Source organism: Oryx dammah, unplaced genomic scaffold (assembly GCF_014754425.2).
Source record: "Oryx dammah isolate SB20612 unplaced genomic scaffold, SCBI_Odam_1.1 HiC_scaffold_26, whole genome shotgun sequence".
NCBI lineage: Eukaryota > Metazoa > Chordata > Mammalia > Artiodactyla > Bovidae > Oryx > Oryx dammah.
The window spans coordinates 37,008,645-37,150,586 of record NW_024070210.1 but is presented as its reverse complement, the minus strand read 5'-3'; the positions used below and the strand labels follow the sequence as shown (position 1 = coordinate 37,150,586).

Here is a 141,942-nt window from a genome sequence, read left to right as displayed (position 1 = left end):
CCTCACATCCTCTCTTCCTGACTTTTCTAGTACTCTTTATATTTGCTAACAATCTCTTCAGGAACATTAACATTCTCTTCAGTGACAGTCCAGCAGTTTTTACTGGTCTGCATTTATATGGATTTGGGGTTCACTGAAAGTCCTCTATATGCTTCTTTGTTCCTTTTTTCCCCTTAAATTTGTCCCTTAAATGCCAGGATATCACCAGGTAGTTTTTTTGAGAGACGCTCATGGGCATTATGTTTCCTGATTTTTTAGTATGTTTAGAAAAGTCCATGTTGCCTATGTACAGGAATGACAACTTATTTGGATAAGCCACCCTTTGGTTGCATTACTTTAGTCCTTATTCCTATTTTTTGTCATTGAATTCTTAGTCAGTTTGTCTCCTGCAGATAATTTGATATTGTTTGCCTGAATGCTTGAAGAAGTCTTTCTTTTGAATTTCGATAGGTTAAGTCATGATATATCTCAGTACTGAATGTTTACATGGTGAGGTTTTCTGAAACAGTGTGTTTTGTAATTCTGCAAATTCCTTCTCCTTTGTGTCAGGGGTACTCTCTTGAATATTTTTTGTTTAATTTGATGGGTTTACTATTTCTGGGACATCATTTATGATTATATTATACTTCAAACCTTTGCTCTGTTAGTAATTCAAAATATTTTTTAGCAATCTCTACTCTGTTCCCTGCTGCTTTTACTTTAGTTAATTTTGTAATTATGTTGTTTGGTCCTCCTTTCAGCTCATTCTGCTTTTTTTCTTTTATCACAGTGTATTTGAGCTCTTGTTTTATTTAACTCATGTTCTTAAAATGGCTTGAGCTCAAAAGCATTTGTAGTCAATTCCCTTGTTTCTAGGATTCTTCTAAATTAGGACCTTTATCATGTTTATGCTATTTTCCTTTCTTTGAATGTTGGAAAAGCAAGTGTCTGTTAAATCACTTTGCAATTTTTTTTTCATCCTGCTCACATTTTATCTAGATTGTCTACATTCTATTTGCTTTGAATCAAGATTCATTTTCCTCTATAAACTTCAGAACCCAGTTAGTTCTACTTGGTTTTCCTCTCCATATCATGGTTTGAGGGCTGGAAATTTTGTGTCTGCACACTTTTCTGTCTGTGACTTGAAGTTGATGGTAGTGGGTAGAGAAGACAGACGTCAACCGAAGCAATTCTCAGCCTTAGAATACGTGAGTTCTGCTTTTCTGAAATGTTGTTAGATATCCTATACCAGCTTTCTTTCACCCAGTTGGAGGTTGTATTCTCTTCTTGGGGGTGGTAGGAGGAATACATTCCCTGTGGTCTTCAAGTCAGAGGGAAGCCTGATCACAATGCTTTACTTTTGAGGCTTTCCTGTGCAATCCTTTGACTGAGTCTGGAGAAACACAAAGAAAGTATGTAGAAAGTGTGTAGTAGCATAAACCTGGGAATGAAAGCTAATTGAATAACAGCATCATTACTTGAAAGATACTAGTCCCAAGTATTGAACCCAAATTCACAAAATGAAAATTTACATATAGTATTTATAATCTGGGTTGCCCAGTGTTGAAAAGCTTTTCCTATTTGGGAGAAGCCCTAAGATCAGTTCCCATGGTGCAGTGGTAAAGAATTTGTGTGTAATGCAGGAGACATGGTTCAACCTCTGGGTCGGGAAGATCTCTTGGAGAAGGAAATGGCAACCCACTCCAGTATTCTTGCCTAGAGAATCCCATGGAGAGAGGAGCCTGGAGGGCTACAGTCCATGGGGTTTCAGAGCCAGACACAATGGAGTACACACACACATATACACAGTAAGATCATAATAGGGAAAACGCCCCCTCCACTCTGGAGGCCCAAAAGGCAATTATCCCCCCAAAGAACAAAGACAAGATCAAGCACAGCCAATCAAATGCTGCCACCTGGACTGTATATCTTGAGAGGATGACAACACAGCTTGGGTCAGTTAGGAATGCCTCCTGGTGGCTGTGTAGGGAGGAGAGTCTGGAAGGGCAAAGTGCATGTCCAGTGACAATGGAACCCAGCACAAGGATGGTAGGTACCCAGTGGTGCAGGTGCCAGTCTTGGGGCACCAAATTCCCTGTCGGTAAGTGGCATGTCCTGAGCAGCCTGGTGCTATGGTGAGTATCTGGTCCATTTCTGCTTTGTTTGTTTGTTTCTACGTGTCACCAGATATCCAGTCAATTCCATTTCCACTTAAGGAACTGTAGTCAGTTTTTGTTATTTATAATCAGAACCTTGACAAGTATGAAATATTTTGGGTTCAGGATTCAAAAATCAAATGAGAAGAACTGGGTACTTGGCAATCCATGTGAAAAAGACCTAGGGATTTTTTAAGGCTTAAAAAAATATTTAATTTTATTTGTTTTTTGGCTGAGCTGGGTCTTCATTGCTGCACACCGGGTTTCTATAGTGAGTGAGGTCTACTCTTTGTTGCAATTTGTAGGTTTCTCATTGAGGTGGCTTCTCTTGTTGCAGAGCACAGGCTATAGGCAAACAGGCTTCAGGCAAACAGGCTTCAGTATTTGCGGCTCTTGGGCTCCAGGGGTGGGCTCAGTCGTTGTGGCACACGGGATTTAGTTGCTCTGGAGCACGTGGTATCTTCCAGGACCATGCATTGAATCTGCGTCCTCTGCATTGGCAGGTGGATTATTAACAACTGGAACACCAGGGATGTCCAAAACTTAGGCATTATCGTGCACCATGATATAACAAGTTTTAATAATAGAGTGACCCTGCCAGACTACAGTGGGCAGGACAAAGAAGGTCAGAGGCGTGCTTCCTCATCCTTCTGCTCTTTTTAGCTACAACTAGAGTGTATTTTCCTGTTTTAAGCATTTTATTTTAATGCAGATAGGGACAAATTAAAATATGTCCAGTAGGAGAGTGATTAGGAAGGTGATAAGTCTTTATATGAAGAAATGGAGAAATTTTTTTAGAAAAGCCACAAGGAAGACAGTCTATGATTCTGTTAAATTATGTTACCACTGAGATAACTGTATAAAAATGTAATGGTACAAAGACAGATGAAATATGTCTTTGAAAATAAAACAACATCCCCTCCACACAGATATTGATTTGTGGAGATATTACAAAACATGAGAGAAAATGGGAGATGAAACTTTTCAGATGAGGCTATGAGATGAGACAACATGAGAAATGTGTGTTGTTTGAACAACTAACTTCTATCACTAGTAGAGTGAGCCTGGAGGAACCATTTCCTGGGTTCCAAACACTTTTCTTTTGGGGCCCTTGTTCATGGGATGCAAATATCTTCCTCCCAGGAAATGTTCCTAAATAACTAAATAGCTGGAGTCCAGAGGCTCCGGATAATTCACCTTTACCATCATAAAAGAAATACAAGATCTAAATTTACTGAAATATTCCTGAAATTATACTGAAAAAGGTATACGACTATATACTATCATATTCTCATGTTGCCTTCTGGTTTCTAGCATGTTCAAGTGAGTAATAAGCCCCAAATCTTGTTCTTTCCTTGTAACTTCATAATAAATCTAAGGCCACTTCCATCATCAGAGTGCCCCTGAGGAAAATGTTGATTATTGTTATTACTTTTAAACTTGTGTTGCTCTAAGCCACTAAATTTGTTTTAGTTTTAATTTTTTTTCCCCACAGTGAGGCATGTGGGATCTTAGTTCCCTGACCAGAAACTAAACCATGCCCCCTGCAGTGGAAGCACAGAGTCTTAAAGACTGGACTGCCGGAGAAGACCTAATGTTGATTATTTTGAATTAACTGTTTTAAATAAGAAATGATAAATGTACCTTAGATATACATGTATTACTTGCATATTTTATGTGAAATGTAAGAATTGAGTTAATTGAAGTTATTTTACATTTGCAAGAAATAAAAATCTCTGAAGGTAATTAAACTCTTTGGCTAGCTCGTATATGAACGGGTTCTACCAGTCTCAGGATCCTGAGGAGATCAAGAATGGAGAAAAGCTGTGGGGAAACGAAGGCCTCCTCACCTTCACTCTCCTTGGCAGAGCATAGAGGACCAAGGCTTTTCCAGGGAAAATACAGTCTAGGGATTCAATACCCTCAGAATTTAGAGAGTCAAACAAGAGCTTCATTCAGGCTTGTGAGGGCTGCTGCAAGCAATTTTCTTCGTGGATCCTTCTGACTACTGAGCATGCATATTAAGCAGCTTAACTTTTGTTTCTTGTTTTTACAGTTATGGAAACGATCTGGGTTAAGGGATCTCCTCTTCTCCTTGTCCTGTCTTGTGACGGGTATTTTGGCAAAGTCTGATTAAAGCTTAAAGAACAATCTGTACCAACAGAACAGACTTTGAGTTCCTTGGGGTGGGGATGGGGAAGCGTGGCGAGATGGTGGCTTGGCTTAGTTTTCTCTCTCCTGCACCTGAGGATAGTGGCGAGCAGGTGGTAAAGGATGATTAGACTGAATTGAGCTAAAAGAAGTGAAACTAACTGACCCATAATATCAAAACCACACACAAACAAGGGATACTTGGTAGGTAGCCAAACAATTAAATTAATAGATAAAGCACTGTTTTGGCAGGGAGAGAAGCTGGGAGTATATTTTTACTTGATCTTCATATTATAGTTTGACCTATTGTATAATAATTTATGAAGACACAAGGGAACAGAAGAAGGCCATTTTAAAGAAAGCCAAAAAGAACAGCATATTTTTTACTCCTATTGTCATATTAGGTTTGTTGCTTAGGAGAAATTGTCAACAATTCCAAAATAAAAAAATCACAAGATAGTTAAATTTACATTTACTTGAAACAAAGGAAAAAATTAAGGACTTTATTCCATTTCTCCTCACTAAAATTTAATTCTCTCTCTTTAAAAAAATTCTCATATGGAGGGCAATAGAAATGACGTACTATTTTTTATTTGTTTAAACAATTTCCAAAATGCTGTTAGACATGAACTGCCGTTATTATACCTAGTATAGCAAAAGGAAAGAATGTATAAAGATAAAAGTAGACATTAAAGAATTAGAAAACATAAAAATGGCAATACTTATAAATAAATCCAAAACCCAACAAAACTGATAATTAATTACATTAAAAAATTATTTATTTATTTGGCTGTGCTGGGTTGCTGGGTCTTAGTTGTGGCATGAGGGATCTAATTCCCTGACCAGGGATCAAACCTTGGCCCTGAGTCTTAGTCACTGGACCACTAGGGAAGTCCCTTTTTAACTATATTTTTTAAATGGAGAAAGTATACATACTAAAAATAGAAATTGAAAGTTAATTAAAAACCACAGACAGACATAAGGGATGAAAAGCCTTCTAAAAGCTGATTTTGCTCAGCTGTATGAAAATACATTTTTTAAATGAAGAAAATAGATTATTTCCTAGTAAAATATTAATTGCCAAGTTGTCCTCAGAAGAGATAACAATCAAAACATAGCAATTACTGAGAGAAATGTGAAAAGTTGTCAAACTTCCTACTCAAACAAGTAAATAATACCCTACTCACAAGTGATTTTACTAGTAAATTCTACCAACTTTTAAATAACAAATAACATCAAATGTCCTTGAGTATGTAGAAAAGATGAAAATCTTCCAAATTCTCATGATGAAGCCAAATTAAAACTGATACCAAAACCTGACAAAGGTAACATAAAATAAAAATCACAGACTAAAAGCACTCATGAGTATCAATTCTAAGACTCCAAAGAATATTAGCAAATGGATTCAACAACACATTAAGAAGAGTAGCACAACTTAGTAAAGCATGATTCATATAAGACATGCAAAGATGCTTCCATCTGAAAAAATATGTATCTACATAATTCACCCTATTAGTGTTAAAAAGAGAAAAATTATATGACCATCTTCATAAATTATTTTAGAAAGCATTTTTAAAATTTCAACAATTCTTGATTAAAATACTTAGTAAAATAGGAATAATCATGTTATATCATTCATATATATATCCCAACCAGAAAGACTATGCTGTATAGGGAAATACTAGAATGTCTACCCTCATCATTATAACTATCATCAGTCTGGAGGTAATAGCCTGCATAATTAGACAACAAAAATAAATAAGAGGAACAAAAATTGAATCACAAAGATAGAGTTAAGATTAATCCTTATTAATAGATAATATGATTACGTGTCTGAAAAACTCAAGAAAGAAAATCACCTGAAATTAGGAACAAAGTAATGGACGTGAATTTGAGCAATCTCCAGGAGATAAGTGACAGACAGGGATGCTGAAGCCCACGAGGTTGCAAAATCAGATGCAACTTAGCGAATGAACACAATATCATTAGCCTTCCTATTAGGAAATCTATATGAAATTGCCAATATTTAACTTTTTTAGACTCACAAATGTGACAATACCACATGGCTTAACCTAGTACACACAAATAGCAACCACTGAGAAAACATAATGGATAAGAAGCCATTTACAATGATCACACACAAAAAATACTTTGGTACAGCATAAAATAAAGAAATGTTCACAATTCAAACAAAGAAAACTTAAAAATTTCTTTAAAGAACACAAAATCAAACTTGAGTGGAAAAACACATCCTTTTCTAAGATAGGAGGCTTCAATGTTAATAAGATGTCTGCTTCATCCAGATTAATTTAGAATATTAACACAATCTCAATGAAAAAACCAAAAGAAAAAAAATTTTAAGTAGAAAAACTGATTTTAAAGTTCTTACTGGAAAAAAAAAAAAGCCAAGGATCTTACATTAAAAAAGAATAATGAAAGAAGGCCATCCTAACAAGATAACATAACATTGTAAAACTGCAGTAATCTAAACAGTGTGTGCTTTGTGAATGAAGTCAATGGAATAGATCCCAGAATACAGAAGTAGACTTATATGTGAAGACTTTTGGTATGAAAAGAGTAATATTTTAATTAAATAGGGGAAGGATTGATTATGCAATTAAAAACTCTTAGACTCTCTTGCAGAGGAAACCACTAGAACTATTTTCTTATCTTTCCAAGTACTTCATACTCCCAAACCCCCTTCACAATAGATTACATTCTATATACACAGTTCTGCATTTTGGTTTTCACTTAACCATGTAGGTTGAGGATTGTTTTATACCGGTACATCCAGGATTGCCTCATCTTATCATTTTTTAAATCTTTAAGCTACACACCATTCCAATTTATGAAGGTACCATCATTTATTTAACCAATCCCAATCAATGAGTATTTACGCTGATGCTAATCTTTTTCTGTCACTAGCATTTCTGCAGTGAATTACTTCATATGTAGCTCATTTTGCACATATGAGGACATTTGAAGGATGCATGTGTAGAAGCAGAATTGCTGAGTAAAAGGGGATGGGCATTTTAATTTTGATGTGTGTGCATGCTCACTCATGTATAACTCTTTATGACCCCATGATCTGTAGGCTGTCAGGTTCCAGTTAAGGATATTGGAGTGGGTTGCCATTTCCTACTCCAGGGGATCTTCCCAATGCAGGGATTAAACCCACATCTGTTGCTTGGCAGATGGATTTTTCACCACTGCGCCACCTGGGAAGCAGTCATCACCAAATTGCCCACCAAAGAGGTTGTCCCTATTCATGTTAACATTGGCAAATATTTGAGAATATCTGTTTCCTAGGACGGAGGAGCCTGGTAGGCTGCAGTCCACGGGGTCGCTAGGAGTTGGACATGACTGAGCGACTTCACTTTCACTTTTCACTTTCATGCATTGGAGAAGGAAATGGCAACCCACTCCTGTGTTCTTGCCTGGAGAATCCCAGGGACAGGGGAGCCTGGTGGGCTGCTGTCTATGGTGTCGCAGAGTCGGACACGACTGAAGCAACTTACCAGCAGCAGCAGCAGCAGCAGCAGACCTAAGCAAGAGAGCATGCCATCAAGGTTTTTGAACTTCGTCAACCTTACGGGAGAAAAGTAGGATCTCATACTTTTAATTTAGATTCTTCTCACTGGGTGATTTAAAATGTCAACTTTATCACAGGCTAAATTTATCTATTTGATGCCTTTCTGGGCTTTTTATTCTGTTGGTCTCCCTTGTCTTTTCATACACTATAGAGTTCTCATCATAGTGGTTTTGTATTATGCTTTACTCTACAGTAGGTCTAATTATCCTTCTTTCCTCTAAGAAATTACTGGTTATTCTTGTTTATTTTTCCAATATAAGTTTGAAAAATAGTTTGTCAAATAAAATCCTGCTGCATTTTTACTGAGGTTGCAATCAAATGAATAGATTACTTAGGGATATCACTACTCACTTGTTAAAGCTTACATTGAATGCTTACTATTTCTTGTCCATATCTTTTGAGTAATATCTTCCTTGTGCTTATAACAATGTTTTAAATAAAATATTTTCTTGTTCATTCTTCACAGCATCTTTGGAAACAGGCCAGGAAGATAGAAGATATGGGATTAGTCTAAGATATTTGATAGAAAATCTTAGCCCAGTTTTATATCTACTCTTTGGTAATGCCTCCCAGTAGATTTCAAGAAAATTCAAAAACCAAACAAACTTTTGTACCCACAATTAAATGTTCCTATTGCAAAAACTGAACATTATGAAAGCACAGTTCTACAGGGTGTCTCTTGTGTGGTGATCTGTGGCCAAGCACTGTGGAATGCATTCCCATCATGGAGTAACAATCTCAAAAGAATTTTGAAACTGGAGTTGGCTTGAATGCTATACAAATGACACCCAGCATCTTGGCTTTCTTCCCAGATTTTCCCATTTTGGTTTTCTAGCAAGTTTGGTCATGCCTGGGAATTTGCTGAATCTGGTGCTTGGATCAGGGACTTCCTGAATGCTACCTTGGGATCAGTGACATGTGTTTGCCCAAGGGAGTTTGGAGTAAAATTTTTAGATAAACCGCTGTTGTTAAGTAAGTTCTTTACTGAGCTTGTTCTCAGAAAACCCTGGTATGAGGGTGTGAACAGGAAGGGCAGCTTGTGAATTGTTAATGGAAGGCAAAGATCTTGTGAGAGAGTATTGTACTGTGAAGAGTATTAAGTTGCATACTGAGCACATTGGAGTTCCAGCTGGAGGGTCGTCAAGTTTTTAAATAAATATCTAATGTATTTCAGAGCTCTCTTTAATGCTATCCTTAACAAATGCCACTTGCTAAAGGTCAGCCAAGACTTGATGAACAGGTGCTTATCTGTGGTAACCTGGGCACTGCCTACCATCATCCTAGTTCAGGTAACATGGAAAGAGCTGAGAAAGCACCTACATTAGTTGCTGAATTACTTAGGACACAAATATGTGTTGACATATAGCTGAGTATATTTCTGGATTACATTTTCAAAATAAGTACGGTTTTCATAATTTTTTTAGTCAACACTTTTCTCAATGTTAGGTATAATTAAGAGCTGATTCAGGTAAAATATTTTTAAAAAGTAGAGCAGTGTAATACACATACCTAGGTAACCTCTGAGGCTTTTTACCACCACTCGCATAAATAAGAACATTCTTTAGCTGGTCCCTCTGCAACAAAAAGCTACTGTGTTCTAAACTAGAATGTTATATGAGAATCTGAATAGCGTACAGTTTGCTGAATGCTCAGCCTGTTTAGTGACATACCAAAAAGTAGGACAAAGGCTTAAAGCAAAAACGTGGGGCAAGTTTTCAGCAATGACGTTAAAGGTGTATGGATGGTGAAATGTTTAATTATCAACGCAGAGACCAGTTATAAAATCTAGCTAAAATAAAAGTATAAAGATGGGCTGTGAATGGGATAGCTGCTTGATTCAGTGATCTCATAGTTTGCTGAGCATTAAGAGTGTTGCCAGAATTGTGAAATTAGACCACTCTGAACAGAGAATGGTGATGGTGAGATGGTGGCTTATATCCCTTGTCTTTTATTCCCACTGTAATGGTAACTCCTTAGATTATAAATATTAACTATTTATACATGAGAATTAATGAAAGGTGAGGCAAAATGGGCTTCAAAAGTAAATTGTTACAGTAAATTAGGTAAAGGCCATATAAAGTTAGGAGAGCATTTTCAAATCTAAGAAAACAGCATAACACAAATATCATGATCCTCCTTATACTAATAGAGCTTGTGTCAAACAAGTCATACGAGGAAAACATTTTACAAACATGACTGTGCTCCCAAGTCTTGAAATTTGCCTTAAGTATTCCTAAATTCTGTGGTTATAGGACTAAAGAAATCTCATATAAGTGGAAATCTGGGTCTGACAAACCTTTTAGAGAAACGTAAAATGTGAATTAAACTAAAGGGAATTCTAGTTTCTTTTGATGACATTTTTTCATTTAGGATTTATGGATTCCTGAGGGACCTCTGTACAGCTGAGAACCTGACTGCCTTTATGTAGCTGTGTCATGCTAGAGAATTGTCTGAAAGATTTCAGAATGTGAATTCTGCAATAGACTTCACACCATTAAAAATGTGGTTCCAGGATAATCATGACAGATGTCAAAATGGAACATTTTTCAGCCTTTCAAAACCTAGGGGAATGTGAATTAACACATTCTTGAGATTATTTCATTCCTGGGTGATAATATTTAGGTTCTTTATGTACTCAGAGGAGTATAGGTAAGATTATATCCATTGGTCAAGACATCAGCAATTCTGCTCCTAACTCTCAAGGAGACAAGGCAGGATGTGATCACCTTGGTTTGTGGTTTTCATGAAATAGCCTTATTTCTATCCTGCTTGCGAGCACCGTGGTTTTTACCAGCAATCGAGAATGCAAGCAGGGGAGTAAGCTAAGAGTTGTGACTGAGTTACCGTCCTCAGACTTTTGCCTACAGTTAGTGAGGCAGAGTCTGGTCTGAAGCCCCACATGGACTGCTTCCCCCACTTGCACTGGGAGAGGCTGCACGGCACAGGCTTGAGCATCACACGCTGCAGCTCCACCGTCACGTTGAAGCTGTGCGGTGGTTACCTCAATCCTTCTATGTCCTGGTTTCCTTGCAGAAAAATAAGGCCTGACAACAGTGTTTGCCTCAGGGGGCACTGCAAACATGAGGCGAGGGATTCATCTAGAGCATCTAGAACAGTGCCAGTAAATGTTGACAGTGATTTTTATAAAAGTCACATGATTGAGGATTTAATATATCCGGCAAGCTAGTAAGCTCCCCCTCCCCATCCATGCATAGAGACATATCCTTGAATGTGAAAAATGAGGAGAGAATCTCTCAGACAGGTAGTGGCAGCAAATCTTCACAACCACAGATCTAGTTGAGAAAAAGTTCCCAGCTTCCAGGGTCCAGCCCCAGTGGATCCAGGGAATTCGAAGCAGGGATGGAGTCGGTGAGGAAAGACTTATTTACTCAGAGATATAAAGAGAGATTAGGAAAGGATAGTGTAGTAGGAAAATTAGTGGAGAAAAGAGGCTGACTAACTTGGTTTATGCGGAGAACCAATAAAACTCCGAGACAAGGAGTTTGCACTGTCTACGTAGGCCACCGGCACCTGCTTGAATAGTGGAGGGTGCCGCGCCTTGGGCTCCCTCTCGCGTGGGTCTTAGAAACCAGGGCAAATAAGTAGACACGGTGAGCCTCCACGCTCCAGATGGGAATTCAGCCAGAAAAGGGAGAAAAGAACGACATGGGGGAGCCAAGCATGGGTGCCAGACCCACAATTTTATTTTCAAAAGCAGCTTATATACCCCAAGTTGTACATAAAGAAATAATGGAATATGCAGAGTTATGCAGGGGCAGCAGTCCTGACCCTTATTGAGACCAGGCTTTCCTTTTGCATACCTTCCTGTATATCAAAGGTCTTAGGTGGTTTTACATCATCTTCTGGCCAGGGGGCCTGTTAACGTTTTTATGGCTCTTTTCCCAGATAAATGTCTATCAACCAGAAAACTCATTTTCCCTTGAAGTGTTTTTTCTTAATCTGCATCACCCTCAAAGTACTAAATAAAGTTACATTCCTGTAGAACAAAGGGCAGTGGGTTATAACAAAGAAAGTACTTAACTCAAAGATCTAATGTTGCTAATACCAGGGCTACTACCTGTTTTTTCTACATACCAACTATATCTACAAATAAAAGATATGAAACCTTGGCAGCAAGTACTGGCTCAACAAATGAAACCCTTAATCAGTCCTATTCTAATGATTTTGACTCCTCAGAAGCCCCTACATTCCTAGGATGTTTTAATCTTCCTGTGCCTCTAGTGGTCGGGAGGCTGCAATCAATCACATGCGCAGCTGTAAGAGTCCGGCAGGCAGGCTAGAAAGCCATCAGAGGGGTTTTTGGATTGAAACACTCTTATTATGCCCAGGAGATTTATTATCTAAAAGCTCTAAATTAACTTTTTCCAGAAAAAGGTGGTGGGGGGACAGCCCCCTGTTAATGGCAGAAGAGTAGGCGGAAAGCATAACACAGTAAAGCAGGCAGACTCTGGTTTGGGGGCAGATGCACGAGCAGATCCAGAGAGGCTCCCTTAAGGCCCAACTTGCCTTTTCCTGTTGGGCCCCTTAACCTCATGACCTTTGCCACGGCGGGACTCCTCGTGCTGGCTCCCGGCACCCAGCTTTGATGAGTCAAACTGAGTGTCCTTCAACTTGGGGTTACGACAAGGAGCCAGTCTGATGGCCTCACTGGCTGGGCCACTTTCCACTGTCACTGATTGTGGGAGCAGTCCTTCCCCTGCGTCATGCTGCGGCCTCCTTTCCCCACACAGGTCATCTTTAGTACAGTACACGGTCAGTCAACCATCAGAGGCAAAGTTTTGTGTAAGAACTGACACAAAACTTTGTGCATTTATATCCATGTACAAACTGGGGTCCTTACCCTCCCAAAATATCATGATCCTAAAGCTGACAGCTGTTGACATGAAACTTGGAATACATTCACTTCTTTATAAACAAAACACAACAGAACATTATAATGTCTTCCACAAATGCAAATTAATTGACTAACTACCATTTCCCATGAACCCTACCTTTTCCTCCTTTGCTTGTTTTCTTTTTATGTTTCAGTTGCAGAGAGGGTAAATCATTAATTACTGTCTGGTATAGAGAAAAACTAGTCAGCATCTGGAAGGAACTGGGAAAGCATTGGAAATTTTTTTTTTCTAATCATGAATGCAGTGATTACCAACTTCAAAATAAGGTTTTCAGTACATGGGAAAGAAGCAGAACACACTCTAGGGTGAGAGGACAGTGAGTGCAAAGGGAGGTAGAAGTGGACATGCACTGTTGCGTTTAGGGAACAGCATACAGCAAGAAAGAAATCTCTTTGGTCCCTATAGGAAACACCACTGAGTTACTATGGAGCACAAGTTGGGGAGTAACTGTGAACACCTAGTTAGACATTTTTGTTCTGCACAGGTATATACAATGGTCAGTCTTTTAACAGAATAGAAAATAAAATACAAGTTCTATTTTCAAGTTCACCCTGACATGTACTTCCTACTCCTTTTTTGCTTCATCCCAGAAGCTACTAATTTTGCTTTCTTTGGTTGTGGAAAAAGCAAGATCCCTTCTTCCTGAGCCTCTTGTTTCCAGGTAGGGTTTGCCTCTTCTCAAGGCTTCTTCCAGTTTAGCAATTCCCATGAATTTTGGTCAAATAATTTTCCTACTAGAAAATATACTCCATGAAAGCATGGATTTTCATATTTTTAAATTCGTGGTTATTCCTAGTACTTACACACTACCAGTCTAGATATAATTCAATAAATTTAAGACCCTACAATGTAGTGCCCTATGGAGAGTCCACTGATGCTCCCTAAAATGTGGACCATTTTAAAAGTCTCTGTTGAATTTGTTACAATAATGCTTCTGCTTTATATCTTGGTTTTTTGGCTGTGAGGTTTGTGGGGTCTTAGCTCCCTGATCAAGGATCATATCTACACCCATGGCATTGGAAGGTGAAGTCTTAACAACTGGACACCAGGGAAGTCCCTCCCTACCTTTAAGAAGCCTGTCAACAAGTGAAAAAGAGACACGTGATCAAACCCCAAATCAAGGCAAAATGAAACCAGTGCAATAAACATATTGTTAATAGGGGATGCTAAGGACTGAATGTCTCCCTTAGTCATGCGTTGAGACCTAATCCCCAGTGTGTTTAGAGGTGGGTCTTTGAGAGGTGATTAGGCCATGTGGGTAGAGACTTTATGAATGGGATTAGTGAGCCCAGAGAAATCCCTTGTCCCTCGGTCATGCAAGATTGCAGTAAGATGGCAGTCAATGAGGAAGTGGTCTCTCACCAGACATTGAGTCTGTGGTGCCATGATCTTGGATTGCCCAGTCTCCAGAGCGGAGAGGAGTGTTTATTGTTTACAAGCCACCCAGTTTATGGTATTTTTTGCTATGTAGCTAAAATGGACTGTGACAGGGGCTCACAAGTAGTTATTAATTTTGGAGGACGGAGCGAGGTCTTCAAGCCAGAATTTCTATTAGGGAGGAGGAGCTTATTTTTGGTTAAATTATTATTAATTTGAACTCTTCTGGACCCAAGGAAAATAGCTTAAGTAAATTCACGTGGAATCAGGAAAAGCAGGGGTAGCATTTGCTTCAGTTCACCACTTGCTTCTCTCCCATAGCACATGGACATAACCCATGTTGTAGGAGGGAGACGTGGAGTCTGACTACAGGTGGCTCCATGTTCACATCACGCCATGCCCACCAGACTACTGAATTGCCACAGAAGGCCTGCAATACAGGCCAGCAATTTGATATGATAGAAAGCCTCTTTTCAGTCATTTGGGGTATGTGCCTAACTCTGGGATAATCAGCATGGCTTATGAGATGGGAAGTATGGTCTTACCTGAGACATACACCGATCACCTGGCATGGTTACGGTCAGTGCTTTGATTAAGCTGTTTTAATAATAGGGATTCAGGCGAAACAGAAAGTAATTTTAACCAAGGGTGGGAAAGGTTGCAACACTTTACCAGGATTAGCCACTCAGAACCACACAGAGTGGGCTGGCCTAGGGCAGTAATTCATAGAGAGATGGGGAAGAGGACCTTGTCGACTTAAAAAAATGTATAATGTGAGAGTTCCAAGTAGTTTTATTTGGGGTAAAATGAGGACTGCAGCCCAGGAGATAGCTCTAAGAAACTGCTTCAAAGAGGGAGGGGAGAAGGCCAGTATATATGTGATTTTGGTGAAGGGAGAATACATACACTAAAACATGTATTTTTCCAGAATGTTTCTGCTAGTTTTGTGAAGCATTTGCTAGTCGCGAAGAATAGGTATCACCATGAAGGATTTTTGTGCTTTTCTAGATCTAAGAAGATATGAGAATTGGGCTCATAAAATCAGCTCCTGAAAATATCTTTCTAAAGATCTGTCCTGCCAGTTTTTCCTGGAGCACAGAATGCTTCATTTCTGCTCTCCACCCTGAACTCTTTCAGGGGGTGCTGAAAACCAGCAGCTGTAGCAGCACGTGATTTAATCCTTGTAGAGATAGATGGCAAGTGCCCACCCCAAAGGGGGAGAAATAGGATGTTGGGTAGATCAAAACACCAAGTAACCACTACAATAACTAAAACACATGCTTTCTTAGGTGAATGCTATATAGTCTGCTGTGACAGAAATGCTGCTAAAGATAGAACTCAGGAAGGAGATGCAGCTTGGGCTAGGTCACAGGGAACCTCCAAAGATAAATGGAGCCAGCAAAGGTCTTCAGTTCAAGAAATGTTGTGATCAGATCCATGCCACTGTATCATCCACCTTTCTGAGAAAATGAAATGTCTAAGCTGTCAAGACTATTTTGACCAGGCATCAAGTAGCTTTCTTTCCCCACATTTGCTTTTTCTTCAGTTTGAACACTGTCCCATCTCGATTCTATTAATATACGTAGTCCATTCATCTTGGCCCTTTTATTTCCCAATCTAAAGTTAATACCACTCGAGGGAATTACTTCTGTCTAGCACGGAAATTCCTGGATTCTTATACCTCAAACCCTATTTTTCAATCAGTCTGGCAAGAACTAAAGTGTGAGGAAATGGGAAGTTAACTGGAAATGTTGTAGCGGTTGATCCCAATCTGCATGGCTTCTTGGCATTAATTTTCTATCAGTTATCACATATTCAGGTCAGCTCAAAAGCTTGAGAACTATGGTCATCTTTTGACCCTGGATTGAGAAGCTGTGAACAGATTTTACAGGATCAAAACAAAACTTTTCCCTCTCATGTTTGAGGGAGCCAGTGTGCCACAGTGGCTATTAACCCTCCTAAAACAGATGTTTTTTTTTTTTTTTTTCTATATATTCCCTAACATTGTGTTTCATAAATCATTTCATGAGTAGGTAGATTTTAATATTTGCACTCTTTATGAACTTTCTGGATTACCATAAACAAAGATGAGGAAGACCATGTTCCCAAGAATGCTTAGAACAGCCTACTCTTTGAGGTTGTCTAATAGAGGGCACAATGACTTGGGCTTGGTGAATGAGATAATGAATACATCAATTCATCTAGAGAAAAAGTGTAATCCAGGAGAGAGTTCTACTACTTACCTCTCACTTCCTTGAAATTATCAAAGATGAATGCACAAGTTCCAAATGAGAAAAATCAAGACTGGAAAAATTCTAAAATGAAAGTTATGTACTTTTTGCCATCCGAACTGGCCACTGCTCAGATCAAACAAGAAAAATGCTTCAGTAAGACTGAACACTGAGAAAACTAACCTGCCTTGACTACTGAAAATGAGACAATGAAGAAAAGAAAATGAAAAAGCCCACCTTCTGTGAGTTGCTACTGCAGTCACTGACAGCACTTAGGGAGGGTGAACACAAGAAGAGTCACAGAAGCTGAAAGGCAACAACCTAAGAGTTCCAAGGGTCATAGTGTTACCTCCCGCTGAGAAATGTGAAAGTTGCTCAGTCGTGACTCTTTGTAACCCCATGGACCATACACTCCATTGAATTCTCCAGGCCAGGATACTGGAGTGGGTAGCCATTCCCTTCTCTAGGAGACCTTCCCAATCCAGAGATCAAACCCAGGTCTCCCACATTGCAGGCAGATTCTTAACCAGCTGAGCCACCACGGAATGCCTAGTGGCAAAAGTAAAAAAAAAAAAAAAAAAAACACCACCACCAAACCCAGATACTTGTTGGCAGAGTTTGGATTTATTACGATAGCCTTAGACCCCCAAAATGGTTATATTTTTGTTTATCACAAAGCTCACAGGGAATCAAATATTTTTGGAGATCAGAGACAGTAGTGTGGGGTGTTGTCAAGGGAAGATATGAGTGATGCATATCGATATTTGATGTCTTCTAGGAGAAAGGATAAAAGGTCAGGTATTAACATACTTGTTTTTTATCTTACTCCAGCAGAAGACCAGATGTAATCTCCCTAAAGAATAGCTTCCCAACATAGCCTGACAACAGTAGGATGGGAAGGAAGCAAGTTGCCCCCTGTGACACATAAATGAAAAACCATAAGGCAATGGACAATACTAAGTACACTTCCACTTGTAATCCAACACAAAGGCCAAGGAAAACTACATGCTAACTACCTGCCAAGAAGACTATTTTGGGGGAAAAGACACACATAGCAGAAACTCATCTCCTAGTCTCCCAAAAATATACTACTTGAATTTAAAATTTTCTATTAGTTAACCTATGATGGGACAGTTTTAGAAGGGCTCTACTTGATATATTGACTTGATAAAAGATCAATATATGCACAGTTTGAAAAAGACACAAAAGCAATATTAAATATTATATAACAGTGTGCAACTTGTTTCCCTACCAAATTTGCATTTATCACCAGAATGTAAAACCATGTTTCCTGGGCATTTTTTTCCCTTAATTTTTTCATTCTTTTGCTTTTTATTTTTTTCCTGGGTATTTTGAATCTGACACATGAAAGGAAGTATATCCAGCCCAGGTAAGGCACTCTTTCACAAGAGCCTGGGAACAAAGGAGACCAACTGTGGAACTCAAGCCTATAGTCCTCCATGGAGAGCTTGCAGCTCCTAAAGTATCAGCATCAGGTTATACCTGGAGCTGGGGGAGGGGATGAGGAAGAGGCCTTCTCCCCGCCCAGCCCAGGGGGTTGGGTAGGTGGGAGGATTCTGCCCTTTAGGGGCTCCTGATGTATTATGGGAAGGAAACAGGTACTGACTTTTATCACTGGCTGGCCATCTGATCTTAGAGTGTCACTTGTCAAACAAAAGGATAGATCTCTGTAGGAATCAAGTGTGACAGCATTTTCCTAAGTATATTCATATAAATGCTGTGCTGAATATTAAGTTGCGTCAGTCATGTCTGACTCTGTGTGACCCTGTGGACTGTAGCCGGCCAGGCTCCTCTGTCCATGGAATTCTCCAGGCAAGAATACTGGAATGGGTTGCCATTAACTATGGTTAAGTAAGTTTGGAAAAACTTCCCTTCTCCACCCCTCAGCACCAGATTCATATTGCATTTAATACACTGAAGGCTTCTGAAGTCCTGCTGTAAAAGTTTTCTAAATCTGGCATTTCCCAAACTTTTCTGAATCAACATCTATTAAAGTCTGCATAACATATTTTGGACAATGATGGTCTCTACACCACTTCTGGCTTCAGAATTCCACTATGGTCAATGACATTTTTCTGTAGAGAGACCATAACCTCCCTCCTCTACTGCCAAGTATTTAGTCTTTCAATGTCTTTGGGCTGAACCTAACATGCTGTCCCTCACCTTTATTTTTCAGGACCTTTATGTTATTTAAATGCTCACATCAAACTAAAACATGATTGGATGAGATGACCTCTAAAATCTGTATAAACACTGAAATTTTAAGATCCTCTGAAAATTACTGCAAATATCCAATGACGACTGAAAGAGGATGCATATAATCGAGGCTGTTATCACGCCAGTACTAACATTTACTAAATGAGAGCTTCGAGATGAAATTTTATATCCTGCCATTCTGTACACTGTTCCAAGCTCAGTACTACAAATATTTCCTTGGCAACTTCCTTTCCCCTTGACTAATGCAAATGGAGACAGCATGGGTTGCAAGGTTCTTAGACCCATCCTAGAATTAATAGAGGGAAATGGCAATCCACTCCAGTGTTCTTGCCTGGAGAATCCCAGGGACAGGGGAGCCTGGTGGGTTGCCGTCTATGGAGTCCGACACGACTGAAGCGACTTAGCAGAAGCAGCAGAATTAACAGAGTTAAGAGTTCAGTGGGGGTGTTTCCTGCCAAATCTGCTGTAGATACAGCAAAAGTTTTTCTATGTAGGTAAGTTATTATAAAATGTCAGGAAACAGTATGTATTGCCCATACCTAGCCAACAAAGGTCCATCTAGTCAAGGCTATGGTTTTTCCAGTGGTCATGTCTGGATGTGAGAGTTGGACTGTGAAGAAAGCTGAGTGCCAAAGAATTGATGCTTTTGAACTGTGGTGTTGGAGAAGACTCTTGAGAGTCCCTTGGACTGCAAGGAGATCCAACCAGTCCATTCTGAAGGAGATCAGCCCTGGGATTTCTTTGGAGGGAATGATGGTGAAGCTGAAACTCCAGTACTTTGGCCACCTCATGAGAAGAGCGGACTCACTAGAAAAGACCCTGATGCTGGGAGGGATTGGGGGCAGGAGGAGAAGGGGACGACAGAGGATGAGATGGCTGGATGGCATCACTGACTCGATGGACGTGAGTCTGAGTGAACTCTGGGAGTTGGTGATGGACAGGGAGGCCTGGTGTGCTGCAGTTCATGGGGTCGCAAAGAGTCGGACACAACTGAGCGACTGAACTGAACTGAGCCATAAAAATACTTCATGCATTTTTTTTTTTTGGTGGCAATCTTAATCAAACCCACACCCCTGCACTGGAAGCATGGAGCCTTAACCACTGGACTGCCAGGGGAGTCCCTGCATGTGTTTCAAATTCAGAGGACCAGCAGATTGCTGGCAGAGGCCTGAGGCAGAAGTATTCAAGCAGGATGACAAGCAGAATCCGGATAAAAGAAACCTGAGAATAACCACAGAAGTCAACTATCCAACACTCAGACTTGTCTTGTCAAGTTCTAGTTCTTTCTCCAGTGAAGGACTGCTATATCCTCTTTTTAGCTCTGCCTTGATCCTTCTTTAATATCACATATCTTCCTTAGCCTCATTTCCAAGCTAACAAAAGATTATTCAAACAGTTCTAAGACATGCACTCAAATTAGTTTTCTCAATTGTCCAAATGCCCTACTCATTGTGGCTGAGCAGACAGAAATATTAGCCACCTAGTTAATCAGAAAGCAACTCAATTATTTTTCCTCTACTGTAGGCCTTACAGCAAATTCTCTAGGTTTGGTCTAGTTCTACCTTAAGGGGCTCAAAGTGTCATGGAATTGGCTGTGACATTCCATTGATGGTTTCTTTTCCTGTTTAGTCTTTAGGGGAAGGCAAAGCCAGAATAAGATCAGAATACTTCAGCCCCAATGAGGAAACAGAGAAAATGAGATGAATGCTTACATGTCACCATCTTGAGACCTTCTAAAGAACATGTTCAGCGTGAGAATTCCCATGCTACCTAACAGAAGTAAAATAAAAGATTCCTAAGGCTTACTTCCGGAGTATAAATTAGTTACCAGGAAACCGAGAATATTTTGTAATAAGTGCTAATATACTGTAACACTGGATTATAACACAAGTATAATTACTGTCAAAAATAAAGTTATGAACTAACAAAACATCCTCCTTATTCTAAGTATAAATAATTCTTGGGGGCCTAACTGGATTAACATTGTTTGAATGGTCTGACCAGTACTCAGAAGAATCATCATAGCAGGTACACAAAGTAGAGAATAAAATTTTAATGTATCAAAAACAGAACTTTTTGGCCAATTTAGTACTTGCAGGAGTAAAGTTGCAAAATGTTACTCAGTAACTGACTTAGCTTCTAAATCAAGCTAGAATTACACATACTCTGTATATTACTTGAGTATATACAAGTACATTCCATGATAACATGCAGAGACATGGAAACAAGAGTACTGTGAAATAAAAATTGCCATGTTTATGAAATAATGAATTGAAAACAAAACACCTGTCCAATAATCCAGAATATCTCATTTCGAAAAGGTGGTTTTGAATATTGCTCTTTTCAAGAATTCAAATAACTTCCATGTGGCTAAATTGGATTTTTTCCCTAACATGAAAAAATGGAAGCTGATATATTCCTATAGCTATGGGAGTATACTTTTCCTTTTACTGAATATCAAATTAAAAGGTTTGATAGGTTTTCACTCCCCTCAGGTGAAAGGGGCTCTTAACATTATAGTGGTTAAGAATGAATCCCTTAAAGCTCTGAGGCATTTGAATGTCTTAAGACCCAAAGGCTCATGTACCGTTAATGAAACAGTATATGAGATGGAAGTTTAATTCTCCCGAAAACTAAATAAAACTATGAAATAAACAGGGTATGAGAATGACCTGAGTTCACAGGAATCTCTAAATTTGAAAGACATTGCTTCAGCTTTGCTAAGATAGCTCAAAAGCCTTTTATAGCAAGAGTTTCTTAGTGAGTCACATATTTGGCCATGGAGCCTTAGGATCTTTTTAAGCACTAAGAAGTGCTTTATGCTGTGCAAATTCAATGAAAGGCCAACCAAGTAAAGCCTACAAGTAAGCCAAAGATTCTATATCCTCTAAAGAAAGAAGGTGAGATGTATAACTGACCAACTTTGCTCCTAGTTTGACAATGATTTCTGTGAAGCTAAGATAAGCAAAGACAGCACCTTAAGGAGAACCCAGTGGAAGCCTCTCAGAAGTGAGGGTTGGCTGTGGCAGAAATGGCTATTGATTCCTTCTAAGTAACTCCTCCTTTGTCCGTGAGAACCCAAGAATATATACGACCGGTAGGGTGAAGGACTGGTTTCAGTCATTTCTCCACATTATGAATTGCAACTTCTGTTATTATTTGCAAAATAAGAGGTCATGTGTGAATTATTAGTCAATGAACAGCACATAAAAGAATATGGCCTGTCTTCAATTTGAGCTCTCCTGGTTTGCTTGTCATCTAATTCAAGGCACTTTATATATTTTGGTGCCTCAGTATGTTAACATGTAACATGAGAATAACACTCATTCACTTACCTCAAGGAGCTTCTACATAGATTATTGAATTGCAAAGCACTTTGAGCTCCTCAGATGAAAAGCACTGTGGAAAAAATGACAGCCAAGGGAACTCTTTCAATGCCTCAGAATCCTGAACTATTGTGTCTATGTTGCAACTACAATTCCTCAAAACACCTAAAAAATTTGTTAGGGCACTCTATCCCCTTTTTATATGTTAATTGTTTGGCACACAGATGCTTATATACTTAATTAAAATAGCTATACTCCCTACTCCAAAGAAGTTGACTAATTTTCCAATAAAGTTTACTAAATGTACCTATTCTGGAGTATTCTGTGTCAAGTAGAAAACTTCAGTTTTCTTTGAGGTGCATGTGACATAATAAAAAGTTTACTTTCTTTTTCAAAATAATTGAACTAGTGTTATTTGTGTGAAACTACAAGTTTTTAATGGAAAAAATACTGAAATTATGCCACAGTGTCTATATATTCATCTGAAGAGTACAAAGATGGAGTTCTGAGAAAAAAGGGTCTTAACACTATAGAAAATAAATGTGGTTCTTAAGTTGTTCAAAGAAATTTTTAAAAAATGTAATGTTTCATACATTGACATAAAGCAATTAGTCAGAGGTAATAAACTATAAATACAGTAGTTCAAATGTTTCTCTCAGCATTAGGTTTTCTAAACAAGTTAAATTCAAAACATTTTAAACTTGTTATACTCATGTTTCAAAGAAATTGTGGAAATGGAAGTTTTCGTACAAATCTAAAACAATGATACCACCTTGTGATCTTTACATAGAATATCCTGGACCTTGATCATTTTAGATTTATAACATAGTTTGGTTAATACATTAGATTCAACCCATTAATATGCCTTTATATTTGGGAGAAATTAGATTGTGATTTATAAACTTGCAGGTTACCCAAATCTTCCTCAATTCCAGGTCTTCCTTGATTCTCTGCAGGGGGTTCTGTCAGACTCATAATTAAAATGATGAGAATTATAAATAACTTCTTTCGAACTGAACATTTGTTTTGCTTTTTTAAATAAAATAAAGTGCTTTCAAATTCAAATATTTCTTGCCCTAAACAAAACTGAAACATACTTAAACCTGAAACTTTCATATCTTGACACACATATTTAACAAGAAAAAATCAGTTTTGGGCCATTAATGTCCTTCAAGGGTTCAGACTGGATCTAAACTTGGTTTCACATTATTATCGTGCTCGTGTTTGTACATGAAGGTTAACAGGAAGAGGGCAACATCCAAGGATGACCAATAGGCAGTATGCGACGTGACAGCTGACCAATAGCGGCTCTCCACAAGGCCTTCTCTGAGTTCAAAGTCAATTCTGTGATCCAGTTCCACTAAAAAGAAGTCAAACAAATCAGTAAGTATCACAGTAAGATTGTTTCTACACAGACTTACTAGATTTGGAGAATAAAAATTTACCAAACAGAAGTGACTCTCCTAATTATTATTACTATTTTTTTAAAAGTGATTTTCCACTCTCATCTTATGGGAAGAAAACACTCAAAAGAGCCTCAGTAGCTCAGGATTCTGTCTGGTGAACCCTCTCCTTTGTATGCTCAGGTCAGTATGGAATAATAAAGTAAGAAAACAAAAATCTCACTTGGTACCATACAGTATATTTGGAATAAAGAAACTGGCTTCAAATCCTGGCTTTCCTATTTATAATTTGTGCCTAACCTGAAAGATACAGCAAATAGTCTTCTTGCAGAATGACGGGTCAGCCTTACATGCAATAATGTCAGCAGGAGTGCAACAGGGCACTCAAAGGCTCCTTCACAGGGGAGGCTCTTTACATCAACTGGCTCAGGGGGACATGCTGGAAGATAGCATCTACTACAGTCCTACAATGTTTTCTTCCCCACCATGCTGAATTCCTCAAAGGGCCACAACTTACTCTAGTCTCTATCGTGGGCCAAACATGCACCTAGGACATACCCGTGCTCAAGAATCCACTGGCTGGGAAAGTGAAATTGGGAGGAACAGTGGTAACCCTTGAGAGGAAGGACTTCATTTACAACAGTGCTGTCCTCAAATAGTTCAGTAAATTCAATTAAGTTTTTTCTAAAACACACAGAAAGTCCTTGTAACATGTGAGAAAAATCACCTTACCAAATCCAAGGCTATAAGACTGTAATTGGTTCATCTAACAAATCCTTAAGAGATAAAACACTTAGACAAATGATAATTTCATCTTCAGGAATTCCTCAAAAGCTGTCAATAAGCCATACAGTATTTTGAAGGGTCTGTCTTAAAAATAAAAATCACTACCATTCAGACTCAAAATCTGCTCTTTTGTTTAGCATGCTAGCAGGTATAAAAAGTAAAAACTGGCAAAAATTAGGGAGGTTGGAGAAAAAGTGGGGTTTCCCTTTACCCAGGAAGTTTGGAAATCACATAAATGAAATCACATCATTTTAGAGCATGATTTCATATAAATGTTTAGCTAATGTTTAAACAATACCATTTGGTGATTTAAAAATGCATTTATAGTTATTTTTCTCAATTGTGCTTTTCTGACAAAGAATGTCCATGGATCTTATCTAAAAGTTTTTAGATAAGATTTACACTCAAACAGTATAAATACCCAATCAGGTTATAAAGCACTATGAAATATATTGACATAGACCTTTCACAAAACTGCTATTTTTCTCATTTAAATTATAAGCTAGCCCATAAGAAGTCAGAAATAGTTGAAATCCACATGTTGAACTGTGGGATAGGAATGTCAATCTTTTATCTTTTGTTATTCCATGGGACATCTGTGTTAAAATTTGTAGGTACATTCTGGCACAACAGAAAAGATGAAAAGAAGAAATGAATTCTCAAACACCATAATGAAGGGGAGTCAAGGTGAAGTCAGTTATGAAAAGGGGAAATAAGAGGAAAAATGAAGAGATGGGAAACACACATTAAAATTGGTGAAGCCCATACCATGTTCTTTCTTTTTTTTTATTTTATTTTATTTTTTAAATTTATTTATTTATTTTTAATTTTTACTTTACAAGAATTCCTTTTAAAGGCCACTGCAGAATGCCTTCCTAGTCCAACAGTCTTAAACAACTGTTATTCTAAAGTTAAAGGGAGATTTTTCCTGTTACAACCAGTGTTGCTCGGCTCCACTTTGATTTTATGTCCCTGAAATGTATTCTTAATGTAGTATCACTGTACAACACTGCCTTTCATATACTACAAACTCAAATGATGAATTTATTGCCTCATTATGTGTCCCCGTCCTTCTTATCACCTAGAGGATTTTTAATAAGTGTCATTAACTAGATTGGCTTACCCTATCCCCTCCCTTTCTATTTATCTGTAGGTTGTCACCATCAAAATGGAAATTAGGTAACCAGCTTGTACTTGATGAACCTATTTTACAGTCTCATCTTCCTGAAAAGGTTTACCCCAGGCAGTCTGGTTTGCAGCTGACACCATATTTGTGTTGGTTTTACAGGTGGGTGGATGGATGGATGAAGGTGGGCCAAAGTCTCATCTTTTTTCTTTATGTAGATCACAGAATTCCCAACGGTGTGAGGTCACTACATGGTAGTGCTATTCTACATGTGCTGTGAGATGTGCTCTTGGCCAAGGTTGGCCCAAATCTACACAGAGTTGCCTTGGACCTGCCTTCTCATTATTATTGTATCAAGAAGGGGTGGCACTAGACAGGTTAGTATTTTACTAGTTTCTTTCACTGAATTAGGTCAAGAAAAAGGAGAACATAAAATCACTTAATCCTTTTCTCTGGAGTGAATATTTAATATTCCTGTATCTACAAAAAGAGAATTTAAGTTTTCTGAAAGTTGAGGAAAGGTAAAAATGAAAAAAAAATTTGTTGGCTTTTAACAATCATCAATAATTTGCTTCCACTGTTTTAAAACATGGGTTGAAGGAAATGGCAACCCACTCCAGTATTCTTGACTGGAAAATCCCATGGACAGAGGAACCTGGTAGGCTACAGTCCACGGGGTCACAAAGAGTCGGGCACGACTGAACGACTTCACTTTCACCTTTTATTTTCTTTTTGGGGGAGTCATGCATATGGGCACGTCTCCTTCCTTATTCTCCAAGCAAATATCTGCCACCCACCCAGGGTGAAGGCAGAGTTTCCTCAGCCCTCTGCTTTCAGTAGAGTGTTCTTTCGTGCACAGGGCTTGTAACCTGGATATGGTGTTAAAAAGTAAAATACATGAATAGAAAGTAACCATTTTAGTATTATAATGTGTACCAACTGGACAGGTTTCTTCTCTTTAAAGGGAGTGTCTTAACATCCTGGAGAGAAATTTTCAAAAACTTAATGAATCTTAAAAAATTATCTTATTTATAAATAGCAATTATGATTATAATTGCATGATTTTAGGCTTTAGGTAGATACCAAGAAAACCACTTAAAGTACTAGTAAAGGAAACTGGGTTTCCAAATGACTGATGAGTCATTTGCAATATATGCTCAGAGTTCTTGATAAATTATATCTTATTTTTCCTCTGCCTCAGAGCAACCATGTATTTTATGTAGTTAGATGTTTGATAGCCAAGGAATATTTACATTTGTGACTTATCATAGCTCCAAATATATTTAAAAACATTCTCTAAACATCATTTAAAAAAAAAAAGCAAAAACTCTGTAATGAGCTTTATAATTAATTGCCATTTTCTGATCCCCAAATTTCCTAACACTAATCTACTCTGAAAGACATTCAGCCACCTAACATTTGACAACAGACGGGCTATTTGGGGAAGCACACGCTCATAAGAATCCTCTACCACCTGGCTGGAGAAACGTTCCTCAGCGTATTCAGAACTACTCCCTTCTACTCACCCTTGGTTCTTCTCAGAACTCACTTCTAGATCTCTGCATAACCTGTGCTCCCCATCTCTGGGTTTTTGCTTGTGCTGTGCTGTTTCTTTTCTCTGCAATGTCTCTTCATCTCTGCTTATTTAAGTCCTATTTCCACAAAACATTTTTTTTTCATTTCTCCAGGTGAAAACATTTTCTCTCTCCTTAGAATCTCTGTCATGAGGTTCATCACATTCTACCATATATGATATTGTTTCTGTAGTTATCCACCTTCCCTACAAGAATATATGTCCTCTAAAATATACTTAAGTTTCCACATAAGCATTTAACATCTTTATGGGCAGCACTGAAACTGGTGTCTCTTCTAGTGACTATCTACTTGCCTCGTGGTAAAATTGCTGAATGAATAAAAACAGGAGAAGAGAGAATAGAAGCCATATACGTATTACCATCTGAATCAATGCGGGGGAGTCATGACGAGTGGTCTAACTGCTTAGGTAGCTGGGATGGCTTTAAGGCAGTGGATAAAAGGACGACTTGAATGCAGGACAAATAGATTAATGGATTAATTTTCCTTTCTCTAAATATTCAAAGTGACTATTACATGAGCAGGGACTAGAGACAGCACTTATAAAAATCATTTCTTGAGAGGAGTTCACTGAATTAGATCATCACAAACTACTGTCATGGAGCCAAAAACCCAAATCAGCTTGTTATGCTGACACCCTGTTTTGGAAGCTCTACCTAGTTAAGATATTTTTTTTGAAAGAAGAAAAAATGCATGAAAATTAGCAATTATAAACATGGAAATTGCAAAATTAGATACAGTTTGAAAATACAAGGAGAAACCTGTAACTTACTTTTTTAAAGACAAAATCCATTATTTTTAAAAAAGGAAAGAGAAAGGAGATACAGAAAAAAGGGAGTGAGAAGTTAAGATAAAAATAATTTTAAACTGCTAAGATTAATTTTTACTAATACATTTTGAATCTGCTGAAAATCAGGAGACTGAAAATATCTCTTGTAGCCAATAATTTTTTTCAAAGCAAGCCTATACTTCTAAAGACCATTAAATATTTGTGTTGAAACCAAGTATCATCTGTGGCATACTAACAGCCCTAGGGATAGTGTTATTAATATCTGAAATAACTAGGAATGATTGAACTCTTTATACTATGAAATCCTTTTATATTTAAATATATCACATGAAAAGAACACTGAAGCTCTCTGAAGGCTGGAGGGCAACAGAAAAGAAAGAAGATAGCCTAATGCTTTTCTTCTCTCTAAACAGTTCAAGCATATAGGACTATGATATATTTTAGCACACTAAGTAACTAATGAATATTCGAGTTTCAGGACCACTACCATTTAAGATTAGGAAATACAGGAAGAGAATACATTTAAAATAGTCTGTTAATGGTAACATTCAAGCTGCTCTCATGGAAAAATTGATCAAGTTTTCAGTGAGCAAAAGAAATCTAAATAGACCGTTTTCACAGCATTCTGAATGCTATTCCTGACATATACCATACCGAGGGTATTATCTTTATTCTGTATTACATTTTCCGGAAAAAGAAGTTGTGGGAGATTAAAGAACGATTCTTGAAGTCTGAAATCTGTGGGGAAAAAAAAAAAAAACACATGATGCTGTAAAGTGTTGGCTGATGGTTACAAATGGCCTTCAGTGATGCAGTGGCCAAAAGTTAGAACAATACTCCCAAATAAGCTGATTAAACCTAGCAAACAAAAAGAAGTACACAATTAGGTTTCTGTGAAGAGCTCTGTCATGGAAAATGTAAGCATAATTAACTTCGAAATACAATGTCATAATCTGTTAACACTTAAACATCCCCCAAATTTATAGTTCATTTAAGTTCTAACCTAGAGGCTAAACAGTGCTAAAAGAAACATTCTTTTCAAGATATGTTACAAACACAAGGGAATACACGAAAAGAAACAGTAAAACCACCAGAAATAAGCCTATACTTTTCAAAAGAAATGAAGAGCAGCTATATAAGATGCTTCAACTTGATGTCAGGGAAGTAGTTTCAATTGACAACACTAACTCTTCAAAGACAGAAACCCTGATTGATCACGAATTCAGTCTGTGTCCATCTTACCCTCAAAAAGCAGGAGAATCAAAGTCGGTAGCCTTAGAATGAAGGTTATCCAGAAGAACTGAGGCAATCAATGTGAGCAAGAAAAAGGAAGCCAGAATCACCTAATCACAGTGATCAAATTCCAGAAAGAAGATTTAAGGAAGAAGGTTTTATGATTTGCAAGAAACAGCCAAAATAGCAATTATGATTTAAGAAATTTATCTAAATCAGGATTACAGAGAAGAGTATATTACTGAAGCAAGTCAAAGGTGAATCTAGAGGATTTGATTTAAAAGGCATAATTCTTCTACAGAAGTTGTCCAATGTTAAAAGTTGAACTTTTAAAATCTATATCTAAAGATGAAAACACGAAACTAAGAAATCATGTTAGCTCAGTTAGCTGAGTTTATAGTTGGTAAGTAATTTACCATTAGAACCAACAAATAATTTATATGCAAGAATGACAGAAAATGTATTTTGTTAAAATATTATAATGCAATAAAACTAAGCATTTCTACCTTCACATGTCCTGGAAGAAGAAATAAGTTTCTTCTTTATTATCATTATCACTTCGAAATTTCTATGTTAAATAGCAAAAACACTAAAAGACAGTTTTTTCCCTCAGATCCTATAGAATTCTGTGTCTTTCTTACCCCTTTTCTCTGGGGCTCAAATTTGACCCTGCTCTTCTTGTTCCCTTATTCACCCTAATGCTTACTAGCATCAATGCTGTGCATTAACATTACAAGGAATTGTGGCTTTTTACCTGCCATCTTACAAAATTCTTTAAAGTTATTTTTCTTCAGAAGTTTATAGTTTTCTTTTGACATCTGCATGTTATGACAAAATTTTAGATTTTTACAATCTCATTTCTCTTATTAAGCAATAAATCATAGAGTAACTCATAAAAAATATGAGTTTTGTACAAACATCAAAATCTAAAATGAATTTTCTAGGCAGTGTTCAAAAGGCTTGAAATTATAAAATTTCTAGTATTCAGAGTCAGGCATAGGATTAAGTTTAAAAAATGGAATTGGCCCAAATAGGAATGTCCAACTCAGCAATGGCTAGGATAATTCATCGTGGAGTGGGGCTGACTATGGAGAAAGATCCAGCCTCTAGGACCGTCACATCTCAACCTCCTTTTTAATTTTTTATGAACGGCAATGAATGCTGGTCATTTTAAAATTCAGAGCAGCAGATATGGTAAGAAAACAAAGCTAAGCATCTGAAATGAACTGTTTAAACATTTTTAGAGAAAGAAAATAAAATTTTTTCTTGCTATAGTTACAGAAAGGAAGTAACTAGTTTCATTTCACTGGACATTTATAAATAAGCTTTAAGTTTAGACCCTCAGAAGTAAATATACACTAAGTGTTTTAGTGTTTCACAACTATTTAAGATTTTAGATTAGACCTTATAAATCCACTGGAAAAAATTAAATAAAGCATCATTCTATTGCTAAGTCCATTCTTTCGTTCATTTCTTGAGTATCTATTTTACATAAGGTAGCAGGGACAGGATGGGAAGCCACAGAGTGGATCCAATACAATTAAAGTTTTGAAGGCTTTATAATTAGGTTGATCAAGGGAGCTATGGGATTAGTACCAGGATGGTTTTGGCAGAGCATTTTAAAAACGGTATCGAGAGTAGATACAGCATAGATCTGCAGCAACTAAATGAATTTTTAAACCTGAGAAGACCATGTTTAAAAACAAAAACCGAAAAACTACTTTATAAAAATCAGGGAGTGCTTACCACAAAGAGATTTGTTTTATGCTTGATGTGTAAGATCTCTGTGTGACAAGGCACTTACTAATATTCTTAACTTAATTCACCCATGCAGAGAGTAAAACTGAATTTACCTGCAAATTATTCCTGAAAATGTAAGTAGAGGAAAAGCACTTTTTTCTTTAAAAGCTAGGGCAAACTTTAGATTAGAGTGGACTGCTAGTGTTAATATCTTAATGCTCTTTGTCTTCCTCCAGTTTTAAAAAGGACATAGTATAAACCTGGAAAGAAGAGTATGAACTAACATGCAGAGTCAAGAAAGCCAGAACTGCTGTGTGGGAGGGTCTGCGTTGCCACGGTGGTCATGGGTGGTGAGGCAACTGGCTTCTTCTCATCCTCTATGGAGTCCCTTGATGTCTCAGATGGCTGTGATGCAGATGAACGTCCAAATCTTGAGAACAACATTCCTCCAAGTCCCTTTCCAATGCTTGCAGCCCCTGTATTTCACAAAACAGGCCAGTCATTCTGCTGAATTACACCACATACCAGGCTAAAGAGCACCACCCGTAATTACAGTCAGTTGGCAGAGAGACTAAGCCCTAGTCATGTTTTTCCAGGGTGGGAACACAAAAAAACTGCAATTTATATTGTAGGTTTCTAAATAAAAATGGTGTTGAACAGAAGGAGAGTTGTACAAACTGCAGGAATACAGCTTACAAAGAAAAAAAGATTCTATTTTATTCAAGTGATCTTTGTTTTTTAAAGTATTTTATAACATTAAAAATGTTAATAAAAAGAACCACGCCATTCACATGGGCATATATTTACTATTGGTATGCCTACTCCTGAAGTGAAGTGGATCTGTTATAAAAAGCTGTGAATAAACAATCTCTATGATGAATATCAATGAATCCAGCAGATAGAGCCTGTTTACAGTGCCATCTTGTGGCATTTTATATTAAGGCAACTTGTAACCAGAAGCAAAGGACAAATTAAGTGGCACACAATTGAGCTCCAGCGCCACACCAAACACCGTGGGTGGAACTGGAGACCACGCAAAGAGAAATTCAATATCCTTGTTGCTCTCAAGAAGGACACAATTTGAGAGACTTTTAGGACACAGATCAGAGAACAGGTTGGCAAGGACACTCTTAGTACTCAAGCACCCCCTCATTTCACAAATGAGGGAGATGAGAATTAAAAACTACGTGATTTCTCCAGATTTCACAGCAAGTGATGGGGCCAAGGTTAAAATGAGGGACTTGATACCTCCACCTTTTTTTGTGTGTGTGCATCAAGCTATCTTATCTTCTCTAACTACAGGATCTAACTAGAGAATTTAGGGCTTTTGCCTTCAAATATAAGAAGTGAGAGTAGTTAACTCTAAACATTAACTCTCAGATGTTTTGTAATATACAGAGTATTTCCAGGTACCTAAAATTTAATGACAATATAAAATTGCTTAAGTTTATTGATGAGGAATACCAAAGAGAAATTACCTAATATGCTTGCTTTGCCTATATTTGTTATAGATTCTCCATAGTGTCGGCGAGACAAGACTGGCGAAGTCACAGGGCTGGGTACTGTTGAGATGCCTTCATTCTCTGAAATTGAGGTAGGATCTTTTGCTGGGTGAAGAAAGCTTGGCTTCATATACTCATAAGGTAGAGGATTAGATGTATTATACCAGTGGATCTGCACAGGTGAAATGTTGCTGTAGTGTTTCAGTATTAACGGTTCTAATCTATAAGCCTTGATGTAAAAAAATTCAAAGAAACAAAACATTAAGGCACAATGCTTAGTTTTTAGTAAACTGTTCATTCTGATTCTACTGTGTGCTCAGAGGACCTTAGGAAACGATTAAAAACCTGACATTCCTAACGTATTCCTATTTCTTCACTGCAGTTTGTCTAATTATATATCCTTAATGATGAGACTATAAAAAAATTCGAGTTAGTCTAGACTAATAGTGCCCTTTAATTAGTTTTTCAGTAATATTAGTTGCTCAGTCATGTCTGACTCTTTGCAACCCCATGGGCTGTAGCCTGCAAGTCTCCTCTGTCCATGGGATTCTCCAAGCAAGAATACTGGGAGTGGGTTGCCACTCCCTTCTCCAGAGGATCTTCCCAGGGATTGAACCCCAGTCTCCTGCCTGCGGGCAGGAGCTACAAGGGAAGACCTTGTAGCTACAGGGAAGTTTGAACTACAGGGAAGACCTTGTTTTTCAGAGGAATATTCATTTTTATATAACATCTAGCAATTAGATTAATATTAACTCTCACGAACAAAACTGAAGCAGTAAACAGTAACTTGGAACACAGTAAATAAGCTCAATTTTTAACATCTAAGCTCTCAGTTGACTCTATTTTCAAGCAGATTAATGTAGTACATGAGATGATGATATAAGACCATTTGTCTAAGGTGAAATAGGGACGATATAGCAGAAAAGGCAATGGACTTGGCATATAATTCCCTGCATTCATATTCTGGCCTCTGTCACTTATTAACTATATGAGTTAAGAGCCTCCGTTTCCTAAGCTGTAGAAAAGAAATAATACTTCCTAATTTCTACTACCTCAGAAGGATGTTGGGAAGAATAGATAAGTTTAGAAAAACTGCCTAACACAGTTTTGACATAACTATTAAAAAAAAATCACAGAAAAACTATAAAATGAATAATAAAAAATAATTTGTAATAATGAATTTGTAATCCTCCATAATACAGCTGACCCTTAAACAATACAGGAGTGAACTGCATGGGTCCACTTATACATGTGTGTTTTTTTTCCATAAATAGATATTAAAGCACAACATGGTCTGCAATTGGTTGAATCTGTGGATGCAAAACTGTAGATATGGAGAGCTGACTATAAGATTACACCCCAATTGTTGACTGAGCACAAGGTTGGTACTCCAACCCCAGAGCTGTTCAAGGGTCAACTGTATAACAAAGTTTAAGATTATATAAAATATAGCTCACAGTTCACCTACAATCTTAAGTTCACTTTCAAGTTATAGGAAAATCAGTAAAATGAATGGATATAACAATATACTGAAGGTCTAACTAGCTGTTTTGCACATGTTTTACTTAATCCTAACAACCTTGAGGTAAATATTATCATCTACATCATATAGATAAAAAATAGATAGTTTCAGAGTGATCTGGCCAAGACTGTACAATCAGTATTTGAATTTAATACTAGGTTCCATTTCAGTGAAATTTATTTCTTAAATATAGCAGTTTTGATTTTTTTAACATATGGAAAATTTTCTAAAATTCTAGTGTTTAGTTAAAGTTATATTTATTTGGTACTAGCCAAAGATCTTTTAAAAGACTTTACAGAGTCATATAAAGCTGTTTTTCAGAAAATAAATGTTATTTAAAATAGTTTGTCTTAAATTTAGTTATATGTAATACTTGTCCCCAATATTATTTAATGAAGAATTTTTCTCATCCAAAAATCTTACTTCGCATTAAACTGTTCACCTGAATGTAAGATCCTTATTTACATTATTTACAAAAATTTAAATTTATTTACATTAGAAAAATTTAATAAAAATTTAATAGACTTTTAAGTATAGTGGAAACGAAACTTTTATATGCATTGGGAAACCAAAACAATTGTGTAATTCACTTTATTGAGGTGATCTGGAAGTAAGCGTGCAGTATCTCCAAGGTATGCTTTATCTATTACACTTGATAAGTTCATATTTTTAAAATATTTTTCTTTGGTTAGTTTAGGGATTAGGAAGTAAAATACCTTAAAGATGTTCTGTTTATATTGTATTTGTAGAATGAAAGCATAATGTAAAAATACTATCCAGTTAATGGATCCAGTTAATCCATTTTTGCATTCTCTCTGATATGAGAATGTAAAAATCCAAAATGCTGTAATTCTACCAGTCTAAAATAAATTCTTCCACTTTTCCATGTTTAATACACAGTATTTAAATATTCTCAATTTTAAGAGGATCTACCACACACATTTCACATGCTTTAAAATTTTATGGCTACTACATTATTGGAATTACAACTGGTTAAGGTTTGAAAGTTCAGAAGACTCCTGTCCTTTGGATTAACTGGATCCATTAACTGGATAGTATTTTTACATTATGCTTTCATTCTATAAATACAACATAAACAGAACATCTTTAAGGTATTTTACTTCCTAATCCCTAAACTAACCAAAGAAAAGTATTTTAAAAATATGAACTTATCAAGTGTAATAGATAAAGCATACCTTGGAGATACTGCATGCTTGCTTCCCGATCACTGCAATAAAGTGAATGACACAATTTTTTGGTTTCCCAATGCATATAAAAGTTAAGTTTCCACTATACTTAAAAGTCTATTAAATATGCCACAACATTATGTCTAAATAGCAAAATATATATCTTAATTAAAAAATGTTGTTGGAAAAATGGTATCAATAGACTTAATGCAGGGTTGCCACAAAACTTGTTTATAAAAAATAAAAAAACAAAACTGCATTATCTGTGAAGTGCAATAAAATAAGAGATGTCTGTAAATGAATACTTTCTCATCAATTCAGCAGTACCTTGCAAGGTTTCTTACAGATTCTCTTAGAAAAATTTAATATTGAGACACAGATATCCATATTTACAACTCACCACTGGATCTGTTGGATGAAAAATGTTTAGTAATCGGTTACAAATCTCTCTGGGCAAGATATGGTCTTGACTTCCAGTGTTTCCTGGGCGGATGCCACGCAATGCCAAAAAAACTGCTAGTGGAGATCCCATACAGAAGAAATTTTCAACCTACAATGATAAAGTCACCCTAAATTTAAAAAATGGTGAACTGTTTTTCAAAGAACTTGGACACAATGTAATATATGGTAAAATACAAATAATAAAATTATCTCCAAATATATATCATTTTAAATGAGTTGTATCTAGATTGCATTTGCATTACTTGTTAAATATATAACAACCATTAATTATTTTAAACTATCCAGGAGCAGCTTCAGTACCTTTAAATCTAATAGAAAATGAAGAATGAGAATAAGGAGAAGGAAGACTTATTAAGCTACTATTTTGTGTAAAGTAATATTAGGTATTCTGAAATATATATAGACCAATAAGGCTGAGCTTCTACACCCAAGAGTTTATAATCCTGCGGAGGAGACAGAGTAAAATAGTGCATAATAGAGGGAAAGTGTGCTACAGGTGAGTAGATAAAGGATGTGCACTGGCCATAAGAGATGAAGACGATTTCCAAAGTTGGGGTTTTGGATACACTGGGGCTGGAAATATAATCCATACTGATAGAACCACATGAACTAAAGCAGAGGCAGGAAAGAACCTGGCGTAGTTTAGAGGAGAGAAACAATCTCTCCTGTAAGGTTGAACAATCTCTCCTCCTAATCAAGGCTGATGACTGGCTATGGGGAAAATATAACTGGAATGAGAAATGTACAGAACCTTGACTGTTTGACGAAGAAAACAGGGCATAATTTATTTTACAGGTAGTGAAAGAGAACAGGATTTGGCCGTTTTAGGTGGTGAGTAAATCTCAGTAGCTTGTGAATGAACTGGAAAATTAAGAGGCTAGTAGACTTTGGAGACAAGTTAGGAAACTACTGAAAGAGGTTAGGCAAAAGATAATCTGAACCTAGGAGGACAAGTTGTTCTTCAAAAATGGGAATTTGAGAGATTAAGATAGAATCAACATGAATATTTGAATGGAGATAGGGATAAAGAAGGAGTCAGAGGCAATTTGTAAGATTTGGGTCTGACTGACTGGGAAGATATTAGTTAACCTATTAACTGTAACAGGAAACTCTAAGTAAACCATGTTTTTGTTCATAATTAGTTTGAGGTATCTGTAACATACCTTACAGGTAACTGAGAATTTAGGACAGGAGATACAGAATTGAATATGTCATCATCTAAGTCTATGTGCCACCATCATAGAAGTGATGTATAACACTGAGAGAATGGATAAAACTGCTTAGGAATCACATAGAATAAAATGGCTTTAGACAGAATTACAAGGAACGTCTGCATCTGATGAGTGGGTAAAACTATAGAAGAGAGGGTTAAAGAAGAAACAGAAACCGGATAATGCAGCAGCATGGAAGTCAAGGGAGGAGAGGGCTTCAAGAAAAAGAAGGTAGTCATTAGTACTGGATTACATGGAGAAGGCGGTGACACCCCACTCCAGTCCTCTTGCCTGGAAAATCCCATGGATGGAGGAGCCTGGTGGGCCGCAGTCCATGGGGTTGCCCAGAGTTGGACATGACTGAGTGACTTCCCTTTCACTTTTCACTTTCATGCATTGGGGAAGGAAATGGCAACCCACTCCAGTGTTTTTGCCTGGAGAATCCCAGGGACGGGGGAGCCTGGTGGGCTGCCGTCTATGGGGTCACACAGAGTCGGACACGACTGAAGTGACTTAGCAGCAGCAGCACATACAGAACATGATAGCTTTCCCTCCTAAACCCACTTTACCTCTCTCATATGTTCCATATCTTGATTCAAGATATCACAAATTCATTCCTCCCTCTTATCTCCAACATCTAAGAAGTCATTTCAACAGATTCTAACATTTCACTTCATCACTTCTCCTCTGGACTATACTGTAACAGTGTCCCTGCCTCCAATCTTACACACATTTAATCTCTTCCCATGCCCTTGGAGATTTTTTTTTTCCAAGTAAAAAAATATATATGAATGAATATATATTTTGAAATGGTAGCTTTAAGCTAAATAAAGTTTAAGAAATTTTTGTTTTTAAAGAATGGAGTAACAAAGATGTTTGAAGGCTGAAGAACTGTATTAAGAAAAATTAAAAATATAAAAAAAAGCATCTGGAATAACAGTGACAGGGATGAAGGCACCAATTCTGAAAGGATTACTCTTATTACTTCTTCTATAAAGTGAGAAAAGAATAAAAGATAAAGATACAAAAATAGTTTAGAAGAGAAAGCTCTGTAAATCCTTTCTGCTTGATATACACATGCATGTGTGCACATACACGTACACCCCAGCAAAATGGTTTATACACTGGTCAGGCACTTCATAAATGTTTGTTAACTTGCTAAACCCATGGATTAAACAACTTTGCTTCATTTACGACTGATGCAGTTTGGTTGACAAACACAAAAGAATTACTTATCTCTCCAGTAAGAGTAATGACTGCTTTAGTGTTATCTACAGCTGTCCAAAGAATTTTGTGGGTCAAGAAATGCTTTAGACATTTAGTCTAAGTACCCTGGTGGTTCAGAGGTTAAAGCATCTGCCTTCAATGCGGGAGACCCGGGTTTGATCCCTGGGTCGGGAAGATCCCTTGGAGAAGGAAATGGCAATCCACTCCAGTATTCTTGCCTGGAGAATCCCATGGATGGAGAAGCCTAGTAGGTTACAGTCCATGGGGTTGCAAAGAGTTGGACATGACTGAGCGACTTCACCTTCACTCTGTCTAGAGATCAATGAACAGAGGAATTCAGAGATGTTAAGTAATCTGGCTAATATTACATAACTAGTTAGTGGCAAAGCCTCATGATCACAACTGAAGTCTTCTACTCTCCAGACCAATGTTTGCTGATACTTTTTTTGCTCTTTTTAAAGTTCAATGGTCACATGTGACAAATCTAATATTTCATTCTGAAAGCAAAGCCATCTGCCAGTTAACAGGCATATAAGACTTCTGTTTCTTTTAGAACTCTGGAGTTCTAAATAAATTTGCCAATGTATTACATATTCCTTTTTGTGCGTGCATGCTAAGTCATTTGTGTCCGACTCTTTGCAACCCCATGGACTGTAGCCTGCCAGGCTCTCCTGTCCATGGGATTCTCCAGGCATGAATACTGGAGTGGGTGGCCATTTCGTTCTCCAGGGGTTTTTCCTGACCCAGAGATCAAACCATCATCTCTTACATCTCCTGCATTGGCAGATGGGTCCTTTACCACTAGTGCCACCTGGGAATTTTAAATTTCAGTTATCTATATATTTTTCTCTATAAGTAATTATATAATTAAAAATTCATATTATTAGACTACATGACCATGTATTAGAAAGATATACCAACTATAGGGTGTTGACTTAAAAAAACATGCAACAGGAAAGTTGTGAGTTAAGTTTTATTTGGGGCAATATGAGGACTGCATCCTGAGAGACAAGCACCTCAGGTAGCTCTGAGAAACTGCTCCAAAGGTGCAGGGGGGAAGGTCAGTATATATGTGATTTTGGTAAAGGAGGAATACATGCAATCAAGCATATATTTTTCCAGAAGGTTTCTGCTAGTCATGAGGAACAGTCATCACTATGAATGATTTTAGTGTTTTTAAAGACATGAGGAGATACAAGAATTGTGCTCATAAAATTGGCTCTGGAAAATACCTAGCCATCTGAAGACCTGTCCTGCCAGTCTTCCCAACCCCCCTCCCCCGAACTGCCCCACCCCGCTCTCCACCCTGAACTCCTCCCCCGCTCTCCACCCCGAACTCCTTTCAGGGGGCTGCTGAAGGTTAGCAGCTGCAGCAGCACATAATTTAATCCTTATGGAGGTAGATGGCAAGTGCCAATTTGTGGTTGACAAGGGCATAAATTCTAGTAAGGTGATAATTGAATTTTGAGATTCTAATATACATAGTGGATCATAGTCCACAAAACCCAGGACATGAAATAGAAGAGTTTATTTTTTCTATCAGAGCAATTCTACATATTTAACATTGATTATACATAATAATGGTGGTAGATATGGAATTCAAATTCCAGGTGGGGGTGACTCCAAAGACCATGCTTTAATGGGTTTTGAATGTATCTTATAACTGTATTATATGGCTTGTAAATGTTTAAGTTAAAAAAAAACTTTAGAAGTCAGAGAAATAGATTGAATAAGTATGTCTGCATCATTCTAGCATGTAACACGTTAAGTTCCTATGATAAAAGAAACAGGTATCAAGAAAAGATAACACAGTACACTAGACATCTGCATATATTCAACTGGAAATGAGTATTAGGAGACTTTTGTCATGCTCCATTTAACACTGCAAATAAGCTGTTATTCAGCTATAAAGCTGTGTCCTTTCCAACAGGCCAATGTCAATGTCTCCGCTACTTTTTATTCTTTAAACCACTGCTAAGACAGATCTATTCTGATGCTCAAAAACCCTGAAAAGCTTTCCACTCTCCCATCAAATCTAAGTTCTCTTCCTACTTTCCCACAGCCCCCATGCCCTGCATCTTGTATATTCCAGCTGAACTGGTTTGCTCACCTTGCTCCAAACTAACTGCCTCACATTGCACATCTTGTGCTTCTGTCACGCCCTTCAGCTGACACGCCAGCTTTCCATCCGTGGAATCATCACTGATATACTTCCAGCTATTTTTCTTACCATATACAACTAGTTGGTCACAAACATTTAATTTTAAATACTAGATATTTCCCAGATCTGTCTCTATTTTTGGATGTTGGGTTATATCCCTTCACAACTTTGTTTATGCTGCTTCTTTTAAGAACAGAGCATTTCTTCTTTCCTCTACTTGGCAATATCCAATTTACAGAGACTAAGTACAAACGTCATTCATTTGTAAACCTTTATAGGCAAAATTAAACCTCCTTCTTGTGCCTATATATTATTCTGTGTAATAGCCCCAGTAATGCCATGTTATGTATTTTGAGTTTGTCCATTCTTTTCTTAGTAGAATCTAGAAACCAGCAGGGTCCAACACACTGTAAGGGTTCAAAAAAAGACTCACTTCAAAGAATAATTAGGATTTCATTTGATCCCTAACGTCATGCTTCAAATGATGCTTGAAAAAAAATTGAGATAAACAAAGAAAATCTGATCTGTCTTTCCTTACCTTAAATTTTAAGGCAGGTGTTTGTGTCATAGATGATGCTTTCAATCCATGTAGCCGTTCTTCAATTTCTCGCAGCCTAGGGAGGAGTATGAGATTACATACACATTCATATTCATAATTTTGTAAGTATTAGATGCTCACTAGTTCACTAAGCATAAAGAAATCATCCAATTCCTCAAAGTAATCCTTGACAGTATTTAATAAATGAACTTGCTGTAGTACAGAAAGTCTATAAAAGTTTACGAAATAATTAGTAAAAGTACCCTATTCTTCCAATACATGCTGTTAATAGGTTTTTTTGGGGGGGGAATCTTTAGTAAAATGTGAGGCACATACAAGCATATACACACTTAAAAAAACCACACCAAATGTTCATACCACACCCTTTTCTATGGCTTTCCTTTTTCTACAGTTAATAGTGAATCTTAGCAATCTTTTCACTTCATTGCCTCCTAACCTACCTTCAGTCTTTATAACAACTGTTTAATTGCCCATCATATAGATAACCCAGTTTAGCCTTTCTCTGTTGAACAACACGGGTTATTTCAACTTTTTCCTAATGCAATGTTCTGTATGTACTTACATTTAATAAACAATGGAACAAACTTAAGGTTCAGTTCATTTTCTAAACCTTTTAAAAACATTTTACTTGAATTTGTCTAAAATACAGCATTACAAAAACAAAAAGCAAACAAAAAATACAGTGCTTAAGTTTGCAACAGGACATTTTCTTTCAAAACTATTAGCTATTTTGATACTATAAAACTTATGTATTTTCCCTATGGTACTTATTAATAAAATTCTAATGAAATCCTTAGACAATTTCTGTACGACGAAAATAAATTCAATGCTTCCTGAGTAAAGTTTAAGTTAACTAAACTGGCTGTTTTATATAATGCTATCAAAATGAGTGACTTTTCACAGATCTATTAGAGTCAGTTGAATGACCATCAAGAGAACAAGAGCATGTAATTAGAGATGAAGATAGGAATGTAGCAAAGAATTAAAAGACAGTATCAGGCATACTCTAGGATTAACAGAATCAGGGGCTTATTAACTTAATGGATACTTATAATCTCGAGTGCGTCTGATACAATAGTATATATATTTACTATTTTTTAAAGAAAATATTCTAACACATTAACAGTTTTCACATGAGATTATGCATGATTTTTATACTCTTCTTTCTACCTGATTTACGTTTTATATTTTGTTCAATTAACCTATCTACCAGTTGTATCAGAAGAAAAAAATAGATAGTGCATCCAACTAAAAAAGACAGTATTAGAAAGGATGTAAATGATTAAATAATTATAAAATCTGTCTAAAATACATTTGCCAAGAAAAAAGGGCTTTAAAATTATTTTCACAATACCAACAAAGGTGGAGGCCCATCAGATTCTACACAGTGACTCAGCATGGAATAAGTTTTAGATTTCATTTCTAATTAACTATGAAGAAAAAAGAGAAGGAAAAAGAGGAAGATGGTAATTTTATGCTATAGGAAAACACATGTAATTAGTATCAAAATTAATAGTCTCTTGCTTGATTAGGCATATTATTCAATAATCTTTGAATATTCTATTCTATACCCTAAACAATGTATTTTTTCTTTATTATAAAAAATCTGAAGTTTTCTACTAAGAAGTCCAGTGATTCCATGTTTAATTTCTTTTTAAGATATTTTTTACCGTCGTTTTGTTATATAGAGTTCATCAAGAAGATGACGTTCTTCGTAGCTCATCCATCGTTCATCAGGCAACTCTTCTTCCTTCTGTAGCAACTGTTCATAGAGTCGAACTGGATTCCAGCCAGTCATTATGTCATAAGTGATCACACATCCCAAGGAATGTGACACTATCGAGACTTTACCCCCTTTTTCCTCAAAGTTTGGATTCCGGGAACAGAAAAGGGAATATAATCGATTGAGCTCTTGCTGAAGGCCTTTAACTAGCTGTTTGAAATAAGAAAACATCAAATTAGAATAATCACTTCTATAAAGGTTTCTAAACTCAAATACGCTAAGAAAGAAAAATATATTACTAGCCAAATATATCTAGGTTATTAAAATTAACTCAGCTGCTTCAGAACCACGTCCGACTCTTTGTGATCCCGTGGACTATACAGTTATGGAATTCTCCAGGCCAGAATGCTGGAGTGGGTAGCCTTTCCCTTTTCCAGAGGATCTTCCCAATGTAAAGATATACATAATATTATAATCCATAGCAACACTAAAGAACAAAGACAGATGTTACCCACACAGATTCTTTCAGTCCTTAAACCCACTACTTAAGCCAACAGTTTCATGCATTAAAAAAAAAAAAAAAAAAGTTCCATGCAGATTCTAGTAAGATTTCCAAAAAGCCTCTGGATATCTTTTCTTCATTGTAATGGACTTATATGCTATTCTAAAGTCTTGTACCTAGTACTTTTTAAGCCGCAGTAAATTTAGGAAAAGAATATCTGAGTTTATGATAACAGGGTTACTAACATATTGTATATGCAACATATTATATACATTATTACTTTCTGCATTTAGATAAGAGTAATGTAATGAAAGGTCATTGTATGACTAAGGAAAATGGTTATGTTGATGTACTTGACATTCCAAAATTCCCGTTATATTGGTAATATAAAGTTTTTTTTTTAATTCATAAGTATTTTTATTTTATTTTTTTAAAAAATTTAATTTTTACTTTATTTTACTTTACAATACTGTATTGGTTTTGCCATACATTGACATGAATCCACCACAGGTGTATACAAGCTCCCAATCCTGAATCCCCCTCCCACCTCCCACCCCATATCATCTCTCTGGATCATCCCCATTATAAAGTATTTTAAAATACTTTTAAAAAGTTCTACTTTAAAAAAGTAGGAATTTTTTAAGGTTTAGAAGTTAATAATGTGGGAAGTATCTTAGCCATTTTTCTTTATAAAACTGCTTTCTTTGGAAATTTAGCTTTAATAAATATTACTGAAGTATTCTATGAAGTGAGAAGAACAAGGTTCTTTTGTTACTCAAATTCATTCATACAGGGCCCTGACCTGATTTTTAAGGTAGTCCTCTCCTCTTCCTATCACTGCTTACTACTATTTGGTTATAAACTTCCTGATACTCAATTTCTCATTTCAGTTCTTTTTAATAAGTCAGCTGTTATTCAGACATACAAACATTAATTATTAATTGCTTCCACATATTGTTATTTTGTTTCAAGAGACAAGTTGCCTCCTTTTGGTTCACTGAATATTCTTTAGCAGAACCAAACTGGAAATTATTTGAGCATTCATGCTTGGCTGGGTTGGCAGTGACATGAATGAAGGTGCAATGTTCTGGTTGCTAACCTCACAGACCTCTACTGTACAATACTGAGGTCCTTGTTAAAGCTACTGAAACCATGTACATGGTCTGGAGGGCTTGTTAAATATAGCTAGGCTCCATCCTAGAATTTCAGATTCAGCAGTTCTGGGGACCACACATTAGTGGTAAATGCATATAAAAATATCCCAAGACATGGGCTGTAGGTAATTCTAGTCAACAGAATTTAAAAAATAGGCAGTATGATGTGAAAGTACATGCTTTGTTCAAAGGGAGCTATAATGTAATGCTTTGGACTTGGCTTTGATAAGAATATGAACCAACCCTTAAAACTTTGTAATTTTCTTAATTTATAATCTGCATGAAGGGAGGTATTGAAAAAGCTAATTTTTCAATAAAATACATTTCTTTAAAAGGAACATTTGTTGATAGTGTTTACTTTTGAAGGGCTCGATTTTAAAACTCCTACCATGAAGTCTAGAAACACTAAAAGATAAATACCTAGGTACTTTGGCAAAAGATAACCCAATATTTTTGTTTTTTTAAAATACCACTATTAAAATTAAATAGTAAAAAATGGAAAAGATCTACCAGTTCCTCTACCAGTGATTAAGCTATTTCATATTTAAAAAATTTAAAGTATCACTCATTATACCAATAACTTCCTTAATCTAGCAATCATAAAAATTAAATATCCAACAAAGAGAAAGTCTTATTCAACACTAAAGTATTTCACCATGGACTGAAACAGAGAATGTATAGTTTCTGAAGAACTGATGCTTTCATCTGATTTAATAATCTTCTATGTGACTAGAAATAATCTTTGTGTTTTTTATTAGAACGTATCCAGATATAGCAGAACTTCAAATCTCTGTCTGCAGCTTACACATACAGGAACATTTGTGGTCAATATATTACGATTTTGAAAGACAACTTTTAGTGCAAAACAGCCATGCACTACCTCTAAAGGTCTTTATAAATCATCCACTCAGTAGCAAAAGAAGAAATTCACCTTGATGTTATATCTAAAAAGTCTACTCTAATTAGGGTTTGTTTTTCCCCTTCTCCTTTCTGATTCATTTATATTTCTCCAGCTAGGATCCCTTTGTGACCAACTATATTCATTTGGGATACCTGAATCAAGATTAATGATATACCCTATTATCTTAATTTTATTAACTCTACAATATTATCTAATCAATTTAGCTAACCTCTCACACAAAGAAAGCATTAGATGGCTCTTCAAAAGTTTAAAACAGTTTCTAATTTTCATAACCATTGCTCAAAAATTAAAATTTATCAAGAAAGTCAACCAAAAATGAAAAAAAATCCAGCAGTTTCAAGAGAGATTCTAAACACCTAAAATATGGCTGTAGAACATAATTAGTCATTTGTCCTCTCTCCTTCAGGAAATTTTAATGAGAAAAAGTAATTTAGAGTTTTAGTCATATACATCTATTAAACAATTTTCAAATAGCAATGGCAAGATAGGACCATGACAATTCTCTTTTTAGCTCTTCATTTTTAAAAAGCTGTTGAAAAGAGAGTTCTGTTGCACAAAAGAGGTAACAGTTCTCTCTGGAGTTTCCATGTTACTTTATTTAGGGTTGAAGAATATAGCCAAAGGCTCTCTAATGATGTCTTGATAGACTGGAGTTAGTTCCTTTAAAAAAAAAAAAAAAAAAAACACCAAAACTGGTCCTCAGAAAGTATGACCTGAGAAATACTGTTCAGTATATAAAAATTTTCCCCGAAGCACAACTTTTTAGTGTACAATCACTAATTAGGGTCCTCCCATGAGCACTGAAGAAATCTGAGTGAAAAGTGGCCTCAGAGATGATTTAATTCAAACTCCTGTGAAGATAAAAGTCCCTTCAATAACACCCATGTAAAGGGATAAAGAGCTCAGCATCTACCTCAGTGAGTACCTTTATCCAGAGCCAGTCACATCTACTAAAAAAAAAAATTTTCCCCCCAGTTTTATCAAGATATAATTGAGATATACATTGTGTAAGTTTCAGGTGTACAATGTAAATGATTTGATATAGATATATACTGTGAAATGATTACACAGTAAGTTTAGTTAAAATCCATCAGCTTACATTATCTACAATTTTTTTTCCTTATAACACTTCTGTATTTTTAAGACAGCTTTAGTTATTATACAGTTCTTCACTGAATAATCAAACATGTTCCTTTCTGTATTTTCAATTCCCAGATCCTTATTTTACTTTCTAGAATTAACAGAGTAAATCTATTCCTTTATTTAAATGGTAGCCCTTGAAATACATAAAGACAGATATATACTTAATTACAACTTGAAAATCTAAGCGCAAAGAATTGTACTGGAAACTATATCATAATATCTTTGATCCTCATGACAATCTTTGTGTACTAAGTCGCTTCAGTTGTGTCTGACTCTTTGTGACCCTATGGACCGTAGCCCACCAGGCTCCCCTGTCCATGGGACGCTTCAGGCAAGAATACTGGAGTGGGTTGTCACGCCCTCCTCCAGGAGATCTTCCTGACCCAGGGATCTAACCCATGTCTCCTGCACTGCAGGTGAATTCTTTACTGCTGAGCCATGGGGGAAGCCCCATGACAATCTTTATCAATTGTGTAGTTTATGTCCATTTTAAGTGAGGAAGCTGAGAAATTGAGAAATTTTATTTAAGCTAGTTAAGTGGCAGATTTTAAAACTGCATCTATTGACTACAAAGGCTGAGAGGAAGAGGAAAAAGGCTCTTATGCCTATCAAATAAACCTAACAAGGTTCATTCACCAGACAGGCCTTAATCCTACAGAATCGCTGCTGGCTGTTATTTGTCATTACTTTCCTTAGGAAACATTTACTATTGAAAAATAATTTAGCCTAGATATTACCTAACACTGAGGAGTGAAAGTTGCTCAGTCGTGTCTGACTCTTTGCGACCCCATGGACCAAACAGTTCATGGAATTTTCCAGGCCAGAATGCTGGAGTGGGTAGCCTTTCCCTTCTCCAGGAGATCTTCCCAAACCAGGGATTGAACCCAGGTCTCCTGCATTGCAGGTGGATTCTTTACCAACTGAGCTATCAGGGAAGCCCTGCCTAACACCAGCCTTGTGCTAAATGAACTCTGATTTGCAGAATCAGCTTTTCTTTTTAAAGAATAAGAACAATTTTTGCCCAGTTTTCACTAAGAATTTTTTATTTTCTTTCATTCTTCACAATGACTTAAGCAATGTTTGTCAAACTTTTCTGATGGTATCACCTGTGGAACTGTCAACAACACAAATTCCCAGGCTCTATCTCAGACCCACTGAGTCAGGATCTCCAGAGAAGGAACTGGCGAAAGTATTTTTTTAGTTTCTTTTTCATAACTTTTCATTTGGGAGTAATTTCAAATTTATAAAATGCTGCAAAATAAAAAATTGTACAAAGATCTTTCACAGGCTTTATCCAAGATTCACCTAATGTGAACATTTTTCTATTTGCCTTATCATTTGTTCTGTTTCAAATAACACACACAGAACTTTTTTGTGACCCATTAAGGACATGTTATTAGAGAAGGAAATGGCAACCCACTCCAGTGTTCTTGCCTGGAGAATCCCAGGGACAAGGGAGCCTGGTGGGCTGCCGTCTATGGGGTCACACAGAGTCGGACGCGACTGAAGCGACTTAGCAGCAGCAGCAAGGACATGTTACGTATTTCATGGTCGTTTAGCCCTAAATACTCCAGTGTATATTTCCTAAGACTTCCATAGCACAGTTCTATTATCAACTTCATAATTCATATTCATATATTTCATCAATCTAGTCCCATTCAGATTTTGTCAGTTGATCTAATATCCTTTGTAGCGTTTCCTCTGATCCAGTACAGTATATAGTTTAGTATGAGAAGTTAAAATTAACTATCATGTCTCTCTAATCTTCTCTGTCTGAAACATTTTCCACAGCCTTTCTTTTCCTTATCATATTAACATTTTAAAATAATACAGTCTCAATTCCTACTTTTAAATTACAACTTCCTCATTTTACATTCGTCTGATGTTTCCTCCTAATTGGAATGCTATATAAATTATGCTGTGTCCTCTGGACGTCCCTTAGAAACAACCCATAAAGGTGTTGCTTGATTTTTCCACTGTATACCTTTATTTTTTTTTAAGCCATTCCATTTTTTTTCTTTAATTATGGTTTTATTCTAATGAGAGTCAACCAAGATTTTAACCCAGGGAGTGATTTAGTTAGTGCTGTTTAAAGATCTTTTTTCCCCTTGGTGAGATCTTAAGTTCCCCAACCAGGGATTAAATCCATGTCCCTTATAGAGGAAACATGGAGTCTTAACCACAAAACTGCCAGGGAAGTCCTTCATTATTTTTAAACTAAAAGCAGTCGAGAGGATACACTTTAAGACTATGCAAATACTCTGTTTTGCATCAAACAACTACCCTCATTTTAGCATTCACTGATGACTCCTGCCCAGTCCTCTCCTACCTGATCCTACCATGACGGCTGCAAAATGAGACCTTTCCAACTCCAGCTTTCCTTCCACACTTCTACTGTAAGCAAAGACCGCTCTTCTTCCCAATTTGTTTATCTATTTATAAGCGAGATAAGGACTTACAAATTTTTCAATGATTTAAAATTCTTAAGTACATTAACCTTACTGTAATTCTATAAAACATACTAATAATTCCTTACAATAAGTAATAGCTGTTTAGTTGCTAAGTCGTGTCTGACTCTTTGTGACCTCATGGACTGTAGAGCCCACCAGGCTCCTCTGTCCATGGGTTTCTCCAGGCAAGAAGACTGGAGGGGTTGAAATCTCCTTCTCCAGGGAATCTTCCCAATCCAAGGACTGAACCCAAGTCATCTGCATTGCTGGTGGATTCTTTACCACTGAACCACCTGGGAAGCCTACAATAAGTAATAATATTTACTTAATTATTTTGGTGTTCAAATTCTTCCAGATTTGGTCAGTGGGATCTGCTTCTTTAAGTCATTCTGTGTCCATGCATCTTGCCTCATCATTCTTTTGAGCAGTTTTCTACCTTCTGTCAAAACAAGTTCTTCCAGCTTTGACTTGAACCTATCCTGCCCTAGTCCTGGAAGCCATTTTCCCAAGAAACTCTACTTTTTCTTAGTGGGGAGTAATAGTACTAGGCAAAGATTTGGGTGCTAGGTGTGTTCATTAAGTTGGGGTGTCTGCTTCTTAGTCTTTTCAGTGGACAGAGGTAGGAAATACATATACATATATGCATAACATATGCATAAACATATATATATATGTTTAAACATGTATGCTTAAATATATAGATGTCATCCACATACACCCACTTCTTTTCAAAGTCATAAATTCACATTAATATCCTTAACTCCAATGCCCCCCATGGGGGTATTTTTAACAGGCACCAGAAGTGATTGTTCTAACTAGATATGTTTTGGAAACACTGCGGAAGATTGCTGATGAATCTCAGACACAGGTTCTCAGTGCTTTTCCATTAAATTCAACTGGATCAAAAAACCAACTAATTTAAAGCCCTGCGTGTTCTCCTTCCATTTCACTTACATTAGCTATCAGTTCCCTTCTCCTACCAAATATCTGTTTTACTCAATTCCATTCTGAGGAGAATATATTTGAAGATACAACAGAAAAATAAAAAGTGATCACTTTCTCAGTCATCATTCACCAATGGCCAGAGGTTTGAATGTGACAAGTTTTCCCTTTCTAGTTTTTCTGGATATTAATGCCAACTTTTAAAAAAGCACATACTACTTTTGGAGGGCATGACTCAGAATATGTTAGTCTTGAAGACTCAGGATACCTTCTTAGGGATACTACCAACCATGTGTGTGTGTGTGTGTACAGTAATATGCTTTCAGCCCTTCTCTTTCCCTTTTCCTTCCCTCATTAGTTTACTTGCAATACTATAGTTCAATACCCACTGTACACTATAAAGGCCTCAGTCAGTTCAGTCACGTCCGACTTTGCGACCCTATGAATCGCAGCACACCAGGCCTCCCTGTCCATCACCAACTCCCAGAGTTCACTCAGACTCATGTCCATTGAGTCAGTGATGACATCCAGCCATCTCATCCTCTGTCGTCCCCTTCTCCTCCTGCCCTCAATCCCTCCCAGCATCAGAGTCTTTTCCAATGAGTCAACTCTTCCCATGAGGTGGCCAAAGTATGCATCAGCTTTAGCATCATTCCTTCCAAAGAAATCCCAGGGCTGATCTCCTTCAGAATGGACTGGTTGGATATCCTTGCAGTCCAAGGGACTCTCAAGAGTCTTCTCCAACACCACAGTTCAAAAGCATCAATTCTCCGGCACTCAGCTTTCATCACAGTCCAACTCTCACATCCATACATGACTACTGGAAAAAGCATAGCCTTGACTAGACAGACCTTTGTTGGCAAAGTAATGTGTCTGCTTTTCAATATGCTATCTAGGTTGGTCTTCCAAGGAGTAAGCATCTTTTAATTTCATGGCTGAAGTCACCATTTGCACTGATTTTGGAGCTCAAAAAAATAAAGTCTGGCACTGTTTCCACTGTTTCCCCATCTATTTCCCACGAAGTGATGGGACCAGATGCCATGATCTTAGTTTTCTGAATGTTGAGCTTTAAGCCAACTTTTTCACTCTCTTCTTTCACTTTCATCAAGAGGCTTTTTAGTTCCTCTTCACTTTCTGCCATAAGGGTTGTGTCATCTGCATATCTGAGGTTTTTGATATTTCTCCCGGCAATCTTGATTCCAGCTTGTGCTTCTTCCAGCCCAGCATTTCTCATGAGGTACTCTGCACAGAAGTTAAATAAGCAGGGTGACAATATACAGCCTTGACGTACTCCTTTTCCTATTTGGAACCAGTCTGTTGTTCCATGTCCAGTTCTAACTGTTGCTTCCTGACCTGCATACAAATTTCTCAAGAGGCAGGTCAGGTGGTCTGGTATTCCCATCTCTTTCAGAATTTTCCACAGTTTATTGTGATCCACACAGTCAAAGGCTTTGGCATAGTCAATAAAGCAGAAATAGATGTTTTTATGGAACTCTCTTGCTTTTTCCATGATCCAGCAGATGTTGGCAATTTGATCTCTGGTTCCTCTGCCTTTTCTAAAACCAGCTTGAACATCTGGAAGTTCACGGTTCACGTATTGCTGAAGCCTGGCTTGGAGAATTTTGAGCATTACTTTACTAGCATGTGAGATGAGTGCAATTGTGTGGTAGTTTGAGCCTATAAACATGGAAATTATTAGAATTCTACTTCACTGGCTAGGCCTACCTTTTTGATCAGAATTAAGTCCAAAGGATGAGATGGTTGGATGGCATCGTTGACTGAAGGGACATGAGTTTGAGCAAGCTCAGGGAGACAGTGAAGGACAGAGAAGCCTGGAGTGTTGGAGTCTGTGAGGTTGCAAAGAGTCAGACGTGACTGAGTAACTGAACAACAAAGTCCAGAAGAGCAGTTCTGCTTATAGCTCTTGTGTGTGCGCTCAGTCGCTCAGTAATGTCCAACTCTGCAATCCCATGGACTGTAGCCTACCAGGCTCCTCTGACCATGGAATTTTCCAGATAAGAATATTGGAGCTGGTTGCCATTTCCTATTCCAGGGGATTTTCCTGATCCAGGGATCAAACCTGAATCTCCTGCATTGGCAGGTGGATTCTTTATCACTGCTCCACCTGAGAAGCCCGTATCTGCTTTTACTGTTTTCAAATAGATCAAGGCAAACCTTGCCCAATACTGGCATATGGCAATGGGGGATATAGAAAGAGAAATAAAGAAAAATCCTAAGGGAATGGTAGTTGGAAGAGAAGGAACTATGGCAATTAAGCAAACATGTTTCTATAGATATATAAAAGACATCTTGGATAAAGTTAGGGAACGAACAAAATCCACAATGGACTGGATTGGAGCAGCATAGCTGCTCTACTAGTAATTACTCCTTATATAGTTTCTTCATCCTTCAGATGAAGATATTAATCAGACTGACTTCATAGGTAAGAATTACACAAGTTAATACATGTTAAGTACTTAATACTGCTATTTCCATAAAACAGAATTCTTTTTCTCTTACCAATGAAGTGACAAACTGCATTCACAGAAATTCTCTCATTCTTCTGATTAAACTTTCACTCCTTCACGCACTCTAGGGAGCACCACTACCATTTGAGATCTATACAAATCCACTATAGAAATGACACCATAAAAGTAGGCCTATTATATACAAAACTCTTGAGTGTCTAAAACTTTTGTGAGGACAACACTCAAAGATATTAATCAGATTTATGAAAACTGACATATTTTCACAGAGCTATTTTCTAACCAAACTCTCACTTCCAAGATTATCATGTTATAATATCATGTTACAATATTGTTATCATGTTACAACATTAAGGGTCCCAATGGGCAGCTTAAGACTATCAAACACACTATGAATAGAGGCTATAATTTCTCATTTGCTTATAAAACAAAAGAGAACATAAAATTCAGGACACATAAGCTATCACTCTAAAAAATACCCAATAGCAACAAGATAATCATGATACTTACTTCATCTCTATACAGTGGGCTAGTATAATACATTATGTCCATTGCACTGCTGTTTAACATATCCCTTAAACCTCGCACTTTGTCTGGAGTAATGGAATCAACAGTGTCTACAAGTTAAAAAAAAATGAACTAAGAGAAGATAATTTTAGGGAAAAAACAGTGAAAAAAATACATTCCCGAAGAGTTTTATATTAAAATTTAAATACTCAAGACTATCTTTGAATCTGATGAAACTTACCTTTTTGAAATTTTACTATTTGTTAACTGAAAAATGATGAAGGGTATTTAACTACCACAAACATCAATGTACTTATTGGTGCTGAAAGACTGAAAATATTTCCTTTAAATCAGGAACAAGCTAAGGATCTTTCTTTTTAAATTAAAAAAAATTTATTGATGTTCAGTTGATGTACAATAAGCTTCAGATGAACACAGTAATTCAAAATTTTTAAATGGTTATACTCCATTTAGTTACTGTAAAATATAGGCTATTGTCCTTGTTTTATACAATATGCCCTTGCAGCTTATTTATTTTATATGCAGTAGTTTATACTTCTCAATCCCCTTTCTTGTCCCTCTCTTCCTGGTAACCCACCTGTTTGTTCTGTTTCTTTTTGTTATATTCACAAGTTTGCTTTTTTTTTTTAAAGATTCCATATATAAGTGATAAGGAGAAGGCAATGGCAACCCACTCCAATACTCTTGCCTGGAAAATCCCATGGATGGAGGAGCCTGGTGGGCTGCAGTCCATGGGGTCGCGAAGAGTCGGACACGACTGAGCGACTTCACTTTCACTTTTCACTTTCATGCATTGGAGAAGGAAATGGCAACCCACTCCAGTGTTCTTGCCTGGAGAATCCCAGGGATTGGGGAGCCTGCTGGGTTGCCATCAGTGGGGTTGCACAGAGTTGGACACGACTGAAGCAACTTAGCATATAAGTGATATCATACAGTATTTGTCTTTGTCTTATTTCATTTAGCATAATATCCTGCAAGTCCATTCATGTCAATGCAAATGGCAAAATTTCATTGTTTTTTATGATGTATATATACATCTTTATCCGTTTACCTGTTGATGGACAGTGAGGTTACTTCCATACCTTTGCTATTATAAATAATGCTGCTATCAACATTGGGGTGCATGTAACTTTCTGAATTAGTATTTTCATTTTTTTTTTCCGATATATACTCAGGAGTGGAATTGCTAGATCATACGGTAGCTCTATTTTTAGTACTTTGAGAAGCCTCCATTGTTGTATTCTTATTGATGATAGTCATTCTGACAGGTGTGAATTTCTCTAAAGATTAACGATGTTAACATCTTTGCAAATGCCTTTTGGCCATTTGTATAGATTCTTCAGGTCTTCTGCTCATTTTTTAAATGAGTTGTTTGTTTTTCTTGATGTCAAGTTATCTAAGCTGTGGGATATTAATCCCTTATTGGTCATATCATTTGCAAATATCTTCTCTTATTCTGTTGTCAGTTGTTCAGTCATGTCCAGCTATTTGCAACCTCCTGGATTGTAGCATGCCAGGCTTCCTTGTCCTTCACTATCTCCCAGAGTTTGTGCAAACTCATGTCATACCATCCAACCATCTCATCCTCAGTCATCCCCTTCTCCTTGGGCCCTCAATCTTTCCCAGCATTAGGGTCTTTTCCAATGAGTTGGCTCCTTGCATCAGGTGGCCAAAGTACTGGAGCTTCAGCTTTAGCATCAGTCCTTTCAGTGAATATTCAGGACTCATTTCCTTTAAGATTGACTGGTTTGATCTCCTTGTTGTCCAAGGGACTCTCAAAAGTCTTCTCCAGCACCACAGTTCAAAAGCATCAACCTAAACATTCTATTTTAATGGTTTTAATATTCAAAGGGCAAAACTTATTGTAAAGAAAGTGCATATTTTATGTAATTTCTCAGTGTTAGAGTAAAATTCATCAGCCCAAGGAATGCAGGAATGACAATAAAACAAAAAACCTAAGATTTTATCTTCCAAATACAAGCGAGGAAAATTATCAGGAAGAAACTGTAAGCTAATATGAAATTGCAGACAACGAATGCTTTAAAAGTATTGACAAGTCATTTTTCTGTCAAAAACTTCAGGGCATTCATGAAAACTGCACTATTAGAGAAATCTATATGGTGGTCCAAAATGACGTTAAGTCAATATAATTATTTATTTTAAAAAAATGGGTTTTATTTCCCTAAATAATCTAGAACAAAGAGTATACCTCAAGACAAATTAAAAACATTTCATTCCCATTGACTAAATCATTTAATTTTTAAACAAAATGTACCTCCATCCAGAGTAAGTTTTGACCGCCACTCAACAGGCAGAAATTCAACATGTGTTGCATGGTTGGAAAAATGCCTTTCTTCTATTTTTCTTGCAGCCTCTCTCATCCTTAAAAAAAACCAAACCAAAACAAACAAAAAAAACTATCAGAGCAACTTCACATATGCATTTACATGATATAAAATGACTTCAATCATAACACTTCCAAATTGCTTATAACTGTCCAATTATGTTTAAATTACTGCTACATTATGCAATAGTCTGTAATACTAGGACACCATTTCAAAACTGTTTTCTTAAATTTGTCATCTCTGATTGCAAATATTTCAAGATTTGATACTATATTCTACATAATTATAAGTCTTTAGTGGAGAGAATAACATATAATAAAATACCCTGTGTGTGTGTTAAGTCGCTTCAGTCATGTCCAATTCTGTGACCCTATGCACTGTAGCCAGCCAGGCTCCTCTGTCCATGGTATTCTCCTGGCAAGAATACTGGAGTGGACTGCTATGTCCTCCTAATAAAATACCTACCTCTAAATAATTAGCACATTGTGGCTTGTCTTACTTCATCTATTTCTCTACTTGTTCTCCACACAATATAGGTTTTTAAATTCTACTTTGAAAATTAAGGTACAGTGAAATATTTTTTTAAACTTTTGAAGTGAAGTGAAGTCGTGCTGAAGAATTGATGTTTTTGAACTGTGGTGTTGGAGAAGACCCTTGAGAGTCCCTTGGACTGCAAGGACATCCAACCAGTCCATTCTAAAGGAGATCAGTCCTGGGTGTTCTTTGGAAGGAATGATGCTAAAGCTGAAACTCCAGTACTTTGGCCACCTCATGCGAAGAGTTGACTCATTGGCAAAGACCCTGATGCTGGGAGGGATTGGGGGCAGGAGGAGAAGGGTACGACAGAGGATGAGACGGCTGGATGGCAACACCGACTCGATGGACGTGAGTTTGAGTGAACACTGGGAGTTGGTGATGGACAGGGAGGCCTGGTGTGCTGCAATTCATGGGGTCGCAAAGAGTCGGACATGACTGAGCAACTGAACTAAAACTGGTAGATGTCTCTTAAGCGTCTTTCAATCTATAGATCCCTCTCTCTCTTTTTTGACTTTGTAATTCTTTTTATGTCCTGCAGAGTTTCTCAGTCTAATTTTTAATGACTGCATCCCCATAGAGTTTCTTAATGTGCTTCTTGTTGCCTATTTGGTGGTGAGATACAGGGACCTGATCAGATTCAAGTTCTACTGTTTTGGCTAGACTACTAACTCCATGCTGCTGCTGCTGCTGCTAAGTCGCTTCAGTCGTGTCCGACTCCGGTGACCCCATAGACGGCAGCCCACCAGGCTCCGCCGTCCCTGGGATTCTCCAGGCAAGAACACTGGAGTGGGTTGCCATTTCCTTCTCCAATGCATGAAAGTGAAAAGTGAAAGTGAAGGCACTGAGTCATGTCCAACTCTCAGCAACCCCATGGACTGCAGCCCACCAGGGTCCTCCATCCATGGGATTTTCCTGGCAAGAGTACTGGAGTGGGGTGCCATTGCCTCTCTGACTCCATAGATATATATATATATATATATATATATCTGGTTTTCTCTTTTTCTGGTGATACTAGCAAATGCTGTGATCACTGCTTAGCTCCACTAATTTACTATGGTTGCAAAAAAGTGCTTTTTAAATCTCCCCATTCCTTACACTTCAGGAAAGAGAAATTTCCCCACATCAAATACTTGCTGCCTTGTGATATAATCAAATAGTTCCTGTATGAACTGAGAAAAGGCAGGATAAATGGTTAATTCTTCTCTTTTATTTAACAATTAAATACTGAGTTGTTAAGAGGTTTTATATTTTTTGATATTATTCAGTTCACTTCAGTTCAGTCGCTCAGTTGTGTCTGACTCTTTGTGACCCAGTGAATTGCAGCACGCCAGGCCTCCCTGTCCATCACCAACTCCCGGAGTTCACTCAGATTCATGTCCATCGAGTCAGTGGTGCCATCCAGCCATCTCATCCTTTGTCGTCCCCTTTTCCTCCTGCCCCCAATCCCTCCCTACTAACTCATAGATTTAAAACATATTTGAACTGTTCTAACCCATTGTAGTTATTATCCTTACTGATCCTTAAATTGTTTCCTTTCTAGTCAGTGAGTCTCTTCAACTTTACTTCTGTGTCTTTTAGACATGACCTCAGTAGCTTTTACTTTTTTTAAAAACAACAATTCAGTGGCTTTTAGTATCATTGAATTGTATAACCAACACCACTCTAAGTTCAGAACACTTTCATTATTCCCATAAGAAACACCCTACCTAGAGTAGTCAAATCCCATAATTCTTCCCAGTAGGCCCTGACACCATTAATCTACTTTGTCTCCATGAACTTGCCTATTCTGGATTTTTCCGATAAATAACATCTATAATTTATGGCCTTTTGTGTCTGGCTTCTTTCACTTAGCATAATGTTTCAAGGTTCATCCATGTTATATCATGAATCAATTTTTCTTTGCTTTTTAAGGCTGAATGACATTCTACTGCATAAATATATCACTTCTGTTTATCCATTTACCAGTAGATGGACATTTTTTGGGGGGGGCGATTATAACTAATGCTGCAGTGAATATTAAGAAGCTTTTCCGCAGATACATGTTGTCAATTCTCTTGGGTATACACCTAGAAGTAGAAGTGCAGGCTCACATGTTAACTCCATATCTAACTTTTCTGAGGGAAGTGCCAAACTGTTTTTCCAAGGCAGCTGTACTATTTTACAATCCCATCAACAACATATGAGGATCCTTATTTTTTTAAGAAATCCAGTGACTGGATTTCCCTGGTGGCTCAGATGGTAAAGCGTCTGCCTACAATGCGGGAGACCCGGGTTCGATCCCTGGGCGGGAAGATCCCCTGGAGGAAACTGCAACCAACTCCAGTACTCTTGCCTGGAGAATCCCATGGATGGAGGAGCCTGGCAGGCTACAGTCCATGGGGTCGCAAAGAGTCAGACAAGACTGAGTGACTTTACAATTTTTTTTTTACATCCTTGCTAATATTTGCTGTTTTTTATCTTTTTGATAAGAGTCATTGTAGTCAACAGGAAGTGACATCTCCCTGTGGTTCTGAATTGCAATTCCTTAATGACTAACAATACTGAGCATCTTTTCATGTGTTTAGGGACCATCTGTATATTTTATTTGGACAAATGTTCATTCAAATTATTCACCCACTTAAAAAACTGGGGTATTTATTTTTTTAATTATTGAATTATAGATATTCTTTATATATGCTAAATGCTAGACCCTTATCAGATATGATTTGCAAATATTTCTACCATTTGATGGGTTGTCGTTAACTTCCTTGATAGTGTTATCTGAAAATCAAGAGTTTTAAATTTTGACAAAGCCCAATTTATCTTTTTGTTCCTTGCTGCTGCTGCTGCTGCTAAGTCGCTTCAGTTGTGTCCGACTCTGTGCGACCCCATAGACGTCAGCCCACCAGGCTCCCCTGTCCCTGGGATTCTCCAGGCAAGAACACTGGAGTGGGTTGCCATTTCCTTCTCCAATGCATGAAAGTGAAAAGTCAAAGTGAAGTCGCTCAGTCGTGTCCGACTCTTCACGACCCCATGGACTGCAGCCTACCAGCCTCCATCCATGGGATTTTCCAGGCAAGAGTACTGGAGTAGGGTGCCATTATGGCTTTTTATTTTCAGTTCAGTTCAGTCGCTCAGTTGTGTCTGACTCTTTGTGACCCCATGAGTCACAGCATGCCAGGCCTCCCTGTCCATCACCAACTCCTGGAGTTTACCCAAACTCATGTCCATCGAGTCGGTGATGCCATCCAGCTATCTTATCCTCTGTCATCCCCTTCTCCTCCTGCCCCCAATCCCTCCTGGCATCAGAGTCTTTTCCAATGAGTCAACTCTTTGCATGAGGTGGCCAAAGTACTGGAGTTTCAGCTTCAGCATCAGTCCTTCCAATGAACACCCAGGAATGATCTCCTTTAGGATGGACTGGTTGGATGTCCTTGCAGTCCAAGGGACTCTCAAGAGTCTTCTCCACCACCACAGTTCAAAAGCATCCATTCTTCGGCACTCAGTCTTCTTCACAGTCCAACTCTCACATCCATTCATGACCACTGGAAAAACCATAGCCTTGATTAGACGGACCTTTGTTGGCAAAGTAATGTTTCTGCTTTTTAATATGCTGTCTAGGTTGGTCATAACTTTCCTTCCAAGGAATAAGCGTCTTTTAATTTCATGGCTGCAATCACCATCTGCAATGATTTTGGAGCCCCCCAAAATAAAGTCTGGCACTGTTTCCACTGTTTCCCTATCTATTTCCCATGAAGTGATGGGACTCGATGCCATGATCTTTGTTTTCTGAAAGTTGAGCTTTAAGCCAACTTTTTCAGTCTCCTCTTTCACCTTCATCAAGAGGCTCTTTAATTCTTCTTCACTTTCTGCCATTAAGGGTGGTGTCATGAAAGATGACAAGTCCAGAAGATCAGATCATGGCTGTGTACAGATTCAGGCAGTTGCAGGTGATACTACCAGTCATTAAAATGCATAGACTAGCAAGGACTTCTGGAAAAAAAGACTAATTTTTTTCTTCCTGAACTCAAATACAAGATGATATAAACCACATCTAGAACCACAGGAGATGTCTGAAAATAGCTAAAAAATAAAGGCGTGTGGAGTGGATAGAAACCAGATTCTGATGACTTTTTGGCAAATCTTAGACTTCTCAGTTTTATGGATTACTAAATCCTCCTTCTGAGTTAAGTTTTCCCTCACTTGTACCCAAAGAAATCAAGCTGGTACCTTTCCAAATATGAACAGCTCCAGAGAGAATATGTTATTAAACCTACTTCTCAGATTCCTTAGGTAACCAAGGAGAAGATTAGCATCTTGCCACAAGAATGTAAATATTGTGGGAAGTACAAATCATCAGAAAAGAAAATCAGAATCAGAGGAAAGAGATCTCTGTAATACGAGTTACAGAGAATGACAAGAATCAGAATGACCTGGAGCAGTATCTGACAAAGATTTTTTGTTTTTTTTTTCAGATTGAACTGTACTTTTATTTTAACCCATCAGCTGGCATTAAAAGGTGTTACAATAAAAAGTAAAATAGAACTCAACATTGTATTATTATAGAGATATTGCTGAGGACGTAGTTCCTGGTGGTATACAGGATTTGCTTTATCAGGACTCAAGAAACACATTTACTTGAAATTTCAGAACCTGATAAACTGTGTTCTCAACAACTGGTTTGTTCTCATCACATTATAAATTTGATCAGATTTTTCTTTATACTGGCTGCAAGTTGAGAGCCAAGTTTGTGGCAGAACCCGTAACTCTAAAATTTCCTTTTCACACCGTCCTAAACATTTTTGAAACTCATATATGAACATTCCTTCTCCCAAGATCATCTTAACAAGCTTTTAGAATAAAGCTGAATATAAATAACTGAGGCAAATAACCCGCCTAGCATGTTGGCAAAACATCCACTGTTTGTTCTCTGTAAAAATTAGGGTTCCGTTTCCTCTGGTTATAATTAACTGGACAAGTTAAGCTGCTAGTTGGCAACTTACACAATTCTTAGCTTTTTCAGAATTATACAATATTCTCAGTTTCTGCAATTCAGAGATTAACACAGAAACTTAAAACTAGACTTTTTTCTTGCTTTCAACTTCACTTTAACGTAAACTAATGGCTTCCTTTGTGGCTCAGACGGTAAAGTGTCTGCCTACAACACGAGAGACCCAGGTTTGATCCCTGGGTTGGGAAGTTCCCCTGGAGAAGGAAATGGCAACCCACTCCAGTATTCTTGCCTGGAAAATCTCATGGACAGATGAGCCCAGTAGGCTACAGTCCATGGGGTTGCAAGAGTCGGACACGACTGAGGGACTTCAATTCAATTCAATTCAATAATACATTAAGTAAAAACGCTTTCTTATCCTTTTACTTCTCCATGTTAAGAGGGAAAAAAAATCAAATAAATATCATCATCATCACCTAGATATAATCATTCTCAAAGTTTGGTCCAAAAGCTTCATCTACAACTGAAACAGAATAGCTGGCACCAGAGAAACATGTGGCATAATAATTATACCCTGGACAAAAGTTTGGACTCTGACTAGATGGAGAATGGAGTCATCAAAACACTCACATGGCAGTATTTTTGATAATTCTTCCTTGGTCCATTTTCTGTCCAATGCCATGCACAACAAATACGATATGGGTAGTCTGAGATGGCTTGTCTTCTAATGTTGCTTCTTCTACATAACCTCTATGAAGTCTGGTCCCACTACTTGATGCTGTGGGAAAATCATGGTTCTAAGCTTATTACTTATTACAGAAATAGCATTTTTACTACACTGAAAAAATAGGGGGAATAAAATTGGTAAGATATAGAATGATCAGCTCTAATAAAAAGTACTGAACTAGACATGAGAGTGAAGCCAGAAACAATGAGGCAAAAAGAAAAAAAGATGAACTGAACACATAAAAATTAAAAATATTTCTGTAAGAAAAATATTATGAAGCAAAGATAAAAGATGAATGACAAATGGAAAACATCTTGCAAAACACGACACACAGTAAGTTAATTAAAGAAGTTATTAATCAAAAAGTGAAATGAATCATCCAAATAGCAAAATAGGCTAAAGGTGTGATAAATCCACAAAACAAATACAACTAATGAACAAATAAATGTGTAAGAACATCTATTATCAAAGAATTTTAAAAGATAGTAAAAAATTATAGTAAAGTAAAAAAAGAGAAAAAATTTTTGAAAAAATATTTTGTGATAATGCACTCACATCTTTTCCAGGTATCAGTCCCTCTTTTCTTCCTTTTAGTCAAGTTTGTTTTGTTTAAAGATTTGTCTATGCTCAATGCCTCCATTTCTTCAAGTTCTACTTAAACTTCAACTCATACCCATCTGTCTGTCCCAGAAATTCATCTAAGTCACCAATGATCTACATTTCACTAAATCCAAAGAAAAATTTCCAGTCTTCACTTTTCCTGACACTGTTTCAATTGCTTGTCAATTGTCATTTCAACTGACACAATTTCAATTGCTATGTTTTATTTCACATCACTGCCTCAGGTCTGACTGCTTTTGTGCTTTGAGAAGTAAAAAAACATATTTAATAATCTTGCCAGATCATTCCTAATATATAATTATTTATTAATGAATACATGTCAACTCAGTCACTTTAATAAAAGTTAGTTTAACAGGGTAGAAACTGTCATTAAACTTAATACATATTTAAAATATACTGAAGATAAAAATCTGAATTGTCTATTTTAAATATAAGAGAAAAAGTCAGAGTCCCAACATATTGACAAACTCTAATAATATTTAACAAATACCTTTAGAAAATCCCAGTTTTTGAGTAACTGTTCTTGCAATTTTAGATGTTGTTGCATCACTATAAAGATATACTTCATCCACACTGTGCCAGTCCACGTGGTTTCGACTCAATTTGAAACTATGAATAGCTGTTGCAAAAAGGAAAAATTTGAAGGTCTCCAAGACAAACTTCATTTAAATGAAAATTATAATACACAGATTTTTTTGAACGAATATTTTAACTCAGTTCAACAAAAAACTGTTTTATTGAAACATATATTGATGTGAAACAAGTCACGGACAGGGATTTTATTTATATATATTATTAAACATACTATAGGAAAAGGCAACTTGTTAGAACAACATGGAATAAAACTGGCTCAACTACCATAATTTTAACCTCTTTAGGAAATATACTTTGATTATTAAAGAACTGCTTTCCCAGGTTATGTGATCATTCCTTAGGTCTAAGGGATATACACCTTCATGATAGTCCCTCAGTACCTTTGATATAGAAACTTAAGCTCCATTTCTTTTGTTGACTTTACTTTTTGTTCTATGGAAACTACTCAGCATAAGATAAAACAAGACTCAGGTGAAAAAAAATTATCTTTAAACTGGGAAGATAATAACCTAATTTATTAGAATATAAGGTATTTTGGGAATGGATATTAAAGCCAATTATCACTGGATACTGCTCACCATAACAGAACTCCAAAGTTGAAAGAGTTTTTTTTTTTAAAGAAATCAGTTTTTTCCTACTGTTATGTTTAAATTAGTATGGTTATTTCATTTCTGTAATGAGGTATGCTTGGTGAAAATGAGCTCTAAACAAAGAAAATAGCCAAACCTATATTCTCTGGGAATAAAAAACTCTGTGAGGCAGGGACTATACCTTAATCACTTTGTATCACTACCACCAAACATAGTCCTAGCATACTGTTTGACATGTATCACAAATTTAGTAATGTTTGTGGAAGCAACAGATTAAGGTAATTCTCAAAACATGTCCACCAATTCATCTTCTGATAATTCTTATAGTCTGAAGGCCTTAAACTTTTCTCTTTATTTCTTATATAGAGGTAAGAAAAATTCACATACCTTTATAAAACCAGTCACCTTCAAATCATTGTGCCTATTTCCTTAAAATACTCTTAAAGCAAAATATTATGTCCCATTATATATAAACCCATAGAGGTATAAAGAAAGGGATTAAGTGACTTGCCACAAAACTAGCTAGTGACAGAGTCTGACTCTTCTGTTGAAGGATAAGGAAGAGTCCTGGTCAAGATCTAAGACCATAAGACACATTTTGTGAAAAGGTATTTCTTACTAGAACACAAAGAAAAGCAAATCCTTGCCAAGAAAATGTACTTCGGAGTTACAGTTAAAAATGCCATTTCAAAAATTTGTGAAAAACCAATTTATACCTTCCTGACCTACCAGGACACACAACTACTAACATTGAACACAAGACCAAGATGCAATTACATAACAAACCTGAATAATACCTTCTCTGGCAAACAAAACACAAAAACCCAGTGTAAAAACCTCAGTCTTTTAACTAAAAGAACTTTCCATAAATTAAAAAATCTTTTGCAAGAGTCTGTTATTTACTTTCCTAAATCTATGTCTGATCCTTAAGTCAGTACTTTAAGCCTTTTAATCCAATGTTTCAAAACTGCATTTTTGTTAAAACAGTTCTGAGCAACACATTCTTAAAACATTAAAACTGTAAGACCAAGATATTAACAGTGTTAAGTCAACAAAATTTTGTTTCTCTCTAAACCGTTCACATTGTCTTAAAGCATGTTAATACTGGCAAATATCCCATTGCTGAACTATATACATGGTTTGCAAATGTTTATACCACTTATAATTAATACTAACCAAAATAACACACTGGATACATTTCTATAAAACTAATAATTTCTATGCTCTAAGTACAACTGAATGCTATAGACGCAACTGAAAGCTACAAGCCAGGAATATATCTACAAGGAGAAATAAAACTACAATTACTGTACCTTGGGAACGCTTTCGTTTAAGACCTGCTGCCTCTGTACTCTCCTTATATCCTCTCCATTTGAACAGAGAAGGGAGGGAGAAGGGAGGGAGGTGGTAGACAACTAAGAAAGCAAAAACACTGAGCTTCAAAGTAAATTTTAAATGAGGTTTACCATTTTGCCTTTTTGTTGTATTAACTTTAAAAAATTAGTTGTATTTGACAAACATTATTCTAGATGCTTTATATAAATTCCAATTAAAAATCAGTGCAGCAAAATATTAGTTTAATAATGTTTATCAAATATATGCTTCTACTTTTACTGAAAGTAAAAAGGCAAATGATATTTAAATATATCAGTTAAAGACACCTACATGATCACCATTTTTAACATCTTTGTATAGATACAATAAAAAACAAAACGGCATTTTTGTATGCATAAGAGATTAATAAAACCCCATCTTTACAATACTAAGGTTATTTACTCTCACCAAATTTGTGATTATGACACAGCCAACATCTGATGTGCAAATTGAAAATGCAGTCAACAATATTAAACATCTAATGCAGCTTTCTTGAGAAGATACCACAGTACTCATTCTACTAGATGCTTTCCTTTGCTGAACAGAGCCTTCCTGTAGAAGTATTCTTTTCACAACTCTGTTCAACAAAGTTGTTAAAATATTTTCAAAAATGAAAAATGAAAACATGAAACTTTTCAAAAAAATTAAACTGAAAGCTCTACTTTGAACTGATTTTTAATGAAAGATTTATTAGTGACAGAATTACAAGAAAAAATTATTTTAAAATATGCTGTGACATCTTGTAAGTATAAAACAGATAACCGAATAAAGCTAGACACAGACTTGATATTTGGCAAATCAGTAAATAACCTTAAAGTCAACACTTTCCCCGTCAAATATTGCTAGTTATATATCAACAAATTTCTTCACATTTTAAAATAAGCAATTATTTTAAAAAATCCACTAAGAATTAAATCTTACAATCAGTTTCTCTACAGTCCACTTAATGAATCACAGAATCTTTATGATTTAGTTCAAATTTGATTCCCTGGTAGCTCAGCTGGTAAAGAATCCACCTGCAATGCAGGCGACTCTGGTTCGATTCCTGGGTTGGGAAGATCTGCTGGAGAAGGGACAGGCTACCCACTCCAGTATTCTTGGGTTTTCCTGGTGGTTCAGCTGGTTAAGAATCCACCTGCAATGCAGGAGACCTGGGTTCGTTCCCTGGGTTGGGAAGATCCCCTGGAGAAGGGAACAGCTACTCACTCCAATATTCTGGCCTGAAGAATTCCATGGACTGTGTATAGTCCATGGGGTCGCAAAGAGTCAGACACAATTGACCAATTTACATACTTCACACATTTGATTTTCATCCTCACTCTCTTCTACATTAATGTGACATTCAAAGATTAAATACTGCTCAAATACAAAAATACTTAATTCCAACTGTATAGTACTAGAAATTTAAAAAAATCTTATATATAAAGTAAATTTAAAGATACACGTGATAAAGGTAATTGAGAAATGCTTACAAGGCATTTCATAACTTTGTGTGTAATTAGGTGATTATAAAAAAAAGTATAGACAATAATTACAAGCTGAATTAAAACATCAGGATTATAAAAATATTTTGCTGTCACAGAAGGGTGGAAAATGACAACCAAAACAATTTTCTTCACTGAACATATTTCTTCTTTCATGTGCTTTCTGGTCACTTACTAAGGGGTAGATATACTACTTGCAGGAAGAAAAATCATTAGGAAAAAGCTAGCATATCCAAGTAGATCAAATCTGACATACACTTGAGACTTTACTGCTCAAACAAACCCTAGACTTACAAGTCTACTAGCAAAACTAACCATGCCCTCACTAAGAGATAACTAGAGGGAAACATATGGACCATCCGATCACACTTTAAAATTATGTAAACACTTTCTAAAAGCTAGTCAATATATAAAAATGAGAGCTTTTACCTAAAGGAATACTAATGTAAGGGTTAACCTCAAGACAAATATCCCAATATACTAAAATCAGAGGAACATATTCAAAACATTTTCACAAAGTTAAAAACATGCTTATTAACCTTCTTCTTGTATTTAATTCTTATTTTCACTTGAAAAGCATTTGCTTTGTTACAACATCCTGTAGCATGGAGTTTCTTTTTTTTCAACCCAATGCAAAGAATTAAGTACCACCACAAGCAGACACAAAAAGGTGATCCTTTTTGTCCTTTGATCCTTCTAACAAGGATCACTAAAATAAAGTTTTAGTTAAGAATTCTTACATTGTGTTTGTTAGCAAAAGTATGCACAAACTCAAAATACAACTGAAAATTCTAATTAAATGCTAACATTTAATAAAACTTTTCATTTATGTATTAAAGTCTTACACAGCAGTGAAAAAGATTTTAAGTACTAAGATACAATGTTTTCAATAAATTTCCTTACTATAATTCATGTCTTACAGAAATGTCCTTCATTATATAATTCTGAACGCAGAGTATCAAAAAGGAGGTTGCTGAAGATATACTACTCCCTAAAATAGAATAACTTTATATAACTTTTCCCTTTGCAAAAGCTGGCAACCTGGATAATCTCAACTTCAGGGGAAGGAGGTTTGCACATCTCAAATCTGCCAACTAGAATGAGAAAACTCCTGTCAATCTTCTTGGATCTCACAGAACTAAATACATACATTTATAAAAATTGATTAGTAATTAAAAGCTAGAAGATAGGAATCCTGTTAGCTCAGTTGGTAAAGAATCTGCCTGCAATGCAGAAGACCCCAGTTCCATTTCCCATTCCTGGGTTGGGAAGATCTGCTGGAAAAAGAATAGGCTACTCACTCCAGTATTCTTGGGCTTCCCTTGTGGCTCAGCTGGTAAAGAATCTGCCTGCAAAGAGGACACCTGGGTTTGATCCCTGGGTTGGGAAGATTCCCTGGAGGAGGGAACGGCTACCCACTCCAGTATTCTGGCCTGGAGAATTCCATGGACTCTATAGTTCATGGGGTCCCAAAGAGTAGGACACACCTGAGCGACTTTCACTTCCTTTCACTTCATGACTCTTACAGACACATAGAGTTGGACTGTGCATTCCAAACAAACCTGTCAATCTCGGCCTTTCAATTGGAGTGTTACTTCACTTACATTTACTATAGTTTTTGATATGGGTGAATTTAGGTCTATCATTTCCCATTCATTTTCTTTATCTGTATTTCTTGTTTCTCCTTGTTTCTTTTGTTTATATATATATATATATATATATATTACTATTTTAATTTCTCTACTGGTCTGAAGAAAAAAAAATAACATCTTTTTATTGTGGAATAATTTTCAACCTACAGAAAAGCTGCAAAAATAGTACAGAGAGTTATCACTGTCATATATATCCTTCATCCAGCTTCTCCTAATGTTAGCATAACTATATAGTACAATGATCAAAACTAAGAAATTAAGGTTGGTATAATACTATCAGCTAAAATACTGACTTTATTCAGAATTTTCCAGCTTTTCTACTAAAGTCCTTTTCTGTCTTTGGATCCAATCCAAGGTACCATGTTGCATTTTGATGCTATGTTTCCTTAGTTTCCTCTAAATTATGATGAATTCTTTAATCTTTCCTTGTCTTCCATGGCTTTGACACTTAAAAAAATTTTTTTTTCAGCTTTACTAAGGTACAATGACAAAATTATAAGAAATTTAAAGTTTACATTATGGTGATTTGATAAACACTATTAAAAGAATCCTGACTCCATCTAGTTAATTATAACCTTGACATTTCCAAAGAATACTGGTGAGTTATTTTGTAAAATGTCCCTCAATTTGGGTTTGTCTGATGTTTTCTTGTAATTGGATTGAGGTTATACAGTTTTTGACCAGAGCAGTTGTAGGACTAATTCATTTAGTTCAACCATTTTTTACTGATTACTGCTTGGATAGATAAATTATGAAATGAGTGAGATAATGCTCTAGGACTTTTAAGTATTTACAAAGTAACTTATTCGAAGCCCTGCCTTTATTTTATGACTCAAGTGCTTCCCTGGTGGCTCAGTTGGTAAAGAATCTGCCTGCAAGGCAAGAGACCAGGGTTCAATCCCTGGGTTGGGAAGATCCCCAGAAGGAAATGGTAATCCATCCCAGTATTCTTGCCTGGCAATTCCACAGACAGAGGAGCCTGGTGGGCTACAGTTCATGGGGTTGCAATGAGCTGGACATAACTGAGCAACTAACACGAACTCTACAATAACTTTAATCCCCAGTGAACTTCTAGCTTTCATTTGTTAGGCTGCCATATAAATGTATCCTAGCCTAGGAAGGTGGGGTTGGAAGAGAATCATTTTTTAACTCAGAAAATGAAATTTAAACCACAAAATATGATTATACTTTGGGGGGTTTATCTTTCTTTGAAAGATAAGTAAGTTATGCTAAACTTCAATCAATTTAATTCAGTGTTTACTCTGAGATTAGTAGGATAATTAATAAGAAAATAATAAATATATTCAGTGTATTTGTGTCAATAACTACACTAACCAAGATACAGATAAGGTCAGAAGGAAAAGGAATTAGGATTTTATTTGAATGTCCTTCAAGGCAAGAGGGACTTTCCTTGTGGCTCAGCTGTTAAAGAATCTGCTTTATAGGAGAGACCTGGGTTTGATCCCTGGGTTGGAAAGATCCCCTGGAGAAGGGAAAGGCTACTCACTCCAGTATTCTGGCCTGGAGAATTCCATCGACTGTACAGTCCATGGGGTCGAAAAGAGCTGGACATGACTGAGCGACTTTCACTTCAAGGCAAGAACTCTGTTAAGTTTCTTAGGAATTCCCCAGAGAACTTAAAAAGAGTTCCTGAATAAGGTTTTTTTTTTAATTTTAAATTATTAAATATGACAATTTCTCAGAAAGCCTCATTTGAGTAACTCCACTGCACTGTGATTGCCAATTCTATTTTATATCTCTTCTTCAAGAATGTATAATATGCACTGTCTACTTTGTTATCTTGTATTTATTCTCTGTAACTTCTCATCTGCAGGCTTTGTCATCCCCAATGGTTTAAAACTCCTTGAAGGACAAAAACCTGTGTTTCTTTCACGAAAGTAATGAGCATAGTACTATTTGCACAAAGAATACTCAAAATCTTCTAGCAATATGAACAGTCAAGGCTTTACCTAGGTACAATAAGAAAATTTAAGTGGAAAAACTATTTTTCCCCTAAAATTAATAAAATAGGAATTTCAGAAGCTTAAAGGTAAGAAGCTAAATAATCAAGATAATACTTCTTTATTTTTGTATTGCAAATTTGAGTTATTTTTCCAACAACCTAGCTTTTTGGACAGCAAATGTTCTTTCTTCAAGACCAGTGATAATTTTCAAATGTACTCCAGAATTTCCCATAATCTTCAAAGTCAAAAATCACATTTTAATACATAAACGTATGTTCTAATATTGAATAACAAAATGGCTGGAAATTCATGACAACAGTACATACAATGAATTGAACTTTGTTGATAATAAAACATCCTGATGTTTTATGTCACAATATATTTAAAAAATCAATTTTTCTTCTAATGAACCTCAAAAGATCATCAATTTGAAAGATTACAATACAAAAGTGTTCTATACTTTAACAATTTTCTATTATTACTAATTAGAATTTTACCACCCAATCTGTATCTTTAAAGCTATCAAAAAATACAGTAATATCCTAGATTGACAAGCTCAAAGACATGCTGAAAAATTTTCTCATACAAATAAACCATGTTCTTTTATCAGACTTATTTAAATGACTGGCTCATAAAAATTAGAGCACTTTGAAGAAAATTTGAGTATGCTGCTCCATTTACCATTTCAGATTCCAAGTAGATGGGATCTAGAGGTGAAACAGAGCTAATGACTAACTTCTACAGGGCGAATTAGCAAGTGGAAAAGAAATGCTTTGAATATAGTATGAGAAAGGGGGACAATATACTTATTTTTATTTTTCATACTCATCCTTTTCCCCCTTGAAGCTCTTGGGTTTTTCCCATGCATTAACAGTAAAGAATCTGGGAGTATAAACTGGGTTTGTTAAGGTGAATTGCCATTTTTGAGAGAAGACTTAAGGAGAATTAACAGAAAGGAAAAAATCTAGAATTCAGTCTTTTCCAATAGAGATGAAATTATGAAAAAAGTTCAGCCTTTCAAATACTATGAAGTAGGTTTTTGTGATTATTTAGAATGGTGATGAGAAGTTCCAAAACATGTCCGTCACCAATAAAAGATAAGACATATACAAAATTTGTTATTTGTGCTTTAATCAAAGAATTGTTTTTATGGCAGTCTTTAGGAACATAGACACAGCTCTGCCTTATAGACACTGAGCTGTTCTTATATATTGATATTTAAGAACCTCGAGCTTGAATTTTACAGTGAAATAAGAACATATTTGACTCTAGGGATTAGGAAAATGAAATATTTAAAATTCCTAGAGTATGGTATCTGCCATATAATAGACATTTCTTAGATTTAATTACCGATTTACTTAGAAGCCTCCATTTTCCTCAGTTATGTAGAGTTTTAAAGATATAAAAAACACCCAATTTTAAGCTTATTGTTAATGGACATGAGTTTGAGCAAGCTCTGGGAGATGGTGAAAGGCAGGGAAGCTTGGTGTGCTGCAGTCCATGGGGTTGCAAAGAGTTGGACATGACTGAGTGACTGAACTGAACTGATGTGATATAAACAATTACTTCCAACTACATAATTCATTTCTTCCAAGCTGGACTTTTGAATTTCTTGATCAATAATTGAATTTTTCTGCTTTATAGATGTTTTACAAGGGGAGGGAGAAAAATCACTAATTTATATTCTAATTCACTCGCTTAAGTAGGTCTTGCCAAGAAACTTTCCATACAAAGGCAAACATGGATGAAGAAATACTTTTAGGAAAAAAAAAGAGAAATCTACAAATTCTAATCTACCTATACTGTTATACTCACCAGAATAGCTGATCCCACTGCCTGCAGTAAATGAACAATAGAAGTATTTTTAACTTGACCACACATTTTGAATTTTACTCAAGATCAGACACATAATGAAACACGATCATCTTGGCTAGTATGTAAATATTTTAAACTATTGCCAAAAAAAAAAAAGAAAATCCAAATGCTGAATAAGGAAATATAAGGAGTAGATTGTTTCAAATTAAAAATTGATATGGTTATCAATATCAAGACAGCTAGACAGGACTTACACAAAGGAAATTAAAGCTTTTTTAAACTTCAGGAGAACCAACATTAAAACATTAGCAAAACTACTCTTTCAATAGAATAACAAGGAATTTTTTAATAAGTTCAATTTTCTTTGATAACTAAAAAGCTACTCAAAAGGACTAATTCGTAAAGCATATTACAACAATTTGTACATTTATGGTAAATCATGTTAGTGTTATATCAGTCAAAGTACATGTTAAGTAAAATAAAAATGGAGATAGTTCAGAAATTTATAGCAGTTTTTAAGTTCTAAAACAATAATCAAATGTTTGAAATAATCAGAAATCGTATAAATTTTTAACACTTCTGAATTACTATTTCAAACTTAGGAGCCACTCTAAGTTTTATCAATAACTTACTTGTTTATAAAACATATTAAATGTATTAATTGGTCTTACCATCTTTTCCATCTATGGGTTTTGACACTTCAATATCAAAACTTTCCTGCATCTGCTGACCTCTAAAACGGCTAAGATGTTCTTGCTCAATTAAATTACTTTCTTCTTCTTCTAGTGGCTGCCAGGTACCATCAATAAACCACTGTCCACGCATTACTGGTATTTTATCAGACTCTGAAAAGGGAAACCACAGAATTATGTTTTATGATCCAACCTCCCAAGAAGTGACATACTAACTGCAAGTTTATATTTTGCTACTGCTATGGCAAAAACAGACTTTTGTGACCCAATAGAATCATTTAAAGTTTTAAATTTCAGATTTCAAGCCATAGTATATAATTTTTTTACAACATATAATTTTACTTGTATTAAATATTACACACAAAAGTTACCTGAGGTTAGAAAGGGAGAGGAGCAGTTATCTATATAACTGAGGCCCCAAGTAACCAAATCAGTAGGCTAAGCGGTTGATAAACTTCATGCAAGACTCTATTGATAATTCAAATGTCTTAGAAAATACTGAGATAAATTCCCACAAATAGTTTAGAAATAGTATATTGTAGTAGTGTGGTACATTCTTTAGGGCTGCTTTAGGGCTCCCAGTGAGCATACAGAAACAAGTGAAACCTTTAATTACAGTAAATTCCTCACCCATTTCAGGAAAAAATTGAGGAAATTTTTTTTGAAAAAACTGAACACTTTTTTGATTAAACACTATCTCCAAAACTTAATACTTTTAGTTCTTATTTATAAACCACGACTATCATCTAAGTTATCCTGAATTCTTTAAAAAAAACAAAAACAAACCCCATAAAGCAAAGCAAATCAACAAAAGCCTAAAAATAAACAGAGTTGGTGGTTTAGCTACACATAGAGAAATTACTTCAAGTTTGGATTCAAAAGATAGTAATTTGTATATATATACTAGGATATACCCTATGGACAGAAGGAACTGCAAATACATCTTAAACCTTTTGCAGTAGCTATACTAATCGCTAATGATTGTGATAATATTGGTATTGTTAATTTCAAAGTACAAGTATTAAGATGAATAATTAATTTTGTTAATATCATTAGAAACTAAGATTTTACTTTTTAGCACAAGTGAAAAGAGATATAAATATAAAATCAAAGAAATAAACCTGTATTTTAAATTTCAACTAAAAATGTCAGCATGAAATAATGATGTATATTTTCTCTTAAAAATATATATATATATATCCTAAGCTTTGTGTACTGAAAAGACCTAGAAAGAAAGACCAACCCTGTGTAAGTGAGCAATCATGATATAAAGATTGTGATCTCTAAATATCATTTCCCATTCCCATTAAAAGAAACCAATGGCCAATTCCTACTTTGAAACAGAAAATTTATTAGATGATCATGAATCACTTATACTAGACTTGTACTGATGTATTTAAAATCTATTATGTGTTTCTATTTTTTCTTGCATTATCCTTTATTCTCCTGTAGCAATTCTGCGATAGTCCAGTGTTTGATGTATTTGGTGGAAATTCAAAAATATAAATTCATTGAGAATTACGGGGTTTTAACATAAAGCACACTGCTGTTTGATTTTTTAATGGATTCTACTTTGTCTATCAAGATTACAACAACTGCTTTCTTATTGTTTCCATATTCCTGTGATGTTTTTGCACATCTCTTTATTTTTAACCTTTTTCACAGTTTTAGATGTGCTTTTCTTTTGACACGTGAGTTAAACCCACTTATGCTTACTGATATAACTGGTATGTTTGAAATATTCTTCTATAATCACTGTTTTTATTATTCCTATTCTTTCTCCAGTTGATGATTTTCCTTTTCAAAAAAGTCTTCCTTTGGTATTCAGGAATATTTGCATTTTTGGTTCTAGTGGTGACTTTTACACATTCATGTGTGTATTTATGTATTTTAAAGCGTCCTAAATCTCTTTTTTGTTTACTTAAACTTTTACTATGTGGTGTGTCCATTTTAAATGGTACCCAAAATTCCCACTTACTATTTACAATAGGGAATGATCTTATTCTATTTTTCCTTTGTCTCCTGACTCACATATAACAATTGTACCCATATCCCCAGCACTGTTTTAGTCTTGGATCTATAATCTATTAAATTCTCATTGTTTTTCTATAGCCTTGATACTTGAAGGACAGGTTGGCAAGCTTGAACTGTGCTTCCTTGAGTTTTAAAAAATGCTGTTTCACTGCAGCTTTCCTTTGTATATCATTTCTAGAGAAGTCAGATGCAAATCTAACTTTTTAATTAGTAATGAGTTTTTTTCCCCCACCAAGGGTCCAGAAAAAAATTTACCTTCAAAATCTAAAACAGTTTTTCTAGTCTCTAAACTCTAACAGTCTATGTCTCAGAGTTCATTTTTTTGGATCTATCTGCCAAGGTGGGTCCTTTTAATTTGTAGATTTCAGTTTTCCTCTTATTTCTGAAAAGTTTTCTTGGACTCTGGTTTAATATTTAGTTCTGCTTCACTGATTTCTCCTGCAGTCAATCCAGTTATAAATACATTGGGGCTTCCTTTGTCTATATCGTATTTTAAGCACTTTCTCTCTGAAGCTTTTCACTTCTTTCATCTCATTTTCATTCTTTTGGTTGTTTTCCTTTCTTTTATCAGTGCCCCTTACATCAACATTACTTTCATCAAGGTCCCTATTAGTATGCCCATAAATTTCAGAATATTTGGTGGTTGTGTTACATGTACAGTTTCTCTTGTTTTGTGTTTGCTTTTTAGGGAAGAACTATAATCAGTGGAAATGTACTGATTCACACTTTCTGCATTCCTCTTGCAGTAGCTTTGTATGGCATTTATTTCTGTCCATGAGTATTTTAGGGACAGACTTCTTAGTTTCAGAGTGTCTGCTGCTGCACATTATTAAGAGCAGCTCCTGTAGTGGTGGTAGGGGTGGCAGTGGTTCAGTGAAGACTGGGCTGGTGTTCCTTGTTTTTCTTTCATTTCTCCAGGACCTTTCATTTTCTCCTTACTTCTTTCCTCTTACTGTCATGGCTCCAAAGAGCAGTATCCTTTTCTCCTCTCCCACCGGCAATGTTTCTCTGATGCTGCTATTTCTGTCTCTCTCACTTTTACACACCCTCCCTATAGTTCAGTTCACAGTTCAGTTCAGTTCAGTCACTCAGTCGTGTCCGACTCTTTGTGACCCCATGAATCGCAGCACGCCAAGCCTTCTTGTCCATCACCAACTCCTGGAGTTTGCTCAAACTCATGTCCATCGAGTTGGTGATGCCATCCAGCCATCTCATCCTCTGTTGTCCCCTTCTCCTCCTGCCCCCAATCCCTCCCAGTGTCAGAGTCTTTTCTAATGAGTCAATTCTTCGCATGAGGTGGCCAAAGTACTGGAGTTTCAGCTTTAGCATCATTCCTTCCAAAGAAATCCCAGGGTTGATCTCCTTTAGAATGGACTTGTTGGATCTCCTTGCAGTCCAAGGGACTCTCAAGAGTCTTCTCCAACACCACAGTTCAAAAGCATCAGTTCTTCGGCGCTCAGCTTTCTTCACAGTTAGTGTTATTAATTACCAAGCTTCAAGTCTATGGCCATATTTTGCTTGTTGTGTGGGGGACATTTTCTTTCTGTGAGTGGTTTTCTGCTTCATTTTAACCTCTGATCTCTCTTCTTTCACTGTCTCTTAAAAAGCAGACACTTTGCCAACAAAGGTCTGTATAGTCAAAGCTATGGTTTTTCCAGTAGTCATGTATGAGAGTTGGAAGTGAGAGTTGGATTGTAAAGAAAGCTGAACGCCGAAGAATTGATGCTTTTGAACTGTGGTGTTGGAGAAGACTCTTGAGAGTCCCTTGGACTGCAAGGAGATCAAACCAGACCATTCTAAAGGGGATTAGTCCTGGGTGTTCACTGGAAGGACTGATGTTGAAGCTGAAACTCCAATACTTTGGCCACCTGATGTGAAGAGCTGACTCATTTGAGAAGACCCTGATGCTGGGAAAGACTGAAGACAGGAGAAGGGGATGACAGAGGATGAAATGGTTGGCTTGATGGACACGAGTTTGAGCAAGTTCCGAGAGTTGGTGATGGACAGGGAAGCCTGGCGTGCTACAGTCCATGGGGCCACAAAGAGTCAGACACAACTGAGCGACTGAACTGAACTGATAATGTTTGGCATGTCTACATATACATGGTTTTAATTTTATATTGGGGCTTCCCAGATGGCAGTAGTGGCAAAGAGTCTACTTGCCAATGCAGCAAACGCAAAAGATGGACATGATAGAGAGTCTGAACTGAACTAAGCCTCTCCTTGCTGCACTCTCCAGATTCAGAGGTTTATAGCAGTAACAAGAGCTGTTGTAACTTGCTGTTTCTTTACTTACAGCTAACTTAAAGTTTATGTTATTGTCCACCCTGTAGTAACGTTGGATGTGTCACCTATGTATGGTTTAAATGTATATGGCTTTTGAGGAAAATGTGTGGAGATTAACATTTGGATAGCTTCCATTATCCTCCAGATCCAAAAGCTCATCTCATTTAATCTTAAAGATCGCAATGACGTCCCCAGTTTTACAAATGCGTAAAATGAGTCTTAGTGAACCTAAATAATTTGCTTAGAGGCATACTGTTAAGAATATGAGAACCAAGTTTCCAACCAAAGTATGACTCCAAAGTTCATTCAAACTCTCTACCATACAATGCAACCTATATTCTTAAACAGGAGAAGTCCCATTTTAGCTCTCCCCCTAAGAAATACAGTCTAGTCAGCTGTAATTTTAAAAGAAATAATTTGGGAAATTTTACACTGCTAGGCTATAATGAGACTTACAAACCAGAGCCAAGCATGCTTCTCCATAAAAACCATGGAAGTTAAAAAGCAGAGTCAAAAAGAGTAAAACAAATTTTAGCATACATCTATACTCCCAAAACTTTTCTCTCTTAAGTCTAATAAATCTAAGCATTTATTCTTTTGGATGGATATTTTGGGAGCTTTACACCTAAGCTTTAAATTCCACCAATATGTGGTCAAGTACTACATCTTTTTGGTTCAGGCCTCTGTCTCAAACTCTAAACCCAAACATTCAACTGCCAATTAAATGACTCCTAGTAGAGCGACTTAGCAGCAGCAGCAGCAGAACAATTAATAGCTACCAGAATCACAAAAAGCCATGGGACACACGAAGTTTCTGGAAGAAACAAACCAGAATGCAAATCTGTTATTCCATCTGTATTCTGTATCACGACAAGTGGTGTACTGACAGTATTTAGCAGGTCACCCAAGACAGAAATCTGGGATCATCCAAGATGTCTCCTCTTTATATGTGCCTTACAACTATGACTGGATACACAATGAGTACTATTTATCTTCTAAGTCACCCTCAAATTACCCCTTACTCCTCAGGTTTTGGGGTGTGGTACTACTGGTATATAGGCCAGGGGATGTTGCTAAAGAGAACAGCTACCCCCAATCCAAGCTACAACAATGAATTATTTGGCCCCAAATTTCAATAATGCTGAAACTGAGAGACTCTGGCCTAGCAGTACTTTTTAAAACCTAAAAACACATGTATCTTTTATAGATCAATTCTAGAAATACTTTATAGAAACTCTTACAAAAATGCCTAAAGATATACTACAAAGGCATTTATCTCATTTTATAATAGAAAACAAATAAAATCAAACAAAATGACCTATAATTTCTACCAACAGATGATTGAATATATAAATGATGCTTGGCCCAATAGCTATTAAAAATATTCATTAAATACATCAAAATATGAATGGATAGTAATCCATAGTGAAATAATATTCAGAAGACATGGAATAATGTCTAAAATTAAAATGAAAAATTAAATCATAATACTACATGCATATATATTTGTGCATGTGCATATACAGTTATAAATAGTATAATCCTGTTTTATAAAAGTATACATTGGTATATGTACTGAAAATAAGTGGAGAAAAATACCCTAAGTTATTATTAACAGGTATCTTGGGGAGGTGGGACTATAAGGAACTTTCTCCTTCTACATTATAAATGTCTATAATGTTTGGCGTCAGATACGCAGATGACACCACCCTTATGGCAGAACTCGAAGAAGAACTAAAGAGCCTCTTGATGAAAGTGAAAGAGGAGAGTGAAACAGCTGGCTTAGAACTCAACAGTCAAAAAACAAAGATCATGGCATCCAGTCCGATCCCTTCATGGCAAACAAATGAAGAAACAATGGAAACAGTGACAGACTTTATTTTGGGGGGGCTCCAAAATCACTGCAGATGTTGACTGCAGCCATGAAATTAAAAGATGTTTGCTCCTTGGAAGAAAAGCTATGACCAATCTAGACAGCATTTATAAAGCAGAGGCAATATCTGTATAGTCAAAGCTATGGTTTTTCCAGTAGTCATGTATGGATGTGAGAGTTGGACTATAAAGAGCTGAACGCCGAAGAATTGATGCTTTTGAACTGTGGTGTTGGAGAAGACTCTTGAGAGTCCCTTGGACTGCAAGGAGATCAAACCAGTCAATCTTGAAGAAATCAGTCTTGAATATTCATTGGAAGGACTGATGCTGAAGCTGAAACTCCAACACTTTGGCTACCTGATGCAAGGAACTGACTCAATGGAAAAGACCCTGATGCTGGGAAAGATTGAAGACAGGAGGAGAAGGGGACGACAGAGGATGAGATGGTTGGATGGCATCATCGACTCGATAGATATGAGTTTGAGCAAGCTCTGGAAGTTGGTGATGGACAGGGAAGCCTGGTGTGCTGCAGTTCATGGGGTCGCAAAGAGTCGGACACAAGTGAGCGACTGAAATGAACTGATAATGTTTGGCATTTCTATATATACATGGTTTTAGTTTTATATCGGGGCTTCCCAGATGGTGCTAGTGGTAAAGAATACACTTGCCAATGCAGCAGATGCAAAGATGTGGGTTCAATCCCTGGGTTGGGAAGATCCCCTGGAGTAGGAATCCCACTTTAGTATTCTTGCCTGGGAATTCCATGGACAGAGGAGCCTGGCGGGCTACAGTCCATGGGGCTGCAGAGCTGGACACGACTGAGCACGCACAGTTTTATATTCAGTGTGATTAATCTTTTTAAATTTTTAAAAAATTTTATTTATTTATATTTATTTTTGGCTGTGCTGGATCTTTGTTGCTGTGTATGGGCTTTCTCTAGTTGCAGCAAGCAGGGGCTAGCTACCCTAGTTGTGTTCAGGCTTCTCATTGCAGCGGCTTTTCTTATTGCAGAGCATGGGCTCTAGGGCACTTAGGCTCAGTAGTTGCAACACGCAAGCTCTACAGTTTGAGTTCAGTAGTTGTGGCATATGGGCATACTCGCCCCATATCATGTGGAATCTTCCCAGACCAGGGATTGAACCTATGTCCCCCGCATTGACAGGAGGATTCTTAACCACTGGATCACTAAGGAAGTCCTGGTGTGGTTAATCTTATGTATCAACTTGACTGGGCCAAAAGCTACCCAGATATTTGGTCAAATGTTCTGGGTGTTTCTTGACGGTGTTTTAGTTTTTATTTATATTTCATATTTGAGTACAGTCTGTTAGCAATGTTGTGATAGTTTCAGGTATACAACAAAGTGAATCAGTTATACATACACATCTATCCATTCTTTTATAAATTCCTTTCCCATTTAGGTTATTACAGAATATTGAGCAGATTTCCCTGTGCTATATACAGTAGGTCCTTGCTGGTTGTCTATCTTAAATACAGCAGTGTGTACATGTCAATGTGAGGATGTTTTGGGGTGAGATTAACATTTAAATCCATAGACTTGAGGAAAGGAGACTGACCTTCATAATGTGGGTAGGCAGCCTCATCCAGTCAGTTGAAGGCCTGACTAGAACAAAAGGCGCATGCTCCCTCAAATAAGAAGGAATTCTATCTGACAACCATCAAGCTGGAATATTAAGTTCTTCTTTTTGGTGATCTTTGAACAGGGATACTGGCTCTTCCTGGTTTTAACAGTGGCCGGTTGGCCTATGGATTTGAATTGGGACATCTCTGCAGATTCTAGACTTGCCAACTTCCCTAATTACATGAACTGATTCCTTATAATCTCTTTTATTCTCAGGAGAATCCTTATATATTCAGCAAAAAAAAAAAAAAAAAAAGATCACATATTTTGGAAGAAACTGCTAGATGCCTATCCTATATCTATTCTCTCTCTCTTTCTTATAGCAGAACACCAATTTATCCAGGGCAGTAGTATGCTCAATAAAAAGACCAGTTCTAGTCTTCTTGGGCAACTGGGTTTGGTCATGTGATTGAATCTGGGTGACAGGATACAGCAGTTTACTGGTGGTATAGCTCTTTGACCTTCCCCTCTTACCTTTTCTGCTTCCTATGTCTTGAGCTCTTAAAGCTCTCTTAGATCAAGTCACAAATGAAAAGCTGAATAGCAGAAGGGACCTCCATTCCCGATTACAGTGGAGCTGCCACAAGGTCCGAACTCTAGATATCTATACTTCTTTTAGCTAAAGCCTCTGTTTTAGAGAAATGGACCCTTTTGTGTTTAAAGTCACTGTTATTCTGGCTTTTAAAAATCATAAGCAATAGAACCTCATGCTGATAGGGACTTGCATAGATATATACTTAAAATGTCACTTCATTTTGTAGTTAAAGGAATAGACCTAGATACATAGCCAGGGGGCAGAGACAAATTTTTCAAAGGGCTAATAATGGATAAATAGGCTATTAACAAAGGTATTATGTTTCATTTATAACAACACTTATCAAGAGTCAATTTAAACTTAATATAAAGACTAGTACTTATCATGACTACTTGCCTGGAAGAAAACAACCAGGTAATTGTAACTCTTAGGTAAATCATGATAAAAGGCAAGTCTTTACTGGACCCAAAAGAAAAAATTTGGGTCTTCCTTGACAAGAAAACTATTGCAAGGTGCATTTTCCACTATGAACACTTCATTAAGCAAGCCTGAGTGGCACTTATGTGTGGGTAGAGGAATTCTGGCAATAAACATTTTATGTATTAAAAAGCTACACTTATACCAGAAAGCAGAGGGAACAATTATAAGATTCCTAAAGGACTATTTTCAAGAACGATTTCAACCCGTATCGTATGATATGCACAGAGAGAAAGTCTTGGCACTTTTCCTCCAGCTTAGCTATGTCCTTACAGGTTTACCCACTTAGGGTCCAAAGTATGCCTATAATTCACGACTCTAGAAACTTCCAGGGAAAATTTGACCGCACAGAACTTAAAGAGGAAGGAGGTCACAGAGTAATGGAAAACAGGAATGGCAGAGTGCTGCTATTCAGTGGAAGAAGAGATAAGCAAGGATGAGAGACATAAGAAAAGCAGAAGACACAAGGAAAAGTGAAGGAGATATGAGAGACGAGGCTAGAAAACGAAGAGGTGGAAGGTTAAGAAAAATACATTGTCATTTAGTACAGCTTGTTGTAAACCTACTATCCAGTACTATACACTCTGAATATACTTTTTATAGAATTAATGCTGTAAATGATGGCTAGGGTCCCAGATCAACCCCACAGAGGCCCACTTAAACCATTGAGGCTAACATATTGATGAACTACTTCTACCAAGCTGTCCTTTGTAACAGAAAAAGAAGGGGTTTCTCTCTGGTTCCAGTGTGCTCACCTTCTGCATTCTTGCAGTGTGTGAACTGTAATTTTTAGCAGCACCCAGGTGCTAACAGCAGTGGCACCTTCCCATGGTCAGCTTCAGCCAGGTCCACAACTCTCCAGATAGTTTCACAGTGGAATATCACCTGCCAGCCACCTCCCCTTGAACTACTTCTCCTACACCCCTACAGGCAGCCTGTGGTGAGTTCCAAAGGAAGCCTTCCCCCAGCACTGGTGATTTCCAGCAGTCCCAAAGGGCAGCACCTGAGACCGCTGCCACACTCTCTGGGTCAGAATCTCAGCACTGAGAGGTAACAGCCTTTTCCTTGGGTGCTCTAACTCAGTCCTAGGGATGGTGGCTGCTACCTGCATCTGCTATTTCTGATGTTTCATAGAGAATAAACCACAAATTTGGGAGAGGGGTTATTTTTGGACTGAAGAAAAGGGAATGGGAGATGTCACAGAGGAGATTTTGATTATATGTTTAATAAGCTAAGCAAGGGAGAATACTGATTGTTGGTTATGTAATCTAGACTTTTGTGCATATATGAGATAATTCACATTAAAATCAATATTAAAGTTAACAAACTTTCTCAAAACATGAGTGACAGAGTAAAAACATTATGTATGAAACTAATTATGTTTAATTGGTAAATAGAATGAAAGGTAGTAAATTAAGAACTAGATAACAAAACGCTGCCTTCCATTCTAATACCTGAACACTTGCTCATTTACTAGACAGGAACTATGTTCTAGAGGAATGCTGTAGGACAAAGGTAACTAAACAGTCACTGTCCTAATCATCATTTAGCTTGGCTACAAATGTTACGACTCCAAAATTTCATTAGTTGTGAGCAATCATAAAAAATTCTACCGTATGAAAGAAATACCTATACCTCAAAACACATTGGGGAATCCCACCTGAAAGTAACAATTACATTAAAAATATAACTTAATTTAGGCAAAAGCTACTGTTAATATTTATGACTCACTGAGTTTAAATCCATTTCATAGAGGTAAGAAACTCTGGACAATATAATTATACCTTAAATACTATTCACTTCTTTTAAGAAACAAGACCATAGGGGTTTTAAAGAATATATTTCTTTAAATATAAGACATTTCTTATGTCTTAATTAGTATAACTATAAAGTTGAATAGTTCAGTTCAGTTGCTCAGTTGTGTCTGACTCTTTGCAACCCCACGGACTGCAGCACGCCAGGCTTCCCAGTCCATCGCCAACTCCCAGAGTTCAGTTGAATAAATGGTTTGTGTGAGTTGCTCAGTCGTGTCCGACTCTTTTCAACACTATGGACTGTAGCCCACCAGGCTCCTCTGTCCATGGGATTCTCCAGGCAAGAATACTGGAGTGGGTTTCCATTCTCTTTTCCAGGGGATCTTCCCAACATAGGGATTGAACCAGGGATCTCCCGCATTGTAGGCAGATTCTTTATCATCTGAGCCACCAGGGGGTACTTAACATTAAAATGCATTGGTTGTTAAAATGCAAACTTTCCTGACAATCTATCCTAGGTGAATCAGGTAGAAATGAGATACACCTGAGGGACCTGCCTATTAGCAATTCTACAGAATAAGAAAATAATGTACTCGTGTCTAAAATATTAACTGAAAGTTGATCATCTGTAGTAAGTAATAAAATACAATGCGAGATTGCATTTATCTATGTATATCAAGGCTCAGAAGTAACTTCAACTCTGTTCCTTGTACTTCACCTAAAGTTATTTTTGCAGCTCCTTCTATGACATATGATTTAGAATTTTATGTTTTAGCACAGTTCATCCAGTTCTTTGTCCTGTATCATGTTTCCCAAGGACTATCTGCATCGATGTTCAGAATGATGGTTCTCTAAGAAGTAGCCAAAGAGGAAAGAGTAATATTAGAGTTTTCCATTCACACAGTTAAAATCATACTTTCGCAAATAAAAGCTTAACTCTCAATAGATGGCTATTTGGAAAAGCCATCTATTCAGATGGAATTTATAGTTCTTAAAGAGTCCAGATATCTGAGGTCCTATTTAATGCATTGGAGAAAGAAACAGCAACCCACTCCAGTGTTCTTGCCTGGAGAATTCCAGGGACGGCAGAGCCTGGTGGGCTGCCGTCTATTGGGTCACACAGAGTCGGACACGACTGAAGCGACTTAGCAGCAGCAGCAGCACCAGGGTACAGAAATACTACTAACATTATAATTTCCAAAGGCTGGCCTTGCCTCCAATAGTCAGTCAAGAGAGTTTATTTGACTATATAAGTGTAATGAATATAAAGATTACCTAGATATAGCTAAATGTAACAAGCACTTAGAACAAATATTAATGATTGTATAGTTTATTCTGATGTATGGTAATCTGGCAAAATTAGAAAGCAATACAGAATATAGAATACAGCAATATAGAATGCTACATGCCTATATCAATATTTCTACCAATTTCCCTTAGTTCTCTGGCACAAGCAATTTCTACTTTTCACCACTTTGAATTTCACCTGTCCCCTAAATCAGGGATATCAAAAAGTATCTGCATTATGCTTTTCATCCTATTAATCCACTCTTCTGTCAGTGATTCAACATCTTTTTTTAAGCACAATCTCCCTTTACCAAGGCAAACTAAAAAAAAGTAGATTTGTAGATTATATACAGTGGCTATAAAAATGTTTTTCCCTGTTTTACTTTTTAACTGAGCTTTTAGGAATATATTGTGGCAAAAAAAGAGAAGAAATTGTATCTATACCCTTTGTCAGTGTTGAAGTTCTTCTTGATAAGGTGCACAGTTTAAATTTCATCAGACTCATGAAAAGATAAAGGTCTTGGGTCAGATTCCCCAACAATCAGGGATTCAAGAACTGCCTACCCTCCACATCTCTTCTGCCAGTAATCTTCATCTTAGGTTTCCTGTGAACATATGCTGCATTCCCCTCTCTCCTTTAATCCCCCTACTCTTCTCACCCAGTGACCGTAATTCTCAGAGGATTTCATGATCACCACAGCATATCCAGCTTTTCCTTGTTCTCTACAGAAAAGAATCAGCCCTAGGGTTTCAGACATCAAAGATCTTAGCAAAGCAGAAATTAGAGGGTGTGATGTGAGGATAAAAGACCCAGGAAATACAATTTGGAAAAGATTTGTGACCCCACGGATTGTAGCCCACCAAGCTCTTCTGTCCATGGGATTCTCCAGGCAAGAATACTGGAGAGGGCTGCCAAGTCCTTCTCCAGGGCATCTTCCTGACCCAGGGACTGAACCTGCATCTCCTGCATCACAGGCAGTCTTTACTGTTTGAGCCACTAGGGAAGATATAATTTGGGAGAACGAAGAGTACAAAAAGTCTTTTTAAAGGCAAAATAGTAAAGGAAGAAAGAAGAGAAGATGGTGATGACAGATGGAAGAAAGAAAAACATACTAATCACTCTGAACATTTATATAAAGTAATTTGCACAACATGCAATATCACATTTGAGCTGTACACAAACAAGGTGGATCAATAACTGATATCAGTTTTTAGTTTTTAAACTAATGGCACAATGCAAAGGGAAAGAAAAGTCCTGAATGCCTCCATTGGGTAGTGCCAACTCCTGCCCTCCGTACAAGTCACCCACTATTCATTCATTATCTTTGTGCTGTTTCAGTAGGTCACTGAAAAATAGTCTAAAGCAGGCTTAATCTGGAATGGAGCTCTCAGAAGACTTTTGCCAGGGTTCTATACCTGAACAAATAGAATTCCAGTGATACCCAAGGCTGCTTTCCAGGCTGAACGAATGGGAGATAATGCAATTCTACGACAGTTTTTCAGAGTCAGGCTGCCGGGCGCCAGCGAGAGGAATCCTGCCTGTGGCAAAGGTCATGAGGAAGGAGGCCTGACATTACGCAAAGCGGGATCAAGCCTCAGGGGTCCCCCTGGACATTCTTGAGCATCTACCCCCAAAACCAGAGTCTGCCTACCTTACTGCATTACGCTTTCGTCTACACTGCTGACATTATGGGGGGCTGTCCCCCACCACCTCTCTCTGAAAAGGAGCTAACTTACAGCTCCAGTTAATAAATCTCCTGGGTGTGACAAGAGTGTTTCAGTCCACAAGCTCCTCTGATGGCGCTCTAGCCTACCTGACAGGTTTGTCAGGCCACCTGTGATTGTTCACAGCCTCCCAACCATGAGAGGCACGAGATGCTCTAAACTTTCTAAAACAGATTCTGAGAAGTTAGAAAATTATTAGTACAGTATTAGCGAGTTAGTTAGAAATTATACCGGTGGAGGGTTTTCATTGTTGAGCCAATATTTGCTGCTAAGTCTCCATATCCCTTGCCCCTTATACACATGAATATAACTAGCATATAGGAGAAATAAGTATTAACCTTGATATTAATCACGTTAGACCTTAGGCTAAGTAAATTCTTTTCTTGATTATAGCCCACTGCACCTTTACCCTGTAGAAATGCAACTTTATCTGGTGCCTTAGGAGGGTGGTGCATGACTTAAGAAAAATCACCTTTGGAGAAAATACGTTTTCTGGTTGACTAATCATCATCAGTTCAGTTCAGTTCAGTTCAGTCGCTCAGTCGTGTCCAACTCTGCGACCCCATGAATTGCAGCACACCAGGCCTCCCTGTCCATCACCAACTCCCGGAGTTCACTCACACTCATGTCCATCGAGTCCGTGATGCCATCCAGCCATCTCATCCTCTGTCGTCCCCTTCTCCTCCTGCCTCCAATCCCTCCCAGCATTACAGTCTTTTCCAATGAGTCAACTCTTCGCATGAGGTGGCCAAAGTACTGGAGTTTCAGCTTTAGCATCATTCCTTCCAAAGAAATCCCAGGGCTGATCTCCTTTAGAATGGACTGGTTGGATCTCCTTGCAGTCCAAGGGACTCTCAAGAGTCTTCTCCAACACGACAGTTCAAAAGCATCAATTCTTTGTTGCTCAGTCTTCTTACAGTCCAGCTCTCACATCCATACATGACTACTGGAAAAACCATAGCCTTGACTAGACGGACCTTAGTCGGCAAAGTAATGTCTCTGCTTTTGAATATGCTATCTAGCTTGGTCATAACTTTTCTTCCAAGGAGTAAGCATCAGAAAGGGTCATAAAATGTTAGCAGGCCTCTTGGCCAGAAGATGATGTAAATCACCTGAGAACTTTGTATAGCGGAAGGAATGCAGAAAGAAAGCATGGTTTCAATAAGGGTCAGGACTGCTGACCCCGCGTGACTTTGTATTTTCCATTTATCTCTATGTATAACTAAAAGTATAAAAGCGGCCCTGGAAAATAAAGAAATGGGACCAGTTCCTGGAAAGACTGGTTTCCCCCGTGTGGTCTTTTCTCGTTCTCTTCTTTTCCGGCTGAATATCCATCTGGAGCGCGGAGGCTCACCAAGCCTACTAATTTTGCCTGGGCTTCTAAGATCTGAACGGAGGGGGCACTTTGTGTCTCCACTCCTTAGGGAGACCGGGAAGACGCCTGTGGCCTACGTAGGTGGTGCAAACCCCTTGTCTCGGGGTTTTAATGGTTCTCCACATAAACAAAGTTATTAAGCCTCTTTTCTCCACTAATTTTCCTACTACACTATTCTTTTCTAATCTCTTTCCATATCTTTAATTAAACAATTTTCCTCTAGACGCCGACTCCGTCCCTGCTTCGAATTCCCTAGATCCACCGGGGCTGGACCCCGGCATCAGGTGTCTCTAGTCTGTATAGTTCTGCTTTACTGGAGGCAGAAACTGATCAAGAAAGATTACCTTCTAACAGCTTGGACTCTATTAATTTCCCATGATACCCTGTGATTCATAAAGGATTATTACTTATCAAGGTTGCTGCTGCTGCTAAGTCGCTTCAGTCATGTCCGACTGTGCAACCCCAGAGACGGCAGCCCACCAGGCTCCCCTGTCCCTGGGATTCTCCAGGCAAGAACACTGGAGTGGGTTGCCATTTCCTTCTCCAATGCATGAAAGTGAAAAGTGAAAGGGAAGTCGCTCAGTCGGGTCCGACTCAGCGACCCCATGACCTGTAGCCTACCAAGCTCCTCCGTCCATGGGATTTTCCAGGCAAGAGTACTGGAGTGGGGTGCCATTGCCTTCTCCGCTTATCAAGGTTATTAACCATTAAATAAAAAAGACCCAAGAGACGTTACAGCTGTGCCAAATTAATAAACATCATATAATTTGGGTACCTGCAGAAAAAGCTCTAATTTTTCTACCTTTTTATTGGGATAATATTTTCTCTTCAATGTGTCATAAAGACTGATTAATTTCTGAAGTATTTGAAACTGCAAATGGTTTAGGATAATAATGCATGTAGGTCTTATAAGCACAGAAAAAGAGGGGAGGGTGGGCTAAGGGAAGCTGTGGCTTATAATTAATAACTGCTTCTGGAAACTACACATTCATATAAACATTTGGTCAATTAAAATAACTTTATTTAGTGAATGGAAATTAGTAATATATATTCCCTAGTGCATGCTGCACACATCACTGCTACCAGAATTGCTTTAAAACTATTCTTAACTCATCAAAAATCTCTATGATGTTCTAAATGCCTTCCCATAAATACTACTAAATGCTTTGGCCACTTTCTTGCTATTACTCCTGACAAACATTTATAGGATATACATATACATATATGTACAGCTGACTCACTTTGCTGTGCAGTAGAAACTAACACAACATGCTCAAGCAGTTATACTCCAATAAAAATTAAAAAATAATCAGAATTTAATTGGGATGCCAGGTTCATAGCAACTTACATCTTTCTTTTTCCAGATAATCTGAAGATTAGCATTCACATGATTTTTTTCCTTAAACTTTTTATTTTATATTGTGGTAGCTGATTAACAATAAATGATTTTTAAATTAAAAAAATTTTTCACCTGTGATTAGGTAAAGACCAGTGAAAACAAACCTAACAATTTGAATACCCAGTCTTACTAACCTTCATGTGAGTTTCTACAAGTAAGGTATATTGCTTTCTGAGATCCACACAGATATAGTTAACACCTAGTGCTTGAGCCACCATTGTTCTAAGCATGTTATAATGCTAATAATTCTCAAAACAAGCCTATAAAGAGGCTACAAAGAGCTTAGTTGAAACATGGGGAGTGAGGGAGTTTACTCAGCCATTACTCAGCAATGATCAATTTTTATCTAAAAGGTCCACATGCAGTCAGAAAAACATCTAAACAGTCAATAAAACAAAAATAAGCTTCCTATAATTAATACTTCTTTTCATATGTAATAACATTGGCTTCTAAGCTATGGTAGACAAAACTTCTGTTCCCCTTTCCAATTCATGTACTCCAAATTGGTTCAAATTTTACCTATTAGAAAGAAAGAGTAAAAATAAATTAACAGCTTTCTTTATAGCTAACTTATTGGTTTCAATACCCAGATAAAAGTGGACTCAATTAGGTCACAAAAGTCACTGGAATCCTATCACCATGGTATGTAGGAACTTACTGGGCTTTTTCAAAACTTTTATCAGTAGTCAGAAAATTTCCAGAAAGGTTTAAAAAGTAAAATAAGAGAAAGGTCAGAAGCTGCAAAATTTATAAATTTTTCCATTTGAAAAGGCTGAAGAAACCATACTGGGATTGAACTCTCCTTAGACCGTGTGAAAACTTATGTAATAATACACTGAGACCTGAAAAACCAATTAGAAGGGAGTTACATGGGATTTTGTGAGAAGTAGTAAATCATGGACAAAAAGCATTATTGCATTTTCATCGTAACTAATATTAAGCCTTGGGATACAATCCACATACTGGATCCACATACTGGATTGTATCTTGCAGAAAGCTATCTAGAAAATGCAAAAATGGAGTCAAAATAGGTGTTGCTGTTATGCCAAACAAAAATTAATTTATAAGCTATAACTAGTCTACTGGTGATCTGATTTAGGAAAGATGATTTGAGAGGACTAAAACCACTTTTCCTTTCAGGTTAATTTTTGTAGGCCCTTACTGTTGCTTGATTTATGACACTAGCATTCTAATGATCTTCTCTACCTGTCCAATTCAGCCTTTGTGTTGTCCCTAGTCACTTAAGTAATAGCCTTCAAGCGTTTGGTTCCCTGCCGTTCAACAGGGTAAAGTCCAAATTCCCTAGCACTGCATACCCGCCCTCCTCCTTTTTCTAGCTACTCTCCTAAACGTAGCACTCACAAGGCAGGGGCTTCCTTCACAATCTCTTGTCTCTGATCAAACACCTCTATCTCTGTGGTGGTCAAACTCCAAAGCTAGGCTCTGTGTTTTGACCCCTGCAGGTACAGCCCTAGTTTCTTCAAAATGCCATGCAGTTTCATGCTTCTGTATCACTGCATATGCCTTTCTGTTTTACCATTTTCCAGCTGGGTGACCCTGGGCAAGTTCATTAACTTCGCTGAACCCTGCTTCTTCATATAAAGAACATTAGCACTCATTTGCTATCACTATGAAATAATGAATGCGAAAAGTCGCTTTGTAGACAGTCAAGCACTATGCAAGCATTAACAATCTTATCATAAATCAAAAGAGCACGCAGTATTCTTGGTAACTATACTTTAGTTGACCTAAAAGGGTAAGATTCATCTCTCGGTTTCCAGCCCCCTCTCCAAGAATGCCCTGCATTTTATCCCACTTTCTGACTCCAATAAGTCCTTGTCCTTCTGTCTTCAAAAGATAAAAATCTATCATGATGTCTAGGTCATCTGAAGAAAAAGACAGTGGGAAGCTCTGTCTTTCCTCTGTCCTTTCCTCCACCTTTCCTACTGCCTTCACAAGAGTACTGTGTGATGCACAAATACTGTCAAAAAGGAAAAAGATGAATGAATGCGTGAATGCAAGCATATCTTGTCCTTTGTGAGCTTATAATCAAAAGAAGTGAGTGACATGGTGGGTCCTAGATGAATCTGGCTTTATGAAAGTGGTAACAATTGCCTTCAATGTCATCTTAAAGGGAAGTAAGAAACTGAATTTCCTGCTACGCTTGTTTTACTTGGTGATTTGATACGTATTGTAATTGCTGTCTTCGTGACTATGCGTAACATGTGAATGTTTTAACATTATTAGAATCACATATACAATTCAATACCTGTTTTTAAAAAATTTTCTGCACTAGGCCCAATGAAAACATGAAGATAAAGATGATGGATTTTCCCATTAGATGCTAAACATACAGAAAGGAAGCTAAGTCATCAATACATGTAATTAATACAAGGCAGAATGTTATAAGGTGTATGGAAGACCTAAGGCTAGTGACAGTAAAGGAAGACATCTGAGCTAGGGCACTGGGCCCATAAAAATTACAGCTATATATTACAAATTACTGGGCACCAATAGCTTATGTACCATCAAATATTTATTTTACATATAAAATATCTGTTACATGCAATGGCGGATATTTCTGACAGCCTTCCTCCTTAATCTAATTACAAACCTAACTGCATTGTTATCTAAGGAATAAGGACTTACTATTCACATGTGTGCCAAACACAGCTCCCAGGCCCTTAAGCATATTACCTCATTTAATTTCCGTAACAACCCTACGACATAGATACAATTATCCCTGTTTTACAGATGAGAAAACCAAGGCCCGAGCCTTGAAACTTTTCAACGTTAAGAGGCCAAAATGAAAATATGTAAGCGAGGACCTGAGAGAGAAATATGAGTATTCCACATAGAGTGTGAGCGGACCCACTTGTCACAACTGCTTCGAGCAGCGCTTTTCCACCTCTCCTGAACGCACCGGTGAGAAAAACCTTTATCCCTTCCCTTCCCGCCAGGGATTAATTTTCTTTCCCCAAATCCATAACGGAACCGTTATTCAGATTCTCTCAAACATTTCCAGTCCAGAAGCCAAACCGGTATTTAAATCATAAGCAGTGCAGGGTAAACGAGACCGAATCAGATCCCTGGATGGACAAAGCTCAGGTAGGAATCACGAAATTAAACCTTTCGGGTTGGCCATCCATTCCTGGACCACCTCCAGGGGGTGGCTGCAGCACCCGGCTTACCCAGGAGGCGCTACCTCGGCAGTATCCTCTCCTTCTGACCCCAGGCGACTGGGCTTTTGCCATCTGCTCGCTTTACCCTTCACCTGCCGGCGCTTGCCTGCACGGTCTCCATCCTGTTCGGACCAATCGCCAGGCCTCACGCGCCTCGCTCTCCCCGCAGTTAAGTTCCAAACCCACCCGGGTGCGTGTCGGCCCCTGCAGAGGCAGCCCGTCCCGCTCCCTCCCCCGGCCGGCTACTCACGGTTCCAGTACACCGGGTAGCATTCTCCTTGGGTCACATCCACCTCGTAGAGGCCGCCCCGCACACACACCCGCTCGATGTTCACCAGCTCCTCCATCTCGCGCCCGTGCCCCGCAATGCGCCGGCAGAAGCCGCAGACGCGGTCCTCGTCTTCGTCCTCCACGGAGCTGGAGGCCGGACCCGCGGGAGAGGCCGGGCCGCACACATGGTCGCCGTCCGGGTCTTGGGCCCGGGCTCGGGCCCCCGTGGCCTGCAGCAGCGTTCGGAAGGCGAGCTCGATGCGGAGCGAGTCGTAGCCGATGAAGGGCTTCCAGGTCTTCTTGTCCTCCTTGTAGAACCAGCGCACCTCCTCCGGGCCCAGCTCCGTCACCACCTCGTATCTGTGCCGGGCGGCCGCGCCGCCGGGCCGGGTGCGCTTCCTCTCCCCGGGGCCTCCTCCAGCCGCCCCGCCGCCCCCCGAGTTCGACGGGACCAGCGGCGGCTGCTGAGGCGGGTGCAGCGACGAGGAGCTGCCGCCGCCTCCACTCTCGCCCTCGCTGTAGTAGCGCAGCGAGGAGCCCGACTCGGCCGAGCTGAAGTCATAGTTATCGTCACTGAGGCAGGGGTCCAGCGCCAGGTGATGGTTGTGGTCCTCCGCGCCCGGCGCCAAGTGCAGCCCGGGCTCGCCGCGCAGCAGGGCCAGGGGCACCTCGTCATCGCCAGGGTCCCCGGCGGGCAGGTGATCGAAGCGGCAGACGCTGCCCCCGAACGCCGGTTCCGTGTCCGAGCCCAGCTCCCAGGCGGCGCCGTCGCCGCCCCGGCCGCCGTTACGCTCGGAGCTCCGCGGAGACCCGTGGCCCGGGTAATTCATGCTGTGGAGACGCCGCCGGCCGCCCGGCTCGGCGCTGAGCCGTGGTCCCCAGCGCTTCCGCCACACATTCAACGTCGCGGCCCTCTCCACCTGGAGTTTTTAATCTTTCAAATCCCGAAGGGGGCTGCGGCGGTAGAGGCAGCGGCGGCTCCGCCCCCCTTAAGGCCCCCAGCCGCCGCAGCCGCGTGCCGCCGCCCGCCCCATTGTCACGCAGCCCGACGTAGGCGGTGCTTGCCCCTGGGCCCCGCCCCGCCGGCCGCGCGCGCCGTCCCGGAAACCCTTTCTCAACCCGCGCAGCGCGGGCGTGGCGCCCGTTGCTTCTCCCGCCGCGACATCCCGGTCAGCTCAGGATTTTTCAATTCTCCTCGCCTCCGCTCCCATTTCCCTGCGGCGCTGCTGCCTCAGCCCCCGCCCTTCTGAGGGTCAGAGCCCAGGTGTGGAGAAGCTTTACCGGATTCATCCTTGCAATCTGGGTCACGAGCCAAGGCTTAAGCTACCCTTCGAGAGGGCCCCGGGAAATTGGATTCTCCTGACACTGCTTCTGTGACCTTAGGCCTGCCTGCAGCCCTGGGTGGACCTTATCAGCCACCTGGCTCCAGTCCTTTCAGAATTGGCCCACGCGAGGACACTCCACTCCTTGCCCACTGATTGCTAAGTGGCGTCTCCACTCCCACTCAAACCCAGGTCTAGATCTGCGTTCATATGCCGTCTGGTATTATTGTTTGTCTTTCAATACTTATTTCCTGTTTTCTCAACGTCGTGAGGCCCCTGTTGGAGACCGAGTCTGTATGTCTCAATCTCTCCCACAGTGGATGCACAGTCAATGTTGATTATAATAAGGTCAAGTCCAGCCAGTTATGATAGATTACTAAATTGAAAACCAGAAAATCAGCTTCTAGAATTAGTTTTGATAACTAGCTACGGCTAGTTACTTAACCTCCATCTTTCTGGTTTCCTCATCTGTAAGATTAAGTAATTATTGGACTAGGTGATCTCTTGAAAAAAGTATCATAGCAATGTGATTCTGTAACCTTCAAGTTTTCTTCCTGTTCTCTATGCATCTCTGGTTCTGTGGCTCCTTTTCTGGAACAGGCTGAATGCTGAAGCTCCCCTATGTGATTCTTTAACACTAAAGAAAAAAAATGACACTTAAAAAAAAACAAACTTACAAATCCAATCACCCTATGTTGAGAATCCAGAGAAAAACAATCTGTAACATCAGTATTCTCAAGATCAGACAATATTCAGCTTTTTGTTTTAAGATTTTTTGATGTGCACCATTTATGGAATTTGTTACTCATTACTCCTATTTTATATTTTGGTTTTTCGGCCCTGAGGCATGTGGGATCTTAGTTCCCTGACCAGGAATTGAACCTGCACCCCCTGCATTGGAAGGTGAAGTCCTAACCACTGGATTGCCAGGAAAGTCCCAATATTCAGTTTCTTCCCCCCACCCCGCCCCGATCTGTGGTGGAATCAGACTGATAAGAGAATTTTTTCTTGCTCTTGAGATCTAACCTGTCATTATTTAAAGGACATTTTAATTATTTAAAAGATAATTTAAATTCTGTTTTAAAATGGCATTGTTTCCCATGGGCAGGTACAAAGTACTATTGGGGTTCATGGCTTGGTAGGTAGAACTTAGGTATCGTATCTGCTCCAATTTGTGCCCTTGGCTGAATAATTTTGCACAATGAAAAACCAGCTGGACATTGCAGCCCTGACTCAGAGCATGTAAGATCAGAGCACTTGTTTCTGTTTATGTTGCTTTCTGAGTACCCTTGTGTGTCAGTTTCTTCCCCAGTCTTCTATGGACAATTTTCAGAATCTGAAATAAGGTCCGACCTTTGATCTATTTGTTATCCATTATAGCATTAATTCTACAGTGTTTTGACGTCACCTATGCAGCAGAATCTAAATGTGCTAGATTCTAATTCAAAGAGAATGGGAGAGACTCAGTTCCTTCAAGGATCTTACTGCCCAGTGGGGGATACATACAAGTAAACATATATGGTATAGTACAGGGTGCAAAGTACTATATGTGTGTGTGTGTGTGTGCTAAGTTGCTTCAGTTGTGTCTGACTTTTTGCCACCCAATGGACTGCAGCCCACCAAGCTCCTCTGTCCAAGGAATTCTCCAGGCAAGAGTACTGGAGTGGGTTGCCATGCCCTCCTCCAGGGGATCTTCCTGATCAGGGATTGAATCCAAGTCTGTTACATCTCCTGCACTGGCAGGTGGGCTCTTTACTGCTAGTGCCACCTGGGAAGCCTGTGCAAAGTACTATAAGTTCAGTTCAGTCACTCAGTTGTGTCCGACTCTTTGTGACCCATTGGACTGAAGCATGCCAGGCCTCCCTGTCCATCACCAACTTCCAGAGCTTACTCAAACTCATGTCGATTGAGTCAGTGATGGCATCCAACCATCTCATCCTCTGTTGTCCCATTCTCCTCCCGCCTTCTGTCTTTCCCAGCATTAGGATCTTTTCCAATGAGTCACTTCTTCCCATCAGGTGGCCAAAGTATTGGAGTTTCAGCTTCAACATCAGTCCTTCCAATGAATATTCAGGACTGATTTCCTTCAGGATGGACTGGTTTGATCTCCTTGTAATCCAAGGGACTCTAAAGAGTCTCTTCCAATACCACAGTTCAAAGGATCAATTCTTTGCTCAGCTTTCTTTACAGTCCAACCCTCATCCATACAGGACTACTGGAAAAACCATAGTTTTGACTAGTTGGACCTTTGTTGGCAAAGTAATGTCTCTGCTTTTTAATATGCTGCCTAGGTTGGTCATAACTTTTCTTCCAAGGAGCAAGTGTCTTTTAATTTAATGGCTGCAGTCACCATCTGCAGTGATTTTGGAGCCCAGAAAAATAAAGTCTCTCACTGTTTCCATTGTTTTCCCATGTATTTGCCATGAAGTGATGGGACCAGATGCTTTGATCTTAGTTTTCTGGATGTTGAGTTTTTTTTAAAAAATGTAAATGTATTTATTTTAATTGGAGGTTAATTACTTTACAATATTGTATTGGTTTTGCCATACATCAACATGAATCCACCACAGGTATACATGTGTTCCCCATCCTGAATCCCTCTCCCTCCTCCCTCCCCATACCATCCTTCTGGGTTGTCTCAGTGCACCAGCCCCAAGCATCCAGTATCATGCATCGAACCTGGACTGGCGATTCATTTCATATATGATATTATACATGTTTCAATGCCATTCTCCCAAATCATCCCACCCTCTCCCTTTCCCACAGAGTCCAAAAGACTACTCTATACATCTGTGTCTCTTTTGCTGTCTCGCATACAGGGTTATTGTTACCATCTTTCTAAATTCCATATATATGTGTTAGTATATTGTATTGGTGTTTTTCTTTCTGGCTTACTTCACTCTGTATAATAGGCTCCAGTTTCATCCACCTCATTAGAACTGATTTGGATGTTGAGTTTTAAGCCAACTTTTTCACTCTCCTCTTTAACTTTCATCAAGAGGCTCTTTAGTTCCTCTTCACTTTCTGCCATAAGAGTGGTGTCATCTGCATATCTGAGGTTATTGATATTTCTCCTGGGAATCTTGATTCCAGCTTGTACTTTATCCAGTCCAGCATTTCTCATGATGTACTCTGCATAGAAGTTAAATAAGCAAGGTGACAATATGCACTCCTTTTCCTATTTAGAACCAGTCTGTTGTTCCATGTCTAGTTCTAACTGCTGCTTCCTGACCTGCATACAGATTTCTCAAAAGGCAGGTCAGGTGGTCTGGTATATCCATCTCTTTCAGAATTTTCCACAGTTTATTGTGATCCACACAGTCAAAGGCTTTGGCATAGTCAATAAAGCAGAAATAGATGTTTTTCTGGAACTCTCTTGCTTTTTTGATGATCCAGTGGGTGTTGGCAATTTGATCTGTGGCTCCTCTGCCTTTTCTAAAACCAGCTTGAACATCTGGATGTTCATGGTTCCACATACTGTTGAAGCCTGGCTTGGAGAATTTTGAGAATTACTTTGCTAGTGTGTGAGATGAGTGCAATTGTGCAGTAGTTTGAGCATTCTTTGGCATTGCTTTTTTGGAGATTGGATGAAAACTGACCTTTTCCAGTCCTGTGGTCATTGCTGAGTTTTCCAAAGTTTCTGGCATATTGAGTGAAGCACTTTCACAATGTCGTCTTTTAGGATTTGAAATAGCTCAGCTGGAATTCCATTACCTCCACTAGCTTTGCTCGTAGTGATGCTTCCTAAGGCCCACTTAACTTTGAATTCCAGGATATCTGGCTCTAGGTGAGTGATCACATCATTGTGCTTTATCTGGGTCATGAAGATCTTTTTTGCATAATTCTTCTGTGTATTGTTGCCACCTCACCTTAATATCTTCTGCTTCTGTTCGGTGCATACCATTTCTGTCCTTTATTGAGCCCATCTTTGAATGAAATATTCCTTTGATATCTCTAATTTTCTTGAAGAGATGTCTAGTCTTTACCATTCTATTGCTTTTCTCTATTTCTTTGCATTGATTGCAGAGGAAGGCTTTCTTATCTCTCCTTGCTATTCTTTGGAACTCTGCATTCAACTGGGTATATCTTTCCTTTTCTCCTTTGCCTTTCACTTCTCTTCTTTTCTCAGCTATTTGTAAGGCCTCCTCAGACAACCATTTTGCTGTTTTGCATTTGTTTTTCTTGGGGATGGTCTTGATCCCTGTCTCTTGTACAATGTTATGAACCTCCGTCCATAGTTCTTCAGGCACTCTGTCTATTAGATCTAATTCCTTGAATCTATTTGTCTCTTCTACTAATTGTATTATTGTAAGGGATTTGATTTAGGTCATACCTGAATGGTCTAGTGGTTTTCCCTACTTTCTTCAAGTCTGAGTTTGGCAATTAGGAGTTCATGATCTGAGCCACAGTCAGCTCCCAGTCTTGTTTTTGCTGACTGTATAGAGCTTCTCCATCTTTGGCTGCAAAGAATATAATCAATCTAATTTCAGTATTGACCATCTGGTGATGTCCATGTGTAGCGTCTTCTCTTGAGTTATTGAAAGAGGGTGTTTGCTATGACCAGTGCCTTCTCTTGGCAAAACTCTATTAGCCTTTGCCCTGCTTCATTCTGTACTCCAAAGCCAAATTTGTCTGTTACTCCAGGTATTTCTTGACTTCCTACTCTTGTATTCCAGTCCCCTATAATGAAAAGGACATCTTTCTTGTGTGTTAGTTCTAGAAGGTCATAGAACTGTTCAACTTCAGCTTCTTCAGCATTACTGGTTGGGGCATAGACTTGCATTACTGTGATATTGAATGGTTTGCCTTGGAAATGAACAGAGATCATTCTGTGGCTTTTGAGATTGCATCCAAGTACTGCATTTTTGACTCTTGTTGACTATGATGGCTACTCCATTTCTTCAAAGGGATTCTTGCCCACAGTAGTAGCTATAATGGTCATCTGAGTTAAATTCACTCATTCCAGTCCATTTTAGTTTGCTGATTCCTAAAATGTTGACGTTCATTCTTGCCATCTCCTGTTTGACCACTTCCAATTTGCCTTGATCATGGACCTAACATTCCAGGTTCCTATGCAATATTGCTCTTTACAGCATTGGACTTTCCTTCCACCACTAGTCACATCCACACCTGCATGTTGTTTCTGCTTTGGCTCTGTCTCTTCATTCTTTCTGGCGTTATTTCTCCACTGATCTCCAATAGCATATTGGGCACCTACCGACCTGAGGAGTTTATCTTTCAGTGTCATATCTTTTTGCCTTTCATACTGTTATGGGGTTCTCAAGGCAAGGATACTGAAGTGGTTTGTCATTCCCTTCTCCAGTGGACCACATTCTGTTAGAACTTTGACCTGTCCATGACCTGTCTGTCTTGGATGGCCCTACATGGTATGGCTTCATGGCTTTAATGGTTGTATTGAGTTAGACAAGGCTGTGGTCCATGTGATATTGGTTAGTTTTCTGTGATTGTGGTTTTCATTCTGTCTGCCCTCTGATGGAAAAGGATAAGAGGCTTATGGAAGCTTCCTGATCAGAGAGACTGAGGGGGAAACTGGGTCTTATTCTGATGGGCGGGGGCATGCTCAGTAAATCTTTAGTCCAGTTTTCTGTTCTTGGGCGGGGCTGTATTCTCAGTGCCCCCAACCCTGCAGCAGGCCACCACTGACCCATGCTTCTGCTAGAGACTCTTGTACACTCACGAGCAAGTCTGGGTTAGTTTCTTGTGGGGTCACTGCTCCTTGCTCCTGGGTCCTGGTGTACACAAAGTTTTGTTTGTGCCCTCCAAGAGTCTGTTTCCCCAGTCCTGTGTAAGTTCTGGTGGTTCTATGGTGGGGTTAATGGCAACCTCCTCCATGAGGGCTTATGCCATACTCAGGTCTATTGCACCCAGAGCCCCTGCCCCTGCAGCAGTCCACTGCTGACCTGTACCGCTGCAGGAGACATTCAAACACAGTTCTGTCCCAGTCTCTGTGGGGTCTCTGAGTCTTGGTGTGGACAAGGTTTGTTTGAGCAAAGTACTATAAAGGTCATTTATTATAAGGCATATCACAACATTTAAAATATCCCTATCCTCTTAGATTTATTTTCTTTTTTAAAAAAGGACTTACTTATGTTTTTATTTATTTAATGTTGGTTGCTCTGGTTCTTTGTTGCTGTGCATGGGCTTTCTCTAGTTGCAGTGAGTGAGAGCTACTGTGCACAGGCTTCTCTTGGATTCTTTTGTGGAGCATGGACCCTAGGCATTTAGGCTTCAGTAGCTGTGGCACACAGGCTTAGTTGACATGCAGCATTGGGATTGTCCCACAGCAGGGATCAAACCTATGTTCCCTGCATTGGCAGGTGGATTCTTAACCAATGGACCACCAGAAGCCCAGCCCCCATCTTTAGGTTTCTTGATGGACTACCTGTACAGCACTCTGATCAGAGTATCCAAGTATAACTCTTGAGGACAGCACAGTTCCCACTAGTGAGTATTATCCTCTGGGAAAACAAAAGAAAGAAAATTGCCGGGAGCCACCACGGGAGATCTTACCCATGACAAGGTCATGTGGAAGAGAACTGTTAAGCAAGGCTTCAGGACTCAAGGGGCTCCCTAGGCTTTCTCGAGCATCTACCCCCAAACCAGAATCTGTCTGTTTTACTATTTCATGACTTTCACCAACTCCTCTGACATTAACAGAGGGCTATCCCTGACCACCTTTCTCTGGAGAAAATCAACTTAGGGCTATAGCTAATAAATCTCCTGGACATGAGAGGAATATTTCAAATCAACCCCCCTCTGTTAGCATTCTAGCTTGCTTGGCAGGTCTATCCAGACTCTTGCAGCTATGCATATGATTATTTACAGCCTCCCAACTGTGAGAGGCATGGAAAGCCTAAAACATAGAGCCTTTCAAAGAGTTAAAAGTTATTAGAGTAGTGCTGGTGTAGGATTTCATTACTGGGCCAGTGCTTGTTGCTAAGTTCCCATATCTCTTATCCACTGTGCACCTGGGAGTGCATTAGTTAACATAGTTGGAATGTAAGAAAAACAAGTGTAGTCTTGAAATTAACCACATCAGACTTTTGAGCTAATTGGTTCTTTCTTGTAACTCACTGCACCTTTGCTCTGTGAAAAATGTAACTCTGTTTAGCATTTTCTGAGGCTGACATAGATTAGAAATATAAAGAAAAAACATTTTGAGGGAAAATAAGCTTTCTGGTTGAGCAGCCTTTATCAAAAGAGGGTCATAAAATGTTCACAGGCCTCCAAGGCCAGAAGATACTGTACACAACATCACTTGTGGGAAAGGTGTGTGTGGGGCGCTCCACAGAAAGAGAGAGGCAGTGGAACTTCCCTCAGCAAAGCTGAGGGGTCCCGAGGAGAGGTGAGCCTGCTGTCCGCCAACCCAGCCCCTCGGCGAGCGAGAGACAATCAGACGTGACAGGGGTTCCATCTAAGCAGTTCCGCTTTATTGGTGTAAGCTCTTGGTTTTTAAAGGCAAGCAGGGAGGGGTTTGCGAGGGACTTTCCATAGTTGCACCAATCACATTAAAGGTCAAATCGTCATGTGCCCTCATTATAACAGGAGCCTATGGTGATCATGCGCTGTTTACGTGCACAGAAATCAAGAGAGCCAATCAAAAGTTTTGACAGACAACTTAGGCCATGCCCTCATCTCTTCCGCCAGGTGCCATCTTAGCTCTAAACCACAAAGCTAGCCCTTCTTTTTTCAGGTTTCCCATTTAGGGCCCCACATCTCCCCCTTTTTTATTTTATTTAAGCCCTCGAGACATTTGTATTGATGTTCTGTAGAGCAAGGCGTAAAGCTGTGGGTGGCCAACCTCCAGCCTCACCAGCCCCTCTCGCGGCTGTGCCTGTCTTAGGTTGCCCTCCTCTGAGGGTCTTACCCGTCATTGGCTATCCAGCCACCTCTTGGGGGCTAGGCGGAATCTCTCTAGATGATGGGCATCTAGAACTCTTTTATTTATCTGTCTCAGTTAATCTCTTGAAGGACTAAATTAATCCAGGGGTTTTGTGGGTGCCCAACGTGGGGCTCCTTTTCCATGACCTGGGCAAGCTTAACTATTTTTTGCTGTAAGCACCTATTGCGGGCTGTGAGATTTTTTTACCTTTAACATTACAACAAGCAGAATAACAAAAAACAAGCAAATAGAAGGCATTTTTAAACCAGGTAAATGGACTTTGTATCCAGTCCCATAGGTCCATTGCTCCCTTTTTCACCTGTTAGAGTCTCATTTAACACTGGAAAAGCTGTCAGACAAAAGCTGGGGTATCTCACATCGCAGTTTATGCTTGCCAGAACACTCAACGTCTCGATCGCTCTGGCGTGGAGATCAAGCTGTTGTTGGGAGTCCCGTTATGGCGAATCTCAGGTGTTTGAGCTGGTTTGAAATCCCTGAGCAGAGGCAGTGGACATGTTGTTTATAACCTTGATGGTCTGAGCTTGTTAAACTCCCAGCATGGATGCTGACACTGTTGTACCCTCATGGTTGATGGCCTTGTGTGTCATTAAACCCAGATTTTAAAGATTCTAAAAACTGTTGCACAGCCATGGCAATGACGAAAGTCAGCAAGGAGAGGATAGGTAATCCGATGATCACCAGGAGCAGTGTCCACCAGGGTCGCCGCATCAGTGATCTAAAAGGAAAGAAAATATCGCCTCAAGAACTTTTTATTCTTGGGCTCAATATGTGAGTGTCTCTTTAATCTGTGTCAGATTTTGAGATTTGACCTCTATCTTGTGGTGTAAATTTAAGATTTCTTGCTGGCACCCATATAGGGCTGGGGTCCCCAATGGGAAATATGCATCCGAATCCTCTTCCCATTGTAAGGAGTGGATCGGGCCCCTTCCACTGGCCAGTGATGGGGTCTTTCCATCTCACTTGTATTTCAGGTTTTATTCCTTGGTTAGACCAATGTTTTTGAAAACATGGTATCGGTTCAGTTTTTGAAAAATTTAAAATGTTTAGAGTAAAGAGTGCCATTCCAAGTTGCTGGTGAGGGCTTATTTCCCCTTTCTGTTTTTGTAATTGAGCCTTTAAATTTTGATGGTGGTGCTCAGTTATGGCTTGTCCCTGGGGGTTATGTGGGATTCCAGTGTTATGACAAATGTGCCATTGTTGGAAGAATTTCTGTAAGCTCTGGCTGATGAAGCAAGGGCCATTGTCTGTTTTTATTTGATGGGGAAGGCCCAACGTAGCAAACCATTGTAAAAAATGGCTTTGAGCATGTTTTGCTTTTTCTCCTGTGTGGGCAGTAGCCCAACAGGCATGAGAGTTAGTGTCAATAGATACAAAAACATACTTAAGTTTTTCAAAAGGGGAATAATGGGTCACATCAGTTTGCCACAGCACATTGGGTTTTAGCCCTCGAGGGTTTACTCCTGGGGGCTGTAAAGGCGGTATTTGTAAATAAGGAAGATAGGATTTACAAGTATGTATAATTTTTTAAAATTTTTTAATAGGGATCTGTGGAAACCTTTTATGTAGCCTTTTCCAATTTATATGAGTAAGATCGTGAAGATCATAGGCATCTTGTAAGTTACAAGCTTGGACTGTAAGGGAGGCCGCACTATCGGCCAGGGAATTTCCCATTGTTTTTCTGATTTTGAATTGGGGGTACCCGTATCAGTGACATGCTCCTCGCTCCATGAAAAGCAGAGCTTGAGGGCCAAAATGGTCAGACAGAACCCTAAGGGGGGCTCTTCACCGTATTGAATCTCTCGCTGCCTAGCAAGGGTTTGTACTCGATCCCAGGTGTCCCAAGAGAACAGATTAGCTGAAGCAACCCACGGGGCCAACCGTACAATGGTCCCCCAGACCTTAATGGCCTGAGCGTCAGAAATCTCAAGTCCCCTGCTTATGAGCATATATCTCAGTGCCTTGAGTACAGGCTCATCAGATTTCCCAATGTTATTTTCCATGCTACCGAGAGAGAATAGAAAGAAAAGTCACTGAGGATGACCACCAAAAATCTTACTGGGAGTGGTGGTGGCCAGAAAGTTGGGCTTATGGTATGCTTTTGGAACTGTTTATGTGCCTGCGTCGTCGCACGGAAGTTTTTTTGCTAGGGGCGGGCACCCTAGAAGTTTCTAGCCCGTTCCGTGACCCCCTTATCCTGTCACGGGAGTCTTCAAGTGGCAGGCGCCCTAATGGCCTCTAAGGGCCTGACCCGTGCCCACAGGGAAGATTCTAGGCCACGTCCTCAGGTAAGAATGATTAAAGGGGAGTTTCACCTGGTCGGGCTCTAGTTACTGAGGCTTACCTGTTGTGGGGCCTTCAAAGTCCGCCAGAGTGGCCCTAGCCAGCACTCGTCAATTGCCTCCACAACTGTTCGCCTGTTTACTGAAACTCCGGAAAAAGGAATTACGGACAGATCAGAAAAGAAGAAAAGAAAGAAAATAAGTCAGGAGAGTTTTTTGCCACTTCCCTCAAAGCAGAGGGGGCCCACCTTGAAATCCAGCTTACCTCAGGCGATACTCCTCTAAAGGGGAGCTCCACACTGCGACCAGCCTAGGGTCCTTCATCGCTCCTTCTTTCAGAGGCACACAGTGACACCACCTCCGTCCGTCCGTCCGCTTCATGCCCCACGTTGGGCGCCAGTTTCTGTGGGGGCCGCTCCACAGAAAGAGAGAGGCAGTGGAACTTCCCTCAACAAAGCCAAGGGGTCCCGAGGAGAGGTGAGCCTCCTGTCCGCCAACCCAGCCCCTCGGCGAGCGAGAGACAATCAGACGTGACAGGGGTTCCATCTAAGCAGTTCCGCTTTATTGGTGTAAGCTCTTGGTTTTTAAAGGCAAGCAGGGAGGGGTTTGCGAGGGACTTTCCATAATTGCACCAATCACATTAAAGGTCAAATCGTCATGTGCCATCATTATAACAGGAGTCTATGGTGATCATGTGCTGTCTACGTGCATAGAAATCAAGAGAGCCAATCAAAAGTTTTGACAGACAACTTAGGCCGCACCCTCATCTCTTCCGCCAGGCGCCATCTTAGCTCTAAACCGCAAAGCTAGCCCTTCTTTTTTAAGGTTTCCCATTTAGAGCCCCACAAAGGTATGCAGAAAAAATCCTGGTTTTGATAAGGGCAAAACCGTGGAATGTTTGGGCTGACTCTGTATGACCTTGCATCTTTCATTTCCCTCTATGTACAAGTAAAGGTATAAAAGACCCTTTTGAATTAAAGGGGCCTCGCTCACTGAAGCAGCTTGGTCTCCCTGTGTCAATCATTCTCTCTCTCTCCCTCTCCCTCTCTTTTTCAGGCTGATCCCTTGGAGCATAGAGGCTCCCTGCGTTCACTTATCTGCCCGGGTTTCTAAGACCTGAACGGGAAGATGTTCTGCGTCTTCACTCCCTCGGGAGTCTGGGAGGGCACCTGTGGCCTCTGTGAACAGGGCAAAGTCCTTGTCTCGGAGTTTTATTGGCTTTCTATGTAAACCAAGGAATATCAGCCTCTTTCTCTCCTCTATTTTCTTATCTTCAACATTCTTTCCTTATCTCTGTCTAAATCAATCACCAACGCCATTTCTCCTTCGGGTTTCCCTGGATCATGCAGGGGCTGGACCCCGGCAGAAAATTATTCCCTCCTCTGTATTAAATGAATGTTTCTATTGTTTCAGTGTTGTGCTTTTTAGGTTATATTGAGAAGACTATCCTGTTGGGGATCACTGCATAAGGCCACACTCCTTTAGGCTGCATGATATTTCTTAAAGATGTTGATCCTTAGAGATGATTAAAAAAATCACAATCCAGTTGGCAGGAACAGGGAACCTCAGGTTATTTCCTGACCTCACTATTTTGATTTAGACTTTGGTGAAGGCACTTGTCAACCAGTATTTGTGGGAGTTGAGATTGCCTCTGCCCTTTGGAAATGAGCTGGTTCTAGGAAAGAACCATGTAGTCAACTTCAGGCTGACAGTGAGTAAAAGATATTTGAAAGTGTAATATCTAATTTCACATAACTGTATGTGTTTATTTCATTGTTATTCCTTAGCCATATTGAGGCCAAAGCCACAAAGATGCTCTATTCAACATTTTCTGCTTTAAGAAGTCATCTTCTATCTGATTCTACGTGCTACCACTATCCTACCTTTGCTTTCTAGACTATCTTTTCAGATCATATAATCTTGAGGGGGAAGTGTTCCTCTATTCCAGTCCCCACCTGTTGAAACAGGTGTCAGGTGACTCCTTACTATTCTACCTTATTAGTGTATGTGATTTGCACAACAGTATCTGAACTTCCATTGTTGTACGTAAAGCATTCTATTTTATTTTAATAATTACCCAAGACCACAGCTTCTTCACATAAGCCAAATAAGTATGATCGATTCAGACTTTTGGCATTTGTGGACCCATGGTGCCACAGTAACCGGGCAGATGTGGAGCCAAGTCTGGAAAGTTCTTTTGTTAGGGGAAAGAAAAAGAGGAAGAGCCAGCTGGTTTGTAGTATAAGAGACTGAAGCATCTCCTCTGCACATCCTGCCACCCTCCCTTCACTGTTGGGCACAGGGCAGGGGCTACCTTGCAATAACAGCCATCTGCCCCTCGCCACTTCTCAAAAGTTACATGTGCAATTTCGTGGCCATGTTCCCTTTTCTCTCTTAAAGGTTGTCCCTATTGTCCATTTTAATTCATTTTCATCTGTGTAAAATTATTAGAGTTAGACTTAGGCCATATAATTTATTGAGTCAACAACCCACACTTCCACTTGAAATAACTTTGTCCAAAGTATATGACAGAATATTTAGAGTGAAGAAAGTGATATAACCGTACCCTTCAACTTCTGTATTTCCTATTTGATAAGCCATCTGCTACATTAAAATTTATATTTTATTTTTTATTTTTAGGATTAGAATTCATTTAATTCCTTAAAATGTGAGTGTCTTCATCCCTTCAGGGTGCTATGACAAAATATAATAAACCAGTGGCTTACAAATAACATTTATTTCTTATAGATCAGGAGGCTGGTAAATTCAAGATCATGATGCTGACAGATACTGTGTCTGGTGAGAGTTTCCCAGTTCATAGATGGTTATCTTTTCACCAGGTCTTCACTTTTGGAAGAGGCTGAGGAGCTCTGTGAGGCTTCTTTATAAAGGTTTTCATGACCTAGTCACCTTTCAAAGATCCCACATCCTAACATCATTACCTTGGGGATTAGGATTTCAACACATAAATTTTGGAGAGACACAAACATTAAGACCATAGCAGAGAGTGTCTTTGGCCACAGACTAAATGCAACGATAACTAGCCTGAAGCAGGAAATACTCATTGAGCCTGTATAAGATGTCTATAGAGTTTCAGGCACTGTGCTAGACCCTACAGTGAAGAAGTCAACATCTAGAAAGTTAGTCGCTCAGTCATGTCCAACTCTACAACCCCATGGACTTCAGCCCGCCATGTTTCTCTGTCCATGGGATTCTCCAGGCAAGGATACTGGAGTGGATTGCCATTCCCTTCTCCAGGGGATCTTCCCAACCCAGGGATTGAACCTGGGTCTCCCACATTGCAGGCAGATTCAGACTGCAGCCACATTGCAACATATAGAGGTATCTTTAGATAAACCCAGAATGCCAACTGTTTAGTTCCTGTGAGGAAAATTACTGTAATTCCAGAATGACCACAAGAGTCACTATTTCCTTAAAGGCAAATCAATATAGGAAGCTGAGTTACAATCTAAAGGCAGCTAGGCAAGCAGAAATAACAAAAATACATAATAAAGTCATTCATCCTTTTGTTTATTCATTCAACAAATATTTATCTAGAGTTATTTTACTGATGGTTTGTTGTTTTTATGTTTAATTGAAGTCACACTTAAGATGTAGAATTACTAAATCCATTTACTTAAAGATTTGTAAGAGGTCTTCCTGCAAAACTATACTTATCAAAACCTCATACATTTAAAAAGTATTTCTTCTGGACATAAAGGTCAATGGTATTGAAGGTATATATTAAAATGAAAAACTTTATATTGAAGTTATGTATCCAAATGAAAGAAAAGGTAGATCAATACCATATTGCATACTTAATGGTGGCAGCCACAAAAATCATCATCAACTTATTTATATCAGAAAGAGGAGATTGGCTATCTCCCTGATCTTTCATTATATAAAAGTGAGTTGGACTATAACCATAGGCTGCTGTGAGGTCCACATTATGTATCCATTATAGATGCATTTGATGACTTTGGTGCTTTAGGATTCTTTCCTAGCTCACTCTGAGGCTAAACTGAAAGTACTTAGTTATTTATTCACAAAGTATATAGTATATAACTCATGTGGGTATTCAATGCAAAATAATTAATAGGCATACTATTAGGCTGAGAAAGAATCAGCCCAATCTTAAGACAGAATCTTGTATGCGTGTAGTTTATTCTGGTTTTCATAGGACAAGAGAAAAAGGAGAGAAGAAAGAAACTATGTTTCAATAGAGATTTCCATTAGAGTAACTGGGTGATTTGCTGAGTTTTTAAAGGACTGAATGGCAGAATCAATTCACTGTTTTTGCAACTGCTGCTTAAGAAAGTATATTTATCAGCATTTAACATATAAGGTTTCAGTTTGAACACTATATAATTCTAGACTCACAAGCCCTTTCACAGCTTTCCTATTGGCTTTTTGAAACATGCTAAACAGTTGCTAGTGTGAGGTCATTAATAAATTAAAATAGGATGATAAGAAAGCAAATTTCTTCAGAAATATAAACTTCAAGATTAACAACCTCTATTTTAAATACAAGAAATGAGTATAAGACTTCTTTCACGGTGCAGTGGATAAGAATCTGTCTGCCAATGCAGGGGACACAGGTTCGATCCCTGGTCCAGGAAGATCCCATATGCTGTGGAGCAACTAAGCTCCTGTGCCATAGCGTCTGAGCCCTGTGCTGTAGAGCCTGCAAGCCACAACTACAGAGCCTGTCCGCTGCAGTTACCGAAGCCTGTGGGTTCTAGAGCCCAGGAACTTCAACTACTGAGCCTGTGTGCTGCAACTACAGAAGCCTGCACCCTAGATAGAGCCTGTGCTCTGCAGTAAGAGAAGCCCACATGCCACAAGGAAGAGGAGCCCCCGCTAGAGGCAGCTAGAGGAAGCCCATGCACAGCAACAAAGAGCTAGTGCAATGAGATAATTAAAAAAAAAAAAAAAGAAATGCATGACAATGGCCTTGTCATTATATTCTTTCTTTCTTCACTTATGTTTGGCACTTCGGATTCAACCTAGTACTTAATTAGCAGTGATGGTGAACAAAAAGTTCTTCATCAGGTTATTCATATCACCACACTTCTCAAATTGGAAATTGTAAACCTTGGTACTCATATTACTGTATTTCCAGGTTAGAAACTATAATCCACAGGTGCTCTTGAGATAATTTTAATGAAGGTATAGAAGGATTGTGTATTCATTTCCTAAAGTGTTGTGTTAGTCGCTCAGTCATGTCTGACTCTTTGAGACCCCATGGACTGTAGCCTGCCAGGCTCCTCTGTCCATGGAATTCTCCAGGCAAGAGTTCTGGAGTAGGGTGCCATTTGCCTCTCCAATTCATTTCCTAGGGCTGCTGTAATTAATTTCACAAACTGTGTGACTTGAAACAATAGGAACTTATTCTCTCCTAATTTTGAATTCTAGAAGTTCAAAGTCAGGGTCTCGTCAGGGCAGCTTCCTTCTGGAAGCTCTAAGGAAGAAACTGTTCCATGCCTCTCCTAGCTCCCACCGGTTGCTGGCAGTCTTTGGGTTTATAGCTGCGTCAATCCAATCACTCCATCTTCATGTGGGCCTCTCCCTTGTGTGTCTGTTGCTGTGTGCCCTCTCCTCTTTTTATAAGGACACTAGTCTTTGGATTTAGGTCCCACTCTAACCCAGTATGATCTCATCTTAAATCATTGTATCTGCAAAGACTCTATTTCCAAGAAAGGTCACATTCTAATGTTCCAGGTGGACAAGAATTTTAGGGGAGACACTATTCAACCCACTACAGACAGTGAGTATGCAATCAAGTGTTTAAACAACTTTGTTGAACATATATATATAAACAATGTCTAGATTAATTTTACTTGGACAACTCTTGTATATGTAAATGAAAATGGTAAATGTAAAATCATACAGATTCAGGAGTTCAACATTCCAAATACTGAAAAGCATATGGTACCAAGGAGACTTTGCAAAATGTTTACTACAGTAAGGGCAGTGATTTGTTAGAAAACAAAAATGATATCTGCAGAAGCAGCTCAAAAAAGTGGCTTTTGACTCATTCAACTGTTTCCATTCTTCACCCTTCCAATTATCTGTTCATCCTCTCACCTATTCAAAAAGAATTTAAAGTGATTTCTAAAAGTGCATTCAAAACAATGAGTATAAGTGAAAAAATTAGATAAAGGGGAAAAGTGAGTTTAGAAAAATAAGAAGTCAGGAACTAAAACTAGATTAAATCTGATATATTTGTGAAACAGAGATGAACCACAATTTGGCTCTGAACTTTCCAGTAGATTAGTTACATGGTCCATGGTCTTGGTAAAATGAAACAGTTATTGATGTTTCTTTATATGTAAACAAGGAAATAGAACATTATTTAGCAAAGGGAATTACTTATTTTCATCTTTAGAATTTTAGATGATAAATATATTTTTGTAATACTTTACTTGGATAGTCTTTTCTGAAACTTCTCAGAGAAGTCATAGGTTTTCTACAGAACTTTTGTGGTGGGGGGAGTGGGAGAGATGGGAGAGATTATCTTTTCTAAACGCTTACAAACAGAGACATAGTATATTATCTCTGTTTTGAAAACAACACAGTAAGAACAAACAAAAAAGCAACCCAGAATAGGAAGTATTTTGGTATTGAAATAAAAGTAGAAGAATGGTTAAATAATCTATTGTACACCTGTGAAACTATAGAATATTAAGCAAAGAGCAATTAAAAAGAAGGTACTGGCACAGAAAGATCTCTAAGTCATATTACTAAGTGAAAATAATGAGTTACAGAAGAATGACCTATGGTTTGATTGCATTTTTACATTAAACACACAAATAAACCCACACTCTCTATATGTGTATATAGATACATGTTTGTATATATTCACCTTTGTTGTTGTTTTATTGCTAAGTTGTGCCCAACACTTTTGCAACCCCATGCACTGTAGCTCGTCAGGCTTCTCAGTCCATAGGATTTCCCAGGCAAGAATATTGGAGTGGGGTGCCATTTCCTCCTCCAGGGGATCTTCCCAACCCAGGGATCAAACTCTTGTCTCCTGAATCGGCAGGCAGATTCTTTACCACTGGGTCACCTGGGAAACCATATATTCAACTACATATGTGTAAATAATTGGAAAAGTTTAAAAGGATATGCTGTAAATTACCCATATTGTTACTTCTGTGTGGTGGAGAGAAAATGAAGTTGGACTTTAGGTTCTGTATTAAGTGAACTTTATATAAGCATACATTTGTATGTTACTGCATAATTTAAAAATACTCTACAGATATTATCATCTTTTTCATAATGTCCCACCAGGGGCTTATCCTCTTTGTTCAATCTTGATGGGAAGGACATTGCAAAGCTCAAACTGATTCAAAATATTTCTTCAATAGCCTGCCGTGGTGGGTTCTCCTTTCCTATCTTGTCTGATATATGCCCATAATTTGAAGCACTTTCTTGAGTTATATAATAAAGGTAGGAGTATTATTCTTGTATATGTATCCTTAAAATGTATACAACTGGTATGGTCAGGCTTTTGACTAAGCATAAATGAGGTCATATTAAGTTTTTAATGCCCAAATTATAACTTGAGCTCCTATTGACTTAACTGCTAGTCAGTCATTTCTCCAGTGTTTCCTGTTACCCACAGAAGGATAGCTTACATCTGCTTACAATTTGTTCTGTCCACTGCAATAATCATCCTCGCCCACCACGTTCCATTTCTACCACTCTGGTAACACTGTGTCTACCCACATGCCCTTACTGACCTTCAAGAATCTTGAAGGGACCTTATTGTCACCTTGCTAATGTTCTGTCCCTTCCTGATTATTGGTGGTAGCTTTACCAAGTCATTGTTTTTGGACTCTTTCAGAGCCTCCACCATTCAGGTCTGAGAATAGCACCAGGCTGAATTAGGGGGAGGAGATATCAGCCCTCTTCTGGGCTCTGAGCCACATCGTCCACCTGCAACTTAAAGACTCTGCCTAGAGTCACAAAGCTTCCCCTTCATCCTCTCCCTTCAATTTCCAGTCCCCAAGGACAACTGTCAGCTCCCCTCTTCTCCCTGTCTTTCCCCTTCCCAACATAAAAGAGGAAGATAAAGCTTGGAATCCACTAGCATAGAACAGTATATGATCAGAACATCTAGCATCTGTGGTCAAGTTAATATACTAAAAAGGTCAAGTATCTTAATGGTTTCTCCCAAGAACAAAGGAATAGTCTTCTATAAAGGCAAAGAAAGAAGTCTCACTTCTGGGTACAAGAGAAACTGCAACTCTTAAATGACAGCTTTCTCACCACATAGGAAAGCCCTCAACTTGCCCCTTCCTCTTATGTAGGGAAAAACCCAGTTCTTCCCTACTGCCTTTCTCCCCACTGTGTCCCCTTTACCTTCACACAGAAACTTCACTTCAGGCACTTCTGGCCCCTGAACGTATGGAGGTTTCCCCCACACCAAGAAATTCTCCATGACATCAGTTGGGTGACACTTTAACTCAGTTCTGACACTTTCTACCTGGAGATGGTGTCAGATCCTGCAAGTTAAGAGCTCCATCCCGCAAGCTGTCCCAACCCCCACACTTCAGATGCAGACTGCAAGAAGCAGGTCTCCAGGGCATTCACCACTTCTGTCTAATTTGGCTTCAAATCTGAGATTCTTACAATTTTTTAAAAGATTTATTTATTTATTTTATTTTGGCCTTGTTGGGTCTTAGTTGCAGCACATGGGATCTTCCTTGCATTATGCAGGATTTTTCCTTGTGGTGCACAGACTCTCTAGTTGTGGCATGGGATCTGGAGCTTGCAGACTCAGTAGTCACGATGCATGGACTTAGTTGCTCTGCAGCATGTAAGATCTTAGTTCCCTGACCAAGGAATGATCCTGAGTCTTCTGCACTGCAAGGTGAGTTCTTAACTACTGGACCACCAGGGAAGTTCCCCCTAGATTTTGATTGATTTGCTTGAATGGCTCATAGATCTCAAGGAAATGTTTACCAGTTTATTAAAGGATATGACAGAGGATACAAGTGAACAGTCAGATGAAGAGATACAAAGGGCAAGGGATGTGGCAAGGGGCCTGGAGCTCCCAGGTCCTCTCCCAGCATCTCCATGTGTTCACCAACTGGGAAGCTCTCTTAATACTGTACATTTGGGATTTTATGGAGACATCATCACAGAGGCAAGATCAATCACTAACTCCATTTTCATTCCTTCTCCCTTCCCAAGAGAATGAAGGGGTAGGGGCAGGTCTGAAAACACTAAGCTTCTAATTAAGGCTGTTTTTAGGGCTTCCAGCCCTCATCCAGAAGACACCCAGAAGCTGAATCAGAATCTCTTTATTAAAGCAAAAGGCACTGCTATCACCCAGGAGATTACAAGGGTTTCAGGAGCTCAGTGCCAGGAACTGAGGTAGGGGGCAAGGGAGAGAGTGGGCAGAGACCATATTTTCTACTATATCACACTAATCCAGGGTTGAAAAATAGTAGGACCCAGGCTCAGCTAGGGCATTGTGGGCACAGAGGAAGCTCTACCATCCAGAAGGAAAAAAAGATAACTTTTCCTCCATTAACTCTATAAATTTACAATAGTTTATCAAATTGGTAAAGGCACAAAGAGTTGAAACTCATAAGACCAATCAATGTCAATGTATGAAAGGTCTGGAACAAAAAATGCTCCATAATAGTTCCATATGAATCTAGTAGAAAACAGGAAGGACAGAAGGTGAGAGAGGAAGCTTCCCAAAAGAGATTCTAGACATGAGTTGTGTGGAAGACAAACTCTGGCCCTATCAATTAAGCAGTAAATGCTTTGACTCTCTAAATTCACCCATAAGTTAATATCAACAAACTGGAAAAGTTGTCATAAAGATGACTGACATGAATTATAAATCATATAGATAAAGAGTTCCTGTTTGTAGATTGGAAAAGCTAATAAGCTCCTATCAAAAACACTGGGCAAAATCTATGAACAGAAAATTAGCTGAAGGGGGAATGAAAGCTTAAAAATGATTAAAAGAATTGGATAAAAGTTTCATTTGGCACATTAACAAAACCAAATATAAGGTAAAACAATAACTACTTTCCACTTGTCCCAAGCAAAGTTTGTTTGTGCTAGATCATAGAGGCTCTCAAGTACTGTCCTCGTGCAGCTAGAATTTATTCCATAATACTAGGAACACATTGATAGAATATTTTCTTTTAGCAGAAGAGTAACATCATCTCAGCCCTCTCCCTCTTTTAAAAAGGGAGATTAGTTAGTCAATGGGGAAAAGGATGGATTAAAGAAGATGAGATTGTCTACAACAATTGTAAAGACAAGGGAAAGTTCCAAAGATGGTCTATGCAGGCATGTTGTTGGAAATCTAACTTTGGAAAAACCCATGAGGAAGGACTGAATTATGTACCGACTGCTTCCATTCATTATACCATCTCTCAGTAGAACACGCTGCTTGATAAGTGATGCTAATGTATCATGAGGATCTGTGTAAGTGGATATCACACAAGACCAGCCCCGAACACATTTCTCAAATTGAGCAGAGGTGTCCCTCTACAGAAATGTTGTCTTTCCACAAAAGCTGGGAGGCACCAGCATCAAGAATTAGGGCATTTCCATTTCCAGAAAGTGCTTTGCTTTAATTTTTTCTCAATGTTTATGACCCATGAGGAACAATTTTTCTCAGCCTCCTTAAAATGTCAATGCTATCAATTTTTAATGGTCCTGCTTCATTGCAAAGATCTCCTACCTTAATGAGAGTTCCTGAAGTTTGGCTTTACTCCAAGAACAAAGAGTTTTCAGATACATATTTTAAAAGATATTGCAACCTCTTAGATGACTTTCCCCAAATGAACATAAATATTGTTCTTTCTTTCACAGAAATAACTGAAAAGCAATTCAATTTGATTGGCAATAATATTGAGCAAAGCCCCATTTTCCTGCTCAGATTTCTTCTGTTTACTTTCTATGCTTTAACCATGTTCTCTACAGCTTACCATGGACATGGTTATGCAATGATGGCTTACCCTTTACCCTGCTGTCATCTGGTCCATCAGCTGTACTCAAATGACTAGAGAGCTAACTGGCTGTTTTATTATTATTGTTTATTACTATTATATGGAAGTATTTTTCAGAACTTTTCCAGGCAGAGCGCTAGGTGTGCAAAAGTAGTACTTGGGCTATAGCAACTTCCTCTTTCTTTTTGTACATGGGTGTAGTTGGCCTTAGGAAAAGGTGGTGGCAACCCACTCCAGTACTCTTGCCTGGAAAATCCCATGGACGGAGGAGCCTGGTGGGCTGCAGTCCATGGGGTCACTGAGGGTTGGACACAACTGAGCGACTTCACTTTCACTTTTCACTTTCATGCTTTGGAGAAGGAAATGGCAACCTACTCCGGTACTCTTGCCTGGAGAGTCCCAGGGACAGGGGAGCCTGGTGGGCTGCCGTCTTTGGGGTTGCACAGAGTCAGATACGACTGAAGTGACTTAGCAGCAGCAGCAGTCAGCCTTGTGGATCCCAGCAGTCCTTAGCAGGGTCCTTCACAGAAATGGAAGGATAAAAGTAGGTACAACTGACAGAGATCAGCGAAAGCATGTGTATTCCAAGATGTGGAGTGAATGGTAGCATGTGGGACTGACAGAGTGGAATAAGTATGGGACAAGAAATTAGAAAACTGGGATTTTAGACTCGGATCTGCCACTAACTAGACTTGTGACCTCTGGCAACCCTTTCAGCCTCACAGGGTCTGACTTTTCTCATCTGCAATAGGAGGAAAATGAGCTAAGGTTGTGTCTAGCTATGATCCTCTGTGATTAATTTACCTACTCCCAAATCTGATATCTGTGACTATGTAAGATTTTTGACTCTTGCCAAATGGAGCGCATCTGGCATGCCATTGTTAGCACTAACCACGATGTAAGCAATTAACCTGATCTGTTATGTTAACCCAGAGGGAACTTAAGCTATTGAAACAGAGTGTCCTGTGGGTTAGGGAGACATTGGATATGGCGTAGTGACTGCTTACATGATCTTAATTGTTATCTCTATGCTTCTCTCATTTTTTCATTCTTCTCTTATCTTACTGTGTTTTATATTTCCCTTCCAGCTGCTCTGACTCTTTTCTTTCCTTTGCAGTGTTCAGGCTTTAGTGTTCTTGAAAAGGAATTTTCAGAATTTAAGAGTCTGAAAGAAATGTCATATTGTAGCTCTTGCTAAATGAAATAAAATCCTGGCCAACTTCATGCATCAGTTCACATTGGCAAAGCCTCTGGAGGATAAGGGTAGGGGGCGCTGCCCCAGCAGGAGTTCCTGGTACTGGGGTCCCAAAAGATGGTTCTTCTGCATGGCATCCAAGCCCATGTGACTTATGTGTCACAAGGCAGAGGCTCTCAATTTTTGCTTCTATCCTTCTGAAACTTGTGCCCTATTTTCTTGTTTCTTCTTTAAAAAAGTAAGTAATTAATTAATTTGGCTGTGTCAGGCCTTAGTTGAGACGTGAGGGAACTCTGTTGTGTCATGTGGGATCTTTCACTGGGGCTCGCAGACTCTCTAGTTGTAGCTCTTGGGCTTGGTTCCTCTGAGGCCTGTGGAGTCTTAGTTCCCTGATCAAGGATTGAACCTGCATCTTGTGCACTGCATTGGACCACCAGGGAAGTCCCTCTTGGGCCTCTTTTATAAGGGCACTAATCCCACTCACAGGGCTCTACCTTCATGACCTAATCACTCACCACCATCTCCTAATATGATCATGTTAGGGGTCAGGATCTCAACATATGAATTTTAGGGGGACATAAACATTCAGTCCAGAACACAGTCTTACCTCTAAGATCTTCCATCATAGTTAGATCCTTCCAGTCAACCTTTGGCCCAGTTTCTTGGGTCAGGGTCAGTACCCAGGGAATGTTCTCAGCACACACCTAGAATGTTCTCAGGCTCCCACTGTTTTGCCTGATCTGCCTACACCTGATCAGTGTCTCCTTATGAGACTTAGCTTGTCCCAATGCCTCTGCATTGGCTTAGTCAACCCTCAGTCAACTGGCTATTATTCTGAACTTTGGCACCAATCTCTAGCTATCCTGATCTCATGTCTTTACCTTTGGTCAGATTCTGGATGCATGTGCTGAGCCCTAGGACCTCCCTTTGGTATATTATTGTCCAGACACAAGGACCTTGATTGAGTTTATTACAGTGATGGAGGTCAGCTTTGAGAGTAGAAACTAAATAAAGACATTTAAGCTAATTGAATTTCCTCTACTTGTCTTTATTTATTGAAAAAGATGCTATATTTGGGGTGCTAACTGTAATTCTATAAAAACCTCTTTTCAATAGTTTATTTGTAGTCCTGTCATCACTGATGGTTGGGCTTCCCAGGTGGTGCTGTGGTAAAGACTCTCTGCCTGCCAGTGCAGGGAATGCAGGAGATACACATTAAATCCCTGGGCCAGGAAGATCCCTTGGAGTAGAAAATGGCAACCCACTCCAGTATTCTTGCTTGGGAAGTCTCATGGACAGAGGGGTCGCAAAGATTAGGACGTGACCGAGCACACACACATCACCGATGGTTAGTTCATTGAAGTAAAACAGTTCTTTTCACCTCCATTTTTCTAGGTGACTGTCAGAAGAACACACATTTAGAATCAGGTGCTTCTTAAGAATTATTAGCAAAAACGATTATTGACTGAAAACTGACAAAACTTGCTTGGAAGGCTCTCCCAAGTAAGTCACTCTATCACTCACATTAGTGAGAGTTAAGATGAATCAACTTCAAACCAAAGAGGAAATGGAAATAAGAAGACGTCATTCCAAGCTTTAGATTTTGGGAAAATGACAGGAAGAAACAAGCTGGCCAAATGCTTAAGAATGGTGTCATCCTTTCTGAGAAACATTTCAGAAAAGAGGTTAATTAGAAAGGTTCACAAACATGGTCCAGGTCCAGTCTTGCAGAGAGCAACCTTACTTTACCCAGACTTGCTAAGAGAGCAAGCAGTCCATTAGCTCAGTGGCCAGAGCCTGAGCCTTGGAGCCAGAAACCCCTGAGTTGAAGTTTTGAGCCCTCTGTTTACCAGCTGTGTGCTCTTATGCAAGATGACCAAATCTTCCTCAGCTTTGGTTTCCTTCAGACAGAAAACAGGGGTAGCAATACTCATCTGAGAAACTTGTAACAGTTAAAGACAATGCATATAAATCTTTTGGTCGATAAATGATAGCTTTTATTTCAGTGAAGTGTTAGTCACTCAGTCATGTTCAGCTCTTTGCGACCCCATGGACTGTAGCCTACCAGGCTGTCCATGGGATTCTCGAGTTCAAAATACTGGAGTGAGTAGCCTTTCCCTTCTTCAGGGTATCTTCCCCACCCAGGGATCGAACCCAGGTCTCCCACATTGCAGGCAAATTCTTTACTGACTGAGCCAGCAGGGAAGCCCTTATTTCAGGGAAGGAAGGTTCAAATTCCAGTAGCTCATAAGGCTTGTTCTGGCTATGAGAGATGAAATGCTTACATTCCTGGATTCAAAGGCACAGCTCAGAATGGTCTATGATTGCCAGCATGTTTCACAGAAGCCTGCATTTAGACTTCCCTTATTTTGCCAAGTAGCAGTAAATACTGATAGAAACTGTCACTTGTCACATTCTCAGAAGTCAGGCATCTCCCTTATCTCTCCATTCCTCTCCAAGAAGGCTGTCTGGGGAGGCAGATCAAGAGTTCCGATAAGAGGCTGCTGCTTTGGCATCATCCTCTGCCCACTGGTGAAGATGTGCCAGATGCCCAGAGTTTGCTGGAGGAAACCAGCTTATTTTCATACAAATGGAAACTTTCACACATTGGTTTTGAGGAAAAGCTTCTATGTTTGTAGTAAACATTACCGCTTAAGTGTGGTTATGGCTAGGATCAATCACAGTTTTAATCTGCATTGCTGCAGTGTAAGCAAATAGGGGGTCTTGGGAAAGTGCCCTGAACTTTGCAAATTTATCTCAAGAGAATTTATAGAACTTCTGGGTGTTATTGCTGACATGGATTCTCACTTCCATACTAAATAGGTTCTCATTCCTTTATTTAATTACCAACTTATTTTAAAATAAGAGTTTATTCTCTATGAACTTGACTACCTCTATTGTGGAATCATGGGCTTCCAGGTGGCAGCAGTGGTAAAGAACATACCTGCCAATGCAGAAGACGGGTTCGATCCTTGGGTTGGGAAGATCCCCTGGAGGAGGACATGGCAACCCACTCCAGCATTCTTGCCCAGAGAATCCCATGGACAGATGAGCTTGGCAGGCTACAGTCCATAGGGTCGCAAAGAGTTGAGCACAACTGAAGCAGCTTAGCATGCACGCAGGCACATTGTGGAATCATACAATATTTGTATTTTTGTGTGATCTAAATTTTTGATGGGGTTTTCCCTAAAGCTATGGTTTTTCCAGTAGTCATGTATGATGTGAGAGTTGGACCATAAAGAAGGCTGAGTCCCAAAGAATTGATGCTTTTGAATTGTGGTGCTGGAGAAGACTTTAAGAGTCACTTGGACAGCAAGGAGATCAAGCAAGCCAAGCCTAAAGGAAATCAACGCTGAATACTCATTGAATGTACTGATGCTGAAGCTCTAATACTTTGGCCACCTGATGTGAAGAGCCAACTCACTGGAAAAGACCCTGATGCTGGGAAGGACTGAGGACAGGAGGAGAAGGGGGAACAGAGGTTGAGATGGTTGGATGGCATCACCAAGTCAATGGACATGAGTTTGAGCAAACTGCAAGAGATAATGAAGGAGAGAGAAGCCTGGCATGCTGTAGTCTATGGGGTTGCAAGTAATCAGACACAACTTAGTGACTGAACAACAACAATCCCTTAGAAGAGAAAAAGAATGCATCAGAGGCAAAATTTAAGAGATAATGGCTAAGATATTTCAGAATTATTGAGAGATACTAATTTATAGATTCAATAATTTCACTGACTCCCAATAAGATAAGAAATTCTGTAATATCTGTGGAGGAGCTGGAAGGCTTTAAGCAAATACTGAAAATGTATTTGCTCCACTCATGACGAAGGTTGGAAGCTGGGATGAGCATAACAAAGGGTTATGAGCGTTCACTGAGTGCCCAAGGCTGGGAACAGATGACGAAGGGTCAATACGCCCGGCCTGGAGGCATTCAAAGGCTTCCTTCTGACCACCTGTTTCTGAGAGCAAAGACTGTTGTTTCATGATAAGACTCCCTTCAGAGTTTCGCCAAAGCTATGTTATGGCTTGGGCGGTAGGAACTGTATTTTATGCTTAAATATTTTAATGTTTATCTAAAATGGCTACGTGCAAGTCAGCCTTATGCTCTATTCCCTGAAAATTATAAAACTACACAATTGGATAATAAACTTTGTCAGTCCACTAGAGGCTGTCCCTGAGTGTCCTTTTCAGAGTGCGGTTCTCCGAGCCTCACAGATGGCGCCCAACGTGGGGCTCAAAGCAGTAGACTGATTTTAAAAAAGGGCCGTACTCCTACAAAAACGAAGTAAGCAGGATGGGACATCAGACAAGTAAAATTCCTTTTGTTCTTCTCATGCATCATTTCTTGAAACAATATGGGGTTAATCTGCCTGAAGAACAGTTAACTAGCTGTTACTAGACAGTGGTTAAATATAATCCATGGTTCCCGGAGGAAGGAACCTTAGATTTACAAACTTAGACCAGAGTAAAAAACAATGTTCTAAAAGCTTATAGACAGGGGGTAAAAATTCCCCCACAATGGTCTCTTTTACGGGCCGTTATAAAACAATTAAATGGCTCGAAAAAAAATTTAAAGGTTAAAACTGTTCGATCCCTACATGAATGTAAATTAAAAAAAAAATCTATCAGAGGTTTTAAATCAAAAAAATGTCACGCTAGAGCAGATTACAGACAAACAAGAGTTACAGATGCTAAAAACAATTAAACAATCAACTTTGCCAGAGGCCCCTGATCCGCCTTTACCTTGCTTTTTGCGAGCTCATATTAACAAGCCTCTAACACTGGCCTTTCCACCTGCTACAACGCTGTCCGCTGCTGCTACTGCTCCCCTATTTCCTAACATTCCTCCTCGGGACATGCCTCTTTGTGCGTGGGCTCTTCCAGTCCAATTTAATAATCTTCAACCTGGACATAATCAATGGCAGTCACCTGATTTTGGTTTGCTCACGCAATTCAAAAAGACATGTATGTTATATAGACCTACCTCACCCTACTGTATAAAATTTCTTAGGGGCTAGGCAGATCAGTGGCTTCATGCAGATTTTTTTACAGTTGCTAAAATGGTTATGACTCCACAACAACTACTACAATGACAAATGTGGGTCACAGATAAAGCCAAATTAATCTTGCAAAAACAGCAAAGCAGGGAAAACCCTACTGGACTAAATTTTAAAATTCTCACCGGCACCAAAGCTATGGCTAGAACTGCTGTGCAATTACAATTTGTGCAGCCGCCCATGTTATCCTAGATTAAAAAAATAGCTATCAGAACATGGGCTAAAATCGACAGTTCCACCTCTGATAGATCTTTTGTAAAAATATTGCAGAGACCAACTAAAAAATATACTCAATTTATTGATAAATTGAAGGAAGCCATTGATCACAGTCTTAAAGATACATCTTTGCAAAAAATCATTTTAAAACTTTGATAATGCTAATAAAAATTGTCAGGCTATTATCAGACCCCTTAGGGGGCAAAAAAAAGTTATAAAATACTTAAAAGCCTACAAAAATGTAGAGAGAATTCAACATGAAGCTAAAACAGCTGCTTTAAAAACCTTAAATGTTTCCCAAAAGTCTAAAGTTAAATGTTTTAACTGTGGCAAGCCAAGACACATGCAAAAACAGTGTCACTTGCCTCGACAAACAGGTCTTTCTCCTGACAAAAGAGGGACTATTAAAACTAAGCCCCCCCCCCCCCCCCCGGGCTCTGCCCAAGCTGTAAAAAGGAAAATCATTGGCTGACTAAATGCCGCTCTAAATTTGATAAACAAAGTAATGCTTTACCCATTCAGACACCTCCTTCGAAAAACTGAAACAGGGGCTCTCCTATAGCCCCATTAATGGCTACGTGCAAGTCAGCCTTATGCTCTATTCCCTAAAAATTATAAAACTACACAATTGGATAATAAACTTTGTCAGTCCACTAGAGGCTGTCCCTGAGTGTCCTTTTCAGAGTGAGGTTCTCCAAGCCTTACAATATCCATGATAAATATAAACACAACTGTGTGTTACATATGACCATTGTTAAGAATGTGAACCCTAAGAGTTCTCATCCCAAGAGAAAAAAACTTTTTTCTATTTCTTTAATTTTATATCTATATGAGATGATAGATGTTCATTAACCTTACAGAGATCAAACTGCCAACATCTGCTGGATCATGGAAAAAGCAAGAGAGTTCCAGAAAAACATCTATTTCTGCTTTATTGACTATGCCAAAGCCTTTGACTGTGTGGATCACAATAAACTGTGGAAAATTCTGAAAGAGATGAGAATATCAGACCACCTGACCTGCCTCTTGAGAAACCTGTATGCAGGTCAGGAAGCAACAGTTAGAAATGGACATGGAACAACAGACTGGTTCCAAATAAGAAAAGGAGTACGTCAAGGCTGTATATTGTCACCCTGCTTATTTAACTTCTATGCAGAGTACATCATGAGAAACGCTGGACTGGAAGAAAAACAAGCTGGAATCAAGATTGCCGGGAGAAATATCAATAACTTCAGATATGCAGATGACACCACCCTATGGCAGAAAGTGAAGAGGAACTAAAGATCCTCCTGATGAAAGTGAAAGAGGAGAGTGAAAAAGTTGGCTTAAAGCTCAGCATTCAGAAAACGAAGATCGTGGCATCCGGTCCCATCACTTCATGGGAAATAGATGGGGAAACAGTAGAAACAGTGGCTGACTTTATTTTTCTAGGCTCCAAAATCACTGCAGATGGTGACTGCAGCCATGAAATTAAAAGGCGTTTGCTCCTTGGCAGGAAAGCTATGACCAACCTAGATAGCATATTGAAAAGCAGAGACAATATTTTGCCAACAAAGTGCCGTCTAGTCAAGGCTATGGTTTTTCCTGTGGTCATATATGGATGTGAGTTGGACTGTGAAGAAAGCTGAGCGCTGAAGAATTGATGCTTTTGAACTGTGGTGTTGGAGAAGACTCCTGAGAGTCCCTTGGACTGCAAGGAGATCCAACCAGTCCATTCTGAAGGAGATCAGTCCTGGGTGTTCTTTGGAAGGAATGATGCTAAAGCTGAAACTCCAGTACTTTAGCCACCTCATGCGAAGAGTTGACTCATTGGCAAAGACTCTGATGCTGGGAGGGATTGGGGGCAGGAGAAGAAGGGGATGACAGAGGATGAGATGGCTGGATGGCATCACTGACTCGATGGACGTAAGTTTGAGTGAACTCCGGGAGTTGGTGATGGACAGGAAGGCCTGGCGTGCTGCGATTCATGGGGTCGCAAAGAGTCGGACATGACTGAGTGACTGAACTGAACTGAACTGCTGCTGCTGCTGCTGCTGCTGCTGCTGAACTGAATTGAACCTTACTGGGATAAACACTTCTTGATGTATGTAAATCAAATCATTAGGCTGTACCTCTTAAACTTATACAGTGTTGTATGTCAATTATATCTCACTAATACTGGAGGAAAAACAAACAAACAAGAGAAGAGTTTACCTCCCACTAGTGAGCATGGTGATGGCAATTTCGTAAAGTCAGGCCTGGAGAGAAATGAGGTTTGTTTTCACTTGGTATCTTCTGCTGTCTTTCAATCAATTTGTGTATGAGTAGTTTGTTCATTCAGTGCCTCCACTGCCTCAAATTGGGTGACAGAAAACTTGAGAATCACTGTTTCCACAGACATCATCAACACTGAGTAGTGTTTATCATAAATTCACCTCTGTGTGTTGCCAAGCAAGGCAGATAGGCAAAATAATTGTCTATGACTTAAGCCTGTTAAACACACAGACAATTTCACAGACCTTTGGGTAATACCCAAATGGGTCTTTGGTAATTTGCAACAAAGATAAGTTATGTAGATAAAGGGGCAGGAAAGTTGGTAATATTCTGTTATTTAATTTAAAAACATATTTCTCTGTCCTTTTATCTTAAAGGTCTTCAAAAAAGGAAAGTGGAGTCAGGGTACTATAGTTTAGTGATTTCTAGATTTTTTTTCATGAGTCAGTTAAATTTAAAAACAAGATTGGAAGGACTAATATAAGATTGCCAACTTTTTTGCAAATTTGTCAAGTAAGGAAATTGAAAGAGATTGACTACAAACTATTGCTATCATTTCATGAATAAAGACATTTGAATACCAAAATAAAAGAGTGGATATAATTTCAGAATAAAGACTGATCTTTCAAAGTGAATAACAGTCAATGAAACTATTGAACATATTATATGCAAGGTACTGTTTTAAGCCATTTGACTGTACTATTTTGTTCGTACAACCTTGTGAGATAGATACTATTATTATCCCCATTTTATGGATGAGGATATTGAGGTACAAAGAGGTAATGTATCCAAAGTAACACAGTAAGGGTACAGTTTGAATTCATTTATTCAGAGTCCATGATTTTCAAAACTATGTGATAAGTCTTGATAAGGTCTCACAAGCATTTAATTTTAGTGAAAAACCAGTTATATAACTTATTTTTCTTATTTTGATATTAACAGGTGAAAACCTTGTCAGAGACCTGCATTCATCTGAAAATCAGGTTCTCTCTCAAAGAAGGGGCAAGAGTAAGGACTCAGCATCTGCTTGGGCCTGAACTTCATGAAAGGCCTCAACTTCAGACTTTTGATGCTGTCTTCAAATACTGTTATATCTATAGATATAACCAGTTATTCACCAAACTTCTTTTTACATGCCTGATGTAGTGCACTAGGAGCTGACCTTTTTCTTTTTTTTTTTTTTTTTTATTTTATTTATTAATTTTTAATTTTTACTTTACAATTCTGTATTGGTTTTGGCATAGATTGACATGAATCCACCACAGGTGTACATGCGTTCCCAAACATGAACCCCCCTTCCACCCCCCTCCCCACAACATCTCTCTGGGTCATCCCCGCGCGGGAGCTGACCTTTTTCAAAGTAAAGTTTCCAATTATTTTGTGGAAAATGTCATTCAACTAGCACTGAGGACCTCCCTGGTGGTTCAGTGGTTTAAGACTTTGTGCTGCTAATACAGGAGGCATAGGTTCGATCCCTAGTCAAGGAATTGTAGCCTCCATGCTGCAACTAAGTTTTCTCACCGCAAGTGAAAAAAATAAATCCCTGGGAGGGGGTTTGGGGGAATGGATACATGTGTATGTATGGCTGAGTCCCTTCACTGTTCACCTAAAACTACCATGACATTGTTAATTGGCTATAACCCAATACAAAATAAAACATTTAAAGTTACCAAAGGAAAAAAAAAGATTCTGCACACCACAACTAAGACCTAGAACAGCCAAATAAATAAGTAAATAAAAATAAATATTTATTTTAAAAAACGAGCTTTAAAAAATTCTATGTTGTGAAAGTGACAGTATTTATTTCCCATTCCTCATGTTTCCACTCAGGGATGGAATAGGCATTTCCTTGTCAGGAGGAATAGGCACTTCAGGACTCCTTTTATCTTTGTCCCCCATCCTCCCCTCTCCCAGGGAGATTGGATAGCTTAACCTGATTGGTGACTGGGCTTGGCTGTGGCCCTTTGGGGTTTTATCTTTCTGGGCCAGTCTGTCTCTGGGACACCCATATCTTCTGCTTTTCTCTGTGGTCTGCTCACTGAGGCAGCTCTGCACCTAAGATGAGGTCTGCTATTTCAGAGTTGGCATGAATGGATTTTGGGAAGGGTCTTATAAACTCCTTTGGCTTCACAGCTAAAATCACCTTGTCCCATTTGCTTTGCCTGTTATAAAGTTAACAGGCATTTATTTATCTGTCTCATGTTTTCTTTCTTATTTGGTTGCAGATTTTGGAAAGGAGGAAAAGAGCTCTTGTTTATTTAGTCCCTAAATGCCAACGGGGCTTCCCAGGTGGCGCTAGTGGTAAAGAACCCGCCTGCCAATGCGGGAGACATAAGAGACGTGGGTTCTATCCCTGGGTCAGGAAGATCCCCTGAAGTAGGGAATGGCAACCGACTCCAGTATTCTTACCTGGAGAATCCCATAGAGGAGCCTGGTGGGCTACAGTCCAGAGTCCAACAGAGATGGACATGACTGAATCAACTTAGCACAGCACAGCACAAACTCCAAAACTGTGTGATATCACACAATTGTAAGAGGAGATTTGGAAGGAACCCTAAGAGGTCATGTGGAACCATATCTAAGCTAAAAAGTGTGAAAGTCACTCAGTTGTGTCTGACTCTTTGTGACCCCGTGGACTATAGTCTGCCAGACTCCTGCCCGTCAGGCTCCTCTCTCCATGGAATTCTCCAGGCAAGAATACTGAAGTGGGTAGCCATTCCCTTTCCAGGGGATCTTCCCAACCCAGGGATCAAACCTGGGTCTCCCTCATTGCACGCAGATTCTTTACCATCTGAGCAATGAGGGAAGCCCCACATCTTCCCCACAAAATAAACATACTTAACAATTTTCTTATCATTTATTATGTGATTGGCTTCAAATCACTAGCCTCTGCATGAACGATCTCATTTAATTCCTACACAGTCCTATGACATGGGTGCTATTGACATGAACACTTCACTAATTAGAAACTTGAAGCTTGGCGAGGTTAAATAATATGCCAAGGGTTACAGAATGATTTGACCACAGAGCCCCTGAAGGGTGAGCCAGCCAGATTCCATCCCACCCCTGCAGAGAGAAGACAGAAATTGAACAGTTAACCAAATAAATAATTGATGATAGGCTTAAGAGTGTCATCCTGTGTGCTGAGAACATAGCCCCTAGTTTGAAGGTCATAGAAAACATTCTCCCCTGACCAAGGAACATTTAATCATGAGCCTCAACACTGCATATGAGTTATTGAGGCAAATGGATGAGCAAATGGGTTGGCTGGGAGTCAGGATGAGGAGTGGGCAGTATTCAAGGAAGAGGGTACAACAGCTGGGATGGTCTGAAGTGAGGAGAGGCATGGCAGTTGAGAGCTGAAAGAAGGCTGCTCTAGAAAAGGTGAGGGAGCACCAGTTGAGGTGAGAAAGCCGGGGTGGGGTCCTGGTAGGGATTTGCAAGACAGTATAAGAATTTTGAATCTTACTTCAGGATCAACGTGAGCCATTGAGAGGTGTGCATAAAGGGGTGACTATCGTGCCCATTTCTCTTTGTGTTAGTCACTCAGTTGTGTCTGACACTTTGCGACCTCATGGACTATAGCCTGCCAGGCTCCTCTGTCCATGGAATTCTCCAGGCAAGAATACTGGATTGGGTTGCCATTCCCTTCTCCAGGGATCTTCCTGACCCAAGGATCAAACCCAGGTCTCCCGCAATCCCAGCAGATTCTTTACCATCTGGGCCACAAGAAAAGCCCATTTCTCTCTGTAGCAACTCCTATTTCTACACTTTGAATTCTGACTCCATCAAAGGGAAAGATCCTAAAAGGAAGCTAGGAAAAATCCTAGCCACCTCATGGCTTCTGATGAACAACTCATCTCCCTCTTAATAAGTGTGTGAAGTCTGTCCCATAGGTGCTTGCCTGCACCTTCTGATCAACTGTCAAAATTTTAGACATTCTGATGTGAGGTGGCTCTCAAGACCAGTTAAATTAGAACCTGATTTAGTTGGGGCCCAAGCATGTGTATTTTTTAGATACAGCAGCCTCTGGAATGAACTCTACTGATCCTCAATCCAGGTGCTCTGTGAGATGCCAGGTATACAAAGCTGAGTAAGTGTGAACAGCAGTTAGCAGCGGTGAACTGTTTGGAGGCTGTCACCACTGCAGTTGCTATAGAACTAAGCACGTTTACCACAGAGCACCAGGCTGAGCTCCCTGTGCTATATAGCAAGTTCCCACTAGCTATCTATGTTACACATGGCAGTATTCTTGCTTAGAGAATCCCAGGGATGGGGGAGCCTGGTGGGCTGCCGTCTATGGGGTTGCACAGAGTCGGACACGACTGAAGGACTTAGCAGCAGCAGCAGCAGTGTGTATATGTCAATCCCAATCTCCCCATTCATTTCCCTTTCCCCACTCTGGCCTCTACATCCATGTTTCTATTCCTGCCTTGCAAATAGGTTCATCAACACCATTTTTCTAGATTTCATATATATAGCACATATGCATTAATATATGATTGTTTTTCTGACTTACTTCACTCCATATGATGGATTCTAGGTCCATCCATGTCTCTACAAATGACTCAATTTTCATTCATTTTTATGGCTGAGTATAGCAGAAACTAATACAACATTGTAAAGTAACCCCTAGAATTATTTTTTTTAAATTCTCATAATAATAAATAAACATCAGTATTTAAAAAAACAAAATAAGCAAGGTTTGGGGCAGCCTCAGAAATCAGGACGCAATTAATTAAAGAATTAAAAGACAAAGTCAGTGAAAATAATCAATCATGTCATGTGGTTGTGCAGCCACAGCGTCTCACAGGCTTTTCTCACTCCATCACTCCTAGGAAGGAAACTTCAGAAATGAGAAACTTAGATCCAGGAAAGATGGCCGCTCACTCTCCCAGTGCCCTGTGTGAAGATTCAGAGTAGTTGAGGCAACCTGCCACCTCAGTTGCTTTTTCTACCTTTGCCTTGGAGAATTGGCCCGAGGAAGAAGGTAACACATCCATTTATTCATGTGTCCAGCATTTATTGGCCGCCTACTTTGTGCTTGGCAGGGTGCTAGGCATTGAAGCTACAATGATTATCCACATTTCCTGGACTCAAGGTGCTTCAGAAGACAAGGGATCCAGTCTGTTTTTTAGTTTGTTTATTGAATCAGAATGAAAATGCATTCTGAGTATGTGGGAAAAAAGACGCAAGTATTTTAGAAAATAAGAAGTACATGATGGATCAAGAGAATATTCTATACCTCGAGTCATGAAACCATAAACCTTAACAGTTTGTTTTTAATGCTACTGATTTTGGAATGTATTTTCAGAGAGCAGCAATGATTTCTTTTTAACTTGCTTTATGTATCTTCTAGCATTGTATCAGACACAAAAGGTACTTAACAAATGATTTGATTATAATTAAATGACTCTAAGCTAGAAAGGATACTTCTTTTTTCCCTTTTTCCTAACAAAGTTAAGGAAAAAAAGAGGGAGAGAGGACTTTCCAGTATGAAAATAAGTCAAATGTTGAGGTCAATAAAGTTTGGGCAGTTTTAGAACAATATAGAATCCAGTCTTATTTTTAAAGCTTTGGGGGTAAGCTACATTTATAATGGTTTCTGGGAGCTTGAAATTCTAAGGTTTCAATCAAAATAAGTCCAGTCCAGTCATCTTTTAAAAATATTAATAAATATCCAAATTTTTATTGAGGGGCTTTAAGTGTTTCTCTTACTTGGCTTCCCTTAGAGATAAAGTGATTAAAAAATAAAGATATATTTCATAGCCTTGGAGAATCTTTAGAAGAGGGAGGATCCAGAAGACCATCCCGAATGACCTTGAAAGCGTTTTCAGAACATACCTGCTGGGCTTTGGCTGGGGTGGTCTGGAGTATAAGCGCTTAGGTATGGGGGTTGGGCATGGATGCTTCTGAGAAGCCCCCAGGTGATTCTAGCTCAGAGCTCCTTATCAAGTCCAGTCACTCTGTTTCATAGATGAAGAGACTAAAACCCAGAGATGTGAAGTAAGCTTGCTATTCAAAGTCTTACAGCTAGTTAATGCCAGAACTTACTATTGTGCTTTCTATTATATCACACATATTTCAGCTAATGTTACTATAGCCTCAGATCCATTGACACAGCTCTATAAATAATTTCAAAATATTTTTTCTTAGATCTTGTATAAGAGGGAAGCTTAGCTCTGAATGAAACAGTATGCCTAATCAACAGCAGCAGTTAGGAGGTAAGATCATAAATGCCTCAAAAAATCATTTAGATAAAAGGTTAGGGGTATGTTGGTGCAGTCTCTCAGGATTTAGAATTAAAAGGAAACTGAAAGATATTGCACTTGGTTTAAAAAATGAAATAGAGAATTCTCTGACAGTCCAGGCATTAGGACTTGGCACTTCCACTTCTGGGACCTGGGTTCAATCCCTAATCTAGGAAAAAAGATCCCACCAGCTGCAGGCATGGCTGGAAAAAAAAAGAACTAACAGTATTTATCACAGTCTCTTTTGCTCTGACTTTTGAAAAGAAATAAACTTAGAATAGATCTTTTTTAGAAAAAAAATCATAGCATTGTGTACTGAGTGGAGAAGGAAATGGCAACCCACTCCAGCATTCTTGCCTGGAAACTCCCATGGACAGAGGAACCTAGTGGGCTACAGTTCATGGGGTCACAAAGAATTGGACATGACTGAGCATGCATGCACATGTATTGAGAGTACATTTACATTTTTCTTTATTATTATAATAAGTTGGATATAAGTACATTTTTTCCCCCACTTGCTGCTAAAAATTTAAAATACTTTTCATGAAGTAAGTCAGAAAAAGAAAGGCAAATTCCATATGATCTTACTTTTATGTGGAATCTGAAAAAACAAAAAAACCCCAACTATCTCTTAGATTATAGAGGACAGATTGGTGGTTTCTGGAGGTAGGAGTCTGGGATGGGCAAAAGAGGTGAAGAGGGTCAAAGGTATAAAATTCCAGTTACAAAATAAGTAAATGCTGGGGATGTAATGTATAGCATGGTGACTATAGTTAATAATGCTGTATTGTATATTTGAAAGTAGCTAAGAAAGTCTTTAAAGTTCTCAACACAAGAAAAAAGATGTGCGATGATGTGTATTAACTAGACTTACTGCCATGATCATTTTGCAATATATACCTACATTGAATCATTATTTGTATACCTGAAACTAAGATAATTTTATGTCAGTTATATCTTAATTTTAAAAGATTAAGATATCTTCCAACTCAATTTTAAGTATGAGCAGAAACTTGTATCTAACCTAACTAAATATATATTGAGTAGAAAGTTATGTCACAGTTTGGATTTCACACACATTCTCGTTTATATCTGTTTTAAAATACTCTAGAGATTGGTATGCATAAAGTTATCTCAGTTCAGTTAAGTTCAGTCGCGCAGTTGTGTCCGACTCTTTGCAACCCCATGAACCACAGCACGCCAGGCCTCCCTGTCCATCACCAACTCCCAGAGTCCACCCAAACCCATGTCCATTGAGTTGGTGATGCCATCCAATCATCTCATCCTCTGTCATCCCCTTCTCCTCCTGTCCTCAATCTTTCCCAGCATCAGGGTCTTTTCAAATGAGTCAGCTCTTTGCATCAGGTGGCCAAAGTATTGGAGTTTCAGCTTCAACATCAGTCCTTCCAATGAACACCCAGGACTGATTTCCTTTAGGATAGACTGGTTGGATCTCCTTGTAGTCCAAGGGACTCTCAAGAGTCTTCTCCAACACCACAGTTCAAAAGCATCAATTCTTTGGTATTCAGCTTTCTTTATAGTCCAACTCTCACATCCACACATGACCACTGGAAAAACCATAGCCTTGACTAGATGGACCTTTGTTAATGAAGTGATGTCTCTGCTATTCAATATGCTGTCTAGGTTGGTCATAACTTTCCTTTCAAGGAGTAAGCATCTTTTAATTTCATGGCTGCAGTCGTCACCATCTGCAGTGATTTTGGAGCCCAGAAAAATAAAGTCAGCCACTGTTTCCACTGTTTCCCGATCTATCTCCCATGAAGTGGTGGGACCAGATGCCATGATCTTAGTTTTCTGAATGTTGAGCTTTAAGCCAACTTTTCACTCTCTTTTTTCACTCTCATCAAGAGGCTCTTTAGTTCCTCTTCACTTTCTGCCATAAGGGTGGTGTCATCTGCATATCTGAAGTTATTGATATTTCTCCCGGCAATCTTGATTCCAGCTTGTGCTTTATCCAGTCCAGCATTTCTCATGATGTACTTTGCATAGAAGTTAAATAAGCAGGGTGACAATATACAGCCTTGATGTACTCCTTTTCCTATTTGGAACCAGTCTGTTGTTCCATGTCCAGTTCTAACTGTTGCTTCCTAACCTGCATACAGATTTCTCAAGAGGCAGGTCAGGTGGTCTGGTATTCCTATCTCTTTCAGAATTTTCCATAGTTTATTGTGATCCACATATGTCAGCAAATTTGGAAAACTCAGCAGTGGCCACAGGACTGGAAAAGGTCAGTTTTCATTCCAATCCCAAAGAAAGGCAATGGCAAAGAATGCTCAAACTACTGCACAACTGCACTCATCTCACACACTAGCTGGAGAAGGCAATGGCACCCCACTCCAGTACTCTTGCCTGGAAAATCCCACGGACAGAGGGCCTGGTGGGCTGCCGTCTACGGGGTCGCACAGAGTCGGACCCAACTGAAGCTACTTAGCAGCAGCAGCAGCAGCACACACTAACAAAGCAATGCTCAAAATTCTCCAAGCCAGGCTTCAGCAATACGTGAACCATGAACTTCCAGATATTCAAGCTGGACTTAGAAAAGGCAGAGGAATCAGAGATCAAATTGCCAACATCTGCTAGATCATCAAAAAAGCAAGAGAGTTCCAGAAAAACATCTATTTCTGCTTTATTGACTATGCCAAAGCCTTTGACTGTGTGGATCATAATAAACTGTGGAAAATTCTGAAAGACTTAAGAATACCAGACCACCTGATTCTAAGACTAAAAATAAATGCAGATTCCAGTGGAATTGCAAGGATGTTTGTTCCAACAGCTGCAAATGATAAGGTGAGCGAGCTATTTTCATGCTCTTTTTCTCTGTCCTTTCTAAAACTGCAAATTGTCCAGCTTGGTTAGTCCATGGATAAGCTGAAAAGGGACAGTGTGGTTGGAGGTGTGTGAGAGAGAGATGGAAGAAGAAGAGACAAGGTTAGGGAAGGGAGTTCCACTGAACCAAGCGTGGCCAGTCACCTTACTATCACTTCCTGGTTCTTATTCCATAAGTGGCCCTTTGTTTTCTTTGGTCCTATGCTGCTATCTCTCTTTATATTTTTTAGAGAGACAATGTTATACCACTAATGTTAGAGTAATCATTCATGGTACCATGTATGTGTGTGCTCAGTTGCTTCAGTTGGGTCCAACTCTTTGCGACCTTATGACTGTAGACCACCAGGCTCCTCTGTCCATGGGATTCTCCAGGCAAGAATACTGCATTGCCATGCCCTCCTCCAGGGGATCTTCCCAACCCAGTGATTGAATTCATGTCTCCTACATTGCAGGTGGATTCATCACCCACTGAGGCACCTGGGAAGCCCTCATAGTAGCATAAAAGCACTAGATATAAAAGCGCTAAAGTGACAGAGTGCCAAATTTCCAGAAGCTCACAACCTTAAGCCAAAACCAGTTGAAATCACTTCTAGACCTTGACAGAATTTTGCCCAGGCCCTCCTAATGCCACAGGCCATCTTCCACTTTATACCCTGAGTTCTGCAGCACCATGATAAGTACATTGTGGCCAGTACATGTAGGCATGCATTCATAGCCCTTAATCTGGTACCTTGTGCAATTAGGCACTCATCAAGGAGTATCAGAAAATTGCATCTCTAAGATTAACCTAAAGGGATGGGAGTCACCCTTGATAAAGGATACAGCATAAAATATTCATGTAAGGCTTGAATGTACCAGTTTCATTAAGGAACTATTCTCACATTACATATCAATCAGGCAGATGCTTCAGGAATGTCATTTCATGGGACTTTGAAAGGAGATATACCTAATGCTTTAGAAAGCTCTTAAGAGAAGCTCCCTGTCTCTCTAGTAAAGCTAAAAATAGGAAAGATGAAGTGAAGTGAAAGTTGCTCAGTTGTGTCTGACTCTTTGCAACTCCATGGACTATACAGACCATGGAATTCTCTAGGCCAGAATACTAGAGTGGCTAGCCTTTCCCTTCTCCAGGAGATCTTCCCAACCCAGGGATCGAACCCAGGTCTCCCACACTGGGGGCAGATTCTTTAGCAGCTGAGCCACAAGGAAAGCTAAAAACAGGAAAGATGAAGGTCAAGTGAAAACCAACATGGAGGCTCTGAGATGTCTGTTACAACAATTCCCCAAATTGACAACCTTTCAGGGGCAAAAACACCTGACTCCAAATATCGACTCTGAGAATTTCTTCCTCCATGGTTTTTAAAGTTTGTTTCTGAACTAATAACCTAGAGTCCATGTTGCTTGGGAACCAGCTAGAAATGTAAAATTTCTGACCCTTCTGGGACCTGCTGAATTAGAGACTCTGGGGTGGAGCCTAGCAATCTGTTTTTTAACAAGCTCTCCAGGGTATTCTGCTACAGGCTAAACTCAGAGCTGCGAGAAAGGCAATGCCAAAGAATGCTGAAACTACTGCACAATTGCACTCATCTCACACACTAGCAAAGTAATGCTCAAAATTCTCCAAGCCAGGCTTCAGCAATACGTGAACCATGAACTTCCAGATATTCAAGCTGGTTTTAGAAAAGGCAGAGGAACCAGAGATCAAATTGTCAACATCTGCTAGATCATCAAAAAAGCAAGAGAGTTCCAGAAAAACATCTATTTCTGCTTTATTGACTATGTCAAAGCCTTTGACTGTGTGGATCACAATAAACTGTGGAAGATTCTGAAAGAGATGGGAATACCAGACCACCTGACCTGCCTTTTGAGAAACCTGTATACAGGTCAGGAAGTAAGTTAGAACTGAACATGGAACAACAGACTGGTTCCAAATAGGAAAAGGAGTACGTCAAGGCTGTATATTGTCACCCTGCTTATCTAACTTATATGCAGAGTACATCATGAGAAATGCTGGGCTGGAGGAAGCACAAGCTGGAATCAAGATTGCTGGGAGAAATATCAATAACCGCAGATATGCAAATGACACCACCCTTATGGCAGAAAGTAAAGAACTAAAGAGCCTCTTGATGAAAGTGAAAAAGGAGAATGGAAAAGTTGGCTTAAAGCTCATCATTCAGAAAACTAAGATCACGGCATCCAGTCCCATCAGTTCAGTTCAGTTCAGTTCAGTCGCTCAGTCTTGTCCTACTCTTTGTGACCCCATGAATCGCAGCATGCCAGGCCTCCCTGTCCATCACCATCTCCCGTCACTTCATGGCAAATAGATGGAGAAACAGTGAAAACAGCAGCAGACTTAATTTGGGGGGGTTCCAAAATTACTGCAGATGGTGACTGCAGCCATGAAATTAAAAGATGCTTGCTCCTTGGCAGGAAAGCTATGACTAACCTAGACAGCATATTAAAAAGCAGAGACATTACTTTGTCAACAAATGTCCGTCTAGTCAAGTTGATGGTTTTTCCAGTGGTCATGTATGGATGTGAGAGTTGGACTATAAAGAAAGCTGAGTGCCGAAGAGTTGATGCTTTGAACTGTGGTCTTGGAGAAGACTCTTGAGAGTCCTTTAGACTTCAAGGAGATCCAACCAGTCCATCCTAAAGGAAATCAGTCCTGGGCGTTCATTGGAAGGATTGATGTTGAAGCTGAAACTCCAGTACTTTGGCCACCTGATGCCAAGAGCTGACTCATTTGAAAAGATCCTGATGCTGGGAAAGATTGAAGGTGGGAGAAAAAGGGAACAACAGAGGATGAGATGGTTGGATGGCATCACTGACTCAATGCACATGAGTTTGGGTAGACTCCGGGAGTTGGTGATGGACAGGGAGGCCTGGTGTGCTGCAGTCCATTGGGTCACACAGAGTTGGACATGACTGAGTAACTGAACTGAACTGAAAGTCTGAGAACCACTGCTCCACCCAGACCCTCCCAGGTTGCTGTATACCAATGGCTCAAATCACCCGGGAAATCTCATTTGGGCTCTTGGACAGTGAAGAGTTTGAATATTTGTGAGGAGAGAGGGAAAAAGAAGTTTACAATCCCTTTCTTGTATTATTAATATTAAAATGCCCTAAGGTCTCTCTGCAAAAATATCACTTAAATTATCAATTATAATCTTTTATAGGGATTCGCTAACTCAGCTGAAAGCTGGAATAGAGCTTGTTTGGACACTGTAACTTGATCTGGATCCACTGGGCTGAGTCAGCCTGAGTTGACCTTTATCTTCTATGATGGCCATAAAGGAGGGTTTAGTAAGATAATCTATAGTGTATGAACTATTTTAAGAAGTATGTTTAATTTATATAACAAAAAATATCAGAGCTGCAAGAGGCCTTAAGGACTGATTGTTTTTCTGATCTCCTCCTTTTACAGACGTCTCACTGTGACAGAGTCAGGACCACAAATCAAGTTGTTACTTCTCCTGAAGAGAGCTTGTTCTAGGGATCCTAATACACTGTGGTGCCAGGAATACCTTACAGCACTCAACATTTCTCATACAGGGAATGGATGGTAGGACTAGACTGAATAGACCAAACCAAGATGCCAGCTTGCTCTTAAGAAATTCAGTCTTACGGTTCACAGCCATCTCAATATTCATTCAAGTTCTAGTTGACCTAATTAAACTCACTCATCATTTGATCAAAAGATTCCAGAAAAATTATTATTTATAAATAATATTATATCATATATATATAAACTCTAATACTATATATAAACTCTAAAAAACTTTATATATATACTATATAGACTCTTGAGAGTCCCTTGAACAGAAAGGAGATCAAACCAGTCAGTCCTAAAGGAAATCAACCCTGAATATTCATTGGAAGGACTGATGCTGAAGCTGAAGCTCCAGTAATTTGGCCACCTAACGTGAAGAGTTGACTCATTGGAAAAGACCCTGTTGCTGGGAAAGATTGAGGGCAGGAGGAGAAGGGGGAAACAGAGGATGAGATGGTTGGATGGCATCACCAACTCAAAGGACTTGAGCTCGAGCAAACTCCAGGAGATAGTGAAGGACGGAAGCCTGGCATGCTGCGTTCATGGGGTCACAGAGTTGGACACAACTTCGTTATTGAGCAAGAACAATAAACTATATATATAAACTCTAAAAGAAGTTATTATATTAATTTGAATTATTTTGGTTGCAAGAAATAGAATCTACCTGAGCCAGCTTAAGGAAGAAGGGAGCATTGGTTACAGTGGGATCAAAGAAAGAACTGGGCAAGAAGGCCTCCAAAGGATAGAAATCAGGGTCTGGAGCACTGTAAAGATCCCAGAAAGTCCTCTTTCTGGGTTTCTTTTTTGTCTATTTCTCTCTGCTAATCAATCTCATTCTTTTTTTTCATGGAATAGAATGGTATTTTTCTGTTTCACAGGATACATGGGAGAAAAAAAAGCTACATATCATGAGTGCTATGTGTTATGTGTAGAACTGCCCACTGACAAACTTGATATTTTTTTAAGTAAAAAAGTCAAGACAAAACAGCTTCAATGAGACATAATTTTAACATTCACATATTATTGAAGCTGAGTAGGACCCTATTGGGCCCTCCCAGGTACAGTAAGTCCCCTACACATGAAACTTCAAGTTGCAAACTTTCAAAGATGTGAACGTGCATTCCATCAGCATCAGGTATGAGTGAAATTGCAGTCTGTCTCTCATCTTCTATTGCTGACAATCCTTCAACTCTACCATCTCCCAACTCCTCTCCCTCAGTCAGTCAGTAACTCTTCTTTCTTGTTCACTAGATGCTAGCTCCTGTATATCAGCTGTTGTACTGTACTACTGTACTTTTCAAGGTATTGTACTGTGAGGTTAAAAATGTTTTCTTTATTTTTTGTATTTATATGTGTTTTGTGTGTATTATATGTGTGCAAATATTATAAACCTATTACAGTACAGTACTATATAGCCAATTGTGTTAGTTGAGTACCTAGACTAACTTCGAAGGATTTACAAACAAATTGAACCTATGAATTCACTCTCGGAATGGAACTTATTTGTATGTAGGGGACTTACTGTACAAAAGCCTTTTCATATTCCCTGTTATTTGTTTGTAGGGAAAGGCTTCAACCTTCCTGAGTTCCAAAGGCAGATTCAAGAAGTTAGTAATTAGGGGAGTGAGGAAATGCAAAAACAAAGGAAAGGTAGTCAAGAAACAATTTCTTGTTGTTGTTCAGTCACTAAGTCATGTCTGACTCTTTGCAACTCCATGGACTGCAGCATTCCAGGCTTCCCTGTCCTTCCCTATCTCTTGGAGTCCACCCAAACCCATGTCCATTAAGCCAGTGATGCCATCCAACCATCTCATCTTCTGTCGTCCCCTTCTCCTCTCACCTTCAATCTTTCCCAGCATCAGGGTCTTTTCAAATGAGTCAGCTCTTCGCATCAGGTGGCCAAAGTATTGGCATTTCAGCTTCAGCATCAGTCCTTCCAATGAACACTCAGGACTGATATAGGACGCACTGGTTGGATCTCCTTGCAGTCCAAGGGACTCTCAAGAGTCTTCTCCAGCACTGAAGTTTGAAAGCATGAGTTCTTTGGGGCTCAGCCTTCTTCATGGTCCAACTCTCACATCCATATATGACACAATAGTACAGTGATGAGGCAGGATCCTGATTCTTCCTCAAGAAATGCACATAATAATCTGATATGTATCTTTGAGTTCTTCTACAGGAACTAAGGCCCTCACCCAGATTGAGGATTGTAACTCAGGCTGAACAGAAGCAAGCTTTGGGCCCCAGACTGCTAGGAACCAGAAGGCTGATGATAGAGATTCCTGGAATATGGCCCTGTTATCTCCTCACTAGCCAACCAATCAGAGAAAGATAACACATCCTGCAGACCTCCCCACAAGTTTTCCCTATAAAAACTCCCCTGAAAACCACTGGGGAGTTTGGGCTTTTTGAGCCTGACCTAGCCAGTCTTCTTGTTTGGCCCTGCAATAAACCTTTCTCTGCTCCAAACTCTGATGCTTTGGTTTATTTGGGTTTACCATGCTTCAGGCATGTAAACTTGGGTTCAACAATACTATCAAGTTCACTTTTAAAGTGTAAAACAGTGGTTTTTGATCTAGTTGCTCATTCATGGGCCTGAGCAGAATGGTGAAAAATCTGAATTGCTGAACACACACTCTCATACTAGAAGCCAAGTACCCTTCCTGTAGTCTATTGAGGGCACATTTTTAACACTTCTGTGCTTTTTGTTAGTGATATTGCTGTTTAGAATGGCCTTCAACTATGGAGTGCTCAAAGTGCTGAAGTGCCGTCTGGTGTTTCTAAACACAGGAAGGCTGGGAGGGACATGACAGAGAAAACACATGTTAGATAATTGTTTTTCAGGCATGAGTTATAGTGCTCTTGGTTATGAGGTCAATGTTAATTAAACAACAATGTTGTACCTCCAGACAAAGAAAGAGGAAATCTGCCAAGTACTGATGTAACACTTATAGTGTGTCATGAGGTGATGGAAAAGTGGCTAAATTGGTATCATGAGATGATAACCAACTTTAAAAAAAAGCACAAACTATATTAGGTAGCATAGCTGTGACATGGAAAGCCAAAGAAATGGTCTATCACATTATCCAGGGTGAAGAAAACGTTAAACTCTTCCTTGCCAGTGTTTTAGTATAAAGTAATATTAAAGAAAATTAATTATAAGAAATCTATATTAAGTAAGGTGTCTTTAAACAGGAACACACACAAAACAAGCTTTTGTAAGACTGATAGATGAAAATGTTATGATCAGAAACTTTGGGAACTCAATCGTAGTAGTCACTAATTCAGCGTTTGTGGCAACTTTACAGAGTAGAACTACTACAAAAAAGGAGAATCTATTGTGTATTCACAAAATTATACCTCAATCACCAATATCTAATTGCAGAATGTTCTCATAATTCCATAAAGAAACCCTATACCCATTAGTAGTCATTCCTCTCTATGCCCAGCTCCTTGCAACCACTAATATGTTTCTGTCTTTAAAATCTGCCTATTCTGGATGTTTCATATAAACAGAATCATATATGACCTTTAATGTCTTGGTTCTTCCAGTTAGTATCATGTTTTCGAGGTTCATCCATGTTTTCCTGAGTGGCTGCACCATTTTTCAATCCCACCAGCAATTTACGAGGGTTCCAGTTTCTCCACATCCTTGCCAACTCTTATTATTTGTTGTCTTTTTTATTACAGTCATACTAATGGATGTGAAACAGCATTTCTTTGTGGTTTTGACTTGCACTTCCCTGATGGCTGATGATGTCTGATAGTTTTTCATGTGCTTATTGGCTATTTGAATAACTTCTTTGAAGAAATTTCTATTCAGATCTATTTCCCATGGGACATTTGTTGAGTATAAGAGCTCCTTATATATTTTGGATTCAAGCCCCTTATGTCAGATATATGATTTGCAAATATTTTCTCCCATTCTGGGATTGTCTTTTTGTTTCTTGATACCTGAATAAACTTTGATCTGGATGCCAGATCACTGGGTCACTGGGTCAGTTTACACAGGTGTCAATTTTTCAGATGGTGGAGCAACATTGGCAGTTGCTCCCTATGTAACCATACGAAGTGGGGAAAAGGACAATTCCCAGAGAGGGGACTGGATAGGGCAGACAGATCAAACAGAGATTTACTACCATTGTATAGTTATTATGTTATTTCCTTTTATCATTGGGAGGTATACACAATTATTCTAGAGATTACAGACCTCTAATGGTTAGAGAGCTAAATATATGCTACTTACTAATAATGACTTTAAAAAGACAACCACACTTCTTGAATCAAAAAAATTTCTGATTTCTATGAAAGTGTATAAATTCTGGAAACAAAGATATTTTAAAATTATCTATTTTCTTTATTTTTTAATAGAGAAAAAACTTTATGGCATTTACAAAAAGCATTCTCTTCCTCAAATAACAGTCTTTAAAATTTCAGAAGCTGCTCAAATAATGCTCCTAAAAATTAGCATTGCCTAGGTACAGTGTACAGTTATAGGCAAAAAACACTGAAGAAATTTTCAGTTTGTTCCAAATATGTGCTTTGAAGTTGACTACCTTGAACAGATTTCAAAAGAGACCTGCATGATACCTTATATTCTTTGTCCAATTAAGCTTAGCTAAGGAAAGATCTTGCTTAATTTTATCCTTTGTCAATACAAATATTTTTCTTTTTAAATTTTACTACTGTTAGGAGCTATGCCTTTCCCAAATTTATATGTTGAATCCCTAACTTGCCTCAGAATAGAATGTACCTGGAGATAGTCTTTTAAGTGGGTAATTAAGTTAAAATGAGAGTGGGCCTTAATCCAGTATGACTGGTATCCTTATAAGAGGAAATCTGAAACCAGACATACATGAAGAAAGATCATGTGAAGACAGCCACCTACAAGCCAAGAAGAAAAGCCTCAAAAGAAACTAACCTGGATGACACCTTGATCTCAGACTTTTGGCTTCCAGAATTGTAAGAAAAGTCATTCCTGTTTAAGCCACTCAGTCTGTGGTGCATTGTTATGGCAGCCCTAGCAAACTAACACAATTTGTGTTGCTATAGAGATGATGTTTTTAAGGTATCAGCTTTCCCTCTATATCTGAAAAGGAATGTGATGAAGGGCTTTGACTCTGTTCTTGTTTATATGCCAGTATCTACTAATTAAAATATGTTATTAAGGCAGATCCAGAGGAACTGCTGTCTAGACATTCTGTTAAATGAATTGCTGTTTACGGTTGTAAGAAACAAAACTCTTTTCGATTGTGTAAAAATGTAACTTTACCAACTGGCTTCTCCTAAATTAAAGTGAATTAAGGAAGGGTTAGGTTTGCTAGTTTAACAACAAGAATTTTATATTTATGTTCAAAATTTCTTTTTTTCTTCTTTCTTTTCCTCTAGAACTTTCTTCTTTCTTTTCATCTAGAACTTTCTTTCCCTTGAGAACTAACACTTATATAGCACTGACAACCTTGATGCCAGGAAAGATGGAAGGCAAAAGGAGAAAGGGGTGGCAGAGGATGAGACGGTTAGATAGCTTTACCAACTCAGTGAACATGAACATGAGCAAAGGGAGACAGTGGCGGACAGAGGAGCCTGGCATGCTGCAGTCCACTGGGTCACAAAGAGTCGGATACGACTAGCATTGAACTACAAACAGCATGAACATTTGTGTTCCCTGCGGCCCCCTCACTTCATATGTTGAAATGCCAAACCCCCAAAGTGATAGTATTAGGAGTTGGGGCATTTGGGAGGTGAGTACGTCCCGAAGGCAGAGCTGTTGTGAATGAAATTAATATCTGTATAAAAAAGGCCTGAGAGAGCGCCCTTGTCCCTAAGGTCGTGTAGGACACAACTACAATTCTGTCATCAGAAGAAGGCCCTTACTGAAACATACTGGCACTCTGGTCTCGTGCTTCTAGCCCCCGGAACTGTGAACAATAAATTTCTGTTGTTTATAACCAACTTAGTCCGTGATATTTTGTTATAGCACCCTGGATGGACTTGGACAAGTCAAGTATTATTTTTTTTTAAGTTCTTTACTTGTTCAACAGATATTTTTAAAGCACCTATGAAGATCATGGCATCTGGTCCCATCACTTCATGGGAAATAGATGGGGAAACAGTGGAAACAGTAGCTGACTTTATTTTGGCGGGCTCCAAAATCACTGCAGATGGTGATTACAGCCATGAAATTAAAAGATGCTTACTCCTTGGAAGGAAAGTTATGACCAACCTAGATAGCATATTCAAAAGCAGAGATGTTACTTTGCCAAAAAAGGTCCATCTAGTCAAGGTTATGGTTTTTCCAGTGGTCATGTATGGATGTGAGAGATGAACTGTGAAGAAAGCTGAGCACCGAAGAATTGATGCTTTTGAACTGTGGTGTTGGAGAAGACTCTTGAGAGTCCCTTGGACTGCAAGGAGATCCAACCAGTCCATCCTAAAGGAGATCAGTCCTGGGTGTTCATTGGAAGGACTGATGCTAAGGCTGAAACTCCAGTACTTTGGCCACCTCATGTGAAGAGTTGACTCACTGGAAAAGACCCTGATGCTGGGAGGGATTGGGGGCAGGAGGAGAAGGGGATGACAGAGG

At 38.8% G+C, this 141,942-nt stretch overlaps 1 protein-coding gene across 6 annotated transcripts; it reads right to left on the bottom strand.

Annotated features, from left to right (window-relative positions):
• Positions 1-20,678: 20,678 nt before the first annotated feature.
• Positions 20,679-92,530, bottom strand: DDHD1 (DDHD domain containing 1). Of its 6 annotated transcripts, none has more exons than XM_040226417.1 (14): positions 91,459-92,530; positions 71,623-71,796; positions 70,952-70,972; positions 61,969-62,097; positions 60,761-60,908; positions 54,594-54,700; positions 52,301-52,407; positions 42,139-42,401; positions 40,448-40,523; positions 35,249-35,398; positions 32,116-32,368; positions 30,922-31,113; positions 28,319-28,402; positions 20,679-23,326 (listed from the first exon to the last, which is right to left on the bottom strand). In XM_040226417.1, exons 1-14 carry the CDS (start codon positions 92,306-92,308, stop codon positions 23,145-23,147), a joined length of 2,736 nt encoding a protein of 911 aa, XP_040082351.1. In that variant the 5' UTR covers positions 92,309-92,530; the 3' UTR covers positions 20,679-23,144. The 6 variants fall into 6 exon arrangements, with proteins under 6 accessions (XP_040082351.1, XP_040082350.1, XP_040082354.1 ...); XM_040226416.1 differs by lacking the exon at positions 70,952-70,972 and adding an exon at positions 63,976-64,077; XM_040226420.1 differs by lacking the exon at positions 28,319-28,402.
• Positions 92,531-141,942: the final 49,412 nt, after the last annotated feature.

Bases quoted from the DNA above. Each gene is read 5' to 3' on its own strand.
- DDHD1 (XM_040226416.1), bottom strand. From the start codon at position 92,308: ATGAATTACCCGGGCCACGGGTCTCCGCGGAGCTCCGAGCGTAACGGC. The intron at 52,408-54,593 runs GTACATTTTGTT...TTTAACTTGTAG, and splicing joins AAAACTTACTCTGGATGGAG to ACACTGTTGATTCCATTACT. The intron at 32,369-35,248 runs GTGAGTTGTAAA...TTTTACATCAAG, and splicing joins TTCATCCAACAGATCCAGTG to GCTTATAGATTAGAACCGTT.